The sequence below is a fragment of the Cydia fagiglandana genome, chromosome 26 (assembly GCF_963556715.1).
Source record: "Cydia fagiglandana chromosome 26, ilCydFagi1.1, whole genome shotgun sequence".
NCBI classification, from domain to species: Eukaryota; Metazoa; Arthropoda; class Insecta; order Lepidoptera; family Tortricidae; genus Cydia; species Cydia fagiglandana.
In genome coordinates this window covers 10,719,998-10,864,176 of record NC_085957.1, presented here as the reverse complement: position 1 = coordinate 10,864,176, position 144,179 = coordinate 10,719,998, and the positions used below count along the sequence as shown (strand labels likewise).

Below are 144,179 nucleotides of genomic sequence, written 5' to 3'. Positions count from 1 at the left end.
TTCAAAACTGATACAAAATTAAGATATTTGGGGCATTATATGAATAGGGACCTTATTGTCGATGGCGCTTACGCCACACAGCGTCGCGCGGCATAGTATCCATATCGGAGCTTCGTTAATAATGGCGTAAACGTCTACAATAAGGTCCCTTTTCATAGATAACATCACATTTTATTAACATAAAATTACACCTAAAACAAATTAGGACTAACAAAAATACATTTTTAATTTTTTAAACCATAAACATAATTAATAACAAACTTAGAATAATAAAAAAACCGGGCAAGTGCGAGTCGAACTCGCGCACCAAGGGTTCCGTACCATAATGCAAAAAAAAAAACAAAAAACAGCAAAAAAAAAAACGGTCACCCATCCAAGTACTGACCACTCCCGACGTTGCTTAACTTTGGTCAAAAATCACGTTTGTTGTATGGGAACCCCATTTAAATCTTTATTTTATTCTGTTTTTAGTATTTGTTGTTATAGCGGCAACAGAAATAAATCATCTGTGAAAATTTCAATTGTCTAGCTATCACGGTTCGTGAGATACAGCCTGGTGACAGACGGACGGACGGACGGACGGACGGACGGACGGACGGACGGACGGACGGACGGACGGACGGACGGACAGCGAAGTCTTAGTAATAGGGTCCCGTTTTACCCTTTGGGTACGGAACCCTAAAAAGTAACCTAAAATTAAAACTACCTACAAAACTAAAACTAATACCTAAAATAAACTAAACTAAGAACTAATTCTAAATGAATAGCGACAAAATCCACAATAAACACATAACCAGAGACGTAAAATGGGGTTATGCGTTTGCACAATACATGAAGCAGGTGTAACGTATTCATAGCACGGGAAAAAGGGTGCCGCTGTGCAGTACAGGGGGTGATCCAGAAATGGGGCGATTTTATTTTTTTGTTCTTATTCTTTTTCATAAAATTTTGCTGGTTTGATGAGCTCCTCATTCTGAGGGGGATAAATTATTTAAATAATAAATAACGAATGATTTTATCCCTACGGTTCCGTACTTTTTAGTATTTGTTGTTAAAGCGGCAAGAGAAATACATCATCTGTGAAAATTTCAACTGCCTAGCTATCACGGTTCATTAGATACAGCCTGGTGACAGACAGGCGGACAGTGGAGTCTTACTGCCCTACTGCGTTTCTTCAAAACGTCACTTTTGACACTGACACATCTAATCCATATCGTTTCTAGGACTATTAATTGACGTATCTTAAAGTTCGAATCGGACCGTTAGTAATAGGGCCCCGTTTTTACCCTTTGTGTACGGAACCCTGAAAATGGACAACTAAATATAAATCGGCCCATTTGTGCCCTGTTTCTTGGCACCCTGTATGCCGCTGCTCGCGTAGGTGTAATAAAAGACAGTTCAGAGTTGCTTTATTACTTTTACGTGAGGATTCACCGCTCACTTCTTAACGTCTTTTTTAGAAATACTGCCTTAAAAGTACACTCAGCCAAGGCTCGGAACCGGTTATTTCTTCATACAAAAATATTGGTAAAATTACGTTCTTTTTAGTTTTTTCGTTTATTATTTAATTGTTAATGGGACAATCTAATAATACGAAATTGTTATCTAAATACATGATTCAGTCCTACGTAAAGAGCATAAAATAATTAAAAATATTGGGATATGTCGTGTATTATACTATCGGCCTCATCTCAAAATTCAAAGTCGCTCAACGAGCTATGGAGAGGGCTAAGTTTCTCTGCGTGATCGAATCAGAAATGAGGAGATCCGTCGACGAACTAAAGTCACCGACATAGCTCACCGGATTAGCAAGCTGAAGTGGCAATGGGCAGGCCACATTGCGCGCAGAGAAGATGGCCGATGGGGTCGAAAAGTGCTCGAGTGGAGACCACGGACTAGCAAACGCAGCGTAGGACGTCCACCCACAAGATGGACGGACGACCTTGTTAAGGCCGCCGGAAGACGCTGGATACGGATCGCTTCCAACCGGTACGAGTGGAGGTCTAAGGGGGAGGCCTATGTTCAGCAGTGATCGTCTTATGGCTGAGATGATGATTGGGATATTTCGGGGTTTCGAAAAAAACCGGTTCCTAGCCTTGCACTCAGCTACTAAAATATGTGCAGAAAAATGGCATGGACACATTATGTAAAATGAGTACACCTTATAAAACAAAGTTCCCCGTCGCGACTGTCTGTTTGTGTGTCTGTTCGAGATAAACTCGAAAACTACTGAACGGATTTTCATGCGGTTTTTACCTATCAATAGGGTGATTCTTGAAGTTTTAGGTGTATAATATGTCAAGGTTTTGTGTAACCCATGCGAAGCCGGGGTGCGTCGCTAGTTCATTTATAAAGAGGCTACTTGAATAGCGCAATACTACACTTTAGATATGAGACTCTTGTAAAAACTAGCAAACTGCCTGCGTGTTGGGCACCCTCCCAAAGGCACCAAATTTTGATAGGTATTTTTAATTTTTAGTTTTAGTTATTTTAATTTTAGTTAGTTTTAGTTTTATATTCCTGTTTGTCTTTTAGTAATTTATGGAATTTAATATTTTGTAAGTGGCTTGTGTCTTATCAAGATAAGTTTGAGAAGGCCATGGCTGATGGAATAAACAAAAAGGTAGTAAAATAGTAGTAGTAGTATAATACTTTATTGTACAAAAGAAACATAAAACATGAAAGAGCACACATCATTAGTACAAAGGCGAACTTATCCCTTTCAGGGTTCTCTTCCAGTTAACCCTTGAGCAATTGAGGGACAATTGGAGAATAGTCACGAAGAAAAATCGATAAGTCTTTATTATTATTCTGTAAGTTATTCTTTATCCGAAAATATTATAAAATAAGCCTATTTCATGAAATCATTTTATTACATAACTTGGTATAGCTCTATTTCGTTTGTTTTAAAAGCTTAGCTGCCGGCGTATTATGGATGGCTTTATCCGCCTTTATCCACGTGATAAAATAACTGTCACTTTTTAACACCGTTTTATCACGCTGTCACATAGACAAGAACGACCATCATATCCGTACTGCCGGCCTAGCCAAGGTTACAATCGCTATCGCTTCGACAACGAAAAGCATTATGTCTCTCTATCAATCTTCCATATTAGCGCGACAGTGACAGTTGCGTTTCGATCGCTACGGAGCGTAAGCGATTGGCATCTTGGCTACGCGGCCTGGAGCTATATAAAAATTACAGAACTAGATATAATATTTAACACTTTCGCGTTATGAACACATAAATCACAAAAGGTAATAAAATGAATTCGCGATTGACCCGTCTATAAATGTGAGTTAATGAATATAACTCATGTCATTATATGTGCAATGTTTCATTATAATCCAACGCGCAGTTTTAAAATGAGAACGAAACTACGTTTATACCGGGTGTGGCCTGAAACAGGAGCAAATAATTAAAACATAAATTGTAGTACTTCCTATTATATATATATTTAGACTTCCTATTTTCATACAAAATAAATATTTTCTTCAATGGACGCCATCGCCAGGCCATTATCATTGTGACTGACGTTGCGTGTCACGCCTTAAAAATAACAAAATTTGCAATACATTGCGTCTTAGAATAAACTTTAAAGTGTATTCAAATTCAAACCACAAGTTATTTTTAAAAGTCGCTGAACAAATTGGTCAGTATGAGGAGTACAGCTTACGGTTTAATTTTTTGCTCATATTACAGGCCACACCCGGTATGTGAAGGTGAAATTCGAGCTTGCTGCGGGCTCTTGAATTACTGAAACAAATCGATAGCACTTCACCCCGGAGATTAGGTGGCCAAACATCCTAAGAATATATTTGATGTGTCCGGTCAGGTGGCCAACGTTTACTTTCGGCCCCTGCGGCGGGTAGATAACAGGACAGTACAGACGCGGACACAAGTCTTACGGCCCAATTCGAACTTTAAGATACGTCAGTTAATAGATCTTGAAACGATATGGATTAGATATGTTAGTGTCAAGTGTGACGTTTCTTGAAACAAAAACGCCACTTTTCACAACTGACACATCTAATCCATCTCGTTTCAATTGACGTACCTTCATGTTGGCACTACTAACGTTCTGTCATCCGCTTCCCGCTTCTTTGCTAATCGTTGTATTTGTCATGTGTTTGTCTGTGATGTTCATAAAAATTATTTGTTTTTAGATTTCCCCAACTACATCCTCCCAAAAATGCAAAATTATTATACCGAACATTCTCCTCACGTGTGAAAGTCAACACCGACATTGGCAAATTCACCCTGTGCAAAATTGCAGGGAGTAAGCCAGAAAAAAAAAAAAAAAAAAAATTGACGTATCAAAGTTCGAATGGGGCAGTTAATAGTTATTTGTTTCACTCGGGGGCAAAGTTGTTGTTTAACCGCTCATGCTAATATTGATACCCGGGCAAGCGAAAGACTCCAAAATTGAGCCACGAGCGTAGCGAGTGTTTCGAAAAATTGAATCTTGAGCGTTGCGAGGGTTTCAAAGCACGAAGGGTTAAACAAAATTTGCCCTCGAGTGAAACACAACATTAACCGCACCAACCCGAAGCAATTATTAAATGTAAAATATCAAACAAAATCAAACCAAATCAATGCCAAATTAATGTTATTAAATATTTATCATCCAAAATCATCATTTAAAAGTCAATTCTACCAGAAAACATGAGAAAACAACTGAAAATTTGCATTTGATTACTTTGACTCACATGTGAATAAAATGCGACTTTGCTATCAATTTTTGAAGTGCAAAGTAAGCCTTTCCGGGCTGGTTTGGTGAAAACTCTTTTTCACCACACCAGCTCGGAAAGGCTTACTTAGCACTTTGAAAACTGATAGCAAAGTTGCACATTGCTATCGGTAATTCACATGTGAGGCAAAGTAATCAAATGCAAATTTTGAGATGTTTTCTTATGTTTGTTGGTAGAATTGACTTTTACATGATGATTTTGGATGATAAATATTTAGTAACATTAATTGGGATTTGATTTTGTTTGATATTTGCATTTAATATTTGCTTCAGGTTTGTGTGGTGAAAAATTTTGTGTTTCACTCAGGGGCAAATTTTGTTTAAAGCTCGTGCTTTGAAACCCTCGCGACGCTCAAGATTCTATTTTTGCAATCTTTCGCCCGGGTATCAATATTAGCACGAGCGGTTAAACAACAACTTTGCCCCCGAGTGAAACAAATAAGTGTTGCACGCGAGTGTCCAGAAAGTCCCGCCTCCTCGAGGGCTGTCTCCGACAGATAGGACAAGAAGTGACTGCCTCTTGGCACCGCAACACTAATGGAGGCAAGTCAAGTGTTGTGACAAAACCGGACAAGGGCGAGTCGGACTCGCGCACGAAGGGTTCCTTTTTTTAGTATTTGTTGTTATAGCGGCAACAGAAATACATCATCTGTGAAAATTTCAACTATCTAGCTATCACGGTTCGTGAGATACAACCTGATGACAGACGGATGGACGGACGGACGGACGGACGGATTTTGGAATACGTACAGAAAATTGTACACAGGGACATAGGAGGTTAAGTAGATTTTGTGCGCGAGTGTACAGAAAGTCCCGCCTCCTCGAGGGCTGTCCCCGACAGATAGGACAAGAAGTGGCTGCCTCTTGACACCAACACTGATGGAGGCAAGTCAAGTGTTGTGACAAAACCGGACAAGTGCGAGCGGGACTCGCGCACGAAGAGTTCCGTACCATTACGCAAAAAACGGGGAAAAAACCACGGTTGTTGTGGGAGCCTTACTTAAATATTTATTTTATTATATTTTTAGTATTTGTTGTTATAGCGGTAACAGAAATACATCATTTGTGAAAAGGGTCTAGCCGTGTTTGTATGGGGCATCGGCCCCAGAAGCCAAATTGATTGCCGTTTTGCCAATTTATTAGGCCAGATATAAGATGCTATTTCACAAAAAAAATAACCCTAAAATGCTGCAGGTTTTTGAGAAAATAAAAAAAAAAGAAAATTGGTTTTCATTTTTTTTTATCTAAACTACTGAACCGATTTTTTTGTAACTTATACACATTATGTAAGTAATCTAGATGAATTATTTAAAAAAAAATGGAGTTCCAAATATCCTTATAATTAGTAATATTTTCACTTTTAATTTTTCAAAATTTTTTTTTTCATATTTTCGAAATAGGGACACCCACCAATTTTGGGTATTTTATGTATAAATTAATGTTCTATAACATATATTTTTTTCAAAAATATTCATTTGGCTCAACAGGGTAAAAATACCGTATGTATGTATGTAATGTATGAACAGACACAACCGGGAGAACTCCCGGTCCCATATCGACCACCGCGCCGCTCTGTACGAATTTGAATTTCGAACGTAACAAATTGCTAAAATGGACTATATTATTATTGGCTGTATGCGGCTTGGTTGTCGTCGCGTCACGAAATTAAAAAACCGCCCAAGTGCGATTAGGACTCGCGTTTCTAGGGTTCCGTACATAAGTCCGACTCACGCTTGACTGCATTTCTTATAGGTTTTCCTGTCATCTATAGGTAAAGAACTATTTTGAGTATTTTTTCAAAATTTTAGACCCAGTAGTTTCGGAGATAAGGGGGGGGGGGGGAATGGTAATTTTTTGGCTATTTTCTTAAATAACTTCGAACCTATGTATTTTAAAATTATATAAAAATATGTCCATCTTTGGGTCACGAATTTAAATTTCGACTTACAGTCTAGTAGTTTCCGAGAAAATAGGCTGTGACAGACGGACAAACAGACAGACGCACGAGTGGTCCTATAAGGGCTTACGTTTTCCTCTAAGGACAGCGGGCTTTTTTCTATATAATCAATCGCATATTCTCGAAGCCGTTTGCAGATATTGCTAAGAACGTATAGTTAGACCGTAAAAAGTCTGCAGCGATGTTGATAGCCCACGCAGTGCAAGTGTCATTTTAAACGTCTAACTTCTATGAAATTATGACGTATACTTAACACTTACACTGCGTGGGCTATCAAATCCGCTGCAGACTTTGTTTGGTGCGACTTTAGTAATGTAACGATCTTGGAGATTTTGAAAATATTTTGTGTATAATCTCCTTTTTTTCCATTGCAAGATCAATATCAACGCAGCTCATATTAAAACGGAACTTTTTAATGAGCCGCGTTTCCCCCCTTTTATTTTTTAATTTCGTGACGCGACGACAACCAAGCCGCATACAGCCAATAATAATATTATAGTCCATTTTAGCAATTTGTTACGTTCGAAATTCAAATTCGTACAGAGCGGCGCGGTGGTCGATATGGGACCGGGAGTTCTCCCGGTTGTGTCTGTTCATACATTACATACATACATACGGTATTTTTACCCTGTTGAGCCAAATGAATATTTTTGAAAAAAATATATGTTATAGAACATTAATTTATACATAAAATACCCAAAATTGGTGGGTGTCCCTATTTCGGAAATATAAAAAAAAAAATTTGAAAAATTAAAAGTGAAAATATTACTAATTATAAGGATGTTTGGAACTCCATTTTTTTTTTAATAATTCATCTAGTTTACTTACATAATGTGTATAAGTTACAAAAAAATCGGTTCGGTAGTTTAGATAAAAAAAAATGAAAACCAATTTTCTTTTTTTTTTATTTTCTCAAAAACCTGCAGCATTTTAGGGTAATTTTTTTGATGAAATAGCATCTTACATCTGGCCTAATAAATTGGCAAAACGGCAATCAATTTGGCTTTTGGGGCCGATGCCCCATACAAACACGGCTAGACCCTTTCAACTGTCTAGCTATCACGGTTCATGAGATACAGCCTGGTGGCAGACAGACAGACGGACAGCGGAGTCTTCGTAATAGGGTCTCATTTTTACCCTTTGGGTACGGAACCCTAAAAAATGTGGCGTAAAGTGTGGCGCATCATGTACCTACTATTGCACCAGTAACGATACAGTTTACATGTAAAACTACAAATTTAATATGACTATAAGTAACCAACGGGCGGTCTTATCGCTAAAAAGTATAAAGATAAGATAAGATAAGATAAAAAATAGTTTATTCAAGTAGGCATATTACAATGCGCTTATGAACGTCAAATAAACCTTTACCGGCTCCAACCGTACACCTCTGCCCCGAGAAGATTTAAATCCCCCCTCAATTGGAGGAGGGTATCCCAATATGGGACCGGCAACAAACTCGGCGGGACACATCTTTTCAAAACATTATTACATCTTATAATTAACATGCATTACGAGTAATTAATACAATTTAAATTACTATAGAATTCATGCAATTATACTCAGTGAGTACATAACTTTATAGAATTTGATATAAAAAATAAACATATATGCACATGAAATCACAAATACGTAGCTCTTTCAGAAAACAAATCAAATCTTACAAAAGGAAAAGAAAATAAAATCAATAAAAGAAATGAGAATACATATTATATGAATCTAACTGATTGTTATGAGATGCTTTCATACAATTTGATGTGCTTTCTTACCTGAGCTGAGTCACCTTTAACTCTACACATAATACAATGTTTTTAATTGCTACTTGTCGTTATTACAGTTTCTGGTTTGGACCATGCATGTTTGTCTGTCAAGTAGTCCTCGACTCTGTAATAAGCCTTCAACATCAATGACTTTTTTAAGTAATTCTTAAGAGCTGGAAAGGGTAATCTTAAAGCATCCTCAGGTAACTTGTTATAAAAATGAATGCATTGCCCAACGAATGACTTCTGTACTTTACGAACACGAAACTTTCTGATAGCAAGAAACTTTCTGATAGCAAGGATACATTATACAGGGTGATTCAGGAGACGTGAGCAGGACTAACACTGCGCATTTCGTAAATTATAAGCAACTGTTTCCTATCAGTATTAGTGAGGTTAACGTTAATTTTCTAGTCGTGTTGAAAAAAAAAGTTATTAATTTATTTACGACATGGATGGTCACCCTAACATTAGAATACTAAACTATCGATATTCTGTGTCAAATTGAATGTCATCACCGTCATCACGGTCTGGTTACTTTTGAAAACTCGTATCTCACTCAGGTTTGACATTTTATTTTCTTCGTAAAAGAGGTTTTATGTTTATTAATTAGGTCTTGTAGGGTGACCATGATTGTAGGGAATTAAATTTGTCCTCACCAAAAAGTTAAAAAATAGGAAAAAGTGTGGTTGTTTCACCTAAATACGACGGTGATCGATCAATTATCAGTTACCGAGTGTGCAGGATTAGTCCTGCTCACGTCTCATGAATCACCCTGTATACTTATACATATAGACTCTATCGCTGGTTGAAATATACACGTTATATTTACAAGACAGCGCCATCAAATTAAAAAGTTCCCGGGCCCGTTTAATCAGGGCGTCTTCCTCGGCGCGCGATTAGCAAACTCGAGACATTTGTATGCTTATTAGAGCGGACACTTGACGGCTCCCCTCTTTGTGTGGAACAGGTCATGGGAGACAGCGGGGAGCCATAGGAGCCAGCGGGAGTCATAGGAGCCAGCGGGGAACAGTATAGGACACTGGACAGAGTGGACCGTTTCTTGCACGGCGCGCGATTAGCAAATTCGAATATTTGTATGCTTATTAGAGCGGACACTTGACGGCTCCCCTCCTTGTGTGGAACTGGTCATGGGAGACAGCGGAAACCTTAGGAATTACGAACTCGTGTTAATTAAGCGCTTGCCTTCGGTTTCGGGCTTCAATTCACACTCGTTCGTAAATTCTTGTTTATCGTACTAAATAAACAATATACTAATTTAATGGTTTACTGTAATCTGGCGCAATAAATCCGAAAATACAAATTCAAATTGATTTTCCAATAGCAACACTGTTAACTGTCCATCGGTGGACGTTATGCCTTTTGTTGTAAGGTTTACGAACTGTCAGTTAACAGTGTATAGTGTACTGTATTTTCATGTTATTTTAGAATTAAAACGTTTGTTTGAAAATAATGTTTTAAAAGAAAAGCGTAACTTCTACGTGGGTCATACTGAAAGTTTCTGGATTCTGATATATGAGAAGACTTATTTTTAGGGTTCCGTACCCAAAGGGTAAAACGGGACCCTATTACTAAGACTTCGCTGTCCGTCCGTCCGTCCGTCTGTCTGTCACCAGGCTGTATCTCACGAACCGTGATAGCTATACAGTTGAAATTTTCACAGATGATGTATTTATGTTGCCGCTATAACAACAAATACTAAAAACAGAATAAAATAAAGATTTAAATGGGGCTCCCATACAACAAACGTGATTTTTGACCAAAGTTAAGCCAAAGTTAAGTCGGGCGTGGTCAGTACTTGGATGGGTGACCGTTTTTTTTTTGCAATTTTTTCGTACGGCATTACGGGGCATTATGATACGGAACCCTTCGTGCGCGAGTCCGACTCGCAATTGCCCGGTTTTTTCTAAGTGGCTAGTCCAGGAATTTTCAGTATGACCTAAGTATTTTATGTGACTCTTACCTCGCTATACTCTTAAGACTTAAGCCAATGACAGGGCATTAAAGTAAAAAAATACGGCCGAAGTCTAATTAGCAAATCGCTTTATGTGCCCTCAGCCCTCCGCGTTATGGCGCTCAAACTTTACACAATGTCTAAAGTTTGGGATGCTGGTGCTGCTTGGAAAGTTTGAAAGAGTTTTAAGATACACATACAAGATGTTGAGCGAATAACACGGGCCAAACTAAATATCCATGGCAAACTGACTATCGTTATAGTCAATAAGTACATAAATGTATGGAGATGATAATGTGTGGTGTGTGTGTGTGTGTGTGTGTGTGTGGTGATAATGTGGCTTTTTGTTAGCAATTGGATGAGATTAGCTCAGGACCGGGACAAGTGGCGTACTAGAAGCTAGGCCTATTCTCAGCAGTGGGCGATAAATGGCTGATATGATGATGATTTATCAATAAGAGCTACAACCCTTGAGAGCTCGCCAAACGAAAATAAAAAATATATCGGGTCGAGGTGCTACGAAAAGTAACAATAGAAACGGCAATAGGGACCGTGCGCGTTGAAGGGCCTGCCATCTTGTGGCCTGAATCGGAAACATATGTGCACATTTACAATGCCAAAGCAAGTGCTACTATCTGCCCTTCTCGTCGGTACGTTTCCTTGTGCATAGTAGGTTCTGCCATCTTGTGGGCTACATCGGAAGCATAAACGACACATTGACGCCTCGCGCCAAAAATCTGACGGCTCCTATGCTACGGTGCTGCCCTCTATAGTTCATGCACGGGGCCTATAGGAAAGTAAATAATGTATTAAAAAGTCACGTTACGTTTCGGAGCATAGGTGTCATCCGGATAAATATTACCTTTTCATTCAGAGTCAGACCAAGAACAGTCTGCTGCGTATTTGATAGCCCACGCAGGGCAAGTGTTATTTTAAACGTCAAACTTCTATAAAATTATGACTTATAACTTATAAATAACACTTGCACTGCGTGGGCTATCAAATCCGCTGCAGACTTTTCTTGGTCTGACTCTAATCTCTTGGAAGTCTTAGCTAGGCCCCTGATCGCCTGCCAAAGGTCCCTTTTCCTAGAACGCCACACATAGCAGGATGTGTGGGATCACCATAAATCTATCGCCCGCGGGCTACACCGATACGCACTTAAGGAGGAATTGAACTGATCGCAGTTGGGGTTGACTGGACTAGTTTGGAATACGTTTTATGTTTTGCAATTATTGTCTAACTGAGGCCCAATTTGGATTTTGAAATGGACATCTATTAGATATCTTTTAGTCATCACCAAGATACGATAACGATATGTTTAAGATTTAACCTGTCAAATTTGACATTTGCGCGATTCTGAACGTTTACTCTTGAACGTTTTCCACAGGATATGACTTAGAGATCCAATTCACATCTAATAGATATCTTACTCTATCTAACGTAAAAGTGACATTGGTTGCCCGAATTGCGCTGCAAAAGAGAATTAGTTGATATCTAAACTATAACGTATCTAGAATGGATCTAGTACGTGTCGCCTCTTGTGAATATATTGAAGTTCGAATACAGTTTGACGCGTGCCCAAAAATCCGACAACTCACGGGTTGCAGGCGATTATAGACGATGACTAGTATAAGTATAGGTAGGTAATTTTCCGGTAAGTTACGAAAACACCACACGTTTTCGTAATTAGACAAAATATTACGGCATACGGTGAAATTGCGCTTATATTAGGAACAGTGAACTCTAACTTTATCAAAATCTTGGGACAAAAGAAAAACTTAAATAATGGCCTAAAAAACAGACGAAGTTAAATAAAACCTGGTAATAAATACCATCTTCAAAACGTACTCGCAATAAATGTAGATTCGTTTCTTCCGCCATATATTCGGCGTGCACTATAATTTTATTCATGGCCTTTTTACGGGGGGTTTCAATTTTACATACGATTATACGGGGCCTTTCCGATTACGCTTCGAAATGTATCTATTCTAATACCTACAAAATTAAATTTTATTTACATACAATATATATACAGTGGTACAACTAAACGAAATTAATAACTAGCTTAAATCTAAAATAGGCCCCTGAGGCATTGTACCAACGATGCTGGCGGCATTTCCCCGCTGTATCGCAATACTGATACGTTGTGCGAGGTAGCCGCCAGCTCTTCGGTCACCAGTTACGTCAACCAAACGCTTCGCGATTTCTGCGAACAACTTATGCGCGCTGGGTCCCCATGGACCTAGAGTTTCAACTCCAAATGGTACAAAATGGTACTCTCTACCGAGGCTCTTATTTTTGGCACCTACAAAAACAGTTTGATGAATTACATGGTTTAAAAATAAATTCAGTCCTGATTTTATCTTCTGCAACTGTCCCATTCAAGCTTAGAGTATTGAACTGAATATCATTGAATATTTGCATCTATTGAACTGGAGTTGCCTTTAAGAACGCCTGAGCCGAAAAACTTGCACAATTGTGCAAACTTTTGTATGTACTGACATGGTTATTTGTACATTACGTAGAAATCACATGATTTGTACGTAATGTACAAATAACCATGTCAGAAATAGCAATACATTTGACGTCCCCTCCCCCGCAATAATCGGCAGACTATTTCGTAAATAAAATGACAGCCATGACGACAGTTACTAAATGCTCTAAGCATTCAAGTAAAATAGGCATCAAAAACATAAATATGAAATTAGAGCCAAGTTCAACATTAATAATATGCTTCGTTGTTAACTTCGCCGGCAAAAGAATTGATATCTTTATGAGTGCCAAGTTCTTGTTCAATTGGGCTGTAATTAAAGTTCAGGAATTAAACTTGGCTAAAAATTACAAAAATTACTACACTCGTTTAGTATAGGCAAAATTCACACTTTCTTTCAAAATCGTTTCGTAGCTTAAAGTCTACCTGCCCGATTAAAACTTTAAGATACGTCAATTAATAGATCTAGAAACGATATGGATTAGATGTGTCAGTGTCAAAAGTGGCGTTTTTGTTTGAAGAAACGTCACATTTGACACTGACATAATATCTAACCAATACTTATCGTTCCTAGATTTATTAACTGCCATATCTTAACGTTCGAATCGGGCCGTACGTCTCGTTTCATTTTGCGGTCTTATTGTAATATAATAGATAGAGTTAGATGAAGATATTGCAGACTGCAACGATTTTATTTTTTTCAAAGAAGTTTAACGTTTAAAATAATTATATATGCTGTTGCCGGAGGACGCTGGATGCGGGTCGCTTCCAACCGGCACGTATGGAGGTCCAAGGGGGAAGCCTATGTTCAGCAGTGGACGTCTTATGGCGAGATGATGATGATGATGATATGCTGTTTGTTTCCCTAATAAAAAACACACGCACTGCGTGTGCTATCAAAATCGTTGCAGACTTGTCTTAGTCCGACTCTAAAATAGCTACACTTGAGCGTATTCGTCTTGCAGACGGATCCGGATTGATTTATGTGAAACCGGGGATCCGGCGTCCGGATCTGGAGATAGTGGCCCGGATACAGGAAGGCAGGGGTTGTAATGTATCTACAGCGACACCGTCTTCAAGGTCTGTGGCGAACTGGCTAACAACTTGGCTCCAATTTCACCACGGCTACAATTGTCAGTGACATATGTCGAGCGACAATTGTCAAGCGACAGGTGACATATTACAATTTTATAAAATATTTTCTATAGAAATACTTACAAACATGACAGGTATTTTGCTACAATTGTATATTACAATTATGTTGTGAAACAAGAATATTTTTTTCTAGTCGACATATTTGTAGAATTGTCGGTGAATCTTGACAGGAAATGAGTTATATGTCGGAATTTCGTTACAATTGTAGTGTTTCTTGTGACAATTGTCATAAACTTAGCAAGAGAAATATCTGTTTTTTCCGATATAATAAACTTTTTTTTAATAATTCAATGATGGTGGCAAACAGGAAACGTTTGAAAACGATATAACCTTTAATAAGTGTGTGCTGGCAGGGCCGTCTTAAACTATGCTGGGGGCCTGGGGCCCATAAGAATTTGGGGAATTTCAGTACCATTTCGTACCTTGACACGTCATAAATATACTTTCATACCGGGTGTGGCCTGTAATATGAGCAAAAAATTAAACTGTAGGCTGTACTCCTCATACTGACCAACATTTGTTCAGCGACTTTTAAAAATAACTTGTGGTTTGATTTTTAATACACTTTAAAGTTTATTCTAATACGCAATGTATCGCGAATGTTGTTGTGTTTAAGGCATGACAAGCAACGTCAATCACAATGATACGGCGTGGCGATGGCGTCCATTGAAGATAATATTTATTTTGTATGAAAAATAGGGAGTCTAAATGCTTCATAAATTTTAAAAGTTGTTGAACAAAAGTGTTACCGTTTGAGGAGTATAATCTATGTTTTAATTATTTGCTCGTGTTACAGGCCACACCCGGTATAATGTGGATGGTTGAATAAAGACTGAGTCTTAGAACCAGCCTACGTGTCTTATTTATTCCTCCGTCACAAACACAATATCATATTTTTATGGCGCAGTCGGTAGGATCTTATTCCGACTATGTTTTCTATAATCCCACTTTTCCACTCTTTATTTATGAGTAGTTTTACTTTTTGACCTATTTTTAGGGTTCCGTACCTCAAAAGGAAAAAACGGAACCCTTATAGGATCACTCGTGCGTCTGTCTGTCTGTCTGTCCGTCTGTCACAGCTCATTTTCTCCAAAAGTACTGGACCAATTAAGTTTAAATTTGGTACATATTTGTAATTTTATGACCCAAAGACGGACATGTAACGTAAACAAATGAATTTTAAACATGGGGGCTACGTTTGGGGAGTAAATGAGAAAATTAAAAAAAAAATAAGTTTTTCAAACTACATCGTGTTACATATCAAATGAAAGAGCTTATTGTAAGAATGACAGCGTTTTACACAAAAATAAAACGCTAATTAAATAACTTACCCTATTCGGAACCTAATAATAATATTGAGAGTGGCAACACCGTTGTCGGTCGTATTGTCCTTTTCTAGCATATACGTCCCTCTCTCTCCCACACTCCCACCACAGCAGTTTGCTTTTTGGCGGTTGTCGCAAAAACAAATTTCCAACTCATTGTCTCAAAATTAAACATATTTACACCAGGCAGGATTAAAACTTTAGGTTCCGAATAGGGTAAGTTATTTAATTAGCGTTTTATTTTTGTGTAAAACGCTGTCATTAAACAACTGTACCGCTATTCGGAACCTAATAATAATATTGAGACGTGTTTGTTATCGCCTGGTGGTGGGAAGACGCCAAGCCAATGTGATTATACATGTACTTATTATGTATATGTAATATTATTATATTATGAGTGTTTAATTAATTATGCAGTACACCCTTTATTTTAACACCTGTGAGGAGAGAGGTATTTAGTAAAGCATACAATTTGATATTCCATTATATTATGATACTAACTTAACACTTTATATACGTACTTAATGTACTTATAAATGTTCAAAAAGAATAAGTGAGTCACCACAAGGGTGCTATACTTAATTACTTAAATGTATATGAAAACTAGGTAAAAGAAGATGTGATAAGTCAGTCTACTCTTCAAGGAGCATACACATCTGTTATAAGGAGTAATGTAATTCAAGTATGAAAAGATAAGTACTAGAGTAGTTTTTATTTATAAGTCGCAATTATTATCAAATTTGATAATAATTATCTATAATAGTAAAGTAAGCAGTTGCAGGGATATAACAAGGACAGGACATTTCTTATTTCCAGAATCCCTCGGGATTAAGTAGACGAATATTTTAATTATTCGTTATATCACTATCACCACAAACAGAGTTAATAAAATTAGGTACTTATTGAAATGTCATAGGGAATCACTAAATTTATTTAATGACTGTAAGCCATATACTTGGTTATAGGTTATATTTATAGCTATAAAATGCATTTAACCCTTTTAAACGCTTTACTAACGAGAACGCAAATCAGTGTACATAAATAAACCTTGCTTAAAAGTGTGAAGGTTACTATGAGAGCTTAAGCCACAACACTCATGTGTTCACTGCGCTGTGGCACTAGTTATGACGCTTTGTGGTGTTCTTGTGTAGAATTGCTACAGAACTTTATCAATAATATTTGCAGAGTCATTCTAATTAAATTCATGTTTAGCTATCATAACCTTAATTTTACTCAATAATTTGTATATATGTAGTAAGAGTAGTTTCTTAGTGGTTTACTTTATCTGGTGCCTACTGGTAGACATTAAAGTGTTATATTGGTAGACATAAGCCTTAAAACTTTATTGGTTCTGACCGCTAAAGTGGCTTAATTTCTGTAAACTATTCATATTCAGTTTTCTCTATTCAGTGTGTAAATTATAAGGAATCAGATACTTAATTCGAAACCCTAGCTCATCGCATAGGTGCTTTTAACCGAAATACAAATTTATGTGCTTATTTCGTGATTTTACATTATTTGCTGTGGGAAACCCTACCATTTGCCGGGCGCCTGTGGCCCCAAAGCCAACAGCGCAGAGGCCCTTTAAGAGGGAGCTATTTTATCCAATGCTAGAATCAACACTTTGTCGAATCTATTAGATATTTAGGTATACTTATCCTCCTTATGAACTAAGGATAATTGTTACTTGTTTATATTTCAATAATAGCAAGATTGTAAATTATTTTATATTCTGAAATATAATATTACTTAATTTGGGCCAGTGTACTTTTCTATACTATATCTCTGGCCTACTACCTAGTATAGGTTAGTCTAATAACATCCCGCCTCCTGGGAGGCAATATACAGAGTTCTTGGATATATATTCACGATATCGCTAAGTCTGTGGACCTAGTTTTCCGACACTTGACTGCATGAAATTATTGTGTACATTTTTTACAGGTCTCGAGCAAGAAGGGTACCTATATATAGGTTCAGGTCCTTAACTTGTGGATTTGGTAATAGGAGCAAGACACAGACGGGGTGTAAATTAATTGATCCACCATGTTTCAAGAGATTCATGTGCATTGATGCCTTCAAGTTACACTGTACAGACAGACTATATAACTCTATTGCAGAGTTTTGCCAACATACTATAATAAATGACTGCATTTGTTTGGGTGTACTTGTTCCACGACAAAAATATATTTATATATATTACAATGTATTTTTGAAAAGTACTCGCCTTTCAAAATAGCTTCGCCTTTTCGCAAGGCTTGCTGCTGTTTCACATTGTGCTAAGCAAACAGTATCGCAATGCTATAATTTTGTATAAATTGAGAACTAGAGGGTCATGCCCTAGACGTGACCGCCCAGAAGTTATACTAGAATCGTTCGTGCAAACCATTAAGTCACTGTTTATTAAAAACCTTATGACTGGGTACATTACATTCCACGGTGGGTACATTTGTTAAACGTATAGTATCAAACTATGACGAATAATGATAAGTGAATTAAGTGATAACAATATTTGGTCCGTGCATAGAAGCACGTGCCCTTGAGATTAGTGCATGGGTAGTTTAAAATAAACTTAATCTGTGCATAGGAGCACTTACGATCAAGGTGATTCGAATCCTCAAGGTTCACAAGGCAGACATAAGGGTGTAAAATAAAGCATTCATAAACGCCCCGTTAGGTCAGTTTTGTATATTTTTATTTCCAACATGCTTGTGCAGCACATGACAATTTTCCTATACCATGCCAGTCAGGGATATAATAATTAAATAGGTAACCTTGGTTATGTCGTGTACCTACATAGGTAGGTACTCGTAAAAATGTTAACTGAAAGACTAGTGCTCTCGAGGCAAATATAATTTATATTAATTTCTAGTCTGTCATAGCAGGCATAAACTTCAAAGGTTTTTAGATATTCATAGGGCCGCTAAACGGAACCATTTGTACACCTTGAGCAGGCTGTTTGTGCTCTTGTAATTTTATTTTCACACCATGAGTGATATTAAACATGGCTTATTTCAGAATTGAACCGTAAGCTATGTTGTGTCGTGAGCTTAAGTGAGCCTGATTTAATTAGAGTCCACAGATTATCTGGACCTTGGAGGATTGACCACACCTTATTCTAAATATCAATGTTCTGCCTGGGCTTATGGTCGAATTTAGGTGACTAAATCTCTTAGTGTTATCCATGCCACCCACGTTATGAGGCTTAGCGTCTCCAGACCACAATTTTATATTAGGGTGCAAAGATTTTTTCATCTTTAAAATAAAAATGAGTCGAGATAGGCCTGGAATCTTAGGTTATTTTATACCTATTATATTATAATTTTAGAAATGTTAATTAGTCCAATTTTGGGTTTAGCCAATAGGGTGTCCGGGACCCTTAAAATAGATTGGTAAACAAAAATGAAACCTCGAATAACGAAGCCTATTTCGACTGATTTTTACCCAGAACATTATTTTGTTAGAACCCTTTTCACTTGTCCTTTGTCCAAAAGGAGGTATTTACATATTCATCTTTGTTATATTTTTATGATTGTGGCCTACTCGCTCGCCTGTGTTATGACCATATCATTTAATTTCTGACATGCCTTGCGCAGGCTTATATAGGTTGTAATATCATCATCAATAACTTGATATCAGTTTGTGAATGAATCAAAGATTCTTTGGCACACCTTACGCAGGTGGAAACATGGCAGCCTTGCGCAGGCTTAAATAGGTACACAACATATTGGTTTCATCACAAATAACTTGACGTTAGTTTGTGACTGAATAAAAGATTCTCTTAGGCACACCTTACGCAGGTGGAACGATAACAGACATAACTTAAGAATATCATTCAAATGAAGTTTATGGGTAATATTCCCTTAGTTGCGAGTTCTTCGCTCGACAAGAGGAAAGGATTTACTTTAATAGGCACTTTTAGAAAGTGTCATTCACGGTGACGAGATTTGCCATAACTAAACTTTAACTCTACAGTTAGCGAATATAATTTGAAATTATGAAGCAAACCATGCGTCTTCGTCAATGAATCAATCTAAACATTCCCATATCATTAATGCCCTTTCAAGTCACAGGCTTCCGATTTTATTTAAAACGTTTACAAGTGTAGGTACTATTTATGTAGGTAGGTAGGTAGGCTTAAAGATTGACCGTCTTGTATGTACCTATAGTTATTTACATATAGAATGAATAATCAAGTTATTCAAATCCAAAATAATACAAGCACATATAGCAACTACATGCAAGAGTTCTTTTAAGCTGTTAGTACCTGTTATTTATTTAAAGAGATACCTATCTACCTACATTTTAACCATTTTTTTTTTTTTTTTAAATCAAAGATCAAGTTGGAGAGATATAAATTGGTAGATAAGGAGTGAAATACTTAAGGATTTCCATGTCATTCTTGCGCAGAGCCATGCTAATCTCTCTCTTTATCTAGTCAGACTTAAGTTTACGTACTGCCGAAGTACTCACTTTCCACAAAAATAAATGCAATGCTTGCGATGTAGGTTTGTTCGTTACCTTGTGTCCCTCAGAGCGGAAATAGAAGCCCCGCGAAGCGGGGCTTCGTCGATTCCTAAGCGGGTACACGTTATTTATCAGCAAGTTTATTACCAAAAAATTTTGCAATATTATATTTAACCCGGAACGGGATAAACCGACAAGTTGCTGATAGATACTTGGACAGATAAACCCTACACGTCTATAAGCTTCTACCTTAATACGTAGGTTCTACGTAACACGTATTAACTATCCGATCCTTTCGTATTCGAAAACACAAATCACTTGAAAACTGAAGGGTATGCCTCCACACATCACCATTTAAGTGTTATACCTAATTTCAACCGTTATTATAGACACACAAAGATTTAAAGTAATAAGACTCAGAAGAGACTTAATGTAGGTATATATTAATTAAATTCTAATGGTGACAAGTGCACGCTTTACCAGCTCGATGTGTTTTCTAACATTATGTGTTTTAGTATTTTCATTAGCATAGCCACGGTGCGCGCAGGCAGCCTTTGAAAACTTACACATTACTATTCCGGATCGTTTTTATTTGCTAGATAGTTTAACGGACACTAAATTTAAATGTTTATTTCGAACGGCAAAAGCCGTTAGAAACTGTTTTTCAATATAGTCAGCTAAACTGGGGTACAAATTCAAAAACTCACCAGCAGTTTAGCTTCACGACCTTCCAGATAGAAAAACAGCAAGCCAATGAGTTGGAAATTTGTTTTTGCGACAACCGCCAAAAAGCAAACTGCTGTGGTGGGAGTGTGGGAGAGAGAGGGACGTATATGCTAGAAAAGGACAATACGACCGACAACGGTGTTGCCACTCTCAATATTATTATTAGGTTCCGAATAGCGGTACAGTTGTTTAATCACAAATAATTTTTTTAAGCAGGTATTAGTTTTAGTTTTGTAGGTAGTTTTAATTTTAGGTTACGTATAAAAATGTAATTTCAAATTGCGATCATATATTATTTTATAATTGATAATATTTTATGACCTATAGGAACACCAAATCTCGCTAAATTGTAAAGAATTACCAACACTGTCAGAATGTGTTTTTGAAAAAAACTCACCTTCTCATGTGTTTTGACAGGCGGCTTGACAATATACGGGAATCCCGGCATGCCCCCAAATATCGAGGGCATCATGGCCGGCGCGAAAATCACTTTGACAGCTTGACAGTTGCACTTGTCAACCACTTCCTCGCGCTTACAGCAGCATTTGCAGCACTCAGTTTGTATGGACGTGGTTTTCATAGTATTGTCATTGGTTTCGGTTTCGGTTTCTGTATCGCACGTCACTACTGGCTTGACCGGCGTCGGTAAAGTGCTTGAATCAACTTTTTTGGTTACCGTTTTGTTTTCGATTAACGGTTTCGTCGCTAAAATGCTTGATTCAACTTTTTTGGTTACCGTTTTGGTTTCAAACGGTTTTGTCGCTAAGCTTGAATCGACTTTTTTGGTTTCAATGAACGGTCTTGGTCTCTTAGTAAAGTCTTTAGGTATTTCTAGAAGAGGCGTTTTTCTTTTCAAGTCCTTTGGCAGTTCGAGTAAGTAGTTTTTTGTGCGTTTGTCCGTTTGGTTGTTGAATGGATGCACTAGGAGTGTTTTTGGCTTTGAGGGTTTAGGATTAGAGGCCCCTAATAGGGCCTCTGAGGACCTTAATGCATCCAATTTGATGGTTTTTCGAAAACTTTTGTGGAAAGGAACATTTGCTTTAAAAATTGGTATGGTTTTTTCACGTTATTTATTCACTATGTCCAAATATATGTGTTTTAAAAGTTATAAAAGTTTTTTTGTAGTTTTAATACACTTTTTTACTAGCGACGGCACCAAAGTTCTTAGATCATAAAAATGCAATATTGTTAAATCTATTGCTTTAAATTATTTCACTTACACAAAAACTTATTAAATTATTAGTAATGAATAATTGGTTACCCCTATATTTTAATAATAGTAGTTTAGTTTAATTTTTATACACACTCTTTTTTCAAAAGTTTAATTTTAATGTCTTTTTTTTCACTTCAACCACCGCATTACTCACTCACACACAAGTACATTTTAACACATACAACTACGTACGCACATATACATAACGTACATTCAAAGTCAGAGTTCAACGACCTCTCACGTGCGTTTGTTGACAAACAAACAACAAACAAATATTGATTTAAACCGAAAAAAACGCCCCAGCCCGTTCCAATATCACCGCATCACTACAACTGTCAATCTGACATTTATTTACGCGCGAAACGACCATAAACAAATCAACTTTTTTTATCTTTTCGGGACGAAGGCAGCGCGCATACGTCCGCTCGGTATGGATGGTCGTGTAACACTAAAGTGGGAGGTAACGGTGGGCGTGGGTGGGGGCGTGGTGAATGCACGCCCACTGGACATTTAGTTTTTTAAATTATTTAACGTCTAGACTTTAGAAGATGGCTGTGAAATCTAGATATTATGAATATAAGTAAGTGTAGGTAGGTCTTGACTTGACCGAAGGTAACTCGGTGGATTTACTTGATACACCGAATAGGTACTTATACGTAGTAAGTATAATTTTATAGAAACATAGCATACATAGCTATTGAAACAAAATAGATTAAAGAGGTATAACTACGTACCTTCTTATACCGGGTGTGGCCTGTAATATGAGCAAATAATTAAAACATAGATTGTACTCCTCAAACGGTGACACTTTTGTTCAACAACTTTTAAAAATTATGAAGTATATTTCTCATACAAAATAAATATTATCTTCAATGGACGCCATCGCCACGCCATATCATTGTGATTGACGTTGCTTGTCAAGCCTTAAACATAACAAAATTCGCAATACATTGCGTCTTTGAATAACCTTTAAAGTGTATTAAAAGTCAAAGTACAAGTTATTTTTAAAAGTCGCTGAACAAATGTTGATCAGTATGAGGAGTACAGCCTACAGTTAAATTTTTTGCTCATATTACAGGCCACACCCGGTATAAGTAGGTACTATAGTCTATATGTATAGGTACGTAGGGTAGACCGAGGCGAATTGGATCACGATCAAAATCCGTTAATATTTCAAATAGCGAGTCCACGACAGACGAAGAAATATTTTAAATTTCAAATTAAAGTCTATACCTACCATAATTATATCGCACCTTTAGAAGTGAATAATAATAGGTTCAATATATAATATGTAATTCATAATAGGTACTTATATACAACATAAAGTATCCATAACTCAGGAACAAATAAAAGCCCTTCCCAGGATTCCTGTCAAAATCCGTAGGTATTTATCACGGAAATCATCTACGCAGACGAACTCGCGGGCAAGTACTAGTCTTTGCTAGTAGCGAACAGGTTTGATTGGGAAATTAACCGTTATTAGCCTACCTGGGCGGGCCAAGGGTTAACTTAATCAACGGTAAGTGTCCCCTAATTGCGCCCGAAATGGACAGGGTTTAACCCTTCACCCGCCGTGTAATGTGCAAATTTACGATATATTTTATGTCTGGACCTGGTCGTATCGATTTTCTTACTAGGCACTTGCTTTTGGTATTTTTAACGTTAACTCCAACGAACTAGAATGACTAATAGGGTTCGAAAATGCCCCCACAGGAATTGTAAAGCAAGCGACTCACCTATTCAGATATAGTGCATAGTACTTGCATAGGTAGGTAATTGATTTCCATTGCACTTTTTGGAAACGTTTGTATTTTGTCACGCTCAGTGATCGTACATTTTCCAGCATTTTTGGTGCAGCGGAGTGTTAACGGAATTGGTATATAATTTCAACGCTAATGATCAATTAGCGTTAATTACGTTAATATTAACCTTAATTTACCATTTCAGTTGAAATTATATAAATCAATTCCATTAACAACACTCTGTGCACCACAAAAATGCAGGAAAATGTACGATCACTGGTCATGCTACTTCAGTGAACCTCGGTACTTGGTGTACCGAGACTGACTAAAATAGCAAGACACATTCGTACGTTTCCGTGAAAATACGATGGAAAATAATTATGCGCTACATCTGTAATAGTTTTCACTATCTTCGTAAATAATTTTAATAGCATTTCAAACCTTTTTTGTGAAGTTTTTTTTTTCTATTAAAGATTCTACCGGAAATGGTTGATTAGACTTTCGAAACCAATTTTAAGATGCACTAATTGAGTGGTAATTTTTCTCCGAATCAATTCCGTCCCCTCGTTAGATCAGTATGCGGCGCGCGAGCCGGAAAATCAACATCAGTTAACAAGGCGATTGATTTTGTAAATCCGTGAGGGACCTTTAATTTAGGGAGTTTCTTTTGTCATTCGAAGAACTGCCGTATTCGAACTTCAAGATATTCACAAGAGACCGCACGTACTAGATCCATTCTAGATACGTTATAGCCCTAGTAGCATTTTCGTTGGGGCCCACGGTGCCAACGGTAGGGAAAACGTTGGGATGAGGTTCGTTCCGTAGCCAACATTAATTTTGTATTGGCCCACCATCGCATTTACCAACATTCGCTGTGGCACAGATGCCCAACAATGGGCCTTTGTGTATTTTGGTACCGTTGGCTAAACAACGATAATATTCGTTGGCCCAATGATGACATATATCGCATTTACCAACATTGGCAGTGGCAGTGATGCCCAACAATGGGCCTTTGTGTATTTTGCTACCGTTCGCTAAACAACGATAACATTCGTTGGCCCAATGGTGACGAATACCGCATCTACCAACATTGGCTGTGGCACGGATGCCCAACAATGGGCCTTTGTGTATTTTGGTAACGTTGGCTAATCAACGATATCATCCGATGGCCCAATGATGACAAATATCGCATTTACCAACATTGGCTGTGGCACTGATGCCCAACAATGGGCCTTTGTTTATTTTGGTAACGTTGGCTAATCGACGATATCATCCGATGGCCCAATGACGACAAATATCGCATTTACCAACATTGGCTGTAGCATTGATGCCCAACAATGGGCCTTGTAGCGATGCTACGTATTTGCCTAGGATAAATACATACTTTTCCATACAAGATAACCGGTACAACATGACTGTCGCATTTCCAACAAAATAACATACACCACAGTGTGACACTTAGGTAAAACCGTAACGTACCTTCTTGGCCGCAGGTTGATTAACATATCCTGCCTCCTGGCTAACTGGTTTCGAAGAAACAAGTCCAAAGAGTATGCCACTTGAACGGAACTTGTCACCCAGATTGTGCAGAGGTTGCTGGACCAAACCTGGCTTCACGTATATCAAAGTGATCCTCGTGACCCATCCCAACTGCCCAAGTAGGTCACATCCTAATTTAGTTCGTATTTTAGAATCATTTTCGGAATTTTTATGAAACATAAATGATGATTTTGACGGTGTCAATGAGTTGAAATCTTTGACAGGAGAACTGTCAGAAAGTAAATTATGCGTTTAGTTACCGCATCGGAAAGAAGGTATTCTGAATGAAACAAGGTAGAAAACGTACGATAAAAATATAATTATTAGTAATTATTATTAACCACTTAAAATATTACAAGTATTAATGAGCATTGATATTTTTTCGAGAGTCATTTGATTTGGAAAAGGTTTAAGTTGGTTTGACGTTTGATGCGTCGATATGGATCGAAACGGAGGGCTGGGGTATTTTTGGAATCGATGATGGATGTGTCAGTGGGAATTGAGGCTCGCTAGCATTTATACAGCTCCTAATTGAATATCGAAATAAACCGCCTCGCCCCCTTCCGCCGCCTGCCCCGGCCGGTGGAAGATTGGGATATATGTAAATTGCGCCGTGTGTGTGTGTGTTGTGCGCGAAAAGGGCGTAGCCCACCGAGTGCTTTCCGTGCCGCCGGCGAGCGCAAGCATGGCCGACGGTCGGGTCGCTCCGAGCGTCGTTGCGCGCTCCCTGATGTGCTGAGCGTCGTGGGGACGCCACCATCAAGCCGTAGGGCACGGCCTTGACCCGCGAGCCGTGTGTCGGACAGCCTTGCCGCGGTCCGACGATCCCAAGGTATCATCGCGCGGGTCCTTCTTGTGGAACTTCCGAGCGCCGCGGGTTGTTCTCGCCCGGGCTTGCCAAAGCCGGAGCTTGAGGAACGCCCGCCGCCCACCGTCAGCGATCCGCCTGCTGCGTTAAATACCAGCGGGCCTGTGGATGATAGCTACGTTCGGTACCCGTGAGTGCACTAGACTTTTATCCCAGGTTTTGGCCAAAACCCCGCGTCTCGTCCATCTCGCGATCGTAGATTAAGGTTTACTATAGTGTCACCCCATAACCGCCGACGGTTTATAGAAACCGATTGTATTTTGAGCAGCGCCCGCCCTAAAGCGGAGTGCATTCTAAGTAGTTAGCGAAGTGTATTAAATTGCATGACAGATATTTGGCTGTGTCTTTTCAACACCCTACCAAGTCTCCCCATTAACCAGGTTAGAATAACAAGAGGACCCTTGTACTCCAATAGTCCAATGTTTTGCTGCGGATCTTATCCGAGGCATTTTTTCCATTAACTATTTAAAACATTTAAAAAACCCTATTATTTTTTATACACTACAATGTATTTTTTATACACTACAATGGCGCCCGAAAAAAAGTTTTAAATATCAACCTGGTTACTGTGAGCTTGGGAGAGCGATAAGATAAATGTATAAAATTAATATCAGTTAAAAAAGAATTAAATGGAATTATTGGTCTTAAAAAATACAATATCATTTAATTTGTAACTTTACTTGTGACAGAGTAGCAAATTTATTATTTATTGTAATTATTATTAGGCTACACTATGAATAGTTAGCATAGCGCTTAGCCACAAATTATTTTTTCTACCACGCTCCAGTCGAGAGCATAGTGGTAGTTTACTTCAATACTTCATATATCTACCGAAGTGTTATTAGCTTATAATACTTAGGTGCACACCCTGACACAAGTAAAGCAGCAATCTTACCGACATGTCGGACGAGGAAGGGGACGAATTCCATGACACAGGTGCGAGGGAAGTCAAACCCCCCACCACTACTCGTGAATTAACAGGATTCAATCCTTCGTATGTCAATACACGACCGCGGGGTGCTGCTGCAGACGCCCACCCACCCGGCCCATCCACGCCAAAACCACTAGAGTCTATTTTACCATATTTGGGGGCTCCGGGCCTTGTCCGTCAAACCAACTCAACCTTAACAGGGGCAGTCACTACAACCCCTACGACGGGGACTACTCGTACAGGCAGTACAGAACGCATCGTGCATGTATTGCGCGAGGAGCATTTGCGGTCGTGGAATTTGAAATTTTCAGGTGACTCAGATGTCACCGACTTCTTCCTTAGGATTGATGACTACAGACGTAGCCGAGACACTCCGGAGCGCAAAGTGCTTAAATGTTTTGCAGATTTACTAAGCGGTAAAGCCTTAGATTACTATAGGCACATACGCGACGGAGTCTCCTCGTTGTCGGAATTGCAAGATCTTTTCAGATCGTTTTTTACATCGATAGACAATGATTATACTTTAGAAAAAACTATTCGAGAACACCGACAATCACCAGGCCAGTCTTTACATTTTTACATATTGGAGATGCAAACTATGAATGCGCGGCTGACAACAAAATTATCGGAAACAACCTTACTGCAGATAATTAAACATAACATTTTGCCATCATATGGGCACCTGTTGGCTGTCGACGACTCGAATAGCATCCAAAATCTTATTGCTATAGGCAAACGTTTTGAAGCTTATTCAGGCTTACCTGGGCCTACAAATAATTCCAAAAACACAAAACAAATAAAACAAATTAACGAAATTAAAACTTACATATAACCAGAGAAATTTCAAGAGCAATAATACACAAAGACAGGTAAATAATAAAAACAACCAACTTGTAAAAAATGTAAAAAATCGGGACATTCATACCAACAATGCCGCACTATTCCAGGCATTGTTTGCTTTCAGTGCGGTCAGAAAAATGTGCTTACAAGCACCTGCCACAAATGTAATCCTGCCAAGGGCAGACCAGCGCCGGAAGCAGACAATGTCCAAAAAAACTAGATAGACCAGGAGCCATCAAAACAATATCAAACACACTATATTTAGGTGCGGTGACTCCTGGTGTAAAGGCAGTTGAAGGAGATAACCGAATTTACATTGATTTTGAGGTACGAGAACGAATATATACAGGTCTAATGGACTCAGGAGCAAATTTAAGTATAATAGGGAACAATTACCATAAACATTTCTTAAATTTAGGATTTAATTTAATAAATTACACTACAACTGCGACTTGTGCAAACCGTTCTGTCGTTGAGGTCATAGGTAAAATCCTATTACCAATCAATTTCAGAGGGATGCTTTATAATATCATGTTTATGGTAATCCCAGAAGTATCTGACGACTTCATTTTTGGCATGGATTCTATATTAACGCTAGAATTAATAGATCTTTTTAAATTAAAAGATATTCACCTTCTAAAAAGGAAAACATCACTTAGGCCGGAGTCACTAAAAACATTATGTGCCATAGTGCCAAAACATGATCTCTCCCCTCTTGAATCAATTCAACTGGACAAAGTAATAAATGAATTTAAGTCAATCAGTACAGAGGAGCGAGGTCTGGGTAAAACATCTCTAGTAGAGCACAAGATCACAACAACGGGGCCACCAATAAAACAACGATATTATCCGCTTTCACCGGTTAAACTGAAGGCTTTAAATGACGAAGTAGACCGGATGCTTCAGCTGGGCGTGATAGCACCATCTAAATCACCATGGTCTAACCCCGTTGTTATGACTCCAAAAAAAGACGGTTCCTGGAGATTTTGTTTAGACGCCAGGAAACTTAACGACGTCACAGTCAAGGACTCATATCCTGTACCATACATTAATTCAATTTTAGATAATTTACGTGGCACACGTTATTTAAGCTCAATCGACTTGTCGGCGGCTTACTGGCAAATTTCTCTATGTGACTCCGACAACGTCGACGGCTCCGGCACGTCATGTCAAAAATGTGCATTTGTGGTACCAAACCGCGGACTATTTGAATTTAAACGCGTCCCGTTCGGTATCTCGAACGCGGGCTGTGAATTACAACGTTTGGTAGACTCTCTTTTTCACCATAAATACGGCGAGAAGATATTTGCATATTGTGACGACCTTCTCATAGCCACCAATTCGTTTGAAGAGCATATCGTTATTTTAAATGACGTTTTTCAAGCTTTAAGCAAGGCAGGTCTAACTATAAATTTTAGTAAGTGCGAATTTTGTAAATCAGAGCTTAGGTACCTTGGATACATAGTCGGTTCACAAGGTCTACTAACAGATCCACAAAAGCTAGATAGCATTAAAAATTTCCCGCGCCCAACAACCACTAAGCAACTACGCGCATTTATAGGGCTCTGTTCTTATTACCGACGATTCGTGGCAAATTTTTCAACTATCATAGCCCCGATGACAGCTTTAATTGGCAAAAAGAAGGGTAGAGACACCGTAGACTGGACAGTGGAAGCAGAGAGGTCATTCCTAGCGCTTAAAGAAGCCCTCACCCAGGCTCCGGTGCTCGCTTGCCCTGATTTTTCCAAACCATTCCAGATCCATTCAGATGCATCAAGCGTCGGCATCGGGAGCGTACTTATTCAGGAATTGAGCGGTATAGAACACCCTGTAGCTTTTTATTCTAGGTTGCTTACGAAAACCGAACGAAATTACAGCACAACCGAACGCGAACTCCTAGCATTAGTGGACTCAATAAATCATTTTAGACCGTACATAGAAGGTAGCCGCTTTGTGGTGGTCACCGACCATATGTCGCTAAAATGGCTCAAAACGCTAAACAACCCTTCAGGTCGTTTGGCGCGATGGGCAATGCAGTTATCTTGTTTTGACTTTGAAATTAGACATAAAAAAGGCTCCATGCACGTAGTACCAGACGTTTTGTCACGTATTGAGGCAGTAATATTCGAAGGAGGTTGCAGTTCTAAAGATAATTGGTATAATAAATTATTTAAAAATGTAGAAACAAACCCAGTATTTCATAAAAACTATCAAATAAAAAATAAAGTACTATTTAGATACTCAAAACCAATATCAAATTTACAGACCGAAAATAATTGGAAAATAGTTTTGCCTAGAGAATTAATACCAGAATGCATTAAAGAAAATCATGAAAAACTAACAGTACATCCTGGCACATTTAAAACTTTATCAAAAATTAAAGAAAACTATTTTTGGAAAGGCATGTATGCAGACGTGAAAAATTATGTGGCCACGTGTGAGAAGTGTAAAGCATACAAACACTCAAATCAGCCTCCACATGGGCACATGACAAACCAGAAAAAGGTTAATAAACCTATACACACTCTATCTATCGACCTAATAGGTCCTTTAGTACAATCATATTCTGGTCACGTCTACATACCTACTATCTATAGTTGATGTATTTACAAAATATTGTTGGATTCACCCACTTAGAACTGCAACAACTAAAACAGTAACTTCATTTATAGAATCAGAAATTTTAATTTTTATTATTAGACGAGCCGATCGAGCAAGTCTATGAGGCTCGGAACCTGGGTCTTTTGATGGATAGTGGCCTTCGCTTTGAGAAGCATACTTCTGATGTAGTAAGGAGGTGTTTTTACAAACTAAAAGTGTTGTACAAAATTAGACCTTTCATCAATGAAATACTGCGTGTTAGGTTAGTTGAGTCACTTATTTTATCAAAATTAAATTATTTGGATGCGGTATTTGGACCAAGACTTCTTTGTAAATCCAAAAGACTTATACAACGTGTCCAAAACGCCTGTGCTCGCTTCTGTTTCTGCATTCCATTGCGGGGCCACGTATCACCTTTCCTTAATCAGCACAACATTCTAAAAATGCACCACCGCCGTAAGCTGCACCTTGCTTCTTTGCTCTTTGGTGTAATAAACCTTCAGGCTCCTACTTATTTGTACGAGAAGCTGTCCATTTCCGAGTTACGCGGGGGTCGGCGATCTGCGACTCAACTTCTAACTCATAGACACACATCAGCAGCCTTCCGCGGCAGTTTTCGTTACGCAGCCACTAAGTGTTGGAACAACATCCCTCCTCCTATTAGGAACCTGCAAAGCATTCACAGTTTCAAATCAACTTTAAAAAAGTTTATGCTCAAACACCAATTAAACGAAGAGTGCCTCAAACTTGAGACTAGCTACATTTAAGCACCCTTGACGCATTCCTAGTATTATTGCTTTTCGTCTCTTCTACAACCGCCACTCATTTTAACTGTCATATTAACTGTAATTTTAGTTTTATTATATAATATTATAGTCATAATGTGTTCTTTTATAATTTAGACGTAATAGTCCATGGCCCCGACGGAAGACCAGCGCTAGCCTTTAGGCTAGCACCTGCTGAGTCGGGACCATTTCGTGACCATGATAGTATTACCTGTTGTTTTATCTATAAGTTTTGTCACGAATAAAAACATTCTATTCTATTCTATTCTATTCTAAATAAAGAGGGAATCCCATGTGTTTTAATCTGCGACAACGCAACAATATTCCAAAGTAAACAATTTAAAGATTTTTGTGCCACACACTCAATACCAAGGATATTTTATAACGCATATTACGCACCTCAATCTAATACAGTAGAACGCTTTAATCAAACTATTGAGACCTGCCTAGCTATTTTAGTAGGACAGGACCAAAGGAACTGGTCCAAGTACCTACCGCAAATCCAGCTATCTTTGAATAGCACTATTAATATTGTAACGGGGCATACACCATTCTTGTTGGCAAAGGGGCGAGAGATGATGACGGATGGCATGCTGCATTCCATTAGGGGCGGTATTCCAAATTCGTTAGACGACCTCCAAATTTCCAACCGGTCCGACAGAGCAACTGCTCTCAACGAGATGGCAGATATCTTCCAGCGCGTCACTGATGCTTTGACCAAAGCGTACAAACAAAACGCGGTACGATATAACCTGCGCCGTAAGGAACTACGGCTAAGCGTAGGCGATATCGTATGGAGGCGTAATTTTGTACAGTCAAATGCAGCACACTTCTTCTCCGCAAAATTGGCACCGCGCTTCCTGAAATGCAAAGTCATTAAGAAGCATTCGGATGTCGTATATGATCTTCAGGAGGTAGACACGGGTAAAATTGGAAAGTATCATGTCAAGGACATAATTAAAGTCCCACAAGGTGTATGTCACACGTAACAATTTATTTTATATTATTAGGGCATACTAAGATTTAGCCCATTCTTTTTTTTCAAGCACACATGCTTCTTTGACCCAACTGGTCAACATTTGTTTCAAGCATTTCCTAGGAAATCAAATTTTATAAGTAACTACATACCCTAAGGGCCCAGGGTGACTCAATTATGGTGGATATAATACACTAAGTAGGACATGGAAAAGAAAACCAAGTTTTTCTTTTTCAATTAATGCAAGCCCATTGGCTGCATATTGGAATTTGATTTAAGTGCGGGTTACAAGTAGCTTCCACTATTGCTAGTATAAGTAATAAATAAAAACTACTAACTAGTAACCACATTATATTAGGGTACTAGTGGCTTTGTATTTGTAGGAATATAGGCATAGCAGAGCATGCTATAGTAAAACATAACTATTAGTAGATCAATAGGTAGCATTACATTAGGTATAGAAATACATGTAATATACTAATTAATTAGAATAAATTAGCCTAATCAAAGATAACTAATATTTTTGTTAGCATTAAAAGATATCAATTAGCCTTAAAATGAGAGTTAGCTCATTATTAACTATAGCGACTACATTATACAACTTAAGACTATTTCAAAGGAAATCTAGGTTATATTTTTTAGTTGAGTAGCAGAAACCACAGTGTGGTGGCCACACGCTGTGATTTCTAATGTGAAACACGTGATAGTCATGATCTGACCACAGCATAGTGTTAAAAGGTATACGTCTACGTTATAGTTCTAGAACATAACATAGGTAAATTAAAGATAAATAATAAGTAGCATACTAAATAAATAAATCTAGGTTTAGTGTCAAACGATAATAAATATGGAGCGCATGTATATATCCGCATGTATAGTTAACGTCCTACTGGACCAGATGATTTTTTGGGAAAAGATTTTTTTTTTCTCCGGTTACCCCGGCTGCCTCGGTTAAGCGGCGCTTAACCTCTTTGCCGAGAGAGGGGATATTGTAGCGATGCTACGTATTTGCCTAGGATAAATACATACTTTTCCATACAAGATAACCGGTACAACATGACTGTCGCATTTCCAACAAAATAACATACACCACAGTGTGACACTTAGGTAAAACCGTAACGTACCTTCTTGGCCGCAGGTTGATTAACATATCCTGCCTCCTGGCTAACTGGTTTCGAAGAAACAAGTCCAAAGAGTATGCCACTTGAACGGAACTTGTCACCCAGATTGTGCAGAGGTTGCTGGACCAAACCTGGCTTCACGTATATCAAAGTGATCCTCGTGACCCATCCCAACTGCCCAAGTAGGTCACATCCTAATTTAGTTCGTATTTTAGAATCATTTTCGGAATTTTTATGGGCTGCTATTTAACTGATCACCAGATTTAATAAAATTTAATACCAAAAAAATCTACTTTACCACCCTAAAATAATGAATGATCACCAAAATTATAACACCATTTTAATGTGAAATGATTACCAATTTTATTACATTTTACTATCCTATTAAAGGAAATGACACCAAATTAATCATTATTAACCCAAAAATTGTAAATAATTACCAAATTTCAAACCCCAATTTAATGTCAATTGATAACCAAATTTTTACATCGTGCTATCCTATTAAATAAAATGACACCAAAATAATCATTGTAAACCCAAAAATAGTAAATGACCACCAAAATTAGAACTCCATTTTAATGTAAAATTATAACCAAATTTTTAAATCTTGCTATCCTATTAAAGCAAAGCAAAATTTTCTAGTAGCATTCGTTTCTGTATGGGTTGCAGTTCAAACCTAACCTAACCCACTTTTCTAGTAACATTTCGTTTCTGTAAGGTTCGCAGTTCAAACCTAACCTAACCCACTTTTCTAGTAGCATTTCTTATCTGGAAGGGTCGCAGTTCAAACCTAACCTAACCCACTTATCTAGTAGAATTTCGTTTCTGTATGGGTCACAGTTCAAACCTAACCTAACCCACTTTTCTAGTAACATTTCGTTTCTGTAAGGTTCGCAGTTCAAACCTAACCTAACCCACTTTTCTAGTAGCATTTCTTTTCTGTAAGGGTCGCAGTTCAAACCTAACCTAACCCACTTTTCTAGTAGCAATTCGTTTCTGTAAGGGTCGCAGTGTTAACCTAGCCCACTTAACTGATAGCAGTACAAACCTAACCTAACATACTTTTCTAGTAGCATTTCAGTATGCCTACCTAAGTTATGCGGTGCGGGGTACGGGGGTTGAGCGGGAGGGGCTAGTAATTTTGGCATCATTTTACTTTATTTGGTAATATGTATAAATTTTTTGGTATCACAGTGGTTTATTTAAGTGAAAATATCGCATTTATTTGGTCTTCAAGATTTGGTGATCATTAATGATTTTTGGTAATCATTCAATATATTTGGTATTCGAATACAATTTGAAGTGCAGTCGTAATTAAAATGGTGGTACATTTGTAATTTCAGGCCTTATTTTTTTGGTGTTCAGTAATTTTTTTTGGTAAGCATGATTTTTTTATTAAGGGTACCAAAGTATTTTTTGGTGGTCATTATATTTGTAGCCATTTTTATGAAACATAAATGATGATTTTGACGGTGTCAATGAGTTGAAATCTTTGACAGGAGAACTGTCAGAAAGTAAATTATGCGTTTAGTTACCGCATCGGAAAGAAGGTATTCTGAATGAAACAAGGTAGAAAACGTACGATAAAAATATAATTATTCGTAATTATTATTAACCACTTAAAATATTACAAGTATTAATGAGCATTAATATTTTTTCGAGAGTCATTTGATTTGGAAAAGGTTTAAGTTGGTTTGACGTTTGATGCGTCGATATGGATCGAAACGGAGGGCTGGGGTATTTTTGGAATCGATGATGGATGTGTCAGTGGGAATTGAGGCTCGCTAGCATTTATACAGCTCCTAATTGAATATCGAAATAAACCGCCTCGCCCCCTTCCGCCGCCTGCCCCGGCCGGTGGAAGATTGGGATATATGTAAATTGCGCCGTGTGTGTGTGTGTTGTGCGCGAAAAGGGCGTAGCCCACCGAGTGCTTTCCGTGCCGCCGGCGAGCGCAAGCATGGCCGACGGTCGGGTCGCTCCGAGCGTCGTTGCGCGCTCCCTGATGTGCTGAGCGTCGTGGGGACGCCACCATCAAGCCGTAGGGCACGGCCTTGACCCGCGAGCCGTGTGTCGGACAGCCTTGCCGCGGTCCGACGATCCCAAGGTATCATCGCGCGGGTCCTTCTTGTGGAACTTCCGAGCGCCGCGGGTTGTTCTCGCCCGGGCTTGCCAAAGCCGGAGCTTGAGGAACGCCCGCCGCCCACCGTCAGCGATCCGCCTGCTGCGTTAAATACCAGCGGGCCTGTGGATGATAGCTACGTTCGGTACCCGTGAGTGCACTAGACTTTTATCCCAGGTTTTGGCCAAAACCCCGCGTCTCGTCCATCTCGCGATCGTAGATTAAGGTTTACTATAGTGTCACCCCATAACCGCCGACGGTTTATAAAAACCGATTGTATTTTGAGCAGCGCCCGCCCTAAAGCGGAGTGCATTCTAAGTAGTTAGCGAAGTGTATTAAATTGCATGACAGATATTTGGCTGTGTCTTTTCAACACCCTACCAAGTCTCCCCATTAACCAGGTTAGAATAACAAGAGGACCCTTGTACTCCAATAGTCCAATGTTTTGCTGCGGATCTTATCCGAGGCATTTTTTCCATTAACTATTTAAAACATTTAAAAAACCCTATTATTTTTTATACACTACAATGTATTTTTTATACACTACAGCCTTTGTGTATTTTGGTAACGGTGGCTAATCAACGATATCATCCGATGGCCCAATGATGACAAAAATCGCATTTACCAACATTGGCTGTGGCACTGATGCCCAACAATGGGCCTTTGTTTATTTTGGTAACGTTGGCAAATCAACGATATCATCCGATGGCCCAATGACGACAAATATCGCATTTACCAACATTGGCTGTAGCATTGATGCCCAACAACGGGCCTTTGTTTATTTTGGTAACGTTGGCTAATCAACGATATCATCCGATGGCCCAATGACGACAAATATCGCATTTACCAACATTGACTGTAGCATTGATGCCCAACAATGGGCCTTTGTGTATTTTGGTAACGTTGGCTAATCAACGATATCATCCTATAGCCCAATGACGACAAATATTGCATTTACCAACATTGGCTGTGGCACTGATGCCCAACAATGGGCCTTTGTTTATTTTGGTAACGTTGGCTAATCAACGATATCATCCGATGGCCCAATGACGACAAATATCGCATTTACCAACATTGGCTGTAGCATTGATGCCTAACAAAGGGCCTTTGTTTATTTTGGTAACGTTGGCTAATCAACGATATCATCCGATGGCCCAATGACGACAAATATCGCATTTACCAACATTGGCTGTGGCACTGATGCCCAACAATGGGCCTTTGTTTATTTTGGTAACGTTGGCTAATCAACAATATCATCCGATGGCCCAATGACGACAAATATTGCATTTACCAACATTGGCTGTAGCATTGATGCCCAACAATGGGTCTTTGTGTATTTTGGTAACGTTGGCTTATCAACGATATCATCCGATGGCCCAATGATGACAAATATCGCATTTACCAACATTGGCTGTGGCAATGATGCCCAACAATGGGCCTTTGTTTATTTTGGTAACGTTGGCTAATCAACGATATCATACGATGGTCCAATGATGACAAATATCGCATTTACCAACATTGGCTGTGGCACTGACGCCTAACAATGGGCCTTTGAGTATTTTGGTACCAGTGGCTAAACAACGATAACATTCGTTGGCCCAGTGAGCACAAATATCGCATTTACCGACATTGGCTGTGCTACTGATGCCCAACAATACCAGTTGAGTTTGCATGTGGCGTCACTAGATGGCGTTACTGTCTCCAAACATCGAAGTTATAGTTATTTTCTCGATTATTCCGGATATAATCATAATATTTTTTAAAAGTAACTTATAAATCTAATAGCTATAACTATAAAATTTATACATACATTTAAAAAATTGTATTTTACCAACATTTTCTCAATTTAAATTTCAAAAAACATAAATCTCGCTTACGAAGTTTCGAAGTGCGGTTAGTATATATGTCGTAGTCAGATCGTATAATCCGCCGTATTACATTACGGCTAGCCGTTTTCAAAAACAGGGGCGTTTTGAAATGCGGCGGTTCGACGATTAGCCGGATTGTCACTGCGATACGTTCTTCAATAAGGCGGCCCACGTTTAGCCGCATCGTACATTGTAGAGTGACCAGTTCTTTCGGTCGCCTACGTAACCGGAGTTTGACAATGTTTGCGATTTAATTTATTTCTACCATGGTCCCACCGCACTACATGTGTTTCTTTTCCAAAACATTTCCTTCACAACTTAAATAGACGGAGCCCCGCAAGCGGGGCTCCTATTTCTGGGCGGTTTGCCCTTCGGGCATCTGAAGTTACCTAACGAACCTAACCTAATTACCTACCTACGCTTTTTTCCCCAAAGTGTAATGTTTTCACGGACGTCTCACTTAATCAATAGGTAGGTAGGTTAGGTTCGTTAGGTAGCTTCAGATGCCCGAAGGGCAAACCGCTCAGAAATAGGAGCCCCGCGAAGCGGGGCTCCGTCTAGTTAAGTTGCGAAGGAAATTTTTTTTTGAAAAGAAACAGTCCGACAAACTCCAGATTTGATGGACACCCCAGCGTTTGTCAGGCAGCGCCACGAGTGCTAAAAATTTGAACTAAAAACTGTCAAAGCGGCGGCTAATGACTCGCTGTATTACATTACGGCTAGCCTTGTTGAAGAACGTATGGCGCCGAATACATTCCGGCGGATTCTCATTCAGCCGCATTCAATACGGCTAATCGTTAAACCGCCGCATTTCAAAACGCCCCTGTTTTTGAAAACGGCTAGCCGTAATGTAATACGGCGGATTATACGATCCGACTGCGACATATATACAAATTAGAGTGTATAGTAAGTGTACTTGCTTCGGCAGTACATACACTAAAATTGGAACGATACAGAGAAGATTAACAACAACTGCTGCCCTAGGGCCTTCATGTGGATACAACCAATGCCTACCGTAGTGTAATTGTGATATTTATCAGCAAAGGCCCAACGTCGTATTACACAACCACTTACTTAACGTAGGGTAACTGTAGGACTCGTAAACAAAAGCCCATTACATAATTAGACTGTAGGCACACTATAAATTACACAACTATGTACCTACGGTAGTATTGTAAGAATCCTACACAAGGCCCAACGTTAAAGTTACAATGTTGGCCCTTTGTGGGACAAGCTGTGTTGGGCCTTCAACCTGGTGCACGACTACCTACCGACCTACCTGACTTGCCGTTGGGTAATTGTTGAATTTGCAAACAGAAGCACAACGAAAAAATTGCCCTTTTTTATTTTTTTGCAGTTGGCCCTACAGCAAGCCATACGGCCAAATGTAACAATTAACCAACCATCAAACAAATGTGTATAGGCCCAACCACGGCCCAACCAAAACCACCACCGTTGTATAATTGTATAATTTATTTAAATAGGCCCAACGAAAAAATTACTCTAATGGCCCTCTGTTGGGAATCTTCGGGAGGGCCTTTGTCAAGGGCCCTCCAGCAAATCGTACGGCCAAATGTAACAATTAACCAACCATCAAACAAATGTGTATAGGCCCAACCAAAACCACCACCGTTGAATAATTGTATGATTAATTTAAATAGGCCCAACGAAAAAATTACTCTTATGGCCCTCTGTTGGGAATCTTCGGGAGGGCCTTTGTCGAGGGCCCTCCAGCAAATCGTACGGCCAAATATAACGGTTGCCCAACTAATACGTAAACAAAGGCCCAACAAAATCCCTACAAGAAAATGCTATTAGGGAGTTTAGATATCAACTAGTTCTCTTTTGTAGCGCAATTCGGGCAACCAATGTCACTTTTACGTTAGATAGCGTAAGATATCTATTAGATGTGACTTGGATCTCTAAGTCATATCCTGATGAAATCGTTTAAGAGTATCTCCAGAATCGCGCAAATGTCAAATTTAACAGGTTAGTTCTTGAACATATCGTTATCGTATCTTAGTGATGTCTAAAAAATATCTAATAGATGTCTATTTCAAAATCCGAATCGGACCCAAAGACAATTTGAATATTTCGTTTTGATATCTCTTGCACTGTAGAGACAAAGCATACAATTAAGCAAAGCAAACATACAAGCCTTTTATCCGCTGACTGTACTTTTCCTTCTACGGGCAACTAATTAAAAAAAAACCGGGCAAGTGCGAGTCGGACTCGCGCACGAAGGGTTCCGCACCACAAAAAAAAAAAACGGTCACCCATCCAAGTTGTACTGACCTCTCCCGACGTTGCTTAACTTTGGTCAAAAATCACGTTTGTTGTATGGGAGCCCCATTTAAATCTTTATTTTATTCTGTTTTTAGTATTTGTTGTCATAGCGGCAACAGAAATACATCATCTGTAAAAATTTCAACTGTCTAGCTATCACGGTTCGTGAGATACAGCCTGGTGACACACGGACGGACGGACGGACGGACGGACAGCGAAGTCTTAGTAATAGGGTCCCGTTTTACCCTTTGGGTACGGAACCCTAAAAATATTTCGGACCACAGACATCCGTAAAATGTAGGTAATGCAGGAAGTTAACATTAAGACTATGTTAACAATTACTTAACTTATTATTGTAAGTTTTATATTCCATGTAGTTTAGTTTTTTATTATTTGGTTTGTATTTTTATATCCTAAATGTATAGAAATACCCTTAAAAGATTAATCTTTAACTTACTACATTTCATAAGAAGCTAACGGAACGGAACGGTGCAGGTTCGACCAGCGGCTACCGCGAAAACCGAAATTCGCAAATTGCGGGGATCTTTCTCTTTTACTCCAATGAAGGCGTAATTACAGTGACAGAGAAAAATGCCCGCAATTTGCGAACTTTGATTTTCGCGGTTAAAGCCCTGTGCTGCATATAGCGACTATCGAGCCTGAGCACTAGCCTGAGAAATACTGAGGGGCTACCGCGAAAACCGAAATTCGCAAATTGCGGGGATCTTTCTCTTTTACTCCAATGAAGGCGTAATAGGGTTGACAGAGAAAGAGGCCCGCAATTTGCGAACATCGATTTTCGCAGTTATAGCCCTGAGCCGAACGGAGCCGAGTTTGCCCGAATTTAAAATCCCTGGTAAAACTAATAAAAAGGTTGATAGAATCGGACCTTGAAAAGTCTGCAGCGATTTTGATAGCCAGATAGTGCAAATGTCATTTTAAACGCCAAACTTCTATGAAATTATTATGTACATATGAATAACACTTGCACTGGTCTGATTCTACTTTGTAGAACTTGGAATCCCTTTACAGATTGGCATCGTGAAAGTTTGGTGAAAAGGGTACGCTTGCCGATGACAGCCACTTTTGATAAGACGGACAGACAGACAAAAGGATTCTAATTCGAAAGCTTGATACAACTGATATCCGGAGCTGACAGCAGTTAGAAAATAGTTATTTCATTTCTCATGCTCTGAAAGAGGGTCATTGTTGTTCTAAAAGGTGTGCAGAAAATGATACGTTTCTGCACTAGAGCATTTTAGGTTCCAAGTACGATTTTATAAAAAAAAATTTCGATAAGAAATTGAAATTTGTGTATAAATGGATTTGTTATACAATTTCCATTGATATTTGACTCCCCATTCCATAAATAACGATACTTTTGCCTAAATTGTTAATTGAACGTTTCCTCAAAAAATACTATAAAATTTAATACTTAGTCCCTCGCGCCAAAAATCTGACGAATGCTGCCCCCTATAGTAACATCATAAACAAGTCTGCAAAAAATCAGAACTACCGGATTTGACGCAAAAGAGCCAGGTTACAAAATTCGACTTTACTGGATTATTGGGAGTTAACACTTAACCTTTTCGACGCCATGTTAAACACAAAAGCAGTCACTTCGGACGCCAAGTCACCGAATTTTTAAAACTGAAATTGAACTTTATGCATATGCACGTAGGTCTATGTTGCTCTGTGGTCTGTGACCGTTTAATCCGTCTTTGGCGTTGGACCTGCGGTGCGGATATATCGGTCATTGGCGTCCAAAAGGTTAACACCTCATTACGCTCAGGATTCTGTTTTAGAATCCTTCACTTGAATTTTGTTAAATGCAAAATTGCCAAGAATGTGACGTCACACCAGGGAGGGCTTTGCCAAATATGACGAGGCGGGGGGTATTGTACAAACAAGTTGGAGCGGTCAAGGCGCTCACAAATATGTGACCACGCCTCTATTGTCAAGGCGTTAGCGTGTTCAGATATTTATGAGCACCTCGGCCGCTCCGATATATGCGATTAAGTGATAAAATAAAAAATAAATAAATAAAATAACTTTATTTAGCTAAATTATAGCTCACAACTGCTTACAAGTAATGAATGATACAAGGTGAATTTAACATTGTAAATAACTTGTACACTTAAGTTTTTAAGGTAAATGCAATGAAAACATTGAGTAAGCGTCATCTGATCCCCGTACTAGTAAAAACTGTATCACGGTGGAACAGGATTCCCAGGAGTGATGATTGTACATTATCTTTCATAAATCAATATACATATGTATATATATTAGAGATGCACCGGATAGTGACCTTTTATCCGGCCGGATACTGGATAGTAACATTGCTTGATTTCGGAGTAAACAAATTGGATTTAAGAAACAGACACGGTCATAATCGTACTCGTTTATTATTTTTAAAACAATTTAATAATTCCACTGACTTGCACGCGTACTCATTTCGAACCTAGAAATGAGTCCACGCGAACGTTTACTAGGAAACAGGTCAAACCTGCAGAATGCGCACCTGAAAAACCGAAATGTAGGTATAGTTCCGCTGGCCGAATATTCGGCGGCCGGATACCGGATATTCGGCCTGACCATCAGCCGAATATCCGGTATCCGGCCAAACAAGTATCCGTTGCATCTCTATATACATATTATGATATAAATCACCACACCTTATAAAATAAAACAAAGTCCCCCGCCGCGTCTATCTGTGTATTTGTATGTTCGCGATAAACTCAAAAACTACTGAACGGATTTTCATGCGGTTTTCACCTATCAATAGAGTGATTCTTGAGGAACATTTGTGTGTAATTTGTTAACCCATGCAAATCCGGGGCACATCGCTAATCAATATATAAATAAATATTAAAGGACATTTTTACACAAATTGACTAAGCCCCATGGTAAGCTCAAGAAGGCTTGTGTTGTGGGTACTCAGACGATATATGTAATATATAAATACTTAAATACATAGAAAACAATCATGACTCAGGAACAAATATCTGTATCATCATACAAATATATGCCCTTACCAGGATTCGAACCCAGGACCCGATCGGCTTCATAGGCAGGGTCACTACCCACTAGGCCGGACCGGTCGGCCAAATATATGATGTAAATTTTGATATTTGCGTAGGAAATTAAAAAAAAACTTTATTTAAATAAAATAGTTTATTCCATAATAAATACAGCAACCATAGCACAGTCAGAATTGACTCAAATATAAATCTTATCACTAATGGACAAAAATAAGTGATTTTAATAAGACTAGTTAAAAACAACTTATATGTGACGTTCCACGGGTAAAGGTACCTTATGGCGGTTGGCGCTTACGCTATTATTAACGTCGCTCCAATATTATTGCGGCGCTATGCGACGTAACTGCCAGCCGCCATAAGGTACCTTTTGCCGCCGAACGTCACATATAACGTATTTTTTCATCACAAGGTACAGATGAAGGGCATAATTATTTTCCATCGTATTTTCACGGAAACGTTCGAACGTGTCTTGATATTTCAGTCAGTGTCGGTACAAAAAGTACTCAGGTTGACTGAAGTAGCATGACAAATACGAACGTTTCCGAGAAAATACGATGGAAAACAATCATGTACTGTAGTTCGTTTTTGTAGCATTAGAAAAAGACTCCGATCTTGACGTGTCTTTTAATTGAAAAACGCTTTTTAAAAATCAGTAACTATTACTTATGAAAACAAAAGTATGTAAATAATCGTATATGATTCATAATTGTTACATAATTGCCGTGACTTATTTTTCAAAGGTGTTTTTCAATAAAAAATCATGTCAAAACTGTTTACCATTTTTTTCTAATGCTAAAAAACGGAATATACATCTGTATAGGATATTTTCCTATATAAAATACATAGCAGTCATGTAATAAGTAGTAAGAATTATCTTATAATAAATGCAAATTTTAGTAGTTAAATACATGTAACAATTAAGTATAATGATAATTGTCGTTAAATTGAACAATTATACTCTAACCCCCTTATTCATAAACGTTTACTAAAGTTGACAAGCCGATAATAATCGTTTGTCCCTTTCCATCATACCAATACGTCGGAAGGGGACAAACGATTATTATCGGCTTGTTAACTTTAGTAAACGTTTATGAATAAGGGGGTATATCTTTAGGTATTTAAATAAAAGTAAACAATTTGTAAATTTTCGGGTAGTTATAACATTTATTGGTTAACCAACCAAATACAAAATCACCTGGATCTGCCACTGAACGACCTGACTTTAACCTACATTATTTGATCGTGTAATATTTTAATCTACCCTTAACTGGCTTAAGAAGCCATTTGAGGGTAGATTTTATTTACTTTTATTTAAATACCTAAAGATACCGAGTATAGTTATCATAATACGTTCAGTTTCTTTACGTAACTACGTAGTTTATGTGACTGCTACGTGGTTTATGAAACGAACGAAGCGAGTTTCATAACAGGATCATAGTATATAATTACCTGTGATCACATAAAATTGATATTTTATTAATTTCATTCTAGTCGTGCCCTAAAGCGGCGAACTTATTAGCAACAGCGATATCTTCCACCCCACTGCTGTCGCTGTCATCCGCGTCTGTCTGTGTGTCCGTCTCGTCCGAGCTCTCGCTTGTCGCGGGCTGCGGCTGCGCCGATTCCGATGTGAGCGCTTGGACCCATTTCACGTATTTCAGCTCGTCGGCTGTCTCGAACAATTCTGGAGAACAAATAGGTAAATAAATTAATATATTAAGGGTCACAAGAACCCACCGCCTAAAAGCCGCTCTCATACAATCGAACTTACGCCACAGAATAAGTAATAGTACTACCGTACATAAAGGACTTCCTACAAAACCGAAGTTTCACAGCGATTCAGGGTCGAATCATGATATTCCTTTCTAATGTAGTGCAGTATCCCTTTCGGCTAGTTAGGGTTGTCAAAAATCAAGTGATTATCTTATCTGTGGTCATGCACGCAAAGGAACGTCAAGTTGTGCCAACCCTAATAATTGCTCGGAGCAATGCTGAGCCGAATGGAGCCGAGTTTGCCCGAAAGGAGGACGAGAGTCTCCCCACTGGTATACAGTATGTCTCTGACTACGGGGCTTTAAATCCAGGTCTTGATTTTACTCGCTAAACTGAGCTACTTTTACTATAGGACCAACCCTAAAATTTTTTGGCTTTTCCTTAGAGAATAGCCTCCTAAGGCCCACCCATACAAATGAAAAATACAAAAATTGCCACAGAAATTTGAACCTACAATGTAGGCAATAGAGTTGATTTTGCGTTGTTTAAAAACTGAACGAAACAGACCAAAAGCAACTCTGTTCCGATCGAATATGGTTTAAATTCCATTGAACTGAATAAGTACTATAGGTAGGATCTTGGGCCTTAGGAGGATATAACCAAACGGAGTGGTCATTAACAGGCGTTCCCCTCTGTCGAAAATAGGCGGCCAATGGTCAACCACATGTCAACCATATGTATGGACTGACGTTTATCTGACATGACGTACCTATACATTTGATGTGCCCCTCCCCCGCAAAAAACGGCAGACTATTTTGTGCCGAAAATAATAGACATGGCGTCTCCGAAGGGCTTTTCCATAGAAAACGTCGACATCTGATCAGCCAAAAATGTATGAAAAAGTAAAAAAAAACTTCGGGATTTCGGGGTTGGTGCCATAATAAAAGTAGTTCAGTTTAGCGAGTAGAATCGAGCCCTCAATTTAAAGCCGTATGGTCAAAAACACCCCGTAGATAGGGAAATAGTGTATTGTGTACCTTTATTACCAAGGGGGAGGCCTATGTAAGGCGGAGGCCTATGTAAGGGGGAGGCCTGTGTAAGGGGGGGGGGGGCTGTGTAAGGGGGAGGACTATGTAAGGGGGAGGCCTGTGTAAGGGGGAGGCCATCAGTGGAAGTCTTATGGCTGAGATGATGATGTACCTTTATTAGCCGTGTAGCCGGGCGGGCGCAGCCACAGGCAGATCTTGCCGTCGAGCGCCATGCGCAGGAGGCTGTTCGCTGCTCGATACGTGTCCAGTCTGAAAACAATACGTCACTACTGCTTTTAAGGGAATAAAATTAAACTGCTTTAAAGGGAGGCCGTGCCGTACAGCTGTGATCGTGGCCCACAAAAATGGACTCGCCGGAAGACCAGCGCCGACTCTCGGGTCAGCATTAGAGATGCCCCAAATAGTGACCGAATATTCGGCATGAAATGCGAACATTTTCAGTCACAATTATTATGAAAACTGTTCGCCAACAAATCACAACATATATTTTTATGTTGAACAGAATCAATTAATGTAGTTAGTCAATCAAATCAGACCCATGATAAAAATAAAATATTCTGTAATCGACAAATGCTCAAAAACGTACCATGGTATTTAACTAACTTGCCAAGAATACATTATATACCTAGTTTTTGGTTATTTTTTGTTTAATTTTTCTTTTTAGGTGGGTGCAACAGGTATTCGGTATTCGGCCGAATAGCATAATGCTGACTAGGGATGCCACGAATATTCGGCAACTATTCGGTATTCGGCCTATTCGGCCACTTTGCCGAATATTCGGTATTCGGCCGAATAGTAGGCAACATTCGGCCGAATACCGAATATTCGGCAAAGTGGCCGAATAGGCCGAATACCGAATAGTTGCCGAATATTCGTGGCATCCCTAGTCAGCATTATGCTAAGGCGAGCCCATTTCGTGGTAAACAATTTGTACCTATCTAAGTTTGTATGTCTAACCTTATCATGTTACTTTTGTATGTTAAACTAGTTTATCATGAGAAATAAATGATTTATGAAAATCATAACGTTAATAACATTAAAACGGCCGCCTTCTTGTATTTCTTAAATTTTGTCCTCTGTTCAATAATGAAAATTGATGTACGGGGATCTGGAAGGACTTTTAACACAAATCCAAAGTAAAAATTATAAAAAAACGGCAGTCATTTCGGATTCTCGCGAGCACCCGAGCTGCAAACATCGCTATTGTTAGGAGCTCGGTACTACATACAGGGCTAGCGTGTTTTATTTGAAATATTTGTAATTTTTGGGCAGCGTGTGACAACCCTACTATGTTCTTATGCGATGTCGGCATTTACGCAAATATCTAAGGCGTCGGTCCACTGAATATGTCTATGTCTATGTCTGTTACTTTTTAAACGCTAAGGACATACCTGGCAGCTTTAGCGGTGAGATAACCTTTTTTCTTCGCCCACCCGTCGCAGATGTCTCTCGGAGACCATGTGTCGTCGTTCTCTGGGTGGTCTATACGGAGCAGCGATGGGAGGTCTAGCCTTTCGCCTAGATATCTGGGGACAATCGTAAAATACAACACATTGAAAATTATTTCGGTGAATATTGGCATTAAGCCCGCATTTAATAAGAGGGTAATTCGCCAGTAACTGGCCACTTTTAGCAGGGGTGCGAAACTCCTGACTTCGGCCAAACTCGGCTCCGTTCGGCTCAGCATTGCTCCGAGCAGTTATTAGGGTTGGCACCACTTGACTTCCTTTTGCGTGCGCGACCACAGATGAGATAATCACTTGAATTTTGACAACCCTAAATGGCCGAAAGGGATAGTGCCATATGTTAGAAAGGATAGCAAGATTCGACCCTGAACCGCTGTCAAACTTCGGTTCTGTAGGAAGTTTCCTTTCTGTACGGTAGTACTATTATTTATTCTGTGCTTTTAGTAACTGGCCGCCCTAAACCTAAAATGAATTGTATTCACCTATAAATATAATTCATTTTAGTATAAGGTGGCCATGTTATTGAAAGCTGGCCAGTTATTGAAAACTTACACTAAAATGAATTCTGTATACAGGTGAATAGAATTCATTTTTATAGTTCGTTTTTTTTTGCATTAGAAAGAACTTGCAAGAAGGTAAGCGATCTTGACATGTCTTTTAATTGAAAAACGCTTTTTAAAAATCAAAAACTATTACTTATGAAAGCAGAAAAATATAAATGATCGTATTAGATTCATAATTGTTACATATTAGCTGTAACTTATTTTCAAAATGGGGTTTTCAATTAAAAGACACATCAAGATTGTTTACCTTATATCTAATGCTAAAAAAAACGAACTATAGTTTAAAGCGGCCAAATACTAAAAGTGGCCAGTAACTGGCGAATAACCTTAAGTATTTCATTTGTGCAATAAGAAATAAATAAATAAATATTTTTACGTTCGCAGCAAGATTGTAATAATATTCACCCATAAGAAGCTAATCAAGGGGATCCAAACGAAGGGAAGCCCTTCACAATCCTCCATCGACGAACAGCTGCCAGATTACTAACCTGATGGTGGTGTAGGGTTCCCGCAGCTGCGCGATGCGATACACGCCCATAAGAATCTAATCAAGGAGATTTGAATGAAGGGAAGGCCTTCACAACCGCCCACCGACGAACAGCTGCCAGATTACTAACCTGATAGTGGTGTAGGGTTCCCGCAGCTGCGCGATGGGATACGCGCCCATAAGTATCTGAACGGGCCGCGGCACCAACGATGGGAAGACCAGACCGGGACAGTCGCACAAGCGGACCTGAAACACACGGGATTTTAGAAATTAATTAAAAAAAACCGGCCAAGCGCGAGTCGGACTCGCGTTTCTAGGGTTCCGTACATAAGTCCGACTCACGCTTGACTACACATTTGTAATAGGTTTTCCTGTCATCTATAGGTAAAGAACTGTTTTGTGTATTTTTTTCAAAGTTTTAGACCCAGTAGTTTCGGAGATAGAAGGGGGGGGATGGTCATTTTTTGGGGGAATGACCATATGAAATACATGACCGCCTATATCAAGGATTTGGCTACGTTTTGGGCTATAGCACAGAATAAATAATAGTACTAGGTACAGAAGACTCACTCTCTAACAAAACGCGTCTGTTACGATCAGCACAGATAAGGCCGCTAGGTGGCGACAGCGCCACGCGCGGCTTATGGCTTTCCCCAAAATTGGTGTGGAACGGATGTACTTTTAGCTATCTGTAGCAAAGCGACGAAATCGCAGAGTGAGCCACGCCTGGCGATAGTTACCTGTGGTGTAAGAAATATGGTCTGGAAATGCTTCGTATGTCCCGGTGTCTTCGACACGGAGACCACCTTACGGCCTATGACCGCCTTTATCAAGGATTTGCCATTTAGAGCAATTATTTCATGCAACCAATGATGCCAAAAATGCGGGGGTGCGCGGGACGAGGTGAGCGAAATCCGTGATTAGTCCGTTCAAAGACACGGACGTCACACAAAGACACTTTCGACTCGAACATGGAGTAAAATTACCGTATGCGTGGCAGAGGGGGTAACGCGACTGCTCAGTCTGGAGGATGTTTTGTCTGTGGCATCTAGTTACCTGTGGTGTCAGGAATATGGTCTGGAAATGCTTCGTGTGACCCGGGGTCTTCGACACGGAGACCACTTTACGGCCCATTATGGCGTTCATGAGCGAGGATTTGCCCACGTTCGGCTGCCCCACGCAGCCGATGGTTAGGACGCCGCTTTTGTACTTCTCGTGTTTGTAGTATGAGGTGTCTGCTTCTTGGAGGATTGTTTCGCCTGTGGACAATGAGTGGTAGAATAAATTAATATAATAACAAATTCAATTTTTATTTTTCACTATAGGAACAAATTCAATTTCTATTTTTCACTATATGAGACAGACATAATAAGAATGCATCACCGATTTCGGCCTGGTCGTTGTAGAGCCATGACGCACATGTGTCGTTATTGGCATCAAACTCGTGACGCACACGTGTCGTGATCAGCGTTACAGTCACCAACGTATGTCGTCGTCGGCCTGGTCGTCGTAATCGAACTCCACATTAGTCTACCCCCTTATCTTGTAGACCCATGATGCACATGTGTCGTTATTGGCATCAAACTTCTGACGCACACGTGACATAATCTGCATTAGATTCACCGAGTTCGGCCTGATCGTCGTAATCGAACTCTACCCCCTTATATTGTAGCTCCATGACGCACCTGTGTCGTTATTGGCATCAAACTCGTGACGCATTCGTGTCGTGATTGGCATTTAGCCCTATACACTCACCGACTTCAGCCTGGTCGTCATAATCGAACTCCACATCAGTCTCCTCCCGTATCTTCTTCTCCCAAGAGCTGAGGTCCACATCGGAGCCGACCAGCTCCTTGCACGCCTCCAGGAGTTTGGAGGCGCCTTCAGCGCACATGCGTTGGCGGCCGCGCCTACGACGCACTTGGAGGCCTGAACACAAATTGTAAAATAAATTTAAGTGACTCTTTGGCCAGAGAATAAGCCTGGCCATTCAAAAAGGAATGGGGAGCATTTTTTACCTATAAGTTAATTTAAGATATGTAAAAATTTTAGTTTTAATTTTAATGTTGTATTTATTATCATTTTATTTGTTATTGGTAAATAAACTCTTAATTAGTGACTCTTTGATAAATCTTGATGGGAAACAACAGAGACCAACCAAGTACAAAAACAAAGAGGTCCCTTTTAGGGATAAGTTCGCCTTGTACATAACATTTTTATTTTTGTTTTGTTATTGTCCGTTTCAGTGAACGCATATGTTTAGTATGGAAACCGCCTTTAGGAACATTACCGTTCAAATTCTCGGGCCAAATTAGCACACATACAAAATTACGCCTACATTTAAATAAGACGACGCGTTTACAGAGCCTGTAATCAAAGCTGGTAAACAAAATAATAGTCATCTTTATTACACTAATGGTACATAGCTAAGTGTAGATGAAATGCATATAATGTCAATAACTACCAATCAGCGACATTAATCCGCTAATAACCTTCTTGCTGTACGTACTGGCCGCTGAGAGTTTGCGGTTCATATTTGATTAGAATATGACTTGGACAGGGATAGGTTTATGCCATACATTGAAGAACCAGTCAAATAATTCACGTATAATAATTTAATGCAGATTAAAAGATAACTAGTTAAAATGTTGTTATGAGATGATAGACTAACTCAACATAAGTAAATATATAATTGTTGTATAAATGTATTCCGCTATAATAAGTATTTTGTATATTTTATTATAAATTTGTATGGCAGTGCGAAGTCACGTTCAGGTATAGTCTGTCCGTTTTTCTAAGATCAAGTACGCCATTGTAAATGTATGGTAAACTTGATCTTAGAATTCGGACTGGCTATACAGCCTGCAAAATTTACATGGGTACACGAATCGGGTCAAAAATGGCTTGAGAGAGAACCGACATATATGTGACGGTAGAGGGTGGATTCGAATGATCAACATTTTCAGATAATGTGTGTATTTGTTAAATTAATTCAGTGGAAGTGTATCTACATATAGGAGACCGGGTATGATTATCTCACGAGTTATATCTCATGAATAGAACATATTCTAGATATCTTTCCAGGCATCCACTTAATTTCATGTCTCTCTAATTGGACAGCTTTTTTCCATAGTTCTCTGCGAATAGCATCTTGTGGGAATCTGAATGGAAAGTAATGTAAAATGATAATATCAAATTTGATTATGAATTTGAAAGAATGAGGTAGTTTTTTTACAGCTCCGTCTCATGAAATAAAAAAGGAAAATACAAATCTGTAAGAAAGAATTCATTACCTACTACATTTATAATTATATAGAAAATACCTAAACCAAGCACAAGTTAATAAAATAGTCTACTTCATTTGGCATAACACCATCCCTATTATCCTTGCAATTTAAAAAGTCGTATGTTGTTATGAAAGTCGTATGCAGTTGTTACGTTTTAGCTTAGCACGGTAGTATTGAAAACAAATCGTCATGTTTATTCCAAATTTTACTGAAGTTATCTGTTTACTACAAGTGAAAAGTGATTCCACTATCCTTGGTATGAACTAAAATAACTTCTGCACCACTTCACGACACATGAAGACATTTTTAATTACAAAAAAACGTTGTTTTTATAAATCAATTTAGCCATCCGTCACTGACTGTCATCTCGGACGAACTGAAGTTGCGAATCGAATAGTTTGTAAGCACCGCCTACAATCGAATAGTTTACGTTGGGTCATAACTGAGCGGACAGAATACTTCCATGTATATCAGTTCGCTGGTCCGTTTTATGATAACCTGTTTATGTGCAAAAAAGTGACATATACACTAGAGATGCAACGGATAGTTGTTTGGCCGGATATCCGGTATCCGGCCCCCGAATATTCGGCCAGCGGAACTATACCTACATTTCGGTTTTCCAGGTGCGGATTCTGCAGGTTTGACCTGTTTCCTAGTGAACGTTCGCGCCGCGGACACATCTCTAGGTTCGAAATGAGTGCGCGTGCAAGTCAGTGGAATGATTGAATTGTTTAAAAATAATAAACAGGTACAGTCACCTGCAATAATATGTTACTCTTCAAAGGCCGCAAAAATATGTGACACCCTCTTAAAAGACTCTACAAATAAGATCGTGTCAGATATTTTTGCGGCCTTCGTTGTGTAATATATTATTGCAGGTGACTGTACGAATATGACCGTGTCTGTTTCTTAAATCCAATGTGTTTACTCCGAAATCAAGCAATGTTACTATCCGGTATCCGGCCGGATAGTAAAATAATTTTATTTATTTATTTATTTATTTAGAAATTTAATTCAGGCAACAAGGCCCATATTACAAATACCTTACAGACTAACATACATAATGTATTTTATAAATAATGGCCGAATAGGCCGAATACCGGATGGTAACCGGATATACGGTGCACAGCGAAATGCTATACATGGAAGTATTCTGTCCGCTCAATTATGACCCAACGCAAACTACCCCGCGATAGGCGGTAAATGGCTAAATTGATTTATAAAAACAACGTTTTTTTGTAATTAAAAATATATTCATGTGTCGTGAAGTGGTGCAGAAGTTATTTTAGTTCATACCAAGGACAGTGGAATCACTTTTCACTTGTAGTAAACAGATAACTTCAGTAGAATTTGGAAAAAACATGACGATTTGTTTTCAATACTACCGTGCTAAGCTAAAACGTAACAACTGCATACGACTTTCATAACAACATACGACTTTTTAAATTGCGAGGATAATAGGGATGGTGTTATGCTAAATGAAGTAGACTATTTTATTAACTTGTGTTTGGTTTAGGTATTTTCTATATAATTATAAATGTAGTAATAAATTCCTTCTTACAGATTTGTATTTTCCTTTTTTATTTCATGAGATGGAGCTATAAAAAAACTACCTAGTTATTTCAAATTAATAATCAAATTTGGTATTGTAATTTTACATTACTTTCCATTCAGATTCCCACAAGATGCTATTCGCAGAGAACTATGGAAAAAAGCTGTCCAATTAGAGAGACATGAAATTGAGTGGATGCCTGGCAAGATATCTAGAATATGTTCTATTCATGAGATATAACCCGTGAGATAATCATACCCGGTCTCCTATATGTAGATACATTTTTCCTATCATGCTTTCACTGAATTAATTTAACAAATACACACATTATCTGAAAATGTTGATCATTTGAATCCACCCTCTACTGTCACATTTATGTAAGTAGGTTCTCTCTCAAGCCATTTCCGTCAGTAGAAAAGAGCGGCAAACATATTAACTCACATTATAGACGGGTCTAACGCGAATTATATTCAATTACCTTGATTTACCGACGTAAATCAGTTTCGTTTCGTATAATGTGAGTTAATATGTGTTCAAAACGCGAAAGTTTAAAATATTATAAGAGCGGCAAATTTAGAAAATTTAAGCGCGCGAACGGCTGTGGTCCTATACAAAATTTTAATTTTGCACCTTTTTCTACTGACAAACTTGCTTGACCGGCTATATACATATAAAATATTCTGAACTGAAAGTGGGGATTTATTGTGACTCCGCCTGTTCAAATATTTTTGACCCGATTCGTGTACCCATGTAAATTTTGCAGACTATCCAGTCCAGTCCAGTCTATGCCAGTCCTATTTCTAAGATCAAGTTCGCCATACATTTACTATGGCGTACTTGATCTTAGAAAAACGGACAGACTATACCTGAACGTGACTTCGCACTGCCATGCCGATTGATAATAAAATATACAAAATACTTATTATAGCGGAATACATTTATACAACAATGATATATTTACTTATGTTGAGTTAGTCTGTCATGTCATAACAACATTTTAACTAGTCATCTTTTAATCTGCGTTAAATTATTATACGTGAATTATTTGACTGGTTCTTCACTGTATGGCATAAACCTATCCCTGTCCAAGTCATATTCTAATCAAATATGAACCGTGAACTCTCAGCGGCCAGTACGTACAGCAAGAAGGTTATTAGCGGATTAATGTCGCTGATTGGTAGTTATTGACATTATATGCATTTCATCTACACTTAGCTATGTACCATTAGTGTAATAAAGATGACTATTATTTCGTTTACCAGCTTTGATTACAGGCTCTGTAAACGCGTCGTCTTATTTGAATGTAGGCGTAATTGTGTATGTGTGCTAATTTGGCCCGAGAATTTGAACGGTAATGTTCCTTAAGGCGGTATCCTTAGTTATATATGATCGCAGACGGTGCATCTCTAAAACATACATACTCGTACATGAACCTAGCCTCCCACCTAGCGGTTCTTGACAGTGAATGTCAATGAATGTGAATAAATGAGTGTGTGAATGTGTGTGTGTGTGTGTGTGTGTGTGTGTGTGTGTGTGTGTGTGTGAGAATGTGTGTGTGTGTGTGTGTGTGTGTGTGTGTGTGTGTGAGTGTGTCAACTTACCCGCCTTGTCACTAGTGGCCCCATTCAAATTGTACCCCGGACACGAAGTGAAGTACACAACCCGGAGTCCGGGGCACGTCTCAGTGAGGTACTTCCTCCAGGCGACCACCGCGGCCGCCGGCACTAAGTCCACCTTGTTGAGCACCAGGATCATGTCCTTCTGCTGGGCCATCACGTGCTGGTAGAGGGAGGGGGGGGAACATCATGCCCTGGGGGGGGGGGGGAAATATGAATGAATGAATTTATTACAGACAACATTAGGTACACATAATATCTCCTCTTCTTCCTCGCGTTATCCCGGCATTTTGCCACGGCTCACATAGGAGCCTGGGGTCCGCTTGACAACCAATCCCATGATTTGACGTAGGCACTAGTTTTTACGAAAGCGACTGCCATCTGACCTTCCAACCCAGAGGGGAAACTAGGCCTTATTGGGATTAGTCCGGTTTCCTCACGATGTTTTCCTTCGCCGAAAAGCGACTAGTAAATATCAAATCAGTACAAAGTAAAGTATCAAATGATATTTCGTACATAAGTTCCGAAAAACTCATTGGTACGAGCCGGGGTTTGAACCCGCGACCTCCGGATTGCAAGTCGCACGCTCTTACCGCTAGGCCACCAGCGCTTCACACAATATGTAGTAGATCCACATTATATGTCATTGTTAAATTTAATTCAAATATCATCATCTTATTCTGACGACCGGTCTGGCCTAGTGGGTAGTGACCCTGCCTGCGAAGCCGATGGTCCTGGGTTCGAATCCCAGTAAGGGCATTTATTTGTATGATGATACAGATATTTGTTCCTGAGTCATGGGTGTTTTCTATGTATTTAAGTATTTGTATATTATATATATCGTTGTCTGAGTACCCACAACACAAGCCTTCTTGAGCTTACTGTGGGACTTAGTCAATCTGTGTAAGAATGTCCTAAAATATTTATTTATTATTTATTATTATTTATTTATTCGCGTTATCCCGGCATTTTGCCATGGCCTGGGGTCCGCTTGGCAACTAATCCCGAGACTTGGCGTAGGCACTAGTTTTTACGAAAGCGACTGCCATCTGACCTTCCAACCCAGAGGGTAAACTAGGTTGAGTAACTAACTACTCACCGCGAACCGATGTGCAGAAGTATATCGCACATCTCCAGCACCCTCCAGAGCTGTCTCCAGGTTGAGTAACTAACTAAGTACACTCACCGCGAACCGAACGTCAACTATGAGCAGAAGCACAGGGCGGACACGCCATACATCGAAAATCATTTGCGTTTATATGTGTGCACGGCACGTCTGTACACGCGTCATTGTGTGAGTAAGTGGCTTAGGGCTGACTCGTGCGGCGCGCGGGGAAGGCGAAGCCGAGGTTTGTCAAGGCCGGCCGAAGGACACGACGAGCGGCCCGCTGCGTTGCATATTTTGCATAATTCGACCGAAATACGTAAAAAAACTTGGAGGATATAACCAACGGAGACGCCATGTCTAAAATTTTCGGTACAAAATAGTCTGCCGTTTTTTGCGGGGGAGGGGCACATCAAATGTATGTACGTCATGTCAGATAAACGTCAGTCCATACATATGGGTGACATGAGGTTGACCATTGGCCGCCTATTTTCGACAGAGGGGAACGCCTGTTAATGGCGGCTCCATTGTTAATTACTCCGAGTAAAAAAACAAAATATAGGTTTATGTTTAACAAAATATAGGTTTATGTTTTATTTCGCTCCAATTGTTGAATTGGCTTTGTCAGTTTATAGTCCTGCACGTACTTGGACTTTCAACACGCCATTATTAAATGTACCTTATTGTTGATGCCTATTGATTATTTTATAATATTTTAAGAAATAATTATGTAAATTATTTCTTAAATTCTTAAAATTAAATTAAAAATCAAACGCGAATGTCCCGCGACCAACAAGTTCTTTTTTGTGAAAAGAGTGTTAAACTAAAAATAAAACATTTACGAGAAATATCTGTGTAGAAGGTCTAGTTACCTTAGTTACTTTAAATATTAAATGTTGGCTTAACATTCACAAATTCAACGAACGGGTTTTAATTCATATGATATTATTATTTTTACGCAAAAGTATAGCCTTATTTACTGATACATATTTCGTCTCTTTGGAAAACTATATTATTATTCATTTCTACAATAAGTAGGTATACGTACTACCCGTACATCGCACAATACACCGGCATTTTGAACGTTGCGTCATCGCGCCGCGGCGTCGCTAGCCGAACTGAGCGTACGTCAGGAGTCCGTCAGAACTCAGTCGCGGGGCGAGGTAATCCGAGTCGGGGCGGGGCGGTGCGTGTCCGTTCTGTATGATAATACTATTACTTATTCTGTGGCAGAAGTATATCGCACATCTCCAGCACTCTCCAGAGCTGTCTCCAGGTTGAGTAACTAACTAACTACATTCACAGCTAACTACACTCACCGCGAACCGAACGTCAACTATGAGCAGAAGTATATCGCACATCTCCAGCACTCTCCAGATCTGTCTCCAGGTTGAGTAACTAACTAACTACACTCACAGCTAACTACACTCACCGCGAACCGAACGTCAACTATGAGCAGAAGTATATCGCACATCTCCAGCACTCTCCAGAGCTGTCTCCAGGTTGAGTAACTAACTAACTACACTCACAGCTAACTACACTCACCGCGAACCGAACGTCAACTATGAGCAGAAGTATGTCGCACATCTCCAGCACTCTCCAGAGCTGTCTCCAGGTCTCCAGGTCTCCAGGTTTCGTAACTAACTAACTAGACTCACCGCGAACCGAACGTCAACTATGAGCAGAAGTATATCGCACATCTCCAGCACTCTCCAGAGCTGTCTCCAGGTCTCCAGGTCTCCAGGTTTAGTAACTAACTAACTACACTCACCGCGAACCGAACGTCAACTATGAGCAGAAGTATGTCGCACATCTCCAGCACCCTCCAGAGCTGTCTCCAGGTCTCCAGGTTGAGCTCAAAGTAGGACATCTGCTTCCAGTACTCTGTAGCTTGGAGGCTGTTTATGTACTCCTGGAAGAATGGCGTCAAATTGAAGGGATGTTTACAAAAACAACATAACTGACTACACTACACTGGTTGACACCTGAAACGATTAACAATGTTCTTAAAAAAGTGTCAACCGCTCTAAGCACTTATGTTGTTTGTGTAAACATCCCTTCAATTAAAAAAACTCAGTGAAATGGATTTTATAAAGGGAAACGAGACTTCAGTGCTTAAAAAAACTTTAGTATTTTAAGTCCTGAGTAGTCATTTATTGAATCTTTTTAAACACAAGTGAAGAGAACATATTTATGCTCCTATCTTACAAAATTGAACCACGAGCGTATCGAGTGGTTCGATAAATGGAATCTTGAGCGTTGCAAGGGTTTCAAAGCATGAGGGTTAAACAAAATTTGCCCCCGAGTGAAACACAAGATTTTTCACTACACCAGCGCAAAGCAAATATTAAAAGTAAAATATCAGACGAAACCAATCAAACCAAATCAAATCTAAATTATTAAATATTTATCATCCAAAATCATCCAGCAAACATAAGAAAACCGCCTACTTTGCCTCACATGAGAATAAAATGCAACTTTATCAGTTTTTTGAAGTGCAAAGTAAGCCTTTCCAAGCTGGTGTGGTGAAAAATATTTATGCTCCTACCGTAAAATATTTATGCTCCTACCGTAAAATATTTATGCTCCTACCGTAAAATATTTATGCTCCTACCGTAAAATGTTTATGCCCCTACCGTAAAATATTTATGCTCCTACCGTAAAATATTTATGCTCCTACCGTAAAATGTTTATGCTCCTACCGTAAAATATTTATGCTCCTACCGTAAAATATTTATGCTCCTACCGTAAAATGTTTATGCTCCTACCGTAAAATATTTATGCTCCTACCGCAAAATATTTATACTCCTACCGTAAAATATTTATGCCCATACCGTAAAATATTTATGCTCCTACCGTAAAATATTTATGCTCCTGAGCGTCCAGCTGTGCCGGAGACATGCTGAAGTCCCACGGAGGCCGCTTGGGAAAGGCCAGGTCCTCGGGGAAGAATGCATGGGGTTCCACTTCCAGCTCCGACTCCGGGACGGGGTTCAGGGCTTTCCTAATGCAATAAGACGGCTTGTTAATACATTTGCATGATACTAGGTTCTGCCTGCGATTTCGTCTGTGAGGAATGACGATGATTATTGACAAAAACTGGCCAAATGCGAGTTGGACTCGCTCACGAAGCATTCCGTACCATTACACAAAAAACAGCAAAAAAAAATCAAGTTTCTTGTATGGGAGCCCCACTGAAATATTTGTTTTATTCTGTTTTTAGTATTTGTTGTTATAGCGGCAACAGAAATACATCTGTGAAAATTTCAACTGTCTAGTTATCACCGCTCACGAGATATAGCCTGGTGACAGACAGACGGACAGCGGGTTCTTAGTAATAGGGTCCCGTGTTTGGCTCAGCTGGCTTAAGGAGACATTTGAGAGTAAATTTTGTTTATTTTTATTTAAATACCTAAAGATACCAAGTATAAGATCCAGGGCTCGGAACCGGTATATTTTGAAAACCCCGAAATAGACCAATATTTAGAATTATTTTATGCTCTTTACGTAAGACTGGATCATGTATTTAGGTTACGAATTTGTGTTATCAGATTGTCCAATTAAAAAAGAAATAATAAACCAAAGAACGAAAAAGAACGTAATAATACCGGTATTTTTGTATGGAGCAAATACCGGTTTCCGAGCCCTGATAAGATCCATGATCGATCGATCAACCATAAAATCGATGCCAGCTTATGAGATTATGCGAATGCCGAAAAAGTCAGTACATGCAGATGTGAACCTTTAAATATCCGCATCCATGGATGTGAACCTTTAGATATCCGCATCCAGATGCCAAAAAATCTGCATTCGCAACATCCCTGGACCATACTTACAAAGCATCCTCCTTCTTCATCTTGAGCTCCGCATCACTCTCCCTGAAGAACTTGAGAGCATATCTGTTGCAGTTCCTGCCGCCCCTCGACGGCTGGTAGTTCACCGACATCACATCCTGCCCGGACTCCCCTGATGTGGCTGGAGGAAGAAGTTGCAAAGGGATTCATCGGAACACTTGATAATGTAGCAACAGATCTTATTGCTAAGAAGTGATTAGACCACAGACCAAACATCCTCCAGACCGAGCAGTCGTGCTACCCCCTCTGCCATGCATACAGTAGATTTACTTTTACGTAAGTTTGAGTCGAGTGTCTTTGTGTGACGTCCGTGTCTTTGAACGGACCAATCACGGCACGGGATTTCGCTCACCTCCGCATTTTTGGCATCATCGGTTGCATGAAATAATTGCTCTAAACTCGGTCCAGAGAATTCCTAGTTTATGGATTAGACAATGTTTCATCCAATACAGCTTGTAATTAGACATGATTAGTTCGCATACACGTGCCTCGGCTGCATTGCCTCGAGCGAGGCACTTCTCCACCGACCGAGCTGCTTCGCGAGGCAATTTCCTCGCGAGGCAGCTCGTTCTGTGTGGCACTAATACGCACAAAAGTAGCTAAAGTTCTAAATGGGAATGTTCTTACTGGAGAGCAATAACGTTTTATTCTGTTTCTTAGACTGCAGTTGCTGCTTCTTCGCTTTGCCGCTGAACGGCGTCTTACGCCGCGCCTGTGGCATCTCGAAGCTTCCTCTGAAATTACGCCAAATTACTTCTTCTTAACCTTGAAACAAGCCGGACTGGGCAATGAAACGCCTGTGTGCCCGGTATTAGCGTGTCTGGATGGCTCATTTACAGTTAACACGCGAAAGATAAGTATATAAAGTATAGTTCATTATGTTAATGCGCCGCGTGGGATTTGGCGGTTAAACCAATAGAAGTTGATGTTAAAGACTTTAATATAGGATACAAAAGAAAGAGGCATTCGATTTAAAATAAAATACATATTTAAACTCACTTTTAAGTAATTAATTTGTACAGTTATTAACTCAATACGGCAAATTCTCGAAGTATTCTCGAAGTATGGAATGGGAATGAAACGTCAAAAGTGTGACATGTCATTTTTTTCATAACATTTGTTTGAGCTACATTTAAAAACGCAAATCTTTATTATCAGAAAAGCGTAAATTGCAGGTAAATTGCGAAAAACACTTTAAAGCTGTCAAACTTTTGATTCTTTGGCGGGAATTTAAAAAAGTAGTCGGAAAATTTTCGCTCCAACTTTTAAAATTGTTATTTATTAGTTTAAACTAACTTAACTTGTATATATTTAATGTAAAAAGTTGTAAATAATTATAGTTAGTGTTTTAACAATGACAGTTAACGAGGGGGGCGGGGAAAACCCGCCCACCCTCAAGCGCTCCAAAACCGACGGCCAAGGCGGCACGGACGATGGCGGCGGGGGGTGAGCAATCTACTAGTGCTTATTTACCGTACTTTAAACCGGACTACAAAAGACTATACCCGGAAAACTCGGGAAAACTAGAATTTAAAGTTTTTGTCGAGCATGTGGACGCAAAGGACAGATTGGGAAATAAAAGTCCAATATTTCTCAACCACATATTCACAAATGGCATAAAAGGTGTAACGGCTATACAACGCGTAAACGCTAACAAAATTGCAGTCATTTTCAAGCAGTATAATACGGCAAACAATTTTCTCAACAACACTGCATTTTTGACGCAAAATAACATGAAGGCGTACATACCGGCGACCCAAATCGAAAAAACTGGGATAATCAGATTTGTGCCAGTCAATATCTCAAACAAAGATTTATACTCGAAGTTGAGCTCTATTTATGAGATCATTGCGGTCCGCCGCTTCACGAAAAAAGTCGGGCAGGATCGCGTTCCCTTACAGACAGTGAGCATTACGTTCTTGTCGCATGTACTACCGGACAATGTACAGTACGATTTATTCTCGTACAGAGTATTTGAATATGTGCCTCCACTACTGCAGTGTTTCAAATGCTTTAAATTTAATCATGCAGCTAAAGTATGTAACGGAAAACAGCGTTGCTCCATTTGCTCGGGCGACCACTTTTATAAGGAGTGTGACAGACCGAATGAGTTGTGTTGTGCCAATTGTAGCGGCCCCCACTTGGCAATTTCAAAAGCTTGTCCTGTAAAACTTAAAAAAATAATGGAAAAGAAGACAAACATCACATATGCTTCTAAGGCTGACACGAGAAAAGTCGAGTATCCGGCGTTACCTGACAAAAACAAAATTGTAAGACCAGAAAAAACAACTAAAACACAATCCCAAAAAATTGCTCTTTCTACACCAGCAGAAACACCGAAATTTGACATTAAAAAAGAATTACTACACAATACAGATTTAATGAATGCACTGGTTAGCACTCTCATAGAATTAGCCAACAAGACTGATTCCAACCCCATCACTAATAATTCTATTAAAGATACATATGCTTATTAAAAACATTAAATAATGGACCCTACATACATTCGTATTGCTCAATTCAATATTCAATCTATATCAAATAAAAAACCGTTGCTAATTAACTTTTTAAAACTAAATAATATTGATGTTTGTCTTCTTAATGAAACCTGGTTAAAACCAACTACTGCTTTTAGAATACCTAATTATAATATTTACTGCAAATATGGTAAAAATGGACATGGCGGAGTTGCTATACTTGTTAAAAATATATATAAACATACTTTTATACAGACTAACTTTTATGAATGTATTCAAAATGTAGCAATCTCAATTGTGACTGACAGAGGGCCTCTATCAGTTTTATGTGTGTACTGTCCTCCAAACCGTCCACACATAAGACTAAATAGACTTAAAAATATAATTGAGAAATTACCAACACCTATAATAATATCAGGAGACTTCAATGCACATCATACAGCGTTTGGTTGCGCTACTAACCAATCTCGAGGTAACACCCTGTTTGATATTATAAGTGACTTAGACTTATGTATCTTAAATGACGGAAACCCAACTACAGTTACTTACCCCAATAGAAATCCTTCAGCGATCGACGTTAGCTTGTGCAGTGCCAGTATAGCACCTCTGTGCGAGTGGCAAGTCCACGATGACCCTATGGGCAGCTATCACTACCCTACTATATTCAGTATATTGACCTCTATTGAAAAATATCAAATAAGTGATCCAATAGATAAATTTATATATACTAAAGCCGACTGGAATAAATATAAAGAGCTTTCAGAAGAGGTATTCTCGAATTTTCCTTTTCATGAGAATGATCCTATACAATTATATGACAAATTTAGTTCTGAACTCCACCTATTAAAAATACAATGTATCCCAAAACTCACTAAAAATACAAACTTTATAAGCAGACCACCGGTTCCTTGGTGGAATAAAAAATGTGAGGATAGTGTCATTAAAGCCTACGAGGCATTAAAATATTACAGGGCGAATCCATCTATAGAAAACTATATTACGTACAAGAGACTTGTTGCTCTTAAAAAACGCACTATAGCAGAGGAAAGAACTAGTAGTTGGCGTAGTTTTTGTGCTTCTTTAAATCGATGTACACCTATTGGGTTAATATGGAACAATATTAAACGTTTTAAGGGATTAAAATCTAAGCAGATAATTAAAAATGATGAATTTATAAAACAATTTATAACTAAACTAACCCAAGGTTGTAGTAACGATCCTAGCTCTATAGAAAGTTTATTTGAAAGTAACAATGATAATAATGAGTCTAAGTACCTTATTGAACCTTTTACTTGGGAGGAATTCATTGTAAGTCTGCAATCTAGGAAAAATACTACCCCAGGCTTAGATGATATACCATACCTGCTTATAAAGAAGCTGCATGTTAATGGTCAAAAAGTTTTGCTAAGAATTATGAATTTACTTTGGATACATGGCAAAATACCTCAATCTTGGAAAACACAATGTGTAATACCTATTTTGAAACCAGACAAACCTCCTAGTGAGGCTAATTCCTATAGACCAATTTCTCTATCATCATGTATTGGTAAGGTTTTTGAGAATATGATAAAGACTAGACTTGATTGGTATGTCGAGGCAAATAACATATTACCTCCATTTCAAAACGGCTTTCGACGAGGTAGAAGCTGTTCTGACAGCTTCATATCTCTTATATCGGATTTAAAATTAGCCAACTATAACAAGTCACATGCTGTTTGTATATTTTTAGATGTACAAGGAGCATTTGACAATGTTGATCCTACAATACTTGTAAAAGTTTTGTCTAATATTAATATCCCTGGGAAATTATGCAAATGGATATTTAATTTTTTAGATGATAGAGAGCTATATGTTAAATTTAATAACATATTACATGGACCACGACAAGTTTTTAAAGGCACAATGCAAGGAGCAACGCTGTCTCCTCTACTGTATAATTTGTATACTAGTGAGATAAACTCATTTGTAAATAGTTGTAATGTTAATATACTGCAATTTGCAGATGATCTTGTAATATATTCTATTAATTCTAATTTAGATGTAGCTAAAGCTCACATTAATAATGCGCTAAATGAACTTCATGTTTATTACAATAATTATTTACACTTAAAGATAAATCCTGACAAAAGCAAGTTATTAATATTGAGCAAGGATGCAACACCTGTAAATATTGTATATAATAATGAGATTATTAGAGAAGTTCCTTCTCATAAGTTTCTAGGCGTAGTTATAGATAATCATTTAAATTTTGACCTACACGCTAAGCACATAATTTCTAATTCTGTTAAAGGTTTAAATGTTATGAGATGTCTTGCCGGTATATCGTGGGGTGCCGACCCTAAAGTACTGTCCTTACTGTACAAAACCCTAGTCAGAAGTCACTTTGATTATAGTTTTCTTGTACATATGAATACTGATCATACACATAAGTTACAAATAATTCAAAATAAGGCAATGAGAATAATATCGGGGGCAATGTGTTCAACCCCAATAAGAGCAATGGAAGTAGAGACTAAAACAATGCCTTTACCTGTCAGATGGGTGTTGTTAGCTTATAGATATTTAATTAAGATATATGCTAAAAATAATCAAAGTATAATAAGAAGAATAAAGAGTCATCCCAGAATTCCTAAGTTAACAGCATTACTCTTACAGGTGGAAGCTAAGTTTAGTAATGTATATAAAAATGAAATTTGGCCATGTTATGAAGACAGCTTTAATAGTAAACTTTTAAACATTACAGTATGCACAAAATCGATCAATAATAATACTGATTTCCTACATTTCTTGTCACAAATTCCCAATTATTACAAATTATACACAGATGGTAGTAAAGCAGAGTCTCATGTTCGAAGTGCAGTGTATGATCCTCAGACTAAATTTGTACAAAGCTTTAGGTTGCATGATTTATGTTCCATATTTACGGCTGAAGCATATGCTGTATTTGAAGCCCTGAAAGTTATAATAAGAGTGTCAGAATATAAGCATTTCTTTATTTTTACTGATTCACTTAGCTTAATTTATGGATTACAGAATAATCAATTGCATTATAAAGATAATTTTATTTTGTACAAAATTAAAAATATGTTATTACAATTGAAAAATAATAATGTAAATATTAATTTTATGTGGATTCCATCCCATACTGGTATAACAGGGAATGAAGTTGCAGACAAAGCTGCTTATTTAGGTATTAACGAATTAGATGTAAGATGTAGTACTAGAATTCCACTAACTGATTGTCAAGCTTCTGTTAAGACTGTTGTTGCTAAGATGTGGATAGATTTATGGACCAAAGATAGAGAGACAAAAGGAAGATGGTACGCTAGTATTCAAACCGACTTACCTGGAAAGCCTTGGTATGAGAAGATAAAGATGGGAAGTCGTAGCTTTATTACCACCATCAATAGATTGAGGTTTGGTCACAACTGTGCACCAGCGCACTTAGCCAGATTTTCGATTATAGCCGATGGTACATGTCCTCACTGCCAGAATGGTAGCGTTGCAGATGTTGAACACCTTATATTTAGATGCCAAGTGTTTGCGTTTGAAAGACTCATCCTTGCAAGTGAATTAAGTGAAGTGTTTGATAATAATGTCCCCCGCCGCCTCACCGATATTCTTAAAAACGTTGACAGTTACGTTCCATTATACAAGTATATAAAAACAACAGTGTTGAAGATATAAAGTGAAGTGTGTTGTAATAAAATTATTAGTGCATTCTTTGCCATTTAACTCTTTAAAATGAAGTGTTCTAAAAATAGCAAAATAAAGACTTGGCTTAAAGGACTCGCATCCAGGCCATAATTGTTTAAAAAAAAAAAAATGTCAAACTTTTAATATTGAGTAATTTATAGGACAAACATTGCTAAAAATATATCAAACAAAATATAAAAATCTTTTTGATTTACTAATTAGGCTAAAAAAAAATTCTCAGTACTGGAAATTATTTCAACTAATTTAACTTAACTTTAAACTCAAAATACGCTACGTCAAAACAATTAATTGTTCGTGTTAAACCGATCGCAGTTGCCGCTCCTATTAAACACCTAAATTTCTAACCTATTTTATATGACGCTACGTTTCAACTGCGAAATTTAGTATTGTATAAAATTAGTAAATTGATCTGATCTAGTAAATTCAACGGTACCTTGCGAAACTAGACCTTTTGAAGCTCTCAAGATGCTTCCATTATCGTTACTGCGGACCGCTCAAAACCATCCAATGCTCGTAGAACTTAAAAATGGTGAGACCTACAACGGGCATCTGGTTTCTTGCGATAACTGGATGAATATCAACTTAAGGGAAGTAATCTGCACATCACGAGACGGTGACAAGTTCTGGAGGATGCCCGAGTGCTATATTCGCGGTTCTACTATCAAATACTTGCGTATTCCTGATGAAGTTATTGATATGGTCAAGGAAGAGACCCAAGTAAGTTTTTACTATATTTATCGTATTAAATTCAAATCTGAAAGCTAGTTTAGCCACTACCCACTACAATTTTCTTAAGGTCAACTCACTTATTTGTATATGTCGGGAATCGTGGGCGTATCATACTATCGGATGCACATCAGAACTCTCAATCGTGGATGACGAGGGCTTTCAATGAAACACTTTATTCAACTCACAGTCTTTACTTTACAAGACTGAGTACATACCACACGTTACACATCTTATCCAAAGCAAACCAGTGGATTAGACCCAGGAACCGCCACAGACATCACTTTCTCCCGTTCACTCTCTCCTGAAGATTGATTGACAGGATAGCTTCAATTGTTCTGGATTTCATTGTGATAAGCATGTTTTAAGTCTACAACACTGAAATGGTTCATTTTGATTATACACTTAGTTATCCTGGCCATTTTCCGCTTATTTTGGGGAAGCAGTGTAACAGTCCTTAATCTTCCACAGGTGAAATCCCGAGGACTGCGCGAGGTATCCAAAGGCCGCGGCGGTGGCAACATGCGCTCAGCTCGCGGCGGCGCCCGCGGGGCCTTCGGGGCCCGCCGCCCCGCCCCGCCGCCGACCCGGCAACCCAACCAGCAACCACGACCCATGAAGAAGAAGTAGATATCTAAGCTGGTTTACCATGTTTCGTACGGAACAGATTAGCTCTGACCTGGGGTCCTAGCCAAGGTGATAATTGCCGATAGAAAAATACATCAATTGATCTTTTACCTTTTATACTAGCAAATCTTGTAAATATATAGATTTATATATTTTGGGGATCTCGGAACTGACTTTTTATATGTTTTCCACACAAAGTTCTGTCGCCCTGATATTACTTAGGTATATCATCATCATCTCAACCGAAAGACGTCCACTGCTGGACAAAGGCCTCCCCCAAGGATCTCCACAGCGCACGGTCATGCCCTCAACCACCAGTTTCCCATGACTTTAACCAGATTGTCTTATTACGTATACTATGTGTGGACTTTTTGGATGACTTCCTTTATATTTTTCTTTTCATATTTGTCATTTGTCGATATTATGATTGTCGTTTCCTTGGCTAGGCCCCCTGATATCTCCAATGCAATTCTTAAATCCAATGCGAATTGGATGTAACCATTTTTTAAATGCAAAATCGGTTATGAAATATTGTGATCTTGTGAATATTATTCGACTGGTTACATTTTTTGTAGGATTGAGCTAACTTTGCATGGAATTTGCAATAACAAAGTGTAATAATGTCATAATTCTATAATGGCATGCCCTCACTTCAGTGTAAAGAACGATGTGACGTCATTCAACTGACTAGAGTTTAATTTAATTATTAATATAAGGTTTTTGATTATTATGGTAGTTTTATTTGAGTTAAATATACTTTACAGTACATATGCTGCTACTTTTGACCTAGTGACGCATGATGTCAATGAGGTTGGTTTACTGTATGTGCTAGTGGTGCCACCTACGCAGAGCTTTGCCTAATATTCCCTGAAGAGGAATTAATTTCGCTGTTTTATAATAATTATAATTAATTATCAAACAAGAATTAATTTTCTGTTTTCCAAATTCAATAAATAAAAGTAGTAGATTCATATAAAAAGTTTTTAATTCATTATATACACGACAAATTAAAATTATTTATTTATTTTATTATGCTTAGGTATTTATTACATTAACTTAAATATATTTCAGTCTGATGAATATCAGTAAATAATCATCACAATTCATAATATTACAACTATTACTAAAATAAGGACGCGAAACACGTAGAATTTCGTACATTGTCCGTGCCTGGGCTATAACCGCGAAAATCGAAGTTCGCAAATTGCGGGGATTTTTCTGTCACTCTGTCTAATTACGCCTTCATTGGAGTAAAAGCAGGCCTATGGAACTCTCCGCGCGAGCTCGGATTTTTACCTACGAATCTGCTCCCGTTCACGGTAGAAAAGCAAGCCAGTTGGTTGCCACACGCGCTCACGTAAGCACGTCACCGCGCGCCGCACTGTCAATTTTTACGATAGTTACAAGCTACGTAGTAGGTACCTACCTACTATTGAATTTCTTTAGTTAAACATGTAGTGTTTATTATGTATGACAAATGTATAGTTTTAGACATCTGTCTATTTGAAATAGGTAGCAAATTTTTGATTTATTTTGGTAAATGTTTATTTTAACGACAGTAAGTTAACTTTACACCGGAAAGTGCCTACTAATTTTTGCTCTGGTTAACTTATAATTAATTACCTGTATTCATGGGGTTTCTATTATTTTTCTTTATTGTGTAACATTAATCTGTATCTGGTTTTAAATTACGAAGACGAAGTTTTAAAACTAATTCTTGCTGGGATTATTGCGCGGTTTATGAAACGGCGTAAACACTGCGGTTACTGCAGGGAGTGCAGGGACTTATGACCTTTTAAAATGACTATTTCGCAAACACTAACGCATAATTGGAATATTAGGTATAATTTAAGATTTAGCTTTCTTTTATTTCACTCCGCTGTACCTAGGTATTTATTTATCATTTCTAAGCGTCAGCAACCCTAGCTTTGTGCCGGTGCGCGCGGTGCGGGGAGCGGCGCATTGAAGGTCACTCCATTGTATTTTTGTGTAGGTATCAAAACGGTAGGTATTTGCGTTTTGTTTGAGAGATAAGTATCTGTTCGTAAGAACTATTATATAATCTGTGGTAAAAGAGAAAGATCCCCGCAATTTGCGAATTTCGGTTTTCGCGGTAGCCGCTCTGTTCCTATCTTATCGCACGCGCGTAATTATACTGATGTCCCGCCCATGAGCACAGAATAAGTAATAGTACTACCATACAGAAAAGAAACTCCCTACAAAACCAAAGTTAGACAGCGGTTCATAGTAAAATCATGGTATCCCTTTCTAACTTATGGCACTATATCCCTTTCGACTATTTAGGGTTCTCAAAATTCAAGTGATTATCTTCAAGTTGTGCCAACCCTGATAATTGCTCGGAGCAATGCTGAGCCGAACGGAGCCGAGTTTGCCCGAAGTCAGGAGTGTCTCCCCACTGCCATGATGCCGGCTGTCAATGCCAATGTGCGAGCGGGACAGCAATACAAAGCGCAAGCGATAGATAGAAAATGGTAGGTCAATGTACGAAATTATTTGTGCTTGGCATCCTTACTTTATAAAACTGTAGTTACATTTATCACAATAATAACTGTAAAGTTAGACCATCAAATATCTGCAACGATTTTGATAGCACACGCAGTGCAAGTGTTATTTATAAGTACCTCGTAAATTCATAGAAGTTTGACGTTTAAAATAACACTTGCACTGCGTGTGCTATTAAAATCGTTGCAGTCTTATCTTGGTCTAACTCTATGAATAATTATTACATCATATTTTTTCAATAATTATTAAACACAAGGGTCTGTTAACAACCAAAAACATAAAAATACTAATACTCGTAAAATAATAAAGAATAGGGTATTTGACTGTATTTAAAATAAATTATTTTACTCCACGCATGAAATAAAGCACCAGAAGATTAATAGAGAAACGTGGACAGCAGTTATTTTTACACACAATTTCTATTTTAAACCCTACTTATATAAAACTAAAGAGTAGGTAATTTGATTGTGACGTCAGCGTCACATGCTAGTGTTTCATATATATTCCATTGTAACAAAATCGTTTTGGCAGTCCGAAAAAAGAAACTGATTTGACTGGTAGCACAGAATAAATAACAGTACTAGGTACAGAAGACTCACTCTCTAACAAAACGCGTCTGTCACGATCAGCACAGATATGGCCGCTAGGTGGCGACAGCGCCACGCGCGGCTTATGGCAAACCCCAAAATTGGGGTAGAACGGATGTACATTTAGCTACCTGTAGCAAAGCGACGAAATCGCGGAGTGAGCCACGCCTGCTGGTAGTCAAATACCCTATTGGCTTAATTTTACCAAATGAATTGTCTGTCTGTATGTATGTCTGTATGTTTAAGCGGGCCCGGGCAGCGGCGGCATCACGTCCATATCTTCTATCTTCTTTCCCTTCTTCGACTTCTTCGGTTGCACTTTCATCTGAGAAATACAATACAATATACTCTTTATTGCACTTTTTTACAATAAATGTACATTAACATAAAAAACCGGGCAAGTGCGAGTCGGACTCGCGCACGAAGGGTTCCGTACCATAATGCAAAAAAAGGCAAAAAAAAAACGGTCACCCATCCAAGTACTGACCCCGCCCGACGTTGCTTAATTTCGGTCAAAAATCACGTTTGTTGTATGGGAGCCCCACCTAAATCTTTATTTTATTCTGTTTTTAGTATTTGTTGTTATAGCGGCAACAGAAATACATCTTCTGTGAAAATTTCAACTGTCTATCACGGTTCGTGCGATACAGCCTGGTGACAGACAGACGGACGGACGGACGGACAGCGAAGTCTTAGTAATAGGGTCCCGTTTTACCCTTTGGGTACGGAACCCTAAAAAGACAATTGGATAGAGATACAATGGACAATTGGTTGGGATATTGGATGAAATATATTATTTCTTTCTAATTTCTAACGAATTAAATCATTTATTTACAAACAATATAGCTATATACAGTGGTATTACGGAAACGGAAATAAACCGGTATTTTATAAACCGGTTCCGAGCTTTCTGTAAGTTTTGGGATTCTTTACCTAGGGGTCATCCATTAATTACGTCACACGAATTTCTAGGTTTTTTGACCCCTCCCCTCCTTGACCCCTCCTTGTCACATTTGGCAAACCCCTCCCCCCCTAGTGTGACGTCACATTTTTTCTACGAAATCGCCAAATTAATTAAGTACCTAAATACACCGTGAAATTTTAGTGGTTGTTTTCCCGCGGCAGGGCGATTTGCTATCGGTAGTACTTTCGAATTATGATAGACAAACTTATAAATAAACTGTTTTCCAAAAAAAATATATACAAAAAAATAACCTAAACTCGAACAAGCGAAAAACAATAGTAACACACTAAAACTGCAAGTCGACGACAGTTCCCGATATTGTAAACAGATAAACAAATAAACAAGCACATGTTACTTTTTTAAACTGTGTAACAGGCTAGAGTGCTTTACTGTTTGACAACTGAAATTAAAGTTTACTTAGACTGTTCCTTCACGATTAACAGTTGAAATAAAACCTTTTTATTAGTTTGATGATTGCCATTACGTTGTGTCAACTTTGGTAAATCGAATAATTACATCCTCTTCGCTTATTAAACTAATGTGATAACAGATCCTGTCAATGTCATCACTGCTATTTCTAGTAAAATGGATCGACATTACGAATATTCTAATTTAGAGTACGTCGCGATGGTGCAGCTGTACGCTAGGGCTAACTACGACTCCCACGCCGCCCGGCGACTTTACGCGGAACCGGACCATTTACAGTCGCTGCGTCTTCGGGGGATTTTAAACCTCCAAGTTCCACACGGATGAACAATTGTCGCCGCAACACAGCGGCTGCTTAACCACGGGCAGTTTCAAACGCCAGAACATGCACAGGGCAGAGGTGATTGTGTATTGAACGTGGCGGATTGCAGTTCGAACAATTATTGCGGTATCGGGAAGTTTAAGTGTTTGTTTAAGTTTTTGATCATTAAAAGCTTGATCTTAACTTGTTATGTTTACTTTTAAGGATCTGCAAACTAACTGCACGTAAAATGTGTGAAGGAAAAATAAATGGAACTACTTTTTAGGTTATTTTGTTCCATTCACTCGAAAGAATAAGGTAGGTACTACTGCAGTGCTACTACTGGTGTTAGGTCACTTTCGAGTTTCGTTCGACACATTTATAAATCTGGCATTTCTTAACATTATTTAAACAAAAGATTACACATCGACTGTATATCGATAGCAGAATCATTTCGTTGCGGGAAAACAACCACTAAAATTTCACGGTGTATAATATACTGGGTCAAGCAAATCTTGTCAGTAGCAAACGGCGGCAAATTTGAATAATCGCGGGTTAGCAACACTGTGTTCGAATAATTCGAAAATCGCGTGTCATCTGTGCTTTATCTGTGGAATGTGGATCGCGAATGACAGCCATCATCTTGTTTGTTTACAAATGGTTTACAATGTTTAAATTCTGAATCGATTCTATTACAAGAGATATTTCTGCTGTGTCACCATTAAATACCAATATATTAAATAAGACTGTGCTTAATTAAAGCTAAGGTAGGCACCTTAGCTTACAGTGCCAACTGAGAAATCTAATAAAATATGAAAATCCATTATGCGTTTATGACATCTACCTGCTGAAGCAATGATTTTATTCATACATTCTTGTTTAACGGCATAGTCCACTTACAATTTTATTTTGAGATCTTCAAATTAGTTAATCATTTTTATCAACATCACACACCGCTTTTAAATTGTCCGTCCATACGTATTAATAACAATTTCAAACATTTTCAATAGAGAATCCGCGAGTGACAATTTGAATTGACGTACGTGACAAGGTGCGCTCAGCGGAAAAAAAAGTTTTGGTTCGATGTACATTGTACATTGCTGCTTTTCTTAGCGCAATACTACTCTTTGAGTGTTGCCCTACTTTAGTTTGCTTTACATTGCTACTGACAAGATTTGCTTGACGCACTATATATATATATTTTTGACGATATAAATATGAGTAATTTTATAACCCAAAACTGCTTAGGAAAGAAAATTAAACGAATAAAAACGATTATCGTTTTAAAAACTTGTTATTTAAATGTACAGCGAATAAAATAATTTAAAGACATTTTCGGTTACTGATGACGTTAAAGTGACGTCACAAAGTTTGTGTCCCCCCCTCTCCCATGTCACAATATGTCACATTTTCTTGACCCCCCTCCCACCCCCTAAACGTGTGATGTAATTAATGGATGACCCCCTACTATCATAGTAGCTAAAATGATAGTACCTCGTAGCAAAAACGAACTATACTCTCTTAATAATTATTGGATAAAATAGTTTTCTGTCAAAAATGTCATTTTTGATACAAGCTTTTGTCGCTGACCGTACTTTCCTCTCAACATCCAACTATTAACTATAGGTAATCATTAAGACAATTCTAACAAACTGAAACACTGTGGTGTCGCGCGTCAAAGGCGCCGCACTGGTAGAGGGTGTCAATAACTGGTATACTTATGTCCATGATTGGGTGTTACCTTATAATGCACCTCGCGGATGTGTCTGTATAAGCTAGAGTAGAGCCACTGGTAGGGGGTGTCCATAACTGGTATGTGTCCATGACTGGTCTGTGTCCATAACTGGTATATGTCCACGACTGGGTGTTACCTTATAATGCACCTCGCGGATGTGTCTGTATAAGCTAGAGTAGAGCCACTGATAGGGGGTGTCCATAACTAGTATTGTCAAGTCAATGACTGGTATATGTCAATGACTGGGTGTTACCTTATAATGCACCTCGCGGATGTGTCTGTATAAGCTCGAGTACCACCCAAAGGCCGCCCCACACTGTCCACACTCGTACGGCGTCTCACGTGTGTGCATCGCCACTATGTGGTACTTAAGTTTGGCTGCGTTCTGGAAATAGAAACAAACATAGGACCAAGTTAATTCGACATGCCAGTTGCAATGATAAAGTATGGCAATGTCATTTATGTTAATTATATAAAAATATTAATGACACTCCCTGATTTTGTTCCATTCAAGTCGTAGCTTAGACGGACTCTACATAAATAGGTAAAAGATCTGCAAGGCTTGAAACCGGTTTAACAAATACCGGTTAATTTCGGTTTTACTCCAAACTTGCATAGAATGGGAATGTTTTAAGAACGTTATTGTAAAATAATGACAATTAATCGCGTTAGGGCCACTTGCACCAACCCACAAACCCGGTGTTTACCAGTTAAACCTGAAGTTACCATGGTTACTAGTACAATTTGACACTGGGTTAACGGTTTAACCGGTTGACCCCGGGTTAGTAGGATGGTGCAAGTGGCGCTTAGCCCCGTTAATGTCATTAGTTAACTTTATTGTAACCTAAATAAACCGGTTAATTCGACGAGCGCCGAGACGGCCGGGGGTTACCGCGTAAACAAAGATACCGTGCGTAGCAATAAACCGGTTTTTATAGTTCTGAACAGGTTAATCTGGCAAGTATTTTATAAAAATGTTCTCGTAAAAACCGGTTTCAAAATAAGTTTCACGGACGAAACCGAGATGAAAAGGTTTTGCGTCGAGTACCATCGTCTACACTGTTAACTGACAGTTCGTAAACCTTATTACAAAAAGCATAAGGTCCACCACTGGAAGTCAAGAGTGTTGCTGTTTGTACAGTTTGTACATGATAATGGTTTCGAAATTTAACCGGTTTCCGAGCCCTGCTTTATAATACCATTGATGAAAAGACTGCCATTTTTTCTTGTACGGTGAGCCGCTAGGCCGCTACAGGTTAACTCACCTGATAAGATTTCCCGCAGACGTGACACAAGTTGTCTTTCTTCTCCTTATTTCGGTGCACGTTCTGTAGGTGCACGTACAGCGATGTGTGGCACTTGAAGGGCTGCAAACATTATATTTGGGTCCAAAACTTTTCTTAGTATATGGCTTAAAATTATGCAGTTTTTCTGTGGTCACTATAAAATAAATCAACTTTAAACCGGACCTTATAGAATTATAGCAAAGAGAATTTAGTATACTTAGAGGTGTTACAAAGCAAATGTTGTAGTCGCAGTAAATTGACTGCTATCTTTTGACACATGATTAAAACTTTTAAAACGCCATTTGACTTCGATCCTTGTTCTTACACTGGTAAGTGTTAAATTTGTTAACTATCAAAGGTGTCGCCATCTACATGAGTATATGCCAAAAAAAATATAAGTACAGTCAAGTGTAAAAATATGGGTGCATACAACATACTCAAAAATATGTTCCATAGTTCTTAATTCGCTGACATAAGAGCTATGGGACATATTTTTGAGTATGATGAGTGCACCAAGGCCCAGATACGGTTTTTTTTTTAACTCCGAAATAGCCAAATTTTTTTAATTACCTATTTTATGCTATTTACGTAGGACTGAATCATGTATTTAGGTAACAACTTCGTATTATTAGATTGTCCTTCGTATTAAAAGTGAAATAACCAAAGAACGAAAAAAAATACTAATAATACCGGTTTTTTTTTGTATGAAGAAAAAACCGGTTCCGAGCCTTAGAGTGCACACATTTGTACCCTTGACTGTACCTTGTTACAGAGCTGGCACCGGAACTTGATCTTCTTGAGATGCTCCCAGTCCACGTGGTCTCTCAGCCGGGTCTTATTCACGAACTTCTTACCGCACTCGTTGCATACGAAACTAAAAAAAAATAACAACAATTCAAATAAAAACGCTTTGCTGAATATATTCAGAAATGAAGGACGGTACATTAAGGTGCCATGGATTCAGCAGTTTTTGATAAATCAAAAGGTTTTTTTAGATCATAATACGATTGCCATAAAATATAAACAATTCAACAGCAGTCTTGAGACCTTTCTTAGCTCGATAAATAAAAAAATCACGAACTCTAAAACACAAAGATTTGTATCTATTTTGTACAAAAGCTGTTAGTATGAAAATGGCTTCTAAAAAGGCGTAGTATTTCTTTTTTTTGTTAAAAATAACAATTTAAAACAATGATATCCGCAATCCCGGTCAGGGATCGGAACTGGTTTTTTGTAAAAACTCCGAAATAACCAATAATATATTTTGAATTATTTTATACTCCAAATGTAGGTCTACTAGAACTCGACTTCGTCGTCGAAGGGTAACGACTTCGTATTATTAGATTACCTAATTAGAAAGGAAAGAAAAAAAATACCGGTTTCGTTCCCATCAGGGATCGGATACCGGAATTTTTTATTCCGGCCTTTTGCACTATAAGGTTTTTCTTTGGTGCAATAAAGATTAAATAAATAAATAAATAAATACATTGTATTGTATTGTGGTCACCTGAACTCGCTCTCGGGCACGTGTCGCCGCGACACGCGCAGATGTTGTCGGTATGTCGCGACGGACGCGAACCGCTTGTCGCACAGCGCGCAGTACAGCTCGCCGTCATCTCGAGCCTGCCACAACATTTATGAAGCGTCACAACACGTCACAACACCAGCGAGAGGGGGGGGGGGGATATAGGTTCTTGCCAAGTCTGACAGCCCTTAAATATTTTTATCTCTTTCCTATGAAGTGACATGGGGGGAGGGAAGTCTCAAAACACGAAATTTTGTTTGGCTGATGGTTGACCCCTAAGGTGTTTTTTATTGTAGTGGTGTATCGCCTATGACGAAAACAGCTGCATTAGAGTGCCATTTAGTCCGCTTTTTAGGGTTCCGTACCTCAAAAGGAAAAAACGGAACCCTTATAGGATCACTCTTGCGTCTGTCTGTCCGTCACAGCCTATTTTTTCGGAAACTACTGGACCAATTAAGTTGAAATTTGGTACACATATGTAAATTAGTGACCCAAGATGGATATGTTTTTTTTTATAATTTTAAAATACATAGGTTCGAAGATATTTAAGAAAATAGCCAAAAAATGCCCCCCCCCCCCTTATCTCCGGAACTACTGGGTCTAAAATTTTGAAAAAAATACACAAAATAGTTCTTTACCTGTAGATGACAGGAAAACCTATTAGAAATATGCAGTCAAGCGTGAGTCGGACTTATGTACGGAACCCTAGAAACACGAGTCCGACTCGCACTTGGCCGGTTTTTTTTTTCTTTATTGGCATCAAGTCTGCCTTTTTTGCGTTAGCATAAATAAATACAGAGAAACACATATATCTCACATTTTACTTCCTTCCGACATCCGATATCGTATCGGACAATGTGAAAACGCTCTTATCCGTGGGTCGTCACATTGAGTTGTTCTCACCTTATGTGTTCTGAGATGGCGGCCGAGATTGGACTTCCACTGGTACACTTTACCGCATCGCGGACACGGGTATCGGTTCTGTCCTTTGTGTAGCACACTGGAATATAAAGCGATGTGACACCTCACACATACTTGCGAACGTTACAACCGGTTTGTCTTGCAGATGAAAGACATAATGACAGAAGGTTTCCATGACAAGCAGAAAGTTTCCAAAAAGCTGAGGCATTGGAAATTTCGTGATAATTTCACAAGTAAAAAACAAAGTGGAAATTTCGGCAATAAACTTTCATATCTCATGCAAATTTATTAGAGATATCCGAGTTTATTCCATGTGGAAATTTCACAATTTTGGAAACTTCTCGACAGTGTATCTATACAAACACAGAAATTAAAGCCCTTACCGGGATTCGAACCCAGTAGGTACCTTAGTTGCAAGCTACCGAAAACTTATATAAAATTGTTTCTCTTATAATAATAAAAAAAAATCGAACGAAGGGGTATAGCTATAGTAAATATATATAAAATCGTATAAAAAATCCATAACGTCAATATACATAGAGGAAAATGGCGTATACGTTTGTATGAGGCGATCGTCCTAAAATGTTATGTACTTACTTTAGATGGTACCTGTAGGTCTTTCTAGAGCTGAACACCTTTCCACACTCCGCGCACGTGGGTTTCTCCGCCAACACCTCTTTACTCCGGGTCCTAACTTTCCCCGTCACACCCTCCTAGTAACAATAAGATACCGTCAATATAAATCCTTCCTTCAACCGTTTTTGCGTACATAAATAAATAAATATTTGAGGGGAAGATTACAAATTGACCTAGCCCCAATCTAAGCAAAGCTTGTACTATGGGTAGTAGGCGACGATATACATTATTATGTAGATAAATACATACTTATATACATAGAAAATGACTCAGGTACAAATATTTGGTCTAAAGCCAAGGCTCGGAACCGGTTTTCATCTTCATACAAAAAATACCGGTTATTATTATTACGTCCTTTTTCGTTCTTTGGTTTATTATTTCATTTTTAATAACACGAAGTTGTTACCTAAATACACGAACCAGTCCTACGAAAAGAGCAGAAAATAATTAAAAATAATGGGCTATTATGGGATTTAAAAAAAAAACCGGTTCCGAGCCCTGTCTAAAGCATTAAATATTCTTTGTTACTTGCTTAGAATTAGTAATAAGTAGTTAATATATAGTGAACAACATGTTTTGTTATACCCTTCCTCGGTCCATTATGTAACGTATGTAATGGCTTGTATACAAATCACGCGAGGTTCGATGGGCCATGAAAAAATCACGATAGATCACGTTGGGGGAGGGGGTATAAGAAAACCTCACTATTTTTCTACAGTGAACGAAACTAAGAAAAAAAACCTACCACTAAAGTAATTAAGTAGATACTTTTTTCGGTTTCGTTAAACATAATTCTTCACTCTGCACTTCAAAATAGCGAGCCTATTTAAAGAAAATATAAAAATAAACAAGATTTTCTATATAAATTACTATTTATCATAATATCGGGACGAATGAAAAAATCTCAAAAAAATATACGTGAGGTTTTGCGGTGGGAGGGGGAGTAGCCAAAAACCTCACCAAATATCACCAAGGGGGAGGAGGGGAACAAAAAGTAGGCGAAAACACCTCGCGTGATTTGTTGATTTGTGCACAACCCCTAACATACTGGTATGCAAATAAAGATCTCATCTTATTTTAAACTTACCTTTAAATGTTCCTTTTTAACATGTAAGTCCATCTGCCTTCTGGTATCAAAGGTAAGACCGCACTCAGAACACATACATTTAGCTTCTATCACATTCTCCCCAGCTTTGTCAACTTTGTCACCATTGTCACCATTGTCACCATTGTCAAAATTGTCACCATTGTCAAAGTTGTCAACATCTGCACCCACATTGTCAAAGTTGTCAACATTGTTAGCGATATTCTCAAAATTGTCAACAATGTCAATTTTGTAATCACAGTCTCTGTCGCTGAATCCATCTGACAATGGTTCCTCTAGTTTCTTTTTCTTCTTTTTGTTCCCTTTTAGCTTTTTCTTCTTTTTCTTGCTTGGCTGTAAAAAAAAGAATATAACTACTACTAGCGCCCTGACTTCGCACGAGTTACACAGTACGTTAACAAATTATAAACCTAAACCTTCCTCGAGAATCTATTTATAGGTAAAAACCGCATGAAAATCTGTTCAGTAGTTTTTGAGTTTATCGCGAACATACATACACACAAACAGGCAGACACGGCAGGGGACTTTGTCTTATTTATAAGGTGTAAATAAGGATTCCGTTTCTGCCATTTCGGAAGCCTAAACAAATTAGGTAGAGTTACACCAAGAAAAGTCTGCAGCAATTTTGATAGCCCACGCAGTGCAAGTTTTATTTTAAGTGTTAAACTTCTATGAAATTATGATGTATAAATAACAGTTGAACTGCTTGAGCTATCGAAACCGCTGCAGACTTCTCTTGGTCTTGGTTGGTGGTTGGTGGTGGTGGTTGGTGGTGGTTGGTGGTTGGAGTGGCTCATTCTAGGACCTAGGTATCTCGTTAAATTCTAAATTTAGTATTCCAGGTGATGAAAATTACCTTCTTTAAATCCTCACTCTTCTCGAGATCCTCAGTTTTCTTCAAATCCAGGTCATTCACAAACGTCTCCGGTTCACAATGCTCTACGGTGTCATCTACTTCCACCTGAAATATATAGGTATCTAATATTATTAAATAAGATAAAGATAAAATTTATATCATTGAAAAATATCCAAACATTAAAACAATCATACTTAATACGTTAAAATAGTTACTTAAATATTATAAATGTACAATCATGTTTAGAAAAGAAAACATGAAATAACGGATCTTGTAAGCAAAAATTAAATGGTAGATGTTGCTATAATCATAAACATTTATTTTACTACAATGGTCCACACAGTATACATAATAGGGATCCTATCTCATCGCATAATAATTGATTGTCATAATGTAATGTTACGCATAAATCTCTTTTCACATATTTTTTCTCCAGCTGAAACAGAAAGTACATATTTTCGAAAATATTTTGCATAGGTTGTGTAGAATAGGGTAGGTTAGGTTAGGTTTGTGTTATAATTTTTCAGAAATGTTAATATTTCCAGCACACTAAAAATTATGCACACTAAAAATGAGTTTTGTGCGTAATTTTACATTAGGACAATCAATTATTATGCGACCCAATATGGGTATCGTCTTGGGTCGTCCCATTCGTCTACATTGAAAGCCACCGACGATTGTAACGAATGTAGAATGAGTGACGAAAGCAGAATAGGACTAATTTAAGAACTTGACGAAAAACGAATGGGACGACCCAAGACGATACCCCAATATGGACCCTACATAATATTTTATTAATATTCCACACAACACAAATTATATTAATGCTTTGCGCCTATTAACAATTGCACGCTTCTGGTAAGTTTTGGTAGGTCAGTTGCTTAACCTTTAGCCCATACGTCAAACCTTGCCAAGCAAAATGAATTTTTATTTTGTCAACACAAAGTTCAAATTAGAATGGAACAGGAGACCTTTTTATAGGTCTCTGGGCGGCTAGAGGTCGATCGTCGAAGATCGATTGGATCATTAAGGCCCACTTGCACCATTTGACTAACCCAAGGTTAACCGGTTAAACCTGGCGTTACCAGTACAATTTGACACCGAGTTAACAGTTTAACCGCTTAATCCCGGGTTAGTGGAATGATGCAAGTGGGCCTAAGTGTTCCTATTATATTCTATCACTGTCCGAAGGGTCGAAAGTTCAAGTCTTACCCAAAGTGGTGATGTTTTTCTATTTTTTCTTTAATATAAAATAAGATAAGCTCTGTATTTGAAATTACCTTTATGTTGTCAATAATCTCCACATTGGTTGTGTCCGTGGGCTCGGCTTTCACATCTAGCGGGTAACTGATGGTGTGCACGGGTTGAATACTCAACCGAGGCGGTTGGCACAGTGCGTATTTTGGGGTGCTCTGAAAACGCAAATAATAGTTATTTACGATACAAGCAGAAAAGAGGAACTTCGAAATGAGTGGCGATAAATTAAAACACGACCGAAGGGAGTGTTTTAAATCGACATGAGTTGCTAATTACCTACTCGCACGTGTATCGTACAACGTTTTACAGTACATATGGCCCTTATTTAAACTTTTGACATCGCACGAAAAGTGCTATTTTACGCACTAGTGCGGGAAAATAGGACCATATGTACTGGTGTCGTCTTGGATCGTCCCATTCGTTTTTCGTCAAGTTCTTAAATTAGTCCTATTCTGCTTTCGTCACTCATTCTACATTCGTCACAATCGTCGGTGGCTTTCAATGTAGAATGAGTGACGAAAGCAGAATAGGACTAATTTAAGAACTTGACGAAAAACGAATGGGACGACCCAAGACGATACCTATGTACTGTAAATAATATTATAGGAGAATTATACAGATAAAACCAGTCTCACAGTAAGCTCAATAATGCTTGTGTTGTGGGTACAGTCTCCATCATATTTCAGCATCCAAAGTGCCCACAAATATATGAACACGCTTCTATTGTCAAGGGCGCAGGTTCAGATATTTTTGAGCACCTTGGCCGGTCCGATGTATCTGTACTAGATGACATATAGTTATTGATCAATTAAGCTTGGACAAAAATCCTACAGGTTGTATTTCTCAACCGATTCTCGTGAAATTTCATGAGCATGTTCATGGATTTAATAGCATTTTGTCTTGTTGATTAATTTTTTGGAAAATTTTCAAAAAGGGGGCCTAGGGGGTTTCGTTTGGTCTACTAAGCTACTGTTTACTTGCTTGTTCGGTCAGAAGCAGCTGGCAGCGGCGCGCCTGCCCTCTGAACTGCTGGAAGCGACGCAGCAGCGCGCGGCACTCCCAGCAAATGCGAACCCGCAGGTCCGGCTGCAAAGAATATTAGGTGGTAATGTTACACTAAATAAAACAACACTATTCAAAATATTTTCTATATTATTTTGGCTTTTCTTTCGGTTATACTTATTAGTTGTATAGCAGTCAGCTTTATACTGTGTAAACGTAATAAAACATTGTAATTACTGTACTAGTGCCACTTGAACCATCCCACTTACCTCAGGTTAACCGGTTTAACCGTTAACCCAGTGTCAAATTGCACAGGTAACCATGGTAACTTCAAGTTTAACCGGTTAAACCTGGGTTAGTGAATGGTGGAAATAAATAACATTGAAATTTTAATATGTTTGGGGTTTCAATAAGATTACATAGTTCCAAGAGTATGGACATATAAAGTCCCACTCAATTGAGGAGATCCTAAAGCTTATCTTATACATTTAAACGAGCAATTCTCCATTTATTTATTTATATATTTCAGGGATCTCGGAAACTGCTCTAACGCTTTTGGTGAAATTTGCTACATGGGGGTTTACAGGGGGCGAAGAATCGATCTAGCTAGGTCTAATCTCTGGGAAAACGCGCATTTTAGAGTTTTTATAAATGTTTTCCGAGAAAAGCTCGGTCTCCCAAATATAAAGCTTTCAAACAAGATGGTACTAGAATACAAAATATAGAAATTACACATCCGATAAATAACAGTTAGTCGCGCAATGCTGCTGGCACGCACTGGGAAACTACACACAGAACACTGGCTAAACCAGACTGGATGCAGACAGGCCAAAGAAGCCATGCCTGGCATCAACGGTAAGCTCACAAGGACGCTCCTTCAACTAGGAAAGGTTCGACTGAGTATGGTAACCAGTGTCATAACAGTTCATGGACTTTTTAACAAACATCTTTTTATAACAGGTGTCACAGACAGTCCCCTATGCCGTGGATGCATGGAGAAGGAAGAAACAGCCTCTCACGTGGTGTTGGAATGCAGCGGAGTGGCCCCATACAGGGCAAAACATCTCGGATCTCCGAGAGACCACCCCGAGGTCCTACTCAACATCAGAGGTTTGGTGGGATTCCTCGAGGAGCTGGGCTGACAGGACTAGCCCACCCCTTATCACGCAAAATAGGCGCAGGACGTCGAGTTGCAGAAAACTGCCCGTACTACAATACAATACAATAACAGTTACTTACAGGCTAAACTTAGTTAAATGCAGAAATCACCACACTTACTTGTATTTCGTTTAAAATCTGTAAATACATATGATAGTATTCCGTGTCCTCAAGAAAATAAAGGCTTCGCCCAGAGCACAGACACGTTGTGCACAAATCGTCCATATTTGCGCCTAAAAAATACCTTCGAGTCTCTTCTTGAAACGTTTAAGCACGATTTTTTAATTTTATTGATTATTGTTTTCAATAGTGCATCAAATTAAAGCTGGAAAGCGTAGCGTCTCTCTTGAGAAGTTGACACATAGTTGACATTCGACTGACATCTGACATACTTTTTTTTTTTCGTCCATCTGGACAGGCTCTAAGCCATACTGCCTTGTCATAAGTAGATTTTTTTGCCTTTTCAGTAAGTTCAATCCGGTTTTTGTATATACTTTGTGCAATAAAGTTTAAATAAATAAACGTCATCTGACATACGTTCGCATGATGACCGCCGACATCCGATAGAATATGGCACCATAAAGCCTCCTCCACACTCGTGCGCGAATCGCGGCGCGAAGCCGCGAACGTGAGTGTGGCGCGGATTTTCGCAGACAGCGAAATCGACTCCACACTCGCGTTCGCGGCTTCGCCCGCGATTCACGCGCATAGTCTGGAGGGGGCTTGACAATTTGAGAGATTTGACCATAGATATATATATTATACAGAGATTATGTCCAAGCGAGCTGTCACTGGGACCACTTTTGTTTAGTGTACGATTAACAATGTGGAAACACCTTGCTGTAGCCATGTCGATAAAGTCATATCGATAAACTAGAGTCTGGCTACTGAAATTTTACCTAAATTATTGGCGGGAAATTCAAAAAATCTTGGGCTGGTCACACTTTGTGTAGTAGGAATTATAGTTTTGATACTAGACAATATCTTTGATATTCTGTGCACAAATAAGGTACCTAAGGAAATAAGCTAAATAAACGTTTAAGTGCACTCAAAGTCAGCTCACATAATTTCTACCACTATTTAAAGTACAGTCAACGACAAACACACATGTTTACGTTCCAATATTTAGATTTTATAGATATTTTTCAGAACTTTTAATTTATCCGTTTCTTTATACACTTGTCCTATTTATGAGATTCAGGCATTAATAAATTCACGTACTTAATCAAAGTAATCGGCAAATGTTAGAACTAGTACTTAAAGTATCAAAATATTTATAGAGCACCAACCTCGTATTTTGTTTACATTTGGTTAGAAGTTGTAAACATTGCACTTTTTCATTATACAACGCTACACGTCGACTTCGCACATTGTCGTAATTATTTACGAGCTTAAATAATAGTTTGTGAACCTCACTCAGCATAGAAATTATTAATATTATTTAAAATAAACCCCATAAAAACCGCAAACAATTTGAATGAATGACATAAATCGACAACTGACTTTTAGCTTTTTTTCAAATCATAGACAATTGGTGATACAACAACGAAATATCTGTCAACAATTTTTGGCTAGCCAGACTCTATCGACATTTCTTGCAATTTTAATTTTACTTCAAAGGTTTAACGATACCTAAAATGAACAAAAACGCTTTTATTCTTTATTGTACACAGGTCACAATTTTATAGTCACGCCCCAACAGGGAACCAAGGGAAAGTTAAGATATTTAATTAAAATACATAAATACCTACTAAAATAGGTGTTCCGCAATAATTGAATTATTTTATTATATTATAATATATTAATTATCCATTACGTTTCAATTATGTTTAACGAAGATATTGAAGCTTCAATTAATCGCTATTTCGTTCCGCTGTGTAGCGTTTATCGATATATAACATGATTAAAATCGACTTTTCACATCCCTAAAAGAGCACACATATATGTTTTTACGCACACATACACAACTTGAGCGGCTGCCGCGAAAACTGAAATTCTCTTTTACTCCAATGAAGGCGTAATTAGAGTGACAGACAAAAATCCCCGCAATTAGCGAACTTCGATTTTCGCGGTTATAGCCCTGGTTCTACCTAAAAAGGGGACACCTGGATTTGAAGTCCATCTTGTCAATAGTATGGTTGTCCTTTTTTGACAAACGGCATTTTTAAAAGAGCAAGGAGAGAGAAATGATACTAGTTTCTGCGCCGTCAAAGAGAACAGACAGCGTTGGGGCCTTGCGTACACGCAAAGGGACGTCAAGTTGTGTCAACCCTAATAATTGCTCGGAGCAATGCTGAGCCGAGCGTAGCTAAGTTTGGCCGAAGTCAGGAGTTTCGCACCCCTGGTAAGGTGTCCCTTAATATATTATTATTATATTATTTTAAGTTAAATAAGGTTGCAAATAAAATAAATGTTTATCCTGCAAGTTAACTGGAGTTTTACTGACAGTTTATCTGACAGTACACGCAGTGGCGGATTTGCAGTCTTTGCCGCCCTAGGCCCCAGGCCCTGTAACCGCCCCTTTCAAGGCACCCATAATTTTGACTACCTTTTGAGTTATTTCTTGTTACCATCAGCGAATTTTTTGTCACAATTTGCCGCCCCTAAAATATCTTGCCGCCCTAGGCCCGGGCCTACTGTGCCTTAGGGCAAATCCGCCACTGAGTACACGTCGTCGTCTCCAGACTTGAAGAACTTACTCATACTCATACTCATACTCATTTATTTATAATATAATTACATATTATACGTCAAAAATGGAAATTACTTGACTTAAGGTGAAAGAGAGGCTCTCAGCCACGGTCAGAGCGCGTATCCTCAGATACTTCGGACATGTGACGCGACGTGGAGAGCAGGCCATGGAGAGACTTGTTGTCCAGGGACGGGTCAATGGCTGTAGGTCAAGAGGACGTTCCCCAATGCGTTGGACGGATCAGATAAAAGCCCTTACCAACACCCCACTTAACACATGTGCCAGAGAAGCATCTGCCAGGGAGAACTGGCGTAGAATCGTTCGTCGTTCAACGTGACCACGACTGCTCTGCCAAGAGTAATTCGACGGAGAAGAAGAAGAAGAGACACGTCGTCTTGGCCCGTAATTTGTGTTTGTCTGATTACCGTAAAACGGGGTGAGTAGGTTTCGCGGGGAGAGCTGGGTTATGAATGTGGCGAGAAGATTTGAGAGGGGGGTGATAAGGGATTTTAAGGCTACTGCTACAAAAATAATGTATTCCAATTTAAAACGGGGCTTTAGTAATACGCATAATAAAAAAAATCGATGCAACAATCTTCCAAAATCACCTTTGTATGAAAAACCCCAAATACGAGGCACTACGGGGTGAGGTGGGTTTTCCTCTTTATCGTCAAAGTTATGAAATGGAACTACCCAAAATAAAATACAAACTAAAATACAAACGTCCGAACCACTTATTATATACACCATTCAGTTTTCACGTGTAAAAATAAAATTTTATCGAGGTTTGAAAGTCAAATTTCACCCAACTCACCCCATTTTACGGTATGCAGTTATTGTAGGATACCTTAGCTACTGGAATTAAGTTGAATAATAACAAAAACATACAAAATTATATAAATATATTTATTTACACATCGATCTCATCCTTAAAATAACAGAAAGGAATATCAATAAAATCCTTAAACCGTTATTGGGAATATAGCTCAAATATATAAAATAAATCATATTTTTATAAATAATTATTATAAGATGGTCAAGCAAATCTTGTCAGTAGAAAAAGGCGGCAAATTAGAAAAATGTAGGCGCGAAGAATTATCGCCCCATAGAAAATTTGAATTTCGCGCCTTTTTTTTTAGTGACAAGATTTGCTTGACCGAGTATATGTACAGTTGATCAAAGTTAGAGCCAGTTGTACCAAACCGTCGGTTAACTCCTTGCAGTTCATTCAAATTTGCTAATAAAAGTTTGACAGTAGTCTATAGAATGACAACGGCCGCCATTTTTAATTTTAACGTTGTTGATTGGTTGATTGTGCGTGGTCACAGAATATCATCATCATCATCATCATAACTTAAGAGCTTTGCTCTTGTCGGTGGAGCAATCGCCAATCATTTTTTTCTTGTGCCAGTCTTTTAATTTCCACATACGACGCATTATTTTTTATTTGGCTGAGATAAGTGATTCTAGGTCTCCCTTCTTCTCTTGTCTTTTCAATCCTGCCTTCCAGGATGTTTAGGAAAATGTTATCATGCCGTATAAGGTGTCCTAACATCATGCCTCTCCTATTTCTTATTGCATTTAACAAGCATCGCTTTTCTCCTATCATATCACAGAATATAAGTACATATTAATAGTACTACCGTACATAACACAAATTTCCCACAAAACCGCATTTGACAGCGATTCAGGGACGAATCATGCTGTTCCTTTCTTATGTACGGTACTATCCCTGTCGGCTATTTAGGGTTGTCAAAATTCATGTAATTACCTTATCTGTGTTCGTACACGCAAACGTCAAGTTGTGTCAACCCTAATATTTGCTCGGAACAATGCTAAGCCGAACGGAACCGAGAATGCCCGAAAGGAAGAGTTGGCGTAGTGCAACTGGCCTTAAATTGGAGTATTAACTATATTTGGTACAATTTTTAATTGATGTTATATTTTTATCCTTGAGAGAAAGGCGGGGCAGAGTTGGTCTGCAAGTAGTAGATGCCGGAAGCGCTGTAAAAAAGAGTATGATTTAATTTATCATCAATTGGATCATATTTTAGGACAAATGGCATACTAGCGTAGTTCGGATTGTCCAATGAGCGTTTATTTTATTTCTTGGCATTTTTATGTATTGTGACTTTTTTTGCCACTTTTGTGTTATTTCTACTCAGGCCGCGTAGCCAACATGCCAATCGCTTACGCTCCGTAGCGATCGAAACGCAACTGTCACTGTCACACTTATATGGAAGAGAGATAGAGAGACACAAAGCGTTTCGTTGTCGAAGCGATAGCGATTGTCACCTTGGCTAGGCCGGCAGAATCACGAGCTCTTTCGTGTCTAAAGGGCACAGGGCACTCGTACACAATGGGCCATTGCCGGCCACTCCAAGGGACGCATTTATGCGTTAGAGGGAGCAAGTGATATTGCTATCTCATTCTACCGCAAGGCTGCGTCCCTTGGAGTGGCCGGCGATGGCCCATTGTGTACTGGGGCCTTAATGGGATAAAACATGTCCCAGAGTCTTTTCCTATTGTGTTACCATTTCCCTATATACTTTGTATGGCGGTAAAAAAATTTGAAAAATGTATGGAAATTTAAGGACACTTTTTTCTCCTATAAGAGCGGTTTCGCACTACGTCCGATCCGAATCCGATCCGAAACCGTGAAAATATGGTCCGTAGTAGCCGTAGAACTATTTTTATGGTAAGTTCACAAAGCGAGGGGCCCACTGATTAACAGTCCGCCGGACGGTATCGGCCTGTCAGTTAGAACAAACTTTTGACAATTCCGAACAACTGACAGGCCAATACCGTCCGGCGGACTCCAGTGGGCCCCTTTACGAGTGAGTAGAAAATGAAAGGCTGATTCGGACTACGTTAATTTGGTCAAGTGGCGAGTCTTTTAGTTACTAATAAACGTGTCTGAACACCAAAAAGAAGCATCTTACCCAGTCTTAGGCCTCAGGCCTCCCATCTGCAGGGATCCCCACAGGATGCAGTTGCCAGTCATGGCTCCAGCGTAACTGGCGCATCGTGTGCCAGTGAAGCCTCCAGTATAGAGTGATTCAGCGAAGTAATGGAAACATCTGCGGATTAATTACATTTTTGAAAGGTGTGTAGAATAAATATTTAGGCGGGGCTCCGATACAATAAACGTGATTTTTTTTCCCGGTTTTTGCGTAAATGGTAGTACGGAACCCTTCGTGCGTGAGTCCAACTCGCACTTCACCCGTTCTCTCTAGATGTCATAGCCATAGCCAACGGAATTTGTGAGCTGTAGGCCTCATTCCCACGAGCGCTTTTACAACGCGCATTAAAAAAGCACTTGAATCTGTCCACACACTAAATTCGATTTAAAGACCAACAATCGACGGCTTAAAGCCGAAAATCCAACAACGCTTGATAAAAAGCTCTACCGCCGTCGTGTGAATAAATACGCTCGTGGGAATGAGGCCTTAGTCTCTCCTATGATACCACATGTGATGTCTAATCACTGAAAGGTATAAAAATGTCTGGCTAGACGAATCGTCCCGGTTCAATTTAGGCCTTATTCGCATAAGCTTTTTTTCAACGCGCATTAAAAAAGCGTTTGAATAACACAAATGGACAGATGTGTATTTTACGACTTTAAGCGTTGGTCGTTAACCCGTGGAGCGCCCCAGAAATTCCGTAATATGGAGCTCCTATACTAGTTACCAGCACCTATTACTAAGACTTCGCTGTCCGTCCGTCCGTCCGTCCGTCCGTCTGTCCGTCTGTCTGTCACCAGGCTGTATCTCACGAACCGTGATAGCTAGACAGTTGAAATTTTCACAGATGATGTATTTCTGTTGCCGCTATAACAACAAATACTAAAAACAGTATAAAATAAAGATTTAAGTGGGGCTCCCATACAGCAAACGTGATTTTTGACCAAAGTTAAGCAACGTCGGGCGTGGTCAGTACTTGGATGGGTGACCGTTTTCTTTTTGCATTTTTTTCCGTTTTTTTTTTTGCTTTATGGTACGGAACCCTTCGTGCGCGAGTCCGACTCGCACTTGCCCGGTTTTTTTAACATGCGTTGATGCGCTCATGCGAATAAGGTCTAAGATTTCCTACCTGTCATGGTCGCAAGTTGGCTCGCTGCACCCAGGCATATTAATCCCACCGTTGGGATAGAAGTCCACTTGTCCCAGGTTAGCGATGTATCCCAGCAAGCCCGCGTTGGTGTGGATCACCTCCGTGTAGGTCCCGTCGTTGGCCTGGAAGCGGTTGTCGTTGGATATCCAGCCGGGGAGCGCCGGGTCCAGGGCTGAAGAAGAAGGGTTGTTAAGTGCTTGCTCGGAGCAAGGGTACTAATTTGTGGCAGTTAAATATAGTCCGAAATAGTAAAAAAAATATTGAGGGCGCCACTTCCTACGTAACTGTCACACTTTTCACGTAAAAAGCTTGATACTGCTAATTGACCATTGGCCTACAGGTATCGCGGAAAACGAAAACTCGCTTAACAATTTCCAGCTACTTAATTATTATAACCGGATTAACCGGAAGTCTATTTTCAACTCCTACTTATAATAGGTAATATAGTTCGTTTTTTTAGCATTAGAAATAAGGTAAACAATCTAGGTGTGTCTTTTAATTGAAAAACACATTTTAAATATAAGTTACGGCAAATATGTTACAATTATGAATGTAATACGATAATTTATATTCTTCTGCTTTCATAAGTAATAGTTACTGATTTTTAAAAAGCCTTTTTCAATTAAAAGACAAGTCAAGATCGCTTACCTTCTTTGCAAGTTCTTTCTAATGCTAAAAAAAACGAACTATAGCAGTACATATTATTTCGTCAGTAGTGACACTTGTGCCATCTGGTATCATGTAGCGGTACTGGCCGCGTAGCCAAGATGCCGATCGCTTACGCTCCGTAGCGATCGAAACGCAACTGTCACTGTCGCACTAATATGGAAGTGTGATAGAGAGACATAATGGTTTTCGTTGTCGAAGCGATAGCGATTGTAACCTTGGCTAGGCCGGCGTATAGTTCCCCTACTTGACGTTAGATGTCGACTCGCGTTTTGGTAAGAAAAATGATGTATGGCCCGGCGCAGTGTTGGCCGAACGTTAATGCAATTGACCATTAAAAATTAACCATTAAAAAGGTTAATTGCCATTAGCCATTAACCATTGAAGGAAAATTAATTATCAATTGCATTGAACATCAATTTGCATTAATGTTAATTTATTACGAACCACTAACAATTAAAAAGAATTAATGGTTATTGCTTTACAAACCATTAAAAACTAAAACAATTTTTAATGAAAATTAAACATGTGATTGATAATTAACAATTAACAAGAATAAATATCGTAATTTTATAAAGACGTCCAAGGGATCAAAGGTCTAGTGCAGCGGTCGGAAACCTGCGGCCCGCGGGCCGCATGCGGCTCGTGAACCTATCACTTGCGGCCCGAGTGCCGCCTTGGCTATTTTGTATGTAATAGTGACAAACGACAATGTCTCGTAAAGTCATAAATATTAACAAAGTACGGCCCGCGTCACCATTTATTTAGTTTATTTTATTTATTTTATTTATTTTATTTATTTTATTTATTTTATTTATTTTATTTATTTTATTTATTTTATTTATTTTATTTATTTTATTTATTTTATTTATTTTATTTATTTTATTTATTTTATTTATTTTATTTATTTTATTTATTTTATTTATTTTATTTATTTTATTTATTTTATTTATTTTATTTATTTTATTTATTTTATTTATTTTATTTATTTTATTTATTTTATTTATTTTATTTATTTTATTTATTTTATTTATTTTATTTATTTTATTTATTTTATTTATTTTATTTATTTTATTTATTTTATTTATTTTATTTATTTTATTTATTTTATTTATTTTATTTATTTTATTTATTTTATTTATTTTATTTATTTTATTTATTTTATTTATTTTATTTATTTTATTTATTTTATTTATTTTATTTATTTTATTTATTTTATTTATTTTATTTATTTTATTTATTTTATTTATTTTATTTATTTTATTTATTTTATTTATTTTATTTATTTTATTTATTTTATTTATTTTATTTATTTTATTTATTTTATTTATTTTATTTATTTTATTTATTTTATTTATTTTATTTATTTTATTTATTTTATTTATTTTATTTATTTTATTTATTTTATTTATTTTATTTATTTTATTTATTTTATTTATTTTATTTATTTTATTTATTTTATTTATTTTATTTATTTTATTTATTTTATTTATTTTATTTATTTTATTTATTTTATTTATTTTATTTATTTTATTTATTTTATTTATTTTATTTATTTTATTTATTTTATTTATTTTATTTATTTTATTTATTTTATTTATTTTATTTATTTTATTTATTTTATTTATTTTATTTATGGTGTGGGGACAAATGGGAATACATTATCCGATATTTTCCCATTTGTTCCCGCCTGGAGCAGATGGAATAAGCGCTTCATATAAATGAATAAATCCCATTTGTCCCCGTTTCCCATTTGTCTCCAACTCACATATGACAGGGACAAATAAAAATACACCAATAATGAGTGTATTCCCATTTAATAGTTTCAAGCAAAATTAACATTAATTATTAGTTTATAAAAAAAAAATTAATTCCATTAAACGTTAATGCAATTGAGAGTAATTCTAATTAATTTTTTGAAACTTTAATGCCATTAAATAGGCAATTAGATTGACAATCAATGTAATTAAACGTCTCAAGATTCAATTCTAACTAACTTTAATTAAATTGATGCGTAATGCAATTGATTAATTGCGGAATTAATGGTTAATGCAATTGATTAATTGTTAATTAGAATTAACCATTACGGCCAACACTGGCCGGCGTGGCTCACTCCGCGATCTCGTCGCTTTACAACAGGTAAAGCCTAACAAGTTCCTTTTTAGCCCTCGCCACGTTGCGGATTTTCGATGGAACTAATTTATTTTAATGGCAATTATTTTGTTTGACATCCGACATTGAAAGTCATTGAATGTCACCGATGTAAACAAATCGAAAATGATTGTAAATATTTCAGGATAATAATAGATTTTGCAATCAAAATGCCCAAAAAAATTCACACCGATGCTAAACAAATAATTTTAAATACATTAAAATACTTGCGACAGAAAAAGGATACGGGATTCAGTAGCATTCCATTAAACAATGTTGTGAAATTATTTGTTGACATGACGGGTACTGATTTTCATAGTGAGTTTGTAATAAACTGGTTAGTTTTGTACTAAATATGAATATTAATTATTAAATTATTATTTTTCTCATTTAAGGCGTCTTTAGTGCTATAATCAAAAATATTTATTATAAGAATGAGCCATTACCACCACGAGTGACTGAATCTGGTAAATATATATACGGAGGTCGAATATTTAGAATCAAATTATGGCGGATAGGTAAATTATTCATACTTAATTATCAACTAAACATGCTCTTTCGATTGGGTTTCGATTGGGAAACATACTTCTACAACTCACATGTACATAATTGTATACCTCACTCGCTCTTGCACGATGCCGATACACACTGTCCCGACTATTCATGACGTACACGTATTGTTGCTATATGTAAGCTGTTTGTAGCGACATTATATCAGGGCTAAAAAAGAACTTGTCAGGCTATAGCTACAAGTACATCCGTTCCACCCCAAATTTGGTGGCTAGCCATAAACCGCGCGTAGCGCTGTCGCCACCTAGCGGCCATATCTGTCCTGATCTTAACAGACGCGTTTTGTTAGAGAGTGAGTCTTCTGTACCTAGTACTATTATTTAAGTATTCTGTGTCGGAACTAACCAGTAATGTACGCAGCTTTGCCGTTGAGGTTCCTCCCGATGATGCCAGACTGGTGACCACCCAGCGAGTGACCGATAATGTGGATCTGCTCAGGAGTGGTGCCCGTGGAAGCCATCAGCCAGTTTATGAAGCGGGCCACACTTTCACCTGGAATTTGGATGAAAGAAGTTAAGTGCAGCCAAGGTGACATTGGTTAATTTTTCTGCTGCGTTACTAAGCCGAGATGAACATCGTAGAAACGCCAAAACGAAACCAATAAATCTACCCGGATGACAGATGCTATGATGATTTCTATACATTATTTAAGATTCGATTGGCTTTTTAGGGTTCCGTACCCAAAGGGTAAAACGGGACCCTATTACTAAGACTTCGCTGTCCGTCCGTCTGTCACCAGGCTGTATCTCACGAACCGTGATAGCTAGACAGTTGAAATTTTCACAGATGATGTATTTCTGTTGCCGCTATAACAACAAATAGTAAAAACAGAATAAAATAAAGATTTAAATGGGGCTCCCATACAACAAACGTGATTTTTGACCAAAGTTAAGCAACGTTGGGAGTGGTACTTGGATGGGTAACCGTTTTTTTGTTTTTTTTTTTGCATTATGGTACGGAACCCTCCGTGCGCGAGTCCGACTCGCACTTGCCCGGTTTTTCTATGAACGTTTGTCGTCTTGGCTAGTAGCCTTATGTTCAAGGGCGTCGCCAGCTAGCTATGGCCAAGGGGTGGGGCATACATTTAGTTAGAGGGAGCTGCGGAGGCAGCTGCCCCTGCTGCTGTTGGCAACGCTCATGTTTAATTGCTCATGTTACATACACTATGATTCGCAGATTGTTTCCTAATGTAAACGACCCAGTGTAAGGTTATCTTTGAGGACGAGTATTCACAGGGTTAGTTACCTGAAGTGTGTAGCGATGCTACATAATTTCCTATACTAAACATATACTTCCTCATACAACGTGACCTATACAACATTAGTGTCGCATTTCCAACAGAATAACATACACCAGAGTATGACACTTATGTAAAACTGTAATGTACCTTCTCAGCTGTAGGTTGATTAGCATATACTGCCTCCTGGCTAACTGGTTTCGAAGAAACAAGTCCAAAGAGTATGCCACTTGAACGGAACTTGTCACCCAGATTGTGCAGAGATTATTGGACCAAACCTGGCTTCACGCATATCAAAATGATCCTCCTGGTCTACCCTAACTGCTCAAATAGGTCACATCCTAATTTAATTTGTATTTTAGAATCATTTATGAAATTATATAAAAACATAAAAAAGACTTTCGTTGGGTAGTCGTAAGTTTGACAGCCCGGTGACAGCTAAGAATATAGGCGTTTTGTTCAGGCATAAGCAAGGATATATTCCAAAGGAAACAAAGTAGAAACGTACGATAAAAATATAATTATTAGTAATTATTATTAACCACTTAAAATATTACAAGTATTAATGAGTATTGATATTTTTCGAGAACCATTTGATTTAGAAAAGATTTAAGTTGGTTTGACGTTTAATGTGTTGATGTGAATCGAAACGCAACGTGTCCGGTAGGGGAAGATTTCGAACTGTCACTGTCACTTACACTTGGACTTGGAATGGGAATACGCTAGGATGTAGATGGTTTCTAATTAAAGATTAAGAGGAATTGCCTCGTCTCCTTCCGCCGCCTGGTCCGGCTGGTGGGAGACCGATTTGTAAAAAGCGTATATCGCTGTGCGTGAATTGTGCGCGTGATTTACTTAGTGCGTCCCGTGTCGCCGATGGACATGAGCACGGTTGGTGATCGTGTTCCCGGGCGCGCCGTTGCGCGTCCCCGATTTTGCTGAGCGTCACGCTGACGCTGCTTCCACGCCGTAGGACGCGGCCTCGATCTGCAGGCCGTGTGTCGGATGGCTATGCTGCCGTCCGACGACTCCAAGGTGTCTTCGTGCGGGTCCTTCCCGTAAAACTCCAAGCGCCGCGGCTTGTTCTCGCCTTAGCTTGTCACAGCTGGGGCTCGATGAACGCCCGCCGCTGATCTACGTCGATCTGTCTGCTACGCTAAGTCCCAGGATGAAAGCTACACCCGGTATCCGTGAGTGCACTAGACTTTCGTTTTAGGTTTTGGCCAAAACTCCGCGTTTCGCCCGTCTCGCGATCGTAGGTTAAGAATTGCCATAGTGTCACTCCACAGCCGCCAACGGCTTATAGAAACAAATTGTATTTTGAGTAGCGCCCGCCCCGAAGCGGAGTGCCTTGTAATTATTTAGCGGGGTATATTAAATTGCATGTCAGATATTTGGTTGTATCTTTTCAATATCCTACCAAGTTCCCATTAACCAGGTTAGAATAACAAGAGGACCCTTGTACTCCAATAGTCCAATGTTTTACTGCGGATCTTATCCGAGGCATTTTTCCCATTAATTATCTAAACATTTAAAACCTTATTATTTCTCATACGCAACAATATTATTTTTTTATACACTATAACGTCACCGCTATTTTAAATTAATATTTTTTATACACGACAATGGCGCCCGAACAAAGTTTAAATTAAATATATAGCCTGGTTATTGTGAGCTGGGGAAGCAATAACATCAACTTATAAAATTTTTGTCATTTAAAAAACTTTATTTTTAAAAAAAAATTTAGTGAAATTATTTGTAAGTTTACTTGTGACAGGGTAGCAAATTCATCAATTATTACAATTATTATTAGGCTACACTATGAATAATTAGCATAGCGCTCAGCCACATATTATTTTTTTCACCATGCTCCATTTGAGAGGTAGGTAATTTATTTTAACACTTCCTGTATAAAGTGAAGTGTTACCAATTTATTATACTTTATTACATACCCTGACACAAGCAAACCATTTTTTTTTCTACCGACATGCCGGACGGGGAAGGAGAGGAATTTCATGAAGTAGGAGGGGGGGGGATACCTTATCTACTCACCCCTACCCATGCCTAATGCCTCATTGTTTAATACGCGACCATGGGGTGCCGCGTTAGACAACCACCCGCCCGACCCACCCATTTCAAAAGTATTAAAATATTTATTCATTTTTATTTCTCAAACCAACTCAAACTTTTCATTCCGGTGACTTAGTATGACAGACGAGACACTCTAAATTTCTTTGTTTTTGACTTATTCGGTTCTAAATAGAACTATTTTATAGAACTTAAATGTTCATATTATTGGTTTTTGTTTTTTTTGAAATTTGAGGAAATTGGTCTTAGAATCAACCTCAATTTCGGCTATCTTAGCATAGCATTTTTTAAAGTTCTGCTGAAACATGCACCATTTGTATTCGCTAAAGGTAGGGACATGTTGTTGAACGGCATGCTGCATTCCATTTGGAGTAGTATTCCTGATTCGTCACATAACCTCCGAATTTCCGACTGCTAGAGCAAACCGCTTTGTAGTTAAGGTAATCTGGAAAAAATCAGTTACCATTTAATTTTAAAGCATTGGTTCAGTGACATTATGCTCAATATTATATTTTACAAGGTGTATTTTCAAGTTAGTAACTTATTTTTTATTTGGGTGAACTCAGGTAACAACCCATTTTTTTGAGTACGCGTACCTCCTTGACTCATTTGGTGAAGATTTTTTTCAAGCGTTTCTAGGGAAACCAAATTTTTTTGTGACTACACACCCTAAGGGTCCAGGGTGATGTAATTATATTGGATATAATTCACTGACTTAGACATGAAAAAGAAAACTAAGTTTTTTTTTCACTTAGTGTAAGCCCGCTGGCTACATATTGGGATTTGACTTGAGTGTGAGTTACAAGTTGACCTCCACTATTATTGATATTATTTGTAGATATAAATTAGCAACTAGTTCCTACATTACACTAAGGTACTAATAATTTGATTTTGTAGTCATAGGCATGCACATAGTAGGGCATGCCATATTAAAACTTAATAATTAATATTGCATTATGTATATAACTACTTGTAATATACTAAATAGTAAGAATTTATAAATATAGTTGAAAATACTTAATATTTAAATTGGATTTAAATACTTTAGTGAATCTTAGAATAGGGAGTTAGCTTATTATTATTTATGTTAAATAGTGGCTAGACCAGTCAATTTAGGATTACTTGAATTGAAAAAATATTTTTTATTTAGGTTGCAGAAACCACAGTGTAGTGGCCATGCACTGTGATTTCTAATAGAGTTAATATTTAGAAATAAAATTTACAGTCCCAGAGATGGACATAGGTAAATTAAGTTTTAATGACGGTTAGCATGCTCAGTAAATACGGTTCTAAGCTTAATGTTAAACGAATATGTATAATTAACGTCCTAATGGACTTGTTGATTAGGTATCCGGTTACTTTATTTTTCTCCGGTTACCCCGGCTGCCTCGGTTAACCGGTGCTTAACCTCTTTGCCGAGAGAGGGGATATTGTAGCGATGCTACATAATTTCCTATACTAAACATATACTTCCTCATACAACGTGACCTATACAACATTAGTGTCGCATTTCCAACAGAATAACATACACCAGAGTATGACACTTATGTAAAACTGTAATGTACCTTCTCAGCTGTAGGTTGATTAGCATATACTGCCTCCTGGCTAACTGGTTTCGAAGAAACAAGTCCAAAGAGTATGCCACTTGAACGGAACTTGTCACCCAGATTGTGCAGAGATTATTGGACCAAACCTGGCTTCACGCATATCAAAATGATCCTCCTGGTCTACCCTAACTGCTCAAATAGGTCACATCCTAATTTAATTTGTATTTTAGAATCATTTATGAAATTATATAAAAACATAAAAAAGACTTTCGTTGGGTAGTCGTAAGTTTGACAGCCCGGTGACAGCTAAGAATATAGGCGTTTTGTTCAGGCATAAGCAAGGATATATTCCAAAGGAAACAAAGTAGAAACGTACGATAAAAATATAATTATTAGTAATTATTATTAACCACTTAAAATATTACAAGTATTAATGAGTATTGATATTTTTCGAGAACCATTTGATTTAGAAAAGATTTAAGTTGGTTTGACGTTTAATGTGTTGATGTGAATCGAAACGCAACGTGTCCGGTAGGGGAAGATTTCGAACTGTCACTGTCACTTACACTTGGACTTGGAATGGGAATACGCTAGGATGTAGATGGTTTCTAATTAAAGATTAAGAGGAATTGCCTCGTCTCCTTCCGCCGCCTGGTCCGGCTGGTGGGAGACCGATTTGTAAAAAGCGTATATCGCTGTGCGTGAATTGTGCGCGTGATTTACTTAGTGCGTCCCGTGTCGCCGATGGACATGAGCACGGTTGGTGATCGTGTTCCCGGGCGCGCCGTTGCGCGTCCCCGATTTTGCTGAGCGTCACGCTGACGCTGCTTCCACGCCGTAGGACGCGGCCTCGATCTGCAGGCCGTGTGTCGGATGGCTATGCTGCCGTCCGACGACTCCAAGGTGTCTTCGTGCGGGTCCTTCCCGTAAAACTCCAAGCGCCGCGGCTTGTTCTCGCCTTAGCTTGTCACAGCTGGGGCTCGATGAACGCCCGCCGCTGATCTACGTCGATCTGTCTGCTACGCTAAGTCCCAGGATGAAAGCTACACCCGGTATCCGTGAGTGCACTAGACTTTCGTTTTAGGTTTTGGCCAAAACTCCGCGTTTCGCCCGTCTCGCGATCGTAGGTTAAGAATTGCCATAGTGTCACTCCACAGCCGCCAACGGCTTATAGAAACAAATTGTATTTTGAGTAGCGCCCGCCCCGAAGCGGAGTGCCTTGTAATTATTTAGCGGGGTATATTAAATTGCATGTCAGATATTTGGTTGTATCTTTTCAATATCCTACCAAGTTCCCATTAACCAGGTTAGAATAACAAGAGGACCCTTGTACTCCAATAGTCCAATGTTTTACTGCGGATCTTATCCGAGGCATTTTTCCCATTAATTATCTAAACATTTAAAACCTTATTATTTCTCATACGCAACAATATTATTTTTTTATACACTATAACGTCACCGCTATTTTAAATTAATATTTTTTATACACGACAAGTGACAGTGTTGGTGACGGCTGCGAGGTAGTTGATGGTACCGGCCCCCACGCTCCAGTCCACTGAGATCACGTTCAGGTCCTCGGCCGCCAGGAAAGCTGAAAAATAATACGTTGCTTAGACACGGTCAAGGAAGGGCGTCACTCCTGCTCTACCTTCTGGAAGTGAAGTATGTCTATAAACGCAAGAGTTAAAAACAACGAAAGCCCTTGTAGAAATCTAGACTCACGTTAGACCGGACTGGGGCCGGACGGGAGCTTTCAGCGCTTCGTTTCTATGGAAAACACCACGTGATCACCGATCAGCCGTCATAGCAAAATAACATGTTGGACACATCGGCCCGGGTCCAGCCCAGTCTAGCGTGAGTCATCCTTTAAGCGACGAAAGAGAGAGCTAGAACTTCTACCGACGCTTCGTTTTTTATGACGGCTGATCGAAGATCACGTGATGCTTACTCTAGAAAACATGTCGGACGCCTCGGCATGGACCCGGAGCAGTGAGTCAGAGCAAAGCTAAAACTAACTAACTACCTAACATGGCTTGGCGACCCAAAGAGAGTCTTGGCCCCCGAAACGAGAGCACGCCACTTTTCCCGATCCTGCGCCGTTTCCTGCCAATTATTGGCTTGAAGCTGACGCAGATCCGCTTCCACACTGTCTCCCCAGCGGTATCTGGGCCGTCCTGCCGGGCGGCCACCAGTCTGTCTTCCCAGGTACGCCCTCTTCGCAGCCCGATTTTCTCCCATTCTTAATAGGTGACTGAACCAGCGAAGTCTGTGAGATTTCTTTTCGCCGATGATATTGGGTGATATTGAGCAGAGTAAAGCTGATGATAAATGTAGATGGTACCTGGTATGAGCACACTATTGACGTTCCCAAGCACACTGTCGGTCCAGCCGTGGATGATAAAGATGGTCCGTCTGTTACTGTTGTAGTTGGTGCTGCCGAGAAGACCGTCGGCGCCGAGCAGTAGCGGCTGGCTGACAGTGGGGTTGTTTCTGTAAAACAAACGGCCTCAGAATCAGAATCAGACATTTATTCAGTATTCAGTATATTTATTGCATCTTCATGTTGTTTTTACAAGGTGTTAAGGTATTTCATGTCTGGATCAAACATGAACCCTGTTAGGGCATAGCAATCTTATAACTATATCTTATATCTAATAATTCACTTAAATACAATTCTTGAATAAAAAAAATAATAATTTAACATATAACATTAAAATTTGGTGCAAATCCTATTTAAACATTAATTTTCAAGACTAACTTGATTAAAAGTTTAATAAGTAATTACAAAAGTATACATATAAATATAAAAATCTAATTGTGAAATTTTTATAACATAGGTTATCAATTAATACTCGTAATACCTACAGGTGGTACTTTTAATACATTTCAATCACCTCTCACCTCTTACCCTTTTCTGAAAGACCTACGTATTTGTATGATTAGATGTACCGTAAAATGGGGTGAGTAGGGATGACGAGGGCAGTTGGGTTATGAATGGGGTGAGGAGGATTTTATCTTAGTTTGACTACCATTTCATGTGTATCTCTCAGTTACTTAAAGGTTAGCTGGAAGAGATCCCTTAAAGGGCTAAGTTCGCCTTTGTACACTTTTACTGTATTCTCTCTGTGTTATGTACTTGTTTTGTGCAATAAAGTGTTTACTACTACTACTTCTAGGAGAGATGATAGGGGGGTGAGTTGGTTTTTACAGGCTACTGGTGCTTAAATTATACCGGTTGTGGCCTGTAATATGAGCAAAAATTTAAAGGTGAGCTGTACTCCTCATACTGACCAATATTTGTTCAGCAACTTTTAAAAATAACTTGTGGTTTGATTTTGAATACACTAAAGTTTATTCTAAGACGCAATGTTTTGCGAATTTTGCTATGTTTAAGGCGTGACAAGACTGACAAGCAACGTTAATCACAATGATATGGTGTGGCGAATGGACGCCATTGAAGATAATATTTATTTTCTATGAAAAATAGGGAGTCTAAATAATTCGTATTTTTTAAAAGTTGTAGAGCAAAAGTGTCACTGTTTGAGGAGTACAATCTATATTTTAATTATTTGCTCATGTTACAGGCCACAGTCGGTATATTCTAATAACAAATCAAGCTATTATAATGTTCATAATGCCAAAGTGTCGATCCAACAATTTTCAAAACTCACCTTAGTAGGAAATCCCTCGTCTATCCAACTACGGGGTGAGCTGGGATTTCCTACTATTTCGTGTTTATCTCTAAAGTTATGAAATGAAACAACAAATTATCATTGACAAACTGAATTTCATACATCCGGAACACTTTTTTTGTAAGTAGGTATATAAATCAATGTGCCACATATAAAAATAAACTTTTATCCAGGTTTGAACTTCGATATCATCCCTACTCACCCCATTTTACGGTACATAGGTATATATTTTGAAATCAAATCTCTATAAAGGAAACTACCTACTGTATGTAATTGCATGAATTCTATAGTAATTTAAATTGTATTGAATTATAAGTATTTATTTTAATTAATTTGTTAGATGTAATGTTTTGAAAAGATGTGTCCCGCCATGTTTGTTGTCAGTGCCATATTTGGATACCCACCTACGATTGAGGGGGGATTTAAATCTCAAGGCAGAGGTGTAGGATTGGAGCCGGTATAGCCAAATAAATATTATAGGACATTTTTTTTACACAAATTGACTAAGCCCCACGGTAAGCTCAAGAAGGCTTGTGTTGTGGGTACTCAGACAAAGATATATATAATATACATAAAAATACTTAAATACATAGAAAACAACCATGACTCAGGAACAAATATCTGTATCATCATACAAATAAATGCCCTTACCAGGATTCGAACCCGGGACCATCGGCTTCACAGGCAGGGTCACTACCCACTAGGCCAGACCGGTCGTCAAGCTCTATTTTAAGTCTAGCTTTATTTGACGTTCATAAATAATACCTATTGCCTACTTGAATAATAAACTATCTTTATCTTATCTTAGTCGGTAGTGACTCTGTCTACAAAGTAGGAAGTCCGGGGTTAGAATCTTGATAAGGGATAGGTATAGATGTTTTCTATGAATATATTTAAGTATTTACATTATTCCGGGTGTGGCCTGTAATATAAGCAAAAAATTTAATTGTAGGCTGTACTCTTCATAATTTTTAAAAGTTTTTGAACAAAAGTGTCACCGTTTGAGGAGTACAATCTATGTTTTAATTATATGCTCGTGTTATAGGCCACACCCGGTATATCTAGAGTATGAGCGAAAAGAGAAGAGACGTAGAATGCATTGGTACTTATGGGTACATTTCGCGACTCTTCTCTTTCCGAGCAGATTCTAAATATACAGATGGTTCCTAAGAACAGATTTCGCTATCTCTCATAGTTTCTGACTTCTCCATACTGACCCATTTGGATTGATCACCCTGTATATGTGTTATGTAAGTATATGTTGTCGTCTTGTACCCACAACAGAAGCCTTATTGATAAGTCGATTTGTGAAATGTATCTATAACGTGGCACCAAAGATTAATTTCACATTTTCATTTATACCTAATAGTCTGTTAGAGATCCTGAAAACGGTGAAAAATAGAGATACTACCCCTAAAAATACGTGTGATACCTCATTAGATTCGTCATGATGCCTCGAAAAATGTATTTGAATCGTATATTAGCACATAAAAAATATCAAAAGTTATAAATAAAAAAAGGGGAAAAAAGGTAGATATTTTTTATTTCCTCAATATCTCAAAAAGTAGTAATATTTAAGAAACCAAAATTAATATTATAAAAGATCCGCGCCTCACTTACGAGAAACGCGCCTGGCGTTAAAAAGCGTTTACGTAACATTAAATCTCATTTTAAAGGTATTAAATACTCGTTGAAAATTAAAAAAAAATTATGGTGTATTTAAAACACGTCAACAAATGTACCACTTGTAGAAATTTATCTTTAAGTTATTTTTTCAACAAGTTAGGCAATTGTTAATTAACAAAATTTTCTCGAACTTCCTTATTTATTGAAAACTTTAAAAAAATTATGAATAACTATTGTCAAATTTTGTCACTTTCTAGAGCCCGTCTCATGTATATGCTTAATATTGGATTGGATGTGTGATACCGAGATTCTCCGCGAGAGAATCTCGGTATCACACATCCAATCGGAGAAGCGCGAGACGAGACAAGGAAGAACGAAACGAGAAGCCGCATGTACAGTCGCCATCAGATATATCGGAGCGGCCAAGGTGCTCACAAATATCTGAACACGCCTCTATTATCAGGGCGTTATAGTGCGTGTTCAGATATTGTGAGCACCTTGGCCGCTCCGATATACCTATCGGATGGCGACTCGTTCTCGTGTCTCGGGGTCTCGACGAGCGTGACAGCTACAGCCGGTATGGTTGTCTGGGGTGGTATTCGACAAGCGACGTTTGACGTATCGTGTTGATCTCCCGTTGATGTGGGAAAAATCATAAGTTCTCGAATACGTACTATGTCAAAATTTGACATTAACAATCCACAGTTAGGGTGACAAGCAAACCAAACCGAACCACCCTTAGTTTAGAGTTGAGTTTTGGATGGTTTTGGTTGTACCAAATGATATTATCCACCGTTGATGGAATCAACACTCAGTATGCAATAAAATCAACTGTTGATTTGACATGGATGCGAAATCTGACAGTTGTACGTGTCGAATTTGGCCCCTGGAAAAGATCGTTTAGAGATAATAGATGGAAGCAACTAGCCCCAGAAAATGAACCCCACCGATGAACAGCTGCCAAACACTCCAGTCTAAAAAAGTGAGTGATTAAATTACCTGGTGAAGAGATGGTAAACGTTCTGAGCATCCGGCTGGAACCTGGCGGCCTCCATCAAATCTGAGACCTTCAGCCAGGTGTCCACCATGTGGACCACGCCGTTACCACCCCGCATGGGCTGGTAGCGTTCACCATCTCCGCTGAACTTCATGAGAACTGGGTCCGAGATGGTGGGCAGAGCTGGAAGTTAAATTTAAATGAGTACCATTATACACGGTGTAACATGAGTAAACCGAATAATTTTAACAGCGTATTCCTGATCATATTTAGAGACAAAAATGTCATATAAACTTTTTTTTAAAACGCCTAGTTTCAGAGATAATATTAATTTAAAAATAAACAAGTTTTTGTTGTTACATAATGTAAAAGGCTTTTTTGATGGTAATGTTGCTGCTATGGGACGTAGTCTAAATATCCTTATTGACAGATGTCAAAAAGTGACAAGTAACACTTTGCAAAAAGGTTTTACGAAAAAAATACGTAAAAATCAATTTTAAGTAACAAGTTTACCAATAACATTTATTTTTTATGTACAAATACATTCAAAAAATAAAAAAAAAAACAACAAAAAAAATTTTTTTTTGGCGAGATTGACCTAAATTCGTATTATATTTTTTCCTTCTTTTGACCTCAGAAAATTATTCGGTTTCCTCAAGTTCACGGAAGAAAGAATGAGCGCGCCGCGCTTTGTGCTCAAGTTACACCGTGTAGAGTCATCTTCCTCGCGTTATCAAACTCTTCGTTCTTATCCGCGCTTGACAACTAATCCCATGATTTGACGTAGGCACTATTTTTTACGAAATCGACTGCCATCTGATCCAATCCAGAGGGGAAACTAGGACCCCTATTCGACAAGCGACGTTTGACGTATCGTGTTGATATCCCGTTGATGTGGGAAAAATCATAAGTTCTCGAATACGTACAATGTCAAAATTTGACATTAACAATCCACAGTTAGCGCCACTTGCACCATCCCACTAGCCTGAGGTTAAGCGGTTAAACCGTTAACTTAGTGTCAAATTGTACTGGTATCCATGGTAACTCCAGGTTTGACCGGTTAACCCGGGGTTAGTGGAATGGTGCAAGTGGGCCTTAGGGTGACAAGCAAATCAAACCGAACCACCCTTAGTTTAGAGTGGAGTTTTGGTTGTACCAAATGATATTCTCCACCGTTGATGGAATCATAACTCAGTATGCGATAAAATCAACTGTTGATTTGGCGTGGATGCGAAATCTGACAGTTGTAGGTACGTGTCGAATTTGGCCTCAGTTTTCTTACCACTACGCGCGTTATTTCGTATTCGACATCTAGCGTCAAGTGGCGGAATATATCAGTACCTACTGCTAGTTGACAATATAATTAATAGAGGAGAGAGTGTGGACTCGATTTTGCAGGTCCGCGAAATCGACTACACACTCGCGTTCGCGGCTTCGCGCGCAGTGTGAAGGGGGCATTAGATCGGACAATGTGAAATCTCATAGAAAATGCAACCGGGAATATTGAAACGAGGGAGAAGACCGATATACTGTTCTCTTTTTCAATAATAATCCCAATGCCTGCTGAGACCGGTTCATGGGTGTCTATTGTTGCACCTGTGAACGGGTTCCAGCAGGCGTTCTACATGACATAAAAGCTCTGCAACGGGCCTCTACGTGTTGGATCTGTGTCCCCACGCAAGCCTATCAGGATTATAGGCCCGTGATATCCAAGGAGATATTATAGTAGTTAAACTAACCTGCTGCCGCAGCTATGGCGCCCATAAGAACCGCTAAGAACTTCATGTTTTCCGACCGGAAGATCGCCTCGGTATGACGATCCCAGAATCGACACGTCAATATTAAAACATCAGATTAACACGCTATCTTTACGTATATTAATTAATTAATCAAATTCTATTGTTTTTATCGGATTAAACATGGAAATATATGAGAAAGATGTATTTTATTGTGTAAGTGAGAAAGAATAGGCATTATTTCGGAAATCAATGATAAGATCTTTTAAAAAATTGGTGATAAGAAAAGATTAAGCAGGTGTTTTCCAATGTTATCGATGAACTTGTTTTTTCTAGATTCTATTTGTACCTAAGCCCTATAGAGGTACCTAATACAGTGTGTAAATAAAATACGGGCAATAAATTATTTTATAATATATTTTCATGTTACAAAAAAGGATACAAATTGAAGGGATGTTTACAAAAACAACATAACTGAAACATTAACAATGTTTTTAAAAAAGTGTCAACCGCTCTAAGCAGTTACTTACGTTGTTTTGTAAACATCCCTTCAATTACAACTAACACTTACAAATAAAAATTAAAACTATAAAAATAAAAAAATAAACCGCTCCCTGCCGTTCCCGGTACAAAGGTGCCCATGATGCGGACAGCCTTAATCATCATTAATTAAGAATTTTTTCATCATCATCTTCTTCGTGTTGCTCAGGCATTTGCCACAGCTCATGGTAGCCTAGGGTCCGCTTGGCGACTAATCCCAAGAATTGGCGTAGGCACTAGTATTTACGAAAGTGACTGCCATCTGACCTTCCAACCCAGAGGTTAAATTAGGCCTTATTGGGATTAGTCCGGTTTCCTCACGATGTTTTCCTTCACCGAAAAGCGACTGGTAAATATCAAATGATATTTCGAATATAAGTTCCGAAAAACTCATTGGTATGAGCCGGGGTTTGAAACGGCGACTTCCGGAGTGAAAGAGTGTTGTAATACATTGCGGGTCGAATTATTTTGTATGGTTAAAATTTTCATTGTATTTCTAAGCAAAATCTTTCTCAATATACTTTTTAGGTCCTATGCTAACCACCATTAAAATATTTGTCCGGATTGAATTTGCACACTGTATAAGGAAGTTAATTGTATAGTTAATACAATATATACAATTTAGTATACTGTTATTTATTAATGATCGTAATCTATAAAAAAAGCGGCCAAGTGCGAGTCGGACTCGCCCATGAAGGGTTCCGTAACAGCAAGTAACATAATAAAATTGGGGTTTACGGTTTATGACGTATTAAAAAAAAACTACTTACCAAATCTTGTTCAAACCAATTTTCGGTGGAAGTTTGCATGGTAATGTACATCACATATTTTTTTTAGGTTTATCATTCTCTTATTTTAGAAGTTACAGGGGGGGGGGACACACATTTTAGGTTTAGGTTTAAGATCATTTATTCTCATAAGAATTTTACAATTCACTTGACGAGATAAATACAGAACAGTATATTATGTTTTGTTTAGAGCGCACAAAGAACTTAAATACTTAATTTAACTTAACTAAAACAGGTAGTTTACAATACTACTTATTACAAATTATAACTGACCGCCGGCAAAGCGGGCAGCGATAACGCGCGAGTATCTATGCAAAACAAGTTTACAATGGGGTACACGGAAAGGCTACAACTAGATGCGGCATGCATACACTGAGCGTAGTTATAATATAACATAGGTAAGTTGGGTTTACTTAGGTCTAAGGGTGTATTTTAATTTAACTACATATTATATTACGTTATTGTATTTTGATTGTGTTTATTGAATGGTATATTTTATAGCTGTTATTTTCAGTGATAAGTGCAATTTATGAAAGTATCTATATACATACAAGTATCAGGTATTAACTTTTAAGCGTATCACCTAGAAATTATTTAAAACATGAATTTTAAGCAAGGATTTAAAATGGGACATTGATTTTGTTTCTTTAATAACTTTAGGAAGTTTGTTAAATAATTGAGCACCTTCGTATAAAATACTTTTACGCCCGTAGTTTGTTCGCGATGGACGTAAAATTAAGTCATTGGCATTACGTAATTTCATTCTTTGCACATGGTGTTTCCTAGTGAAATTTAATTGAGTTCGTATATCGTTTTTAAGTATTTTTCTTACTAATAGGCAGTTGTAGTACACATAGGTTTGATTTATATTCAAGAGTTTCGTTTCGCTATATAAGGTTTTAGTTGTAGTTAGATAATGATATTGAAATAGCACTTTTACAAGTTTATTCTGGGCAATTTGGAGTCCTTCGAGATTAGTTTTAGCGGCAGTACCCCACACTTCAATTAAATAGTCTATGTGCGGTTTTATAAGCGAGTTATATATGGTGTACCGTACTTGAGTTGGAATGTTTTTTGCAAAGCTGCGCAAGGCCCCGGTTAATGACGTCAATTTTGATTTTACTTTATCAATATGTGGCTTCCAATTTAAGTTTTTATCCAGTATTAACCCTAGATATTTTTCTTTTTCCACTTTTTGAATGGCTACGTTGTTTATCTTGAGAGGTTGAAATTCTGGTATTTTTTTATTTTTGGCTGCAAAAATTATATAGTTCGTTTTCGAAATGTTGATAGTTAATAAGTTACATTGAAACCATGTATTTAATAAGTCCAGATCATTTTGCGCATCATTTATAACACTGCTGATAGAGTTTCCAAAATAAAAGAGGCTTGTATCGTCTGCATATAGTGTTATGTCACCTTTAAGGCCAAGTTCGTTTATGTTATTAATATAAATAAGGAACAGTAACGGGCCTAAAATTGAGCCTTGAGGAACTCCGCATGTTACCGCCTTTTCTTCGCTTTGATGGTTTTGAATTTTAACTACTTGGCGTCGATTTTTAAGATATGATTTAAGTATATCTAATGCAGTACCAGCAATACCTAATGCTCGTAGTTTTTGTAATAACAGGTTGTGACTGACGGTGTCAAATGCTTTTTTTAAGTCTATGAAGATGCCCAATGCTATTTGCTTATTGTCTATATTAACTTTCAGTCTTGTTACTATATCAATTGTTGCCGAAAGTGTGTTTGATTGAGGCTGAAAACCGTATTGTTTTTCATGAAGGAAATTTGTAGTGTCCAAATATGTTCTAATGCGACTATATAAGACCTTTTCAAACACTTTTGAAATTACTGGAAGAACAGAGATTGGGCGATAGTTGTTTGGATCAGAGTGGGTTCCAGATTTGTAGATTGGTGATACCTTGGCTAGTTTTAAGCTATCAGGAAAGACACCTTCATTAAGACTTCTGTTTATACAATTTGTTAAGTCTTCTTGTATTAGGTTCTTTAAATATTTTATTGACTTTGTATTTACGCCATCTAGTCCTGAGCTTGTATTATTATTTAGATTATCAATTATTTTTGAAATTTCATCAGTAGTAGCAGGTTCAAATTTGAATAATTTAAAAGGATTTGGCTTGGAAGTACAAGTATATGTCGTTATTTTGACTGAAGTTTATTGGAATTGCATCTGCTAAGGTGGACCCGATATTGGAGAAATAAGTATTAAAAATGTCACACATTTCCTTTACGTCTGATGTAGTTGCTGTTCCAGAATCCAGTTTCGCCGGTGCTGAGCGTTCTGTCGATTTGTTCGCTGATAGGCTGTTAATAAGCTTCCACATCTTCGATGGATTATTTCTGCAGTCCATGAAAGCTTTATGGTAGTATCTTGTTTTCGTGCCTTGAATAATATTTGCCACTTTGTTTCGTTTAGTTTTAAACTCTTGCTTCAGTTTTTCGTCTTCTGGGTTTAGTTTTAATTTTTGCCATGAAATGTTTCTAGAGTTAATTTCCTTTATCACTTCCTGGTTAATCCAGTCTTGTCTTGGCGGGTTTATTATTTTGATTTTCGTTACTTTGTTTCTGTTTATACTTGACAGGAGTCTTTTTTCAAATAGAGTAAAGTCATTGTTTTCGTTTTCGTACTTGCAGTTTTCTATAGTTTTCCATAAATTATCGTAATTTATTTTCTCATATTTTATTTTCTGTAGAGGTTTTGGATGGTATTTTTTGACTTCAAAGTATATCTGTTTATGGTCTGACATAGATGACTCAATAATTGCAAGGTGAAAGTTATTTTCTTGTAAGTTTGTACATACATGATCCAGTATAGTTCTTGTAGATGAGGTTTCACGTGTGGAATAGTTTATGTCAATTTTGTTTATAATCTGGTAACAGTTATCTTTTAGTGTTTGTTTATAGTCCTTTACGCATTTTTCGGAACTCAGTAGATTCAGGTTAAAATCACCAAACACAAGGGCCCTTTTTCTGTTTTGGAGTTGCGTCGAGTACAGTTCTAAAAAGTTTTTAACAGTGTCATGGTTCGATCTATATACAGCGCCAATATCAATTGAGTACTTTTGAAGATGGATCCATAGGTAATGGTTACCATTTAAGCATTGCTTTTCTATGAAGTTGTGTTTAAGGAAGTTGTGAACAAAAATCGATACGCCTCCTCCTCTTTCGTTAGTTCGAGTGTTGTAATAATGCGTATATCCCGGTAGCTGGTAATTCATAGCTTCATCATCAGACTTTAGCCAAGTTTCAGTAATTACGATAATATGTATTGTATTTTGCATAGCTTCTACGGCGCACTTAAGTTCATCAAATTTGCCAGGTTTGACTATACTACGGGCGTTCGCATAGAAGCACTTTAGGGATCCTTTGCTAGTAGTTACATCAGTATAGGTGCTGGTTACTTGGTACGTTATTTTATCGGTCACTAGGCTTCGGGTACTGCTACTTGGTGCTGTTGGTTGGAGTTTTTTGACAAGTTCTTAATGATTTTGGGGATGCCTTTAACATATTTTATACTTAAAAATGTTTCACCATTTTTGGTTCTACGTTCCAGTTCTTTCTTAACGCTTTTGTAATAGGCTTGTTGTTGGGGCGTCTGGTCGCTAAATATTCTGATCGCATTGTTTGTCACATTTTTCCTATTTTGCAGTATTGATATTGCATCGGTTTGAGATGTAAAACATACCTTTACATGGCGATGTGTACTCGGGTCGTACTTGCCTAAGCGAATAATTTTCAGTGGTTCGGGACAGTCATTATTAATAGTCTTTAGTAATTCCAAAACTACAGTTTTTTCCTGTTCCTTCCTTTCTCTAGGGTCTGCCAAAGTAGGTTCTGGCAATCCGGTTATAATAACATTTTTTATTCTGACACTGCGTTCATACATTTCTGCAAGAACATCTTCATAGTGTGGTGTCTCTTCGGCAACTAATGCTTTGTTAGTTTTTAGCTGTTTAACCTCTGCGTCTAGGTGCTCAATCTTTTGTTCAATATTCTTGCTTGTGTCGACGAACGTTGCAATTTCAGTTTTCATTTTGTTTTGTTCCGTAACCAAGCTGTCGGTAATATTTTTAATGCTACTCATTTGCTCATTAATACCGGATACATCTTGAGTCAGTCTGGCGAAGTTTTCATTTTGTTTTTTATTAGCATTTTTTAGGTAAGTCATCATTTCGCACATTTCTTTACGCATTTCTGCTAATTCCGTTTGAATCCCTTCGAAGTCATCAGTTTGCTTGCGTTTGTGACGATGTGTTTTAGGTGTTACGTCCGTATATTCTTGATTAAACGCTTTGCTAGTCAACTCGGGAACGGAGCCACTACGCTCAACACTCGAGCCACTTCCAGTCGGCGATTTTACCACTTTGGAAGTGTCTCTCGCGCAAACTATTCAGTTTAGAAGAAAATGATATTAGAAACCTCAATATCATTTTTGAAGACCTATCCATAGATACCCCACACGTATGGGTTTGATGAAAAAAAAAATTTTGGGTTTCAGTTCTATGTATGGGGAACCCTAAAAAATTATTGTTTTTTTTCTATTTTGGTATGAAAATCTTAATGCGGTTCACAGAATACATCTACTCACCAAGTTTCAACAGTATAGTGCTTATACTTTCGGAAAAAAGTGGCTGTGACATACGGACGGACAGACAGACAGACAGACAGACATGACGAATCTATAAGGGTTCCGTTTTTTTGCCATTTGGCTACGGAACCCTAAAAAGCGGCCAAGTGTGAGTCGGACTCGCCCATGAAGGGTTCCGTAGCAGCAAGTAACATAATAAAATTGCGGTTTACGATTTATGACGATTAAAAAAAACTAACTTACTAGATCTCGTTCAAACCAATTTGGTGGAAGTTTGCATGATATTTTTTTTAGTTTTATCATTCTCTTATTTTAGAAGTTACAGGGGGATACACATTTTACCACTTTGGAAGTGTCTCTCGCGCAAACTATTCAGTTTAGAAAAAAAATATATTAGAAACCTCAATATCATTTTTGAAGACCTATCTATAAATACCCCACACGTATGGGTTTGATGAAATTTTTTTTTAAGTTTCAGTTCTAATCTAAGTATGGGGGACCCCCAAAATTTATTGTTTTTTTTTCTATTTTTGTGTGAAAATCTTAATGTGGTTCACAGAATACATCTACTTACCAAGTTTCAACAGTAAAGTTCTTATAGTTTCGGACAAAAGTGGCTGTGACATACGGACGGACAGACAGACATGACGAATCTATAAGGGTTCCGTTTTTTGCCATTTGGAAACGGAACCCTAAAAAGTATATGTACGTATCTAATCTATTATCACTTTAGATTTTCGACGTCGCAAGTCGCAATCTACTTTATCTGGAAATATATATATTTTTCTGCGTAGATACCTATATCTACTTATTTAGATTCAGATTAGGTGTCCATTGATAAAATTATAAAGAATTGTACATGTCACATGGCATATTATGTAGCTGCCTATGAAGCCGATGGTCCCGGGTTTGGATCCCGGTAAGGGCATTAATTTGTGTGATGACACAGATATTTGTTCCTGAGTCATGGTTGTTTTCTATGTATATAAGTATTTGTGTATTATATATATCGTTGTCTAAGTACCCACAACACAAGCCTTCATGGGCTTACCGTGGGGCTTAGTCAATTCGTGTAAAAAAATGTCCTATAATATTTGTTCCGTAAAGGAACAGATTAGTATTAATCAATTTCTATGCATATTTAAATAGGTATTTTTCTTATACATACAAAGCAACACAATTAGTAAAGAATATATTTTCGTGTACTTTGTAGCTAGATATTTTGAACTGGCAACTGCATTTATCTCAAAGCCCTTCCTTCCGGCGCGACCTACTACCGCGCCACCTAGCGAGGATAAAAAAACTTCTCCTGCCGTTAAACCCAATGGCCGCGAGTGCGCCGCGCTCCGATTAAAATAATTCATATCTCGAGTCCCGTCGCTGCGATTTAAGTGAAAATCAACCAGAGACTTATTAGTGACCCAGTGCCCCTTATGGATATATGCAGCTGTCGATAAAGCAGAGACTTTCCAAATCATCATACATAGACCACCACGCGGTCTGCTAAGGTGCTACTGGATTTATGTAAGTCGCTCTCAATTTATCGAAGCTATAATATTTACTATTTATTTATTTATTATTTATATGTACCTATACATACGAGTATACATAATTATAGTAACTTAATATAATATAAGTAATCTTTTTAGGCTTCCGTAGTCAACTAGGAACCAATATAATTTCGCCATGTCTGTCTGTCTATCCATATAGAACATGTCTATATTTGTATGGGATTTTAACAGCGCACCAAGCGGGATGTTTTGGAAACTCAAAATCCCTTACAAAATGACACTTACTACACGCAAACGCATATGACGTTACGCTGTCGAATTAAATTTACACTCATGATCATCATCGTCATCATCATCATCATCATTCTAGCCTTCAGTCGGCCACTGTTGAGCATAGCCCTCTCTTCGTGTACGCCACTTATCCCGGTCCTGGGCTAGTCTCATCCAAAAGTGCCCCGCGATTTTCCGCATGTCATCCACAACGAGGTAGAGGTAGGTAAAATAAAATAATAAGAAAGATGATAAAATAACTTATTTATTTATTTTGTTCGTGTGATCCCATCGGAATTTATTAGAATTTGCCATGTTTATTAATTAATGTAAATAAGTTAGCCCCTGGAAAAAGGCGGTTGAGCATTGGTCTCCAGCCAGAAGATTCCAGATTGTCTGTAAATAAAGAAATGGTGCATTATATTAATAACATCTGGGAGACCGAGCTTTGCTCGGAAAACATATCTCTCTCTCTCTGTTTTCGGCTGCGGAAACCCCCATATAGCAATAAATTTCATCGATATCGTTAGAGCCGTTTCCGAGATCCCCGACATATAGGTATAACTAAAAAAATCTGGGAGACCGAGCTTTGCTCGGAAAAACATATCTCTCTCTCTCTGTTTTCGGCCGCGAAAACCCCCATATAGCAATAAATTTCATCGATATCCTTAGAGCCGTTTCCGATATCCCCGACATATAGGTATAACCAGGCCTATGGAACTCTCCGCGCGAGCTCGGATTTATACCTACGAATCTGCTCCCGTTCACGGTAGAAAAGCAAGCCAGTTGGTTGCCACGCGCGCTCACGTACGCACGTCACCGCGCGCCGCACTGTCAATTTATACGATAGTTACAAGCTACGTAGTAGGTACCTACCTACTATTGAAGTTCTTTAATTAAACATGTAATGTTTATTATGTATGACAAATGTATAGTTTTAGATATCTATCTATTTGAAATAGGTAGCAAATTTTTAATTTGTTTTGGTATATGTTTATTTTAACGACAGTAAGTTAACTTTACACCGGAAAGTGCCTACTCATTTTTGCTCTGGTTAACTTGTAATTAATTACCGGTATTCATGGTGTTTCTATTATTTTTCTTTATTGTGTAACATTAATCTCTATCTGGTTTTAAATTACACGAAATTTTAAAACTAATTCTTGCCGGGATTATATTGCGCGGTTTATAAAACGGCGTAAACACTGCGGTTACTGCAGGGACATATGACCTTTTAAAATGACTATTTCGCAAACACTTACGCGGATAAACGGAATATTAGGTATAATTTAAGATTTAGCTTTCCTTTTATTTCACTCCGCTGTTCAAGTAGGTATTTATTTATCATTTCTAAACGTCAGCAACCCTAGCGTTGTGCCGGTGCGCGCGGTGCGGGGAGCGGCGCGTTGAAGGTCACTCCATTGTATTTTTGTTTAGGTATCAAAACGGTAGGTATTTGCGTTTTGTTTGAGAGATAAGTATCTGTTCGTAAGAACTATTATATAATCTGTGGTATAACTAAGAAAATCTGGGAGACCGAGCTTTGCTCGGAAAACATTATCATCCTTTACACTTTAACGGAGTTCTTAAACGATATATGAAAGTATACCTACTACCTACCTATTTATACCTAGCCTACCCATATACCCCTAGCCCCCCCTACCCCTATACCCATATATCCCCCTATACCCTTTATACCTAGGTACAAAAACTTGTCAAGTGACAACCCCGTCATTTTCTGCCGACAGTCACAGCTCGGTCATAACATAAAACTGCGACGCTCAAAAGATTCTCGGCTCGTGCGCGGTTAGAAGTTTAAATTTTTCTTGCAGGCGGCGAGTATAGGTATAATTTTATACCTAAATCTGACATTTGTGAAGCAGTGAATTTTCTGGACGGTAGTACTACTTATTAGTAATTCTGTAATATAGGTATAGGCCATAGTCTAATAAAACATGGTCTTCTCTTCCCAGAGTGACACAAGCCTACGTCACAAAAACATGGCCGCTATAAATAGCGCTATCGCATATTATCATATAGCGCTGTCGCACGATGATACGTAGGCTTGTGTCAGTCAGGTGACCTAGAAAAGTCGGGAAGAGAGTACCAGGCGGAGTATATTATTATACCATGGTATAGGCTCTAGAAATATGTAGAGCTGAAACGGGTTTTTCAGCTCTGAAAGCTCTTTTGAGACGTACTCGTATAGAGCCGAATAGCTTGTAAAGGCGTAAAGAATATTTTGAAGTACCGTAAAACGGGGTGAGTAGGTTTCGCTGGGAGAGGTTGGTTATGAATGGGGAGAGGAGGTTTGAGAGGGGGGTGAGAAGGGATTTTAAGGCTACTGCTACAAAAATAATGTATTCCAATTAAAAATGGAGCTATAGTAATACGCATAATAAAAAAAAATCGATCCAACAATCTTCCAAAATCACCTTTGTATGAAAACCCCTCTCACCCCAAATACGCGGCAATACGGGGTGAGGTGGTTTTTCCTCTTTATCGTCAAAGTTATGAAATGGAACTACCCAAAATAAAATACAAACTAGAATACATTTTTCATATGTAAAAATAAAATGTTATCGAGGTTTGAATTTCAGTTTTGACCCTACTCATCCCATTTTACGGTACGGTAGTACTATTAGTAATTCTGTGATTTAGGTATTAATGGCTCTAGTAATGTGTAGAACCTCACCCGGTCTTCGGCACGAGTCCTCCCATTTGCAGGTTGCCGAACAGCAGACAGTTGCCGGTCATGGCTCCCACGTAGGTGGCGCACCGGCGGCCCGTGAAGCCTCCAGAGGTCAGGGACTCGCCGAGGTAGTAGTACGACCTGAAAATAGTATAATAGTAAACTAAATACCTATCAGACTGTGTGTAATGGGGTGAGAGGAAACCAGACACAATAGGACAATGCTTTCTCTGTTTCTCTCAGGGACGAAAGGTCAGGTGGCAGGTAAAACTAGTGCCTGAGATTCTTGGGATTACTTACTTACTTACATACTTCGCTGGCTCAGCGACCCGAAGTGGATCTTGGCCTCCGACACTAGATTGCGCCATTGGTTCCTTTCCTGTGCGATCTGATGCCATTCAGGCGCTTGCATGCCACACAGGTCTTTCTGGACCTCGTCGATCCACCTGTACTGCCTAGGCCTTCCGACCGGACGTCTCCCAGTTGGTCGCCCCAGATAAGCTCTTTTGGCCGCACGATCCTCTCCCATCCTCTCCACATGGCCGAGCCAGCGAAGTCGAGCAGCCTTGCTCTCGCCGATGATGTTGGGCTCGCCCACCAGCTCTTCAAACTCCAAGTTTCTCCTCATTCATTCTTGGGATTAGATTGCCAAAACGTACCCAGGCCATCCGTATTATATTAATAGTCACCGTCATTCAAATATTATAACACATTTATTTACACAAGTTGACTAAGCCCCACGGTAAGCTCAAGAAGGCTTATGTTGTTGGGTAGGTACTCAGACAACGTTAAATTATCTCAGCCATAAGACGTCCACTGCTGAACATAGGCCTCCCCCTTGGATCTCCATTCGTGCCGGTTGGAAGCGACCCGCATCCAGCGCCTTCCGGCGGCCTTAACAAGGTCGTCCGTCCATCTTATAATAATTATGATAATATATAAATATTTATAAACATAGAAAACAACCATACTCAGGAACAAATACCTGTGTCATTCATCATACAAATAAATGCCCTTACCGGGATTCGAACCCGGCACCATCCTAGGCCCGACCAGTCGACAAATTATACCCCCATACCCATACTCCCCGTTAACACTAACTAGCTTTGTGTCTAAGCTTAGCTCTGAAGCTTTGCTTTTGGCCTCACATGTAAGCAACCTTGCTGGGACTTTCAGCCCTATGTGAAGCTCGAATCTTGATCCACTTTAAAAGACTTGGTGTAAGCAGGGGTGCGCAACTCCTGACTTCGGTCAAACTCGGTTCCGCTGGGCTCATCATTGGTCCGAGCAATTATTGGGTGCACGACCACAGATAAGATAATCACTTGATTTTTGACAACCCTAAATAGCCGAAAGGGATAGTGCCATATATTAGAAAGGGATAGCATGATTCGACCCTGAACCGCTGTCAAACTTCGTTTTTGTAGGAAGTTTCCTTTCAGTACGGTAGTACTATTAATTATTCTGTGGTGTAAGGTTAAAGAGTTAGAAGTTAGGAGTTTTAAAGTGTTCTTACCTGGCATGGTCGCATGTGCCATGCCGTCACATCCAGGCATATTAATACCACCGTTGGGATAGAAGTCAACGTGGCCCAGGGTGCTGACGTAACCCAGGTTGCCAGCGTTGGTTTTGCTTTATATCAATGTGACCATCCATTGTTTGGTGTCCAAGCTCATTTTTGAAGCTATGCGTTTGGCCTCACATGTAAGCAACCTTGCTGGGACTTTCAGCCCTATGTGAAGCTTGAATTTTGATCCATTTTAAAAGACTTGGTGTAAGGTTAAGGAGTTTGAAAGTGTTCTTACCTGGCATGGTCGCAGGACATGCCGTCACATCCAGGCATATTAATGCCGCCGTTGGGGTAGAAGTCAACGTGACCCAGGGTGCTGACGTAGCCCAGGTTGCCAGCGTTGGTGTGGATGACCTCGGTGTAGGCTCCGTCGTTGGCTCGGAACTTGTCATCATTCGTGATGAAACCGGGAAGAGCGGGCTCCAAGGCTGCAAAAAAATGGTGTTAAGCGAGTGATTTAGAAATGAAGAATTACCTATTACCGTAAAACGGGGTGAGTAGGTTTCGCGGGGAGAGTTGCGTTATGAATGGGGAGAGAAGGTTTGAGAGGGGGGTGAGACGGGATTTTAAGGCTACTGCTACAAAAATAATGTATTCCAATTTAAAATGGGCCTATAGTAATACGCATAATAAAAAAAAGTCGATCCAACAATCTTCCAAAATCACCTTTGTATGAAAAACCCTCTCACCCCGAATACGAGGCACTACGGGGTGAGGTGGGTTTTCCTCTTTATCGTCAAAGTTATGAAATGGAACTACCCAAAATAAAATACAAACGTCCGAACCACTTATTATATGTATACACCATTCAGTTTTCACATGTAAAAATAAAATTTTATCAAGGTTTGAAAGTCAAATTTCACCCAACTCACCCCATTTTACGGTACCTACCATTAATAAGTATAAGGCAGTTGGCAGTTGGAGGATCCGAAAGAATGCTGAAATAGAACATCTGATAGCCGAGCCGAATATAATAGGTGTTAGGTGAGACCAAAGCGCATCGTCTCCGCTGGCTAGGCCACCTCGAAACGATGGGTGAAGATTGGGCAGCCAAAAGGGCATACTTGGGTCGACCACCTGGACGCCGTCCTGTTGGTCGTCCTAAATACGCTGGGCAGATAGAGTGAAGGCAGATCTCCGTGAGCTCGGCGTTGGCGAAAGCTGGCGGGATACCGCTCTGGACGTGTGTCCGGCTGTTCTCCGTGACATTTTGCGTAGGTCTAATTACACAGATTTTTTGTGCCGATTCAGATTTTTATTTTATTTTATTCGTGAGGTCTGTTGACAGAATATTAGAGAAGGTCACTAACCTGTCAGATAAGCCGGAGCCCCGTTCAAGTTCCGACCGATGATACCGGCCATGTGGGCCCCGAGGCTGTGCCCCACGATGTGGTAGTGGGTCGCGGAGGCCCCGGTCTCACCGTTCAGCCAGTCGATGAAGCGAGCGATGCCTTCCCCTACAACATTATTAAGGTAACATTCGGATGAGGACTGTGGAGAAGTGTCTGTGCGGAATATAGACTAGGAATCTAGACCGAGTTTAGAGCAATTATTTCATGCAACCGATGATGCCAAAAATGCGGGGGTGCGCGGGACGAGGTGAACGTCCCGTGCCGTGATTGGTCCGTTCAAAGACACGGATGTCACACAAAGACACTTTCGACTCGAACATGGAGTAAAATTACTGTATGTGTGGCAGAGGGGGTAGCGCGACTATGCTCAGTCTGGAGGATGTTTTGTCTGTGGTGCGGAAAGAGAAGAGTCGTGTAATATATGGGATCAATACATTCTACGATGCTTCACTTTCCGCACAGACTCTATCAGTATGCAACGGAAAATAGGATATCTCCTATTTATCTCTCATAGTAAATTTCCTTGATAAATTTTGTTGCCATCCCGATCAGAACTTTACTTCTGTTTCACATTTTAATTTGCGTCCTTTATCTCGTTGGGTGGACGACGTCCGGGAAATTGCGGGTCACTTCTGGATGAGATTAGCTCAGGACCGGCACAAGTGGCTACGCTCAGCAGTGGGCGTTAAAAAGGGCTGATATGATGTTGATGATGAGTCTAGGTCTGAACGGTAGGTACGTTAAAGAAGACAGACCTGCAGTCTTGGTATTGGTGACAGCAGCAGCGTAGTTGATGGTGTTGGAGCGTCAAGTCAATGATGACCTTCAGATCCTAGCAGAAATGCTAGTATATTCTGAACTCGAACAATACCTTAAAGAAGACAGACCTGCAGTCTTGGTGTTGGTCACAGCAGTGGCGTAATTGATAATGTTGGGGCGTCAAGTCCATGATGGCCTTCAGATCCTAGCAGGAATGCTTGTGTAGTCTAGATCTACAGTGATGCTCGGTATCAAGCTTCAAGATCGAGTAAGGAATGTCTAGATCCGTCGCCGCACCAAGATGCAACGTGGGTTTCGTCATTACCAAACTAAAATAGAATTGGGCGGGACATATTGCTAGGCAGAGTGATGACGGGTGGACTAAAATGTTAACAGAATGGTGGCCGCTTTCGGATGAAAGAAGTGGCGTCCGTCGGCTCGTTGGGTGGACGATTTCTGGATGAGATTAGCTCAGGACCGGGACAAGTGGCTACGCTCAGCAGTGGGCGGTAAAGGACTGACATGATGAGTCTAGATTTAAACGGTACCCTAAAGAAGACAGACCTGCAGTCTTGGTATTGGTGACAGCAGCAGCGTAGTTGATGGTGTTGGAGCCAGCCGTCCAGTCCACCATGATCACGTTCAGATCCTCGGCTTGCAGGAATGCTGGACAACAATGATGGTCACGTGTTAGAAATTTGACATGCCGTGAAATTTCTCTTCAGATGTGCGTACTATAGACGCTGCACACATAGCTTAAAGCAGGGGTCGGCAACTAGGGGCCCGCGGGCCGCATGCGGCCCGCCAACCTCTCATTTGCGGCCCGCGAGCCTCCCTGGCTATAAGTATTGTATGTAATATTGACAAATGTCAATGTCTGATAAAGTTATAAATATTAACAAAGTGCGGCCCGCGTCCATTTCGTTAACTGCTATGTGGCCCTTGGCTGCTAAAAGGTTGCAGACCGCTGCTTAAGCGATGACTTACGCTAGACCGAGCCGGGTGCCAAACCTCACGTGATCAATCTGTCATGTCATAGAAAAGACCCGGAAGCTCCGGCCCGGACACGGCCCGGTGTACCGTGAGTCATTCTTTAGACCAAAACAAGTTTGCAACGATTTTTATAGCGTACAATGTGTTATTTATACCTACGTCATATATTATCTTCATACCTACGTCATAATTTCATAGAAGTTTGACGTTTCAAATAACACTGGCACTGCGTGTGTAATAAAATCGTTGCAGACTTGTCTTGGTGTAACTCTAAAGGAGCCCACAGACTACCAGTTCGCCGGACGATATCAGCCTGTCAGTTGTTCGGAGCTGTCAAATTTTGCGTTTAACTGACAGGCTGACTGACAGGTTTAAACAGCGTCCAAAAGAGTGCGGCACTTCCGCAAATGACTATTAAGTCTAATGTGCGACAGGCTGATATCGTCCGGCGAACTGATAATCAGTGGGCCCCTTAAATAAGTACCTGCAAAGAGAATAGATAGTATAGAGGGCTATTGCCATAGTAAATATTGTAGTCACGGTACATTTACTGCCATCTATCGACACACGATTAAAACTTAAAATAAAATTGAAAATGTATAAATTAATCAAAATATGTATACTGATAAATAATTTTTATTTTTTTTTGTTCCATACTGACCCATGTTCTTTCACTGATATGTGTTAAAATTGTTGAATATCAAACGGTGTCGTCAACGCCATCTAGCCGAGAATAGGCCAAAGGTATATGGCGCCATCTATTCGAGAATGACTTTTTCTTGATTTCCGAGGCACGTTTTTTTCTTAGACTTTATTTATCTTATACGGAGTTACATATATCTTTGGTACCTGGTATAAGCACAGTGTTGAAATCCGAAGTGGTTCCGCTGTTCCAACCATGGAGAAGTATGATGGTGCGTCTTAGAGGGTTGTAGTTCGTCAGGCCGAGGAGACCGCTATTGCCAATCAGCATAGGCTGGCTCACTGTTGGATTCAATCTGAAATGAGGATGGCAACTGTCAAAATATTTTGGTGAGTCCCAAGATACAGGCTCAGCCTAGTTTGTGGCTTACCGGACACCTTTTGTGTGTGCTACTTTAGCCCCCCCCCCCCCGACGCGACGTCATTTTCCATAGCGCTGGACCGACGCCGACAGACGCCGACGCTCGAAAGACGCCAGATGTGGGGGGGGGGGCCCTTATACTTAGTTAATTACAATAATAATTTTAAAATCATTAATGATGAGCTCTTTCATTTCATATATAACACTATACATATACCTAGTTAGATGAAATTTCTTTTTAAACTTTCTCATTTACTCAAATGTGCCCCCCATATTTAAAATTCATTTGTTTCACAGGCTGTGACAGACAGGCAGACGCACGAGTGATTCTATAAGAGTTCCGTTTTTTCCTTTTCAGGTACGGAACCCTAAAAATGGGGTAAAATACCTGGTAAACAGATGGTATATGTTCTGCGAGTCAGGATTGTATCTGGCCGCCTCTCGTACATCGCCGGCCTTCTGCCACAGATCCACTAGATGCAGCCTTCCTTCTCCGTCGCTCACATGCTGGTAGCGCGGCCCCGGGTCCAGCTTACGGAGCACAGGGTCTTGGGCTGGGAGAGCTGTGGACATACCAGGATAATAATAGTTAGTTATACTGGGCATTTTCCGCAAGTCGACAACCATTGTGCCTATTTTGCGTGAAAACGAGGTATAAGTAGCTACGGAAGTAGTGTCACCCAATGTATGGGACGTGCAAATTTTGATAGCGGATGAATTCACTTGGCACAAACATAATGTACGTAAAGCTAAGCTAATACAGCCCGGTAGCCAAACGCCAGCCCCTGGCAGGTAGACAGGGGGGCAGTTAAAGATACACGCCGCCGCGCTTCAGAAAAAAAATCATATCGGCCTCTTTATACGTATCATCTCGACGCAGCTTTCATTCATGTCTAGCGCAGCACCATACATTCAATCTCACAAAAATGAATTCCTCATACCCGATTTATCAGAAAATGATACCACACTCGAGGTGTTACGTATATAGAAGCCGATATGATTTTTATTCTGAAGCGCGCCGGCGTGAATCTTTAACTGCCCCCCCTGTCTACCTGCCAGGGGCTGGCGTTTGGCTACCGGGCTGTGTTAGCTTAGCTTTACGTATATTACATCTGTGTCAAGTGAATTCATCCGATACCAAAATTTGCACCCTATGACACTACTTCCGTAGCTAGTAGCACTTCTCTAGTTCCTCCACGAAACCTAGCAGTATCTTCAGGTTGCTTACTGCCTCCTTCAGTGTGCATGGAGTCCCTACTGTCCCTAGGTATTGGTTCCTGTATGCTTCTACCTGCTTACAGTGTAGTATGTGTTTTGCAGGTCTTTATCTTTCATGCACGCTCTGCATCTGGGGCTGTCTGTTTTACCCATATTTTGTAGGTGTTTGTTTAGTGTGTTATGTCCTGTGATTAATCCTACTATTTTGCGTAGTTGGTGTCTGGGTGTTTTCAGCAGTACATACCACGGTAATAATAAACAATAGTCTCTATTGGTCCAAGAATACCTGTGTGACATCCAAGCGGCTGAATGCAGGCGTGAGATCGCACAGGACAGGAACGAATGGCGAACTATACTCTGTATCTTTAGGTATTTAAAACGTAAACAAAATCTACCCTCAAATGGCTCCTGATGCCAGCTGAGAGTAGAAGAAAACATTATACGATCAAATAATGTAGGCTATAGTCTGGTCGTTCAGATACTGATCCAGGCGATTAAGTATAATACCCGAAAATCTACACATTGTTTGTTTACTTTTATACTAAAGATACTGACTATAGTGTCGGAGGCCAAGATTCACTTCGGGTCGCTGAGCCAGCGAAAGTAAGTCTCTATTGGGATCGAACTATCATCAATGACAGGACTATTGTAGCCAATAAAGGCGAGCCCGGGCTTGGGCGTCCGATATGTCATTTTCTATGACGACTGATCGGTCATCACGTGGTGCTTTCTATAGAAAACGAATGGCGAATGCTCCGGCCCAGTCTAGCGAGAGTCATCCTTAAGGCTTAGAGTTTTAGCTTACTCATTTCTCTATAGAAGAATAAATGTATAGCTACCTGAAGCCAGGGCAAGCCCCGCTAGAAAGAACACAGCCGACTTCACCATTTTTAAGACAACACTGACTGACAACTACTGTTCATTAATAATACGGCCCGATGATAAGATTTATTCTAATCAGTAATGAGCTGATTAAAATTATTTAGCAATCTGTACTTAAGTAATTAAATCGCTATACATATTATAATACTAGCGTTTGCCCGCGATTTCTTCTGCGTGGAATTAGTGACAGCAGCTAAAGTACGTATAGCGCCTGGATAATGCTAATAGCAATCATTCAATTCGCGCGTTGCTTACTTCAATTATTAGGCAATGCATTAACTCTTTAAGTTCCACCCCCCTTTGCACAGTCTCAGGGATGATTTCCGACATAAAATCTATCCTGATGTCCTTCTCCGGGACTCAAATAATCTTTATACCAAATTTCAAATAAATCGGTTCAGCGGCTAAAGCGTGAAGAGGTAACAAACAGACAGACAGACAGACAGACAGACAGACAGAAACACTTTCGCTCTTATAATATTATATAGTATAGTATGGATTATGCCGCGCGTCCCTCTAACTCTCTGAGGAAAAAGTTAATGCAGCCTTAGAGAGCAGGTATTGTATAGTTCAGCAGCTACTTTTATTATATATGTAGTAGGTAGTAAAAAAATGCATTTATTCACATAAAATGTATTTTATGTATTTTATTCGATAATATTATTTATGTATTTTATGAGTTGACAATACGTTAGTTTACTTTTTCTAAATATTACTGTACATCCCGTAAGTTTGTCTATCTGACCTGACTGGAGTTTTCCTCTCATCTAATCGAAGGTTAGCTGGAAGAGATCCCTTATAGGGATAAGTTCGCCTTTGTACTTCCGTTACTGTAATTTATTTTTGTAAACCTGTGTTGTGTACAATAAAGTGATTACTACTACTACTACTAAAATATATATATTAAATAAGGTAATAGGTAACTAGCTTAAATCTAAAATAGGCCCTTGAGTGAGACATTGTACCTAGGATGCTGGCGGCATTTCCTCGCTGTATCGCAATGCTGATACGTTGTGTGAGATGTAGCCGCCTGCTCGTCGTTCAACCAGACGCTTCGCGATTTCTGGGCTATAACCGCGAAAATCGAAGTTCGCAAATTGCGGGGATTTTTCTCTGTCACTCTAATTACGCCTTCGTTGGAGTAAAAGAGAAAGATCCTCGCAATTTGCGAATTTCGGTTTTCGCGGTAGCCGCTCTGCACACAACTTGGACCTCGTGGAAGTGGGAGGTAAGTAAATAATAAGCTAATAAACTGTCATAATTATGTGGAATGATAAAAAAAAATTCATAGATTAAAAAAAATAAGCTAATAAATCATAACCTAATCTTTATAAATGTTGTAAAATCAGAACACCTGATGAGTTTTATCGAATGTAATCTATGGATAGGTATCGATTATATCTGTTTTTTCTAACACTTGCATTTTTTATCTTTATTGTTATGTGGAAATATAATTACGACGATAAAGATATCAACAAATTGTTGAAGAGGCAACAATATAAAAAAACCGGCCAAGTGCGAGTCGGACTCGCGTTTCTAGGGTTCCGTACATAAGTCCGACTCACGCTTGACTGCACCTTTGTAACAGGTTTTCCTGTCATCTATAGGTAAAGAATTGTTTTATGTATTTTTTACCAAATTTTAGACTCAGTAGTTTCGGAGATAAAGGGGAATGGTCATTTTTTGGTTATTTTCTTAATAACTTCGAACCTAAGCATTTTAAAATTATAAAAAAAAACATGTCCATCTTTGGGTCACTAATTTACATATGTGTACCAAATTTCAACTTAATTGGTCCCGTAGTTTTCGATAAAATAGCCTGTGACAGACAGACCCACGAGTGATCCTATAGGGGTTCCGTTTCTTCCTGTTGAGGTACGGAACCCTAAAAATGTATAGTTACGTGTTAACGTTAATTTAAGACGTCAACTTCCGTTAACTCGTCCGAAATGTAACGTTGTAACGTTTAACGAAGTTAACTTTAATATTAAAGGATTAGATATACCTACAGATACACGTCATTTTATTGTATTTATTTATTTAATACAATACACAATACAATACAATGCAATGCAATGCAATGCAATACAATGCAATACAATGCAATACAATACAATACAAATACTCTGTATTGCACACCTCACACAGAAAACAATAGGTACCTACAAATAATACCGAAATAAAACTTCATGCGCAAAATAAAAACCTTTCAAAATGCGGACTTAATGCCATAACGCTATCATTTATCCCAGTCATTTGTTACCGGTGAAACGGTCATAGGACAAGACAAGACAAGATAAGATAAGATAAGGTTTTACAATCAAAATCGTGTAAAAAGTATAACATGTTAAAAATATAAAGGTATCAACAATTCTGCCCATTTCGAGCGTACAATAAATGAAGCGGTCATAGGGCGCATTACTTCTTGATTGTGGTACTGCCAGGGGTCCTCGATGTTTTCCGGTTCTGGACGTACAACACAAGCTCCGGGATGGGATTTACCGTATGGTCCGTATATCATGTACCTCGGTATGTCCAGGGAAGCCGTGGAGTGGGGCCGTACGGTAAACGCCGCTCCTGAACCGGTGTCCCCTGTTGTATGACACGAAGGCGCCTCTGTCGGAGTCTGTTTATGATTATGCTTCAGGCACATAAGATAAGATAAGATAAGGTAAGATAAGTTAAGATAAGATAAGATTTTACTGTCAACATTGTGTAAAAAGCAGTATAACATGTTATAAATACAATAAAGAAGTATCAACAATTCTGCCCATTTCGAGCGTACAATAAATGAAGCGGTCATAGCGCGCATTAGTTCTTGATTGTGGTACTGCCAGGGGTCCTCGGTGTTTTCCGGTTCTGGACGTTCAACACAAGCTCCGGGACGGGATATACCGTATGGTCCGTATATCATGTACCTCGGTATGTCCAGGGAAGCCGTGGTGTGGGGCCGTACGGTAAACGCCGTTCCTGAACTGGCGACACGAAGTCCTCGCCTCTCTCGGACTCAAGATAAGATAAGATGAGATGAGATGCGATGAGAAGAGAAGAGATAAGCTAAGATCAGATAAGCTAAGATAAGATCAGATAAGATAAGATAAGATCTTACTGTCAAAATTGTGTAAACATATTATAAATATAAAGAAGTAGAGTCTGGCTACTGAAATTTTACCTAAATAATTGGCGGGAAATTCAAAAAATCTTGGGCTGGTCACACTTTGCTTAGTAGGAATTATAGTTTTGATACTAGATAATATTTTTGGTATTCTGTGCACAAGTAAGGTACCTATGGAAATAAGCTAAATAAAAGTTTACGTGCACTCAAAGTCAGCTTACATAATTTCTACCACTATTGAAAGTACAGTCAACAACATACACATATGTTTACGTTCCAATATTTAGATTTTATAGATATTTTTCAGAACTTTTAGTTTATCCGTTTTTTTATACACTTGTCCTATTTATGAGATTCAGGCATCAATAAATTCACGTACTTAATCAAAGTAATAGGCAAATGTTAGAACTAGTACTTAAAGTATCAAAATATTTATAGAGCACCAACCTCCTAATTTGTTTACATTTGGTTAGGAGTTGTAAACATTGCAGTTTTTCGTTATACAACGCTACACGTCGACTTCGCACATTGTCGTAATTATTTACGAGCTTAAATAATAGTTTGCGAACATCACTCAGTATAGAAATTATTAATATTATTTACAATAAACCCTTTATAAACCGCAAACAATTTGAATGAATGACATAAATTGACAACTCACTTTTAGCTTTTTTTTAAATCATAGACAATTGGTGATACAACAACGAAATATCTGTCAACAATTTTTGGCTAGCCAGACTCTATCAACAATTCTGCCCATTTCGAGCGTACAAGAAATGAAGCGGTCATAGGGCGCATCAGTTCTTGATTGTGGTACTGCCAGGGGCCCTCGGTGTTTTCCGGTTCTGGACGTTCAACACAAGCTCCGGGACGGGATTTACCGTATGGTCCATATATCATGTACCTCGGTATGTCCAGGGAAGCCGTGGAGTGGGGCCGTACGGTAAACGCCGTTCCTGAACCGGTGTCCTCTGTTGTATGACACGAAGACGCCTCTGTTAGAGTCTGTTCATGATTATGCTTGAGGTACATAAGATAAGATAAGATAACAAACACCGACGTGCATAAGATAAGATAAGATACGATTTTACTGTCAAAATTGTGTAAAAAGTATAACATGTTATAAAGGTATGAACAATTTTGCCCATTTCGAGCGTACAATACATCATGACTAAATTACACATCTAACATGATATGAAAAACGTGTCATACAACAACACCCCTGTTGGGGACACCAGATGAAATTCTGGGACGGCATACGGAAATCGCTGTCCCAGAACTTAAACTGGCTCCCCTGCTGACACGAAGTCCTCGCCTCTGTCGGAGTCTGCTCATGATGCTGGTTGTCGTTGCGGGGGGATTCCAGAAGTACCAGGGCCGATAAGATAAGATAAGATAAGATAAGATAAGATAAGATAAGATAAGATAAGATAAGATAAGATAATATAGGATAAGATAAGATAAGATAATATAGGATAAGATAAGATAATATAAGATGACAAACAGCGAGGTTCATAAGATAAGGTATGACATGATAAGATTTTACAGTCAAAATTGTGTAATAAGTATAACATGTTATAAAGGTATGAACAATTTTGCCCATTTCGAGCGTTCAATACATCTTATGACTAAATTACACATCTAACATGATATGAAAAAGGTGTCCTACAACAACAGGGGACACCAGACGAAATTCTGGGACGGCATACGGAAATTGCTGTCCCAGAACTTAAACTGGCTCCCCTGTTGACACGAAGTCCTCGCCTCTGTCGGAGTCTGCTCATGATGCTGGCTGTCGTTGCGGGAGGTTGCCGGAAGTACCTGGGCTGAAATTTCAACATAGTAGCGTAATGTGAATTAGCACTAGTGCGGTAAAATAACCCCATATGTACTGTAAAATAAAATAAAACTTACAAATGTAGTCTCTCTGCTTAGTTTTAAGGTTGACTGGTAGAGAATGCCTTATGGCATTAAGTCCGCCTTTTGTACTATAAGATTTTTCTTTTGTGCAATAAAGATTAAATAAATAAATGTAAGACCGAGACTGAACATTGAACATACATTGTTATGTTTAACTACTATAGAAATATTTATATATTTCGACAAAATGAAATTAATTATTTTCATTATTTTTCGAAAAAATGAAATTAATTATGATCGTGCTTACAATACTACGTTACTATACTGCAAAACGTAATTCAAGACCAAAAAAAGTAAGAAATGTTGCCACTTTTTACTAGCGCGTCTTGTATTTACGTACAAATAAGTGAATAAAAGTACTTTTTTAAATAGTAGGAGTAAAATTACTAATGAATAAATTATCTTAGCGTGTTTATTTATCAAAATGAATTTACTATTTTACAAACAAGTTATTGCAGTGGCAACATTTCCTTACTTTTTTTGGTCGTGAATTACGTTTTGCAGTATAGTAACGAAATTGTAAGCATGATAATAATTAATTTCATTTTGTCGAAACATATAAATATTTCTATAGTAGTTAAATAACAATGTATGTTCAATGTTCAAACTTCAAATTCCTTCGGCTCCTTTACTGCGTCAACTTTGCTGCGACAATGTCACTTGTTTTGCACGTGACTTATTAAGTACTAATAATCTTCACTTAAATAAAAAACCGGGCAAGTGCGAGTCGGACTCGCGCACGAAGGGTTCCGTACCATAAAGGAAAAAAAGAAACGGAAAAAAATGCAAAAAGAAAACGGTCACCCATCCAAGTACTGACCCCGCCCGACGTTGCTTAACTTTGTTCAAAAATCACGTTTGCTGTATGGGAGCCCCATTTAAATCTTTATTTTATTCTGTTTTTAGTATTTGTTGTTATAGCGGCAACAGAAATACATCATCTGTGAAAATTTCAACTCTCTAGCTATCACGGTTCGTGAGATACAGCCTGGTGACAGACGGACGGACGGACGGACGGACGGACGGACAGCGAAGTCTTAGTAATAGGGTCCCGTTTTACCTTTTGGGTACGGAACCCTAAAAACTATAAAATTATTGTACAAAATTACAAACAAAGTAAAATCTATATCTGAACACAGTTCTATACTGAACAAGCTTTCTCACTCGAATGAAGATTCAATCATCAGTGTTCGCTATTTAAAGAAGCTTGAAACAAAACAATTATTGTTCCATCATACCTGAAATATAATCTGTTTACTAACAGCAGAGGATGGTATTTGTTTTGGAATACAAGAATGTAAATAATTCGACCGCGAGTGACGAACAGATTTCCATTAAGCAATCGCCTCCCGCCGATAACTCGTAGTGGTTAACGGCTTTGTATGATGAACCCTCGTGGACGCCAGCTGCCGCTCCGTTGGTGGATTGAGGAATGGCAGCCACCGAAACACGTAAAAAATACTGGGTATCGGTGTACCGTGAGAGGAACACGAAGTGACGATCCTGACCGTGACTGCCTAATTATTATTAATTTTAGGTATTTTTTGCGTGTATTTTACATTTTTACTATTTTATTCTTTGTGTTGTTGTATTTTTACACTGTACTTAATTGTTTAAAATAGGTGTTTACCTGTCAATAAAGAACTGTTATTATTATGGTTTTCTACAAGATTTCTCTTTCTCAGCCTAAGCTGGTACCTAATTAATATTATCTACGGGCCGGAACCAAGTAGATGATATGTGCAATCAATCAAGTTAGATTATTTTTTTCATCCTCTTGCAGAAACTTCTGCAAGTATTAAGAGCTGCTTTCTGTAACTGTATTTGGTTTCAGGTCAATAAGTTTCAGACTGTGGTGGAGGTATTTAGGGATTACACCAGAGGTTGACAAAACTATGGGGACAATGTATACTTTTTCCTGATTCCAGATCCTGGTAACTTCATCTTTACGGTCAGTATATTTTTGTACTTTTTCAGTACCTAATAGTTTTATGTAGGTTGTGGGTGTTGGGGACAGAGATATCTATTAGGTAAGTGATTTTATGTATTTTGTCAGTCAAGGTTATATCCTGTCGGTGAGTATGGCGCGGTCAAAGTACATTTTATGGGTTTCATTTTCTAGAATGTTTGTAGGCTATATTTGTAGTTATGTGTTACTGTGTGGTATAAGATTGTGTTTAAGAGCCAGTTTTTGATGTACGATATTTGCTACCTTTATTATTATTATTATTTGTACTTCATTTTTGGATTTCACGGGCCTATAAATCCCGGTCTTTTGATAGGCTTGCGTGGGGATATAGATCCAACACGTAGAGGCCCCTTGGAGAGCTTTAAAGTCATGTAGAACGCCTGCTGGAACCCGTTCACAGGCGCAACAATAAACACCCATGAACCGGTCACAGCAGGCATTGGGACTATTGTAGAAAAAGTAAATGGTAAATATTAATTTGGTCTTTTGAATTTTAGTCACGTACGTACATATACGTTACCCTCCAAATATATCTACCTAGAAATATTAGCCGAGTTAAGCCTGAAATTAGCATAGAATATAATGGAATAGAAACACTGTAATATTGGCAAAACATGTACAAAAGATAACATTTTTACAAGAACATTGGCAGAATAACAGTTATATATGTATGGTATGAATGGTATAGTAGGTATGAAAAAATATAGCAATGAAGAACTAAGTACATATATTTTTAATTATATTTTATTTTATTTAGTTTTAGTTTTTAGTTTTGTATGTATGTATGTATGTATGTATGTCACTTTATTGCACATAAACAGGTTTACATAAAATGGACAAAAACAAAACAAAAATAAAAATGTTATGTACAAAGGCGAACTAGTTTTAATTTAGGTTTATTTTATAGATAAGTTAGTTTATTTTTATTTTTAACGTTTGTATCTGCCTTATAAATAAATAAGTATATAGTACATATATTATTTTATTGTGTCTCTGTTTGCGTAGTTATTTTTTGTGAAGTGATGTTTATATGCTGTTGATTTAATGTGATATGGAAAAAATTGGCCCTATTCATACATTGTATGGGAAAATCGAATGGAAGCCGATACCCGTAGGTACGGGTTATAATTACCATACCTATGACCTGAAATTTTTTTTCTTTATTCTTTATTCTTCCATAATTGCATACATGTAGTAGGTACAAAAGATATTAAATATTATCATCATCACCATCATCTCAGCCATAAGACGTCCACTGCTGAACATAGGCCTCCCCCTTTTTTGGGGGGTTAATGCCATAATCGCCACGCTTGGCAGGCGGGTTGGCGATCGCAGTCGAGTACCTACACCGAATTTGAGAGACGCTGCTGCCCGTCCACCGGTGGTCTTGGACGTGGTTTAAGGACATACCCGGGTCCTGGACGTAGTTTAAGGACATAACCGGGTCCAATCTTATATTAGGATTATATTTGGATAGGATTAGGATTTTCAGAGTGGTTTGGGGTAACTGAAACCTTAAAAAATTTGACACAGCGACCATATCTCGCCAACTATAGGTAGAAGATAGAAGTATTACTTCCAAGTAGAGTCAGACCGAGGAAAGTCTGCAGCGATTTTAATAGGCCACGCAGTGCGTCATTTTAAACGTCAAACTTCTATAAAATTATGACGTAGAAATAACACTTGCACTGCGTGGGCTATCAAAATCGCTGTAGACTATTCTTGGTCTATTTCTATCACCTCCGGTGTCTCTGATGGACTTATTTTTTTAAATGAAACAGGTAAAAAATTGATTTATAAATATTATTGGAATTTTTTTTAACACTAAAATTAGTTTAATACACAATGTTTGTTAATATATTCAGCATTCAGCAACTCTTTTTGGTTTTCTTGGGTTTCACTTTTTCACATTTGCAGTATTTATCTGTGAAAACAAAAAAAAAACTTAATTATAGGTAGGTAAATAAGTTCTTGTCAAAAATATATCTCTGGTATAAGCTTTTATCGCTGACTGTACTTTTCTTTCCACAGGCAACTAATACTCATAGAGACCATGGTAAAACCCTAAATACAATTAGTTTGCATTGTTTTATCACAGAGTGCCTATGGCCACCTCCTGTCTCCATCATCAGATCAGCTCCATGTCATCATAATATGGCATTGTCATCCAATTTACATATGAATGCAATATTTCTGCTTAATCGGAAATCGAAAAGTGGTTCTACCAAACATAGCTATTAACCACGGTAAGGAAACTAGCTTTCACCATTGACTTATATACATATCTTAAGGACTGGCCTTACAGGCACTAAAAATGGTACTAGTTCAGAGGTGTCACTCGCGAATTCGAGCCAATTGTGCAGCCTAGCGCAACTAGTTGCAACCAATCACGTGCCTGATGCGAACTCATCAACCAATCGCGTTGCAGCGGTGTCACACCGCTGTTCTGGCCCCTGTCATGCCTCATTATTATTGCCTTGCCCGTAAGGCCTTTCTCTAGATATCTATGTCAATGGCTTTCACATAAAAAGAACCGCATCAAAATTGGTCCATCCGTTCGAGAGTTACGATGCCATAGACATACAGACAGACAGACATTGGCGTCAAACGTATAACACCCCTATTTTTGCGTCGGGGGTTATTTTAATGTCAGTTTTTAGGGTTCCGTACCCAAAGAGTAAAAACGGGACCCTCTTACTCCACTGTCAATATGTCTGTCACCAGGCTGTATCTGATGATGTACTTCTGTTGCCGCTATAATAACAAATACTAAAAAATACGGAACCTTAGGTGGGCGAGTTCGACTCGCACTTATCCGGTTTTTTAAACTCACCTTTTAAACCACACCCTCCATATTTAAGCTTACAACTCTCGACCGATGCTAGCGCCATCTGTGAAAGTCAAACAAATTGAAAGAAAGAAAAAAAAAACATTTCATCATCATCATCTCAGCCATAAGACGTCCACTGCTGAACATAGGCCTCCCCCTTATGGTGGGTGAATGAATCGCCACGCTTGGCAGGCGGGTTGGCGATCGCAGTCGAGTACACCGAATCTGAAGGACGCTGCTGCCCGTCCACCGGTGGTCTTGGGCGTAGTTTAAGGACAACCCAAAACACAAAACAAACAACAACACAAACAAATTTTTACAAAATACATTTATTTACCTCAAACCTAACCAGTTAATTAAATACAGGACATATTTAGACAGGCGTGGCTCACTCCGCGATTTCGTCGCTTTGCTACAGGTATTAGCTAAAAGTACATCCGTTCCACACCAATTTTGGTGGCTAGCCATAAGCCGCGCGTGGCGCTGTCGCCACCTAGCGGCCATATATATACCTTTAACAGACGAGTTTTTTTTTAATTCTTTACATTTATAGAGGGTTTTTACAAATGCCACCCTCATAGTGGCTCTCTAAGGACGCGTTTTGTTGCGTGTCTTCTGTACCTAGAAAGTACTATTATTTATTCTGTGACATAGATTAGACGGACGTAATTGAAAGTCCAAGTAAATTCTTATTAAACGACTTGGCAAGTGACGGAGTGTGGCTGTGGAAGTGCTACACTTAAAGGCTTCCTCGCACAACGTATCAGCATTGCGATACAGCGGGGAAATGCTGCCAGCATCCATGGTAAAATGCCTCAAGGGCCTATTTTAGATTTAAACTAGTTATTAATTCTTGAAATTTCTATTATCTGTTGAAATGTTTATTGATAAGGTAGATACAAATATTAAAAATGAAAATAAACTAACTTATCTATAAAATAAAACTAAATTAAATTGTTATTAATTTAGTTTAATGTTACCACTGCGTATATCTTTTATATACATAAATGCCGTATTTTACCTATAAAGCTCTCAAAATAAGACGTATAAAAATTCATAACCTTTGTTATGTGACTTTTTTAAATAAAATTTTTAATTAAGTATAAAACTCACTCTTTGGGGAAGGCTTATGTCCAGCAGTGGACGTTCTCTGGCTGATATGATGATGATGATGATGATAAAACTCAAGTGAAAAGTAAACATACCTTATACAATATCCTCATATTTATTAACGAGTCACTCATTAAATTCAATTAAAGACGAGTTAGTGATCCGTTACAGATTCTAGGTACGCAGGTAGCTATTTACATAATATATCGGCTAAAGTAGCAAACCTCGTAAATCCAAATAAATTAAATTAGGGATTTGCTACCTTAGCCGAAAATACCCACAGTTGCAAACCACGTTTAATTACGACTTTAGCCGACGACATTTCAGTATCACTATAAATTAGTATTAAAATAGTAGAATAAAAATAAAAACTTACCATTACAGTGGCTATCAGAAGAAAAATGTAGAAGAAATTCATTTTAAATGTTGTTACCTCGAATGCCTTTAAGATCTGATACCAACTTCAAAAACAGCTGGTTTTTTATACCTGCATGTTGATTACTCGATTTATTTACATAAATGCAGTAAAATAACAATTAGTATGGCTTAAAATAAATATAATATCAAAACATGTTATTGTAATATGGGGCATTATCTATGAAAAGGGATCTTATTGTCGATGGCGCTTACGCCGCATAGCGTCGCGCGGCATTGTATTTATATCGGAGCATCGTTAATAATGGCGTAAGCTCCATCAACAATAAGTGCCCTTTTCATAGATAACGCCACATATTACCAAAGTATTACTCACTTTTTACAAAGGTAAGTATTAACTAGTGGTTTTACTTGGTTTTACTTGGTTTTACTTTAACAGATTATTTTTAACTAGCGTCCGCCTAGGCTTCGCACGGGCAGGCGTGTCTCACTCCGCGATTTCGTCGCTTTGCTACAGGTAGCTAAAAGTACATCCGTTCGACCCCAATTTTGGGGTTTGCCATAAGCCGCGCGTGGCGCTGTCGCCACCTAGAGGCCATATCTGTGCTGATCGTGACAGACGCGTTTTGTTAGAGAGTAAGTCTTCTGTACCTAGTACTACGGGTATTATTTATTCTGTGGCACGGGTTAGCAAATTATACACTCAAACCTTTCTCAGGAATCAATCTATTGATAGGTGAAAACCGCACGAAAATCCATTCAGTCATTTCTGAGTTTATCGCGAACAAACACACAAACAGCCAGACGTGATGAATATAGGTAGAATCGCATGATGGTAAGTGATTTCCCATGGATACCCGCAATAACAGAGGGGTTATATGCGCCTTGGCGGCCTTAAAGATGGGAGTATAGGATTTTTACAAGCTTTTATTTAGTTTCACCTGTCCCCTTGTCGGTCTGTAATCAAATCTTGCAAGTTAAATTTGATCCACTTCCCGGTTGAGTTGAAATTTTGCATGCATGTATATATCGGATGACAATGCAATATTATGGTACCATCGAGCTGATCTGATGATGAAGACAGGAGGTGGCCATAGGAACTCTGTGATGAAACAACGCAACCTAATTGTGTTGGGGGTTTTTAGAATTGTCTCGATGAGTATTAGTTGTCTGTTGTAAGAAAAGTACAGTCAGCGATAAAAGCTTGTACCAAAAATGTTTTTTTTGTCAAAAACTTATTTTTCCATATCAATCACTAGTTGTGACAACCAAACATATCATGAACATATATTTTTTTCTAATTTTTCATATGCATTCATATATTACTCATATTCTGCAATGACGTCTATATATGTCATCATTCGCGTCATAAAAAAATATCATAATAATATATTTCTAAGTAAATTACTTATTAATACTTACTGTTGACACACATGGCGTCATTTGCAACGTGCAGGGTTAATTGCAACAATAATTTTATTATTTTAACCTTTTTTTATTATTTTAATGCGGATTGGGGACTTCACATGCTCCTTTGAATTTCTTCGCAGATGTATGCAGGTTTCCTCACGATGTTTTCCTTCACCGAAAAGCTAGTGGTAAATATCAAATGATATTTCGTACATAAGTTCCGAGAAACTCATTGGTACGAGCCGGGATTTGAACCCGCGACCTCCGGATTGAAAGTCGGGCGTCATATCCACTCGGCCACCACCGCTTCTATGATTTGATTACCTAGTATGATTTAACTTCACATTTACCAACTACTTAACAACTTTAATTTTATTAATAACATGGTAATTAATTAAGGTTTTATGTAGGTACCCGTGCAAAGCCGGGGAGGGTCGCTAGTATTATACCGGGTGTGGCCTGTAACATGAGCAAATAATTATAACATAAACTACTCCTCAAACGGTGACACTTTTGTTCAACAACTTTAAAAAAATATGAAATGTTTAGACTCCCTATTTTTCATACAAAATAAATATTATCTTCAATGAACGCCATCGCCACGCCATATCATTGTGATTGACGTTGCTTGTCACGCCTTAAACATAACAAATTTCGCAATACATTACGCGTCTTAGAATAAACTTTAAAGTGTATTAAAAATCAAACCACAAGTTATTTTTAAAAGTTGCTGAACAAATGTTGGTCAGTATGAGGAGAACAGCCTACAGTTTAATTTTTTGCTCGTATTACAGGCCACACCCGGTATAGGTAATTTGATTAGGTTAAGTGTAAAAAAAGTGTTTATAGGTATAAGAAAAAAATACGTATGTTAAGCATGTATAACATTTATATTTCCCCAATTTAATACATAAGTAATTCCCGTAAAATTATGAAAATATATTGCCAAAAAATATGTCGTAATATTTCTACGAATATTAGTATCATGAACACCCATTTTTTTGTTATTTTCTTAATTTGCAAACTTAACCTATAATCATTCAAGTCCTTAAATTCATTGCCTGGTCAATTTTAATCAGTATGGTAATAATAATAAATATAGTTTTTATATTTTACTTTTATATTCATATTATACATCTCCTAGCCTAAGAGTTGACATAAATTAAGAGATAAATAATGAATAATTTATAGGCCTGTGAAATCCAAGGAGATATAAAAATAATAAATAAAGCCCATAAGAATTTTTTTTTCTAAGTAGGTACTCCATACATATTAAAAACATATCTTTCAATAAATACTTCTTGTAATTCTTTACACAAGTAATATTGTAAGTACTAAGCTAATTGAGATCATGTATATTTTGTTTTACTGAGATATGAAATTTAGCGAAAATGAAAAGGACTTTTTAACTTCCCTACTTTCGATCAAATCACGTATTATTTTAGTTTCGTCACTTTCGACTTTTTTCTCACGACAACTATTTTTACCCTTTTTATAAACATTTATACCCTCTTCTGTGTTTAGTTTGTTTTTCGTAACATGTTTTTTCTTGCCAGTATTATTAATTTTGTCCATATAAGTTACATCACTATCCCTTTCAGTTATATCATCTTCGTTTTCAAATATATCATCTCCATCTTTCAAATATTTTCCCATAACACTTTCACTCCTTGAATTTACATCATTATCTGATGCAGTTAAATATTCTTCATTCCTAAACTTAATATCTTCTTGAATACGTTTGTCATATTTTTTCTCGTCTGGTTTAACCTTATTTGCTTTCTTTTTATTATTTATAAAATCTTTCAACTGGAAGTCATGTTCTTTCTCTTCATAAGCGATATCTTTGACTATACCATTATTTTCATCAAAGTTATTGGCATAGATGTTATCATTTAATTCTTCATTGTAACTATTTTCTTTTGATATTGACGAACGTGAGTCATAATCCTCGGCTTGTTTCTGATTTTCTTCATCTAGTTTTCCTAATTGTAAGGGTATGTCGTGATGAGTTTCTTTTTGAGTCTCTTTTTTATCAAATTTTAATATACTATCCAGCCAGGATTCTTTACTATCAATAAGATCATTAGTCACTGTTAAATCAGTAGGTTTTGGTTTCGAGATTCGCTCATATTTATCATTATAGTTTTTCTCGAGTTTCTCACGGCCGATACGGCGATAATTATTGTGATGTTTGCCAAGTTTTCGTTTAGGTTTTTCTTTGAGATCAATTAGTTCCTGGTTTTTGTTTTCACTAATTTCCGTTTCGATATCCTCTTTTATTAATTTATCTAGGATATCTTCATAGCTGTCTTCTTGTTTTTCTGATTCACTGAAATCGAGTAGGTCTTTGCCTTTTTTACTGGATTGTTTAAGGTTATTTTTCAATAATTTTCTTCTAAAACCAACGTTTTTATCAGTTGAGTTTGTTAGTGTGTTTATTTCATCATTGTAGCCGTTTTTATCATGACGACTGCTTGTAGGTGTTTCCATTTCTGACACATTTTCGTCATAACTGATGTAATTTATGCCATCAGTTGTACTGCCATCACCAACTTTGTGTGGTTTTTGTGAGTATTTTATGATATATGGCCTTTTTTTCACATATTTGTTTCGCCTATTTGAAAAAATGTTATTTCTAACTTGCTTAGTTTTCCGGTTTGCGCTTATACCATCGGCGTCACTTGCACGTTCTAGGCCATAACCATTGGTATCTTTTAAATTAGATTTCAGCCTTTTATCTGAGATAACCTTAAGATTATTACCAACATCATCCTTTTTATTAAATTTTCTTAAAGATTCTACGTACACACTATTACTATTTTTTCTGTGGTCAATTTTATTTCCTTTTCTATATCTTTTACTGTTTTTATTGACCTGTGTAGTAATATCATCATAAGAATCTTTGCTAATTTTTTCATCACTATTGTAATCTGTTAATTGTTCTGGATATGGTGTTCTCTCGTCTGAAGATGAGGTGTCATCGTTGTTTTTGTTTCCTTCTAGCAGCTCATCTACAGCATCTCTTAACTCTTCATCACCAATGTCTGTAATTCGTATATTTTAACTTTTTTTTAACTCATTTGTTATAAATGTCAAAAAAGGAATGAGGGCTACAAACTGAAATATAAGTGTTACGATAAAGTTTATAATTACATACAAAAGTGTTTCTACTACTAAAAAAAATACATGCCATATATATTTCATAATATATGTCAATAATTATTCCCATACATCTTAATTTCGATCGAATGTGTAATCTTCTTATTCCTGTAAATTATTATGTACTGCACTGCTTGTTTTAAAAGTTTTCTATTCTTTATATCCCGCTACCCCAAGGTTGCCTGGAAGAGATCGCTTACAGCGATAAGACCGCCTGTTGTTGCCTTTATTTATACTGTAAATCTGTTATTGTATTTTTCTTTGTGGTGCAATAAAGTGTATTTACTTACTTAATTTAGATTGATTTATGCAAATTATAAAATACCTTGATTAGGGTCGTCTGTCTTCAACATTTTGACGAATTCGGAGTTCTGTGAATCTTCTTCTGAACTGTTTGACTCCAGATTTGTCCTGTCTTTTCGATTTAAAATCGGGCGCATCCTGCTTTTCGGTTTGAAGGGTCGTTGTTTTGGAATACCTAAAAATTCAATTAAACGAATATATAATTTACGAATAAAAAATTCAATTTGACTTATTAATAATTTTGTAAGTAGGTAAGTAAGTAAGTTTAAGTAAACACCTTATTGTTCGAAAAGAAAGGAGTAATGGTTACGTCAGATAAAACAAAAATGTGTAGTACGAAGGCGAACTTATCCCTAAGAGGGATCTCTTTCAGTTAACCTATTCTTTATTCAGGCAAACACTGAGACTTATACCTATATTTGTTTTCTTTTATTTATATGTGCAATAATTAAAGAGTATTTACAGTACATATTGCTATTTTACAGCGCTAGTGCGAAAATTAGCACATTACGTGACTATATCGAAAATTTTAAAGGCCATTATATACTGTAAAACGTTGTACGATAAGTATAATTATGTGAAATTAGGTAATTCGCAAGTTCGTATCGATTTAAAACACTCCCTTAGGTCGTGCTTTAATTTATCGACACTCGTTTCGAATTTCCTATTTTTCGCACTTGTATCATACATAATGTACTGAATTGTACCATAGAAATCGAAACTAACTGTAAAGCTAACGTTAGACCGGGCCGTGTCCGGGCCGGAGCTTCCGGCGCATCGTTTTCTATGGAAAGCATCACGTGATCGCCTGTCATGTCATAGAAAAGTAAGCTCCGGAAGCTCCGGCCCGGACACGGCCCGGTCTAACGTGAGTTATCCGTAAGAAAGTTTTGGCATTAAAACTTACCATCCGAACCACTTCGATCTCCATTCTTAGCCAAAGATGAAAGCTTAGAGTCCAGAAGTTTCTTCACACCTTCCAGCACGGATTGCTTTAGATTGTCTGTATCAAGTTCACTGTCCAACTTGCTTTCCAGTATGCTATCCAGCGCGTAGTCCAGCGGTGCTTCCAGCGTGCTGTCCGACTTGTCCAGCTCGTCCGAGTTGGATGGAATGGACGCGGAGTGGACGCCGCAAAGGGCGGACAACAGTAACACTGCTACAAGTCGAATTAAAAATATATTTATGGAATGATGAAAGGAACTGAAGATTAACGACCCGTTTCGAACTTTAAGATACGTCAGTTATTAGATCTAGAAACGATATGGATTAAATATAATTATTATGTCAGTGTCCAATGTGACGTTTCTTCAAACAAAAGCGCCACAGACACTGACACATCTAATCCATATTGTTTCTAGATCTTTTAATTGACGTATCTTATAGCTCGAATCGGGCAGTCAGAAACTCACGACGGAAGATTTCGCGATATAAAGTTTTTCCTCAATATCTCTGAAAGCATACTACTGTTTAAAATTTTGTTTGTCAAATCCCTCGGTTTGATTTGATATACAATGTGTGTCTGACCATGGGGCTTTAAATCCAGGGCTCGATTCTACTCGCTAAACTGAGCTACTTTTACTATGGCACCAACCCCGAAATCCCGATTTTTTTTACTTTTTCATACATTTTGGCTCAGATGTCGACGTTTTCTATGGAAAAGCCAAAAAATTTTCCCCGATTTGAGGGTTGCTCCCATAGTAAAAGTAGCTTAGTTTAGCGAGTAAAATCTAGCCCTGGGTTTAAAGCCCCATGGTCAGACATAACTATGTATACCTACCTACTATGCTAGATGTCGACTGTGAAAATAATAGTCGTTATTGTACCAGAACTGATGTATGGAGTGAACACTATTTTTACTATATTTCTCTATAGTTAAAGTTAACTCACCTACAGTCGGCTCCATGTTTGATGAACCATAGAATACGCTGATCTTTTATAGGATTTTCACTTCAACGGTCGATATGCATGACTATCATAGTTTAAGTTAGAAAATATAAATGGGTTCCGTCACTTCCATCTAATTTATTTTCAGATTTCATTAAAAAAAATCCTTTTCATAATTTTGGAAAAGAGCTCTGAAAAATGCTGGATGAATTTTTATCAAACATAGCTAAGAATTGCCACATACACACATTGGGGTCAAACGTAGGGGCCCACTGATTAACAGTCCGCCGGACGGTATCGGCCTGTCAGTTAGAACAAGATTTTGACAGTTCCGGACAACTGACAGGCCGATACCGTCCGGCGGACTGTTAATCAGTGGGCCCCTTAAGTAACACCCCTGTTTATGCGTCGGAGGTTGTCATCTGTCATTATTACCGATACAATTAAGTGTAATTATTATACAAATTAAACAATAAACGTCACTTTAGACACTGAAATACATCGGTATCGTATCGCTGTGGCATCTCATAAGTATTGTTCGAATTGGTCCGTAAGTCGGCGAACCCTAAATTGCGATCTAACTCGCTCCTGATTTTAATTAAAGTGATTAGCAGTTCACTTCATTAGTTCATTAAATAGTTGACGCGTATTATGTTCAATACCGTTGATTAATTACAGTGCAGTCGCTATCAGATAAATTAGAGCGGCTAAGGTACTCAAAAATATCTGAACACCGCTCTAGCGCCTTGACAATAAAGACGTGTTATATTTGTAAGCACTTCCTGCCGTATTCGAACTTCAAGATATTCACAAGAGACGACACGTACTAGATCCATTCTAGATACGTTATAGTTTAGATATCAACTAGTTCTCTTTTGCAGCGCAATTCGGGCAACCTATGTCACTTTTACGTTAGATAGAGTAAGATATCTATTAGATGTGAATTGGATCTCTAAGTCATATCCTGTGGAAATCGTTCAAGATATCTCCAGAATCGCGCAAATGGTAAATTTGACAGGTTAGATCTTAAACATATCGTTATCGTATCTTGGTGATGACTAAAAGATATCCAATAGATGTCTATTTCAAAATCCGATCGGGCCCATAGCCAGTGAGGCTCGCGGGGCGCAAGTGAGAGGTTCGCAGGCCGCATGCGTGGGCCGCTGGTTGCCGACCGCTGGCCTAGATGATATGGGTAAAATAAAACAAACAATATAGTCTTAGAAGTTACTTTGTAATCTGGTAGCATGTGTTACATAGGTTCACTAACAGTAGTAGGTACAGTATATAAATAAAGTTACTCAGGAAAATTAAATAAATATGAAAAATATTTCGATAATACTTTGTTTTCATTTGGCTTAGCCACGGCGACGACATTACTTTTTGTATGTTATAGAAACAAACTAAAATTATGAATATTATGATTTAGTACTTATGATCTTTTATGAATACTTGTGAATGTTGTTATAATTTTACCTGACTTTACTTATTAGTCAGTGTAATTCATAAAAACAAAAAAAAACGTATATTCCTGTTCCTTAAATGTTAAGCAATTATAAATACTACCAGCTTTACACACATTTAGACATCGTACCATGTAGCACATTTAATAAAAAAAAAATAGTTCTTGCTTTTGTAAGGATTACAAATCAGATATGTGCATAATCACTTT

General features: G+C 38.3%; 7 protein-coding genes across 7 annotated transcripts; 2 read left to right on the top strand and 5 right to left on the bottom strand.

Moving 5' to 3' along the window:
• Positions 1 to 42,660: 42,660 nt before the first annotated feature.
• Positions 42,661 to 60,295, bottom strand: LOC134677406 (guanine nucleotide-binding protein-like 1). The gene is given in 13 exon segments (XM_063535861.1): positions 42,661 to 44,224; positions 45,454 to 45,551; positions 46,694 to 46,828; positions 47,949 to 48,064; positions 48,875 to 49,077; positions 49,574 to 49,747; positions 54,259 to 54,454; positions 54,456 to 54,467; positions 57,150 to 57,290; positions 58,235 to 58,382; positions 59,215 to 59,353; positions 59,860 to 59,966; positions 60,232 to 60,295. Coding segments are annotated over 12 exon segments (1,653 nt in total). The 5' UTR covers positions 59,954 to 59,966; positions 60,232 to 60,295; the 3' UTR covers positions 42,661 to 44,027.
• A 460-nt stretch (positions 60,296 to 60,755) lies between these two features.
• On the top strand, positions 60,756 to 61,709 carry LOC134677667 (uncharacterized). Its single transcript, XM_063536128.1, has one exon. It carries the CDS (start codon positions 60,966 to 60,968, stop codon positions 61,707 to 61,709), a length of 744 nt encoding a protein of 247 aa, XP_063392198.1. The 5' UTR covers positions 60,756 to 60,965.
• Positions 61,710 to 65,725: 4,016 nt separating this feature from the next.
• On the top strand, positions 65,726 to 67,506 carry LOC134677718 (U6 snRNA-associated Sm-like protein LSm4). The gene is made up of 2 exons (XM_063536181.1): positions 65,726 to 66,143; positions 66,624 to 67,506. Exons 1-2 carry the CDS (start codon positions 65,892 to 65,894, stop codon positions 66,780 to 66,782), a joined length of 411 nt encoding a protein of 136 aa, XP_063392251.1. The 5' UTR covers positions 65,726 to 65,891; the 3' UTR covers positions 66,783 to 67,506.
• A 1,934-nt stretch (positions 67,507 to 69,440) lies between these two features.
• On the bottom strand, positions 69,441 to 83,366 carry LOC134677493 (zinc finger protein 33B-like). The gene is given in 13 exon segments (XM_063535975.1): positions 69,441 to 70,214; positions 73,569 to 73,700; positions 74,581 to 74,682; positions 75,364 to 75,475; positions 76,109 to 76,224; positions 77,030 to 77,126; positions 77,645 to 77,762; positions 78,770 to 79,121; positions 79,645 to 79,749; positions 80,925 to 81,056; positions 81,879 to 81,883; positions 81,885 to 81,987; positions 83,182 to 83,366. Coding segments are annotated over 13 exon segments (1,563 nt in total). The 5' UTR covers positions 83,287 to 83,366; the 3' UTR covers positions 69,441 to 70,130.
• A 3,278-nt stretch (positions 83,367 to 86,644) lies between these two features.
• LOC134677666 (pancreatic triacylglycerol lipase-like) lies at positions 86,645 to 106,225 on the bottom strand. The gene is made up of 8 exons (XM_063536127.1): positions 106,180 to 106,225; positions 104,443 to 104,623; positions 100,467 to 100,615; positions 99,615 to 99,716; positions 93,599 to 93,745; positions 89,846 to 90,038; positions 88,696 to 88,833; positions 86,645 to 87,757 (listed from the first exon to the last, which is right to left on the bottom strand). The coding sequence occupies exons 1-8, from the start codon at positions 106,223 to 106,225 to the stop codon at positions 87,700 to 87,702; spliced, it is 1,014 nt and encodes a 337-aa protein (XP_063392197.1). The 3' UTR covers positions 86,645 to 87,699.
• Positions 106,226 to 114,206: 7,981 nt separating this feature from the next.
• LOC134677521 (lipase member H-like) lies at positions 114,207 to 122,903 on the bottom strand. The gene is made up of 7 exons (XM_063535987.1): positions 122,715 to 122,903; positions 122,113 to 122,261; positions 120,835 to 120,936; positions 119,470 to 119,616; positions 118,395 to 118,587; positions 116,593 to 116,730; positions 114,207 to 114,293 (listed from the first exon to the last, which is right to left on the bottom strand). The coding sequence occupies exons 1-7, from the start codon at positions 122,897 to 122,899 to the stop codon at positions 114,236 to 114,238; spliced, it is 972 nt and encodes a 323-aa protein (XP_063392057.1). The 5' UTR covers positions 122,900 to 122,903; the 3' UTR covers positions 114,207 to 114,235.
• Positions 122,904 to 129,206: 6,303 nt separating this feature from the next.
• On the bottom strand, positions 129,207 to 142,526 carry LOC134677665 (general transcription factor 3C polypeptide 5-like). Its single transcript, XM_063536126.1, has 6 exons — positions 142,511 to 142,526; positions 141,528 to 141,779; positions 140,643 to 140,795; positions 140,020 to 140,202; positions 138,664 to 139,650; positions 129,207 to 129,367 (listed from the first exon to the last, which is right to left on the bottom strand). Exons 1-6 carry the CDS (start codon positions 142,524 to 142,526, stop codon positions 129,207 to 129,209), a joined length of 1,752 nt encoding a protein of 583 aa, XP_063392196.1.
• Positions 142,527 to 144,179: the final 1,653 nt, after the last annotated feature.

Coding starts and splice junctions, on each gene's coding strand:
- LOC134677667 (XM_063536128.1), top strand. CDS start 60,966: ATGAAGGCGTACATACCGGCGACCCAAATCGAAAAAACTGGGATAATC.
- LOC134677718 (XM_063536181.1), top strand. CDS start 65,892: ATGCTTCCATTATCGTTACTGCGGACCGCTCAAAACCATCCAATGCTC. Junction 66,144..66,623: donor TGGTCAAGGAAGAGACCCAA/GTAAGTTTTTAC, acceptor AATCTTCCACAG/GTGAAATCCCGAGGACTGCG.
- LOC134677666 (XM_063536127.1), bottom strand. CDS start 106,225: ATGAAGTTCTTAGCGGTTCTTATGGGCGCCATAGCTGCGGCAGCAG. Junction 93,746..99,614: donor CACCAACACTGTCACTTGTC/GTGTATAAAAAA, acceptor TCCAAATTCCAG/GTGAAAGTGTGGCCCGCTTC. Junction 87,758..88,695: donor GGCCTGAGGCCTAAGACTGG/GTAAGATGCTTC, acceptor TCTTTTTTACAG/CGCTTCCGGCATCTACTACT.
- LOC134677521 (XM_063535987.1), bottom strand. CDS start 122,899: ATGTCCACAGCTCTCCCAGCCCAAGACCCTGTGCTCCGTAAGCTGGAC. Junction 122,262..122,714: donor ATATACCATCTGTTTACCAG/GTATTTTACCCC, acceptor TCCTCATTTCAG/ATTGAATCCAACAGTGAGCC. Junction 119,617..120,834: donor CACCAATACCAAGACTGCAG/GTCTGTCTTCTT, acceptor ATAATGTTGTAG/GGGAAGGCATCGCTCGCTTC.
- LOC134677665 (XM_063536126.1), bottom strand. Junction 140,203..140,642: donor GACAGACGACCCTAATCAAG/GTATTTTATAAT, acceptor TACGAATTACAG/ACATTGGTGATGAAGAGTTA. Junction 139,651..140,019: donor TACACAGGTCAATAAAAACA/GTAAAAGATATA, acceptor AAAATGTGTCAG/AAATGGAAACACCTACAAGC.